The following is a 141082-nucleotide window of genomic DNA, read 5'->3' as shown; positions in this document are numbered from 1 at the left end:
TATGTAGGTAATTTAAGTCACTCGGAGCCACTCGTAGAAGCCTACACTTCCAGCGCTGATCCCTGGAGAGTATGTCTGCGTGCCATTTTGGGTAAACATTCGATGCGTTTTCGATATTTCGTTGTTGTGTATCATCTTGTTGGTGGGTTCTTTTTCCTTCTTTTTCATCTCTCATTATTATACATGATACTTTTTTCCTGTTAGGTGTATTTTGGTTCTTATTGAGTGTTTTTCGAATTTGGTAGCTTATAGTTGTAGCCGTCGCTCGGGAAGTACTACTTTTCTGATGTGTTTTCCTACAGACTTGAATCTCGTCTATTTGTATGGGTGGATGTGGTCGCTTATTTTTTACGTCTCATTGTTAATCCTGTCAAATGATAATGAGGTGAAATCATGTTGTGGATGTTAAATCTAAGAGTAGTTGCCCGGCGTTGTTTATTCAGTAGGGTATGAATAAATCAATTTTTTTGAATATTTGATATTTATTCTATTTACTCTTTAATTGTAGCAGTTCTATATTTAGGTCTGTCAAAATATATTTAATCATTTCAAAAGTTTTATTTGATTTAACTGGATTGGGGAAGACGCAATTGATGAGTGTGATGGTCTGTTAAAATGTATTTTCTAGCTGAAGTTTTTTGTACGCATGAATTTGGCTATTGGCATTTCTTGTGAACGGTTTTCTTTCTTTCTTATTGTTGGCTCTTGTAATCTGCATTATCTGTAATAATTGGTATTCTTGTTATTTATGGCCATAGAATTAGACTCTAGGTTCATCAACTCGTCCTCTTGTTCAGGAAAAATGGTTGAATATGCCTGATTGTTAGATTTCTCTATGTTCATGGGGTCTTTGTGTTAGTCTTTCTAAATTAGGTGTATTAAAGTCAAATATTGTAGTAAAACAATCAAGTTTTACTTAAAAATAGTGTGGCTTACACTTCATTTTTTTGTCAGTGGAGAACATTTGAAATTTTCTTAAAATGCTCTTTGGTCCTTTACAATGCTCTCATACCTCTTTTTATAAGTCCGGTCAGTAATAAGTAAGCTACTAACTGTATGCGGATTTAGTCAATTGTGCAATTTTACATTGAAGGAATGAACTTTACGGTGTTTTGACCTTGCCTTCCAAGTCTAAGCCAGTGAGTAGGCTGGAAGTATTATCTTGATATTGCTATTTCTGAGCAGAAGTGTAAAATACCAAAGGCTAATGCAAATGTGGTGTGCACCCTTATTATCATATGTAATCGCTTTTATAAATATCATTTCTATAGGAATTTTTGTTCTTGCTCTGTCTTTCAACATCTAATGAAGGGCATAACTGAAAATTGTGTACATTCTGTAGCCAATATTTGTAGTCATTTCTGTTGGGAGAATTGTATTTTAATCTTCTAAAATTTGTCAACTTGCAGTCATATGTTTTGTTACTCTTGAAATACAATTTGGCCATAAATTGATGGTCTATTTCTATGCTGTTATATATCATTAATATGCTCAGTTACCGTTTTACCATGGGTGTATTGATATACAATGGAAATATTTGAAGGAATATACTATTTTCATTCTAGTACTAACTGTAGGCTGATTTTGTCAATTGTGTAATTTTAAATTGAGGGAACTGACTTTAGAGTTTTTAATGTTTCCTATCATGTCTATGCTACCGAGTTGGCTAGAAGTATGATCATGATAATTCTTTTTTTAAGAGAAGCATATAATACAAAAGGCTAATGCGATCATATGAAATCTTTCTACATATCCTTCCTACAATAATTATTGGTCTTGCTCTATTGAAGTCTTTCAACATATTGGTTTGTTAATTGTAAGAGTTATTGCATGAAAATTTGCTAGTAACTTTAATTGTTGTTTTTTTATCTGTCGCTTAACCAAGAAAAATCTTCTCTTGCCTTTATGATATCCCTTCAAACTAATTCTTTAGTGATGTCTACATTACTTTTTGCAAGCTATCATTGTTTTGTATATTAATTTTCTACCGTGATTTTTATTGTTTATGGTTGTTTTATTCACTATAGACTCTTCTATTTTTGTTCTAGCATTATGAGTAGCCAGTGGGGTTCATGTTTTTTCTTCTACTATTCTTCATTTATGCTTCTGTGTGTGGTACCTTTTCCGAGCCATGCCAAATGTATTCTATTATTCACTAGAAGTAGTCTTAAGCTTGTTTCTTTACTCAGCGAAATTTATTTCTAAATTATTATTTTTAGTTAAATTGCTTTTTCTTTGTTTAATTGTGTATTTCTTAATGTATTGGATTTGCTGAATTACTGGGTTTATAAGGATTTTTCTTTAGTCTGACTTGAATGCCACAGAATAATGGTTTTCTTTTTATCTTTTTGTGGATGAATGACTCTGGTTTTTCTTTGCTTTTGTAGTGAGTTTCAGTTATATATAATAATTTCACTTACAAAAGTCTTCTGCATTTTACTCGCTCTCTCAGAGTTAGAACTGTACGATTTTTTTAATCCTTTCATTTTTCAATTTGACATCTCTTTTGTTATCTTTGTTCGTTCCAATTCCATCCCTCAGTTCAGATGTTCCCTATACGCCAAATTTGAATGCCTTTATTTTGTAGGATGAATGTCCAACATGTGGTACTAACTTGGAGTGGCTTGGAAGAAATCTGCTATTGCACCTTCCTAAGAGTGACCAAATGTTAGGAATGTTTTCTTTAATTTTAATATTTGGTGTTTTATAGGTTTCAAGGGTTTCAAGGTTCCCTTTAATCCCTATGCCCTTTAATAGACAAAGAGAACATAAAAAAGACTAAAAAAGGCAAACAGAGAGACTAACAAAAAAAGGTTTAAGGGCCTAAACCCTAAACCCTACCTCAAACGCTGAAGAAATTTGCAATGGCATTTCTTCCACTTCCAAAAGATAGACGAAAAAGCTGCATACGTTTCCTTTATCTTTCCTATTTGTGTTTGTATAGATTTGAAGTGTTTCAAGGGCTCCATAACCACCAAACCCTAATCTATGTAGACATAGAGGAGATTAAGAGTTAGAAAGACAATCCAATATACAAACAAGACCAAATAGAAACACTAAGCAAAAAAGTCCCCCGTCAAACTGAAAGGTTGTAGGGTTTTAGGCTTTAAGGAACCCAAGAAACCTTGAAAAACTATAAGGTTTGGGGTTTTAAAGGTTTAATAGGGTTGGAATGGTTTCAAGGTTTAGGCTTTGAACTTTTTGAAGATTTAGGGCTTCAACGGTTTGAAGGTTTAGGGCTTCAGTGGTTTGAAGGTTTAGGGCTTTGATAGTTTGAAGGTTTGGGGCTTCAATGGTTTGCAGGTTTAGGTAGGGGCGTCAATTTTATCCAATTGCTCAATTTTCAGTCTGCCATTTATTAAACAGAACGGAAACAAAACTAAAATCTTTTCATATATGTCTTGTTAGGCAATCCTTCACTGCATTTTTCCACTGAAGCACCGAGCGGAAACTGCATCAGATTTTAGGTGTGTTAGTATCACTATTGGTATATTGAAAATTATTTTAAAGGTACTATCAAATCAATTAAGTCATTTCCTTCCTTCCATTATTCAACCCAGCCAATATGCCATTACAGCATACCTGGCTTGTTGCTCATGAGATGGTGGATCTTTTTCATAAATGCAAGCTTCAAAGAGTGCTCATAAAGATTGGTTTAAGTGTATGATGATGTGAGTTGAAATTTCTTGTATTTTGTTATGTTAAGGATGGGTTGTGGGAGAAGATGGAGGAGATAGATAATGAGCTACAATTCATCGAGAACATTTTCGTTATTCTAAACGAGGAGGTAAAACGGGTATTTTAGAAGAGGGGCATTAGGCAAATGGACCTTTTATTCCCAATATTATTCAACCTAATTAGTGAAGCTCTTTCAGGACTAACAATTGTTTGAATTCAGTTGGGTAAACCAGGTCCATGACAACTAGGAGCTTGATATTCCCATCCTTCTATTCGCTGATGAAGCATTTGTTTTTGTCAGCATCTTTTAATCAAATTCAGAGCAACAAATCCATTGTTTCCATATATGAAATAATGACAAGCGAAAGAGTAAATTGGTATAAGTCTACCATATATGGGATTCAACGAGTTTTTGTCTTTTTGCTTCCTAAAATTTTTAGTCTCACGATTTTGTGGACCTTGGTGTGTTCATTGTGGCTTTGCAAGTGCTTGCACTGTGCTTGTAACAATGCAGATTTTAGTTGATTGAAGTGTAGCTTTCTCATCTGTCTTCTTACCAGGCTTTTTAATGATATTTGGCTGTCACTCAATGTTTCTAAGTAATAGCTTCTGTTGGTCAACATTTGAATGCCTTTGTCAGCTAAGTAAAGCTTTGTCTTAGTTGTAGTCTCTTCATTATATGTATCTGCAATTCCAGTCCTATACTGTATCCAATTGGAATGCAAGGGACTAATCTCCTGAGCTATTTCTTGAATCTAATTGTTGACTGGTCCTTCTCAACAGCAATTCTTTCAAGAAGCCATCATCTCTCCTCTGCCTGCAATAGTTACATCTCAAAGAAGCTTTTGCTTTCCAGATTTCTCCTCTGATATGGCATCAGAAATCCTCTGGCGTGTGAATTCTACCCAAGCATCCTGAGCAATGACCGGGACAGAAGAAGGCTAGCAATTGAGAATGCTGTCTTTGAACTCAGAATATTGTCTCTTGAATTCACAGGAAAAAGTATGACAAAGATAATTTGCATCTGAAGCGAGTTCAGATAAATATTCTCCTGTATTTTGGTTGATATCATGATCTGTGCAAACAAAATAATACTCACTTCATGGTTACACTGATAATGTGGAAACGAATGTTGTCATCCCCCTCTTTTATCCCTGGTTGACAATTGTTTTAATAGCTTCTGAGCTCTCTTTATTTTCTGGTATAGTTAGTGTTTGTTGTTCCCCTTTTTCTATCGATTTCCTACATTTTTTGTAAGAGGCAGTTTTTTTCCTTCTCAAAGTTTAACTGTCTTGCCACTCGCCATGCCTTGATTCTTTACTACAGCAGTTTTGAATTTTTGGCAGAACTGGTAAGTTGCTGAACTTGTTATGTTGCACTCCTGCCAATGGGATTGTGTTTTTAAAGCCTTTCCCCCCTGGCCAAACATCTTCAAATTGAAAGGGGGGGAGAACCCCACATGTCTGGAGTTGTTTCAAGTAGAATGGGGCAGTGATCAGAGGTTTTTTCCTGTTGAATTTCCATGTAGATCAAACCAATGCTGATCTACTATGAATTTGTCTAGCTGGGCCATTACTGGAGAGGATCTACCATTCGACCATGTGAATTCCGCTCCAGATAAAGAGGGTTCGATCAAGGCATGGCATGCAATAAAATCTGACAAATGGTGCATTGATTCTTCTCAAAGCCATATCTGATTACATCGATATCACCACAGATCCTGCGTCTTAGAGTTGCAGTTGGGTACGTAGACTGATACTGTTCTCCAGTGAGCCAACCCCATCTTTGACTGATTAAAGTGGATTGCAAGTGTATGTTGTCCCTCCTGGGAGTTGATCACTCCCAAATGTCGATGATCCCTGAGAATTGCTAATTAACCTGCCGAGGTCTCTGCTTTGGCTGCTATCCGTTTTGGCTCCTTGTGTGCAAATGTCTTTGGCATGTTGGATGGTTAATTTAGACAAATTTGTTTCTTGAAAGAAGGCCACTGTTATTTTGTTTTTTTAACATCTCTCTGACTATTGTCCGTTTGCTGTGTAGACCCAGACCTCGTACATTCCAAGACATAATAATGTTCATTGTTTATTGAGTCGGTTGTTGTTTGTAGCTTTCTGATTCTCTCCCGGCATAATGCGTTGATGTCTGCTTTGCGCATTTTTAAGGAGGCGCGTTGATGTCTTCTAAGAATCGGTCCTACTTTTTCTCAAATGTCTTTAAACTGGTCTTTGTCTATTTTGTATTTCATGCTCCTTCTAGTTGGTAGGATTTATTTCCTTGGGAGTTCTCTGTATTGGTTTTTTCGTTTTCTTTTACTACGAATTTTCGATGCTTTCACTAACTGGATTGATTTCCTTCGGCCGTATGTGTACCTCAATGGTACCCCTCTGATGTTTTCGACCGGCCTGACTTTTTTTATTCTGTGCAGGGGGAGGAAGGTGTGGGATGATCGTTGTATCATTTCTGGTTTCGCTTGGGGACGATTATTCCTGCCTCCTCTCATGGCATTGGTGATAGACTGTCTCAGGCGGATATCGCCTTATGCTGTTTGTGTAATCAAAATTAGGGAGCTCCATGGGATTCTTGATATGAGGCAGGTAATCCACTTCAGCCTCCATCTCCAGGTCATAGTATGGATTCGGGCTTGCTGTTGTATTCCCAGTTGGTATCAAGACTGTCTCTGTAGAATATAGGAATGATTTCGCACGCTATATGCTGGACGGGCAGTCGAGGGAAAGGGGAAAATAATTTCCCCCCTGAACTTAGGCCGGCCGAGAGATGTTCTGGTGCGGCGCCGGCGAGGGAGTAGCCGACAGAGGGGATGGCAGAGGGGCGACAGCGTGGAGAGATGAGGGGCTCAATTACATATATAACTAATTTTTTATTCAATTCCTTCAGATTAATAGATAAATTTGACACCAGGGGGAAACTAAATTAAAGCACAGTTATGTCTTTCACATTCTTAGTTGAATCACTCTGAAAACGAATACTCGTAAAACAGAGATGTTTTCTCATTGTCTACATAATCAATGCGATAAGCAGTGATTCGACCAGCAATATGATTTAGCTACATTTCTCGTTGTTTAATGCTGTTGCCCAAAAAGGCACCACTCAGTCGGCGAAGTTCAGCGGATTCAAGGACTTATGTAATATAATCAGATATGACAAACCTATAGCTTTTATATCCTCTAGTTGATTTCCTCTTGAGCTGAGTCAGTGGAGGAGAGTTTCATATTGTTACTGTACAATATATTGAAATGGTTCCGGACTAATCAATGGTGGCCCCCCTGCTGCAAAACATAAAAGTTTTATGGTGCAGCCCCAACTACTTTCTGCCCTGCTTGGGACTGGGAGTAGGATTGAAAGTGCCAAGCGAAGCGACCAGAAGTGGCGTTCGCGGTTCGCGGCTAGTCCAGTTGAAGGGCACAGCAGGATCTTATCTAAACATTTATTATTCAATCAGTTCGAGTCTCAAACGCCGGTCCTGTTAAATAAAGTTGGGTTATGTCCACAATCAAAAAATATACTGCACAGAACAGAATTTTTTTATAATATATTTAATTAATTAATTATAATTATTATATTGATAAAATATTTTAATATAATATTAAAATATAATAATATATTTATTAATAAAATATTATATTAATTTATAAATATAATTTATTATAAAATAATATAATAATTATGTGTAACTATAATAAATTTGGGGGGAGGAAAGCCGGAGGAGAGAGCGCGAGACAATAAAAAAAAGTTTTACGTGTTATGATTCGTAATTTTGGGTTGAATCGTGACCAACGGTATAATTAAATAAACTACATAGTGCACGTTAACTTGTTTCAACTTCATTTTCACTTCCCTCTCTGTTTTGTTTTTTATTTTTTAATTTCTTACTTTCTACCCTTCTGCACTGCTAATTTGCCAAACTGCTAGTATAATTGGATTCTTCTCCAAAATCGGCCACTAAGGACATCCCGATTTTGACAGCTTCCAATAGTGGCGGTGGCGGTGGCGCTAGTCCTCCTTCTCACCTTTCTCTGTCTTTACCATTCTCTCCCTTCGTTTCGGTTGGGCTTCCACTTTTAGATTCTTTTCCCTTTCCCTGCATTCCCATTTCCGTCCATCTTCGCTGTTATAGTTTATATTTTATTTTTTTTCCTCAGCCTCCTCTGTTACTGGTTTGCGATAAATAGAGAGATTGCCTTCTTCTCCTTCTCATCGTCGGCCTGTCGGTCATTCTGTCCCGTTGCGGATTTGTAACTGACTCGGTCCACAGGTGATAAGCAAAAGAGGTGAGAAAAAAATACTAGGATTAACCTAAGATTGATAGGAAAAAAAATGAGGGAGAAGAGGGACTGAGACCTCTTTTTAGCTTTTTGCCGTAATTGCCAAATTTCTTGGTGGGAGATTGTGATAAGCGGAGAGGGGAAAGCTTAGCATTTGGTGCCGTCTATTTTGTTCAAGCACCTAAGCCGCGGACTAAGACGAGGAAGAAGAATATCCTTTGAAAACATGCGGCAAGAAACGAATGCATGATACAAGAACCCTCTCTAACCGTCCCCCTTCCCTTTATTAACTTAGTCCAGAGACTCGGATAGCTCCTTTTTCTTTTCCTGTGCCGTCACAGCACATAAGCAACCAAGCCTTTCCTTGCCCGCCATTGGCGATCCATCACCTGGGAGCGCCCCTAATTCCGAGCACTGGTGATCTCTCATCGGACCCAAGAAGAAGAAGGATACGATGACGGAGTGGAGCGAAAAGAAATCCGCTGTCTCCGATGTTGGAGCCTGGGCTATGAACGTCGTCAGCTCTGTCGGCATTATCATGGCTAACAAGCAACTCCTGTCTCCTAGCGGTTATGCTTTCAGCTTCGGTCGGTAGCCTTTCTCCTTCTCTCATTTCTCCCTGTTCTATTAGATCTCCGTTTTTTCTTCATTCTTATCGATTTCTGGCCCTTGAAATATGTTTCCCGAGATTTACATCCGCTTTCTTTTTTAATTTTTTGTGAACCATTCCTCATTCTTTTCTTTCTTTTTCTTGATAACCCGTCCCTCTTTCTTTTCAGCCCTGAATTTCTCTGTCTGCCCTATCTATCTCCTCTCGAGGTGGCCATTCGATTACTTTTTCCTTGCTGTGATCCCTTTTTATCTGTTGTTCTTTTGTACAATTGGATTCAGTTTCCATCTTATCATTCCATTTCGTATTAATCAAATTTATCTGAAATATGTGTCCTTCAATTTCTGCCTGTTCTTTATGAAAATTTTATCCAATGAGCCAGATATTTTCAGTCATAAATTAGTAGTGCATTCTCTCAACCGCTCAACGTTAATCTTTCTTGATTCCATGCAATGCCTCCTCAGATCTGATAGCTCATTGGTGAGATACTATACAGAAACTTATTTTTACAATTGAATATTTCTCGAAAAGATTTTATCTTTGATACTCTCTTTGTGTTCCGCTGAATTATGATGTCCTGTCGCGTCATGTATTTGCAATATTTATCTAGGATTTCTGCGTATGCGAATTATTCCCGTAACGATCCTTCCTAGTTATTTTATTTGTGTGCTTTTTGCAACTTACTTTTTAATTCGCACTGTTTGACTTCTCCGACTTGATATTTTCTTTTTAATATTTCCGCCAATGTTTTCTCATAATTATAATATTGCAAATCAGATTGTAACTCGTATGATTTAGTACAGTTATGCAAGCCATGGTTCCTGTGTTCTTTGCATCAAGTGGTTAAAATTGCGTACTTATACTTTAACCTGCAAACTTAGATTAATTAAAAGCCAGGTAATAGTGACGAACATCATATTTCTACTATTATTTCCTTCTTTATCCTTTAATATTTCTTCATTATCATATTTCTATTATTATTTTCTTCTTTATCCTTTCTTTGTTTACTTGGCAGTGCTTATCTTACTGGATTTTATTAAGCAGAAGGGTTTTATTTCTTTTCTATCTGAGATGTATCTATGTGGATCAGAGTACTTACTTGCTCTTCTCTATTTAGTTCAGTTAATTCTTTTCCCATTAATTTAACCAATTAAATTTTCTTAGTTGTAGGTATGTATGATTTAGATATAGTAAGTCATTCTCATCCTGCCATGAAGTTTTTTATACCATTATAAAGTTAGTTTGCTCTGACATTTTCCACTACTGATCATAACGAAAGACAGTTTTAGGATTCGACTACCCTTTGTTTTATATGTAAATATTTATATATAACTAACATTTGATATACTGTTGATTCTTCAGCCACAACCTTAACTGGGTTCCACTTTGCCGTTACTGCATTGGTAGGCTTAGTTTCCAATGCTACCGGTTATTCGGCATCAAAGCATGTACCCTTGTGGGAGCTCCTGTGGTTCTCTATTGTTGCTAATATGTCTATTACTGGGATGAACTTAAGTCTTATGCTCAACTCTGTTGGTTTTTATCAGGTTTGTGATACCTAACACCTTTTAGTGTCTAGTGCGTATACTTGTTGTCTCCTGTGGTTGGAAATAGTTATTAGTGTTGTAATTTTAATGACACAGATTTCAAAGCTGAGCATGATTCCAGTAGTTTGTACAATGGAGTGGATTCTTCATGGCAAAAATTACTCAAGGGAAGTGAAGATGGCTGTGGTTGTTGTGGTTGTAGGTGTGGGAGTATGTACAGTAACAGATGTAAAAGTGAATCTCAAGGGTTTTCTTTGTGCATCTATAGCAGTTTTATCTACATCCTTGCAACAAATTGTGAGTACTTCCGAACATGGCTTCTTCATATAGGAGCTTTCTTTTTGAAGTTGAATTATCAGCGAAATAGAATTGTATACATGTTTTACCTGCAACAATTTAGTTTCATATAAAAACGGTTTTATCAATTTTGTGGTGAATCAGTGAAGGACTTTGACTTGTCTTGTAGTAGGGATATCTAGTTTGTCATTTTTGGGATGAGAACTGCCTAATATTTCTAAACTCTTATGTTTGTTCTGATTTTTAGGGTCTCCTCTAATGAATATTTTTGAGTTCATGATTATAATTTTGTTATCGTACGTTCCCCAATTTCTGTGTCAGGATCTGAGAAGCTTACTTTGATGCTATTTTTGTGAGAGCATGTCATCTTACTGTTTGTCAGTTAGCCAGTTGCTTTTGTCTTTTTCATTTCTACCTTCTTTTGGTGTTTCTTTTGTTCATTCAATTGTCCAATGGGAGTATGTTTGTATGTTTGATTTGTTACGTGTGAGAGCTGTTTCCTATTGAATGGTCACTGCTCATGTCTTGCTGCATGTAGAAGCATATGGTTTCACTACAAGGTGCAGTATAACAGCCAACGGGTCTAGGACAATTTGAAAATTAGAGTACTGCTCAAGGAAGGAATCACATTAAATTTGTCCATCAATTTCTCGTGGCCATTAGCACCAACTCATGCTTCTTCTACACATGCTCCTTTGTCCAAGTTCTCTAAATTCTAATCTATTTATTGAAAATCCACCAGAGCAATGTGGTTTACTTTTTTGTTCATTTCTCGTCATAGACAAAAAGTTAGATAATTTTTAGTTTTTCTTTTTGGAAGATACAAGGATTATATTTATGATTGACTGAAGAGAAGGATAAAACCTGATGGTCTATATGAACAACTAATCGAAGTCTTAAACGTTTATATGTCATCAATTTGCTCTATGTCATCAACTTGCTCTATGTCAACAACTTGCTGTAGTAACAAATCCATTACTTCTACAGCTTGTTATATTAACTTTAGCTTTGATCAAACTTTCTTTGACATAGTCTTGACTTAGCTTCCTTTATAATTTTTGTGCAAGGATCTTGTATTATACAGATCTACTTTACATGGACACTTTCTTATCTGGCTTCTCTTGATATGCAGTCTATTGGATCCTTACAAAAGAAATATTCCATTGGCTCATTTGAATAACTAAGCAAGACAGCACCCATTCAAGCACTCTCACTTCTCTTGTTTGGTCCATTTGTAGATTATTACCTCAATGGGCACTACATAATAAACTACAAACTGTCTTCTGGTGCAATTGTAAGTTGCTTTCTTTTACTTTTTACTGCTCACCATCTTATAGTAGTTCATCGTTTCTGTAATTGTTGGCTAATTAATTAACTGCCAATGATTGCAATGGATGGCATAGGTCTTCATACTCCTATCCTGCTCTTTAGCTGTATTCTGCAATGTCAGCCAGTATCTCTGCATTGGCCGGTTCTCAGCTGTGTCATTCCAGGTTTTAGGCCACATGAAAACAGTGTGTGTGCTGACTCTTGGGTGGCTGCTCTTTGATTCAGAATTGACACTGAAAAATATACTTGGCATGGCTCTTGCTGTCATTGGAATGATCATTTACAGTTGGGCTGTAGAGATTGAGAAACAAGCAAATTCCAAGGTCGCACATAAAGATAGCTTAACTGAAGAGGATATAAGGTTATTGAAAGAAGCTGTGGAAACTGCTACAGTGAAGGATATTGCGCTCGGTCAATCTAATGCCTAAGTAATTTATCCTGGATTGTCTGAACAAAAAAAAACGTCTGGTTGGTCCTTTGGATCAGTGCTTCACGATGTATGAACTCATATTGTAGGTAGTGTTTTCCATCCAAGATTCTTTCTGTGCAGGAGGGTTTGATATGACTGAAGGTGAAGAGGATTGATGTAAGATTCTTATCTTAGCTGGATTCCCTTGGTTAAAATTAGTCTAGTCCGTTCTTATTCTTTTGAATCTTACCGTTGTAAAGTCTCCCAGCGGATGTAGGATGCTTTTTTATTTTGTTCATTGCCTTGGTAATACGGCTGAAGTGTATCAAAGTGGGCAAAAAGGGCCCGAACATATATTTTTTACTGTGTTTTTTTATGACAAAAGGTTTTAATGGGTTAATTACTCTCATCCTCGCGAAATGTTTAGATTATCTCTGCCCCTAATTTTGTTGCTTTTCTCCTTTTTTCTGTAGTGACTGAATTATTATTTTTATTTCATGTATTTTTAGTAAAGATCCATCGAAATCGAAATTGGGCTGGACTTAGACATCCTCCCCTACTTGTTTGGGAGAGTGTGATTGAGGTGGTGGGTAGAGGTGTCCGTTTCCCTGCTTTCTAGGGAGGGTAATGGGCAACGGTGGGGTTCTTGTCACCCAGCCAGTGAATCCTGCGGTCTTCTTCGCCACTGTATCCATCTCTTTTTAAAAGTTACGGATTTTTAGACAGGGCTGATTTTAAAATAAATATTTATAAAATCAAGGGGCTCACTGAAACCAGTAGAATCACCTTCACTGAAAGGTTTTTCTTCCTCATCCCAAGGTGGCATCACCCTTCTTTATAGGTGGAGTCCCCATTTCTTTGCAAAACTTCGCATTTATAAATTTTTTTCTATTATGTTACTGTAACTAATTATCATTTATATTTTCTATTATATTATTTTATATACAACAATGGTAGCCAAGATTCCATGATTAGTGTTTTTTTGTTTTGACCAGTTTGATAAATTTTATCTTGATTGGGTACTCAACAACAACAAATTATTTATTTCTAGATCGTAGATGGGAGATTTTACAAAGTAAATTTTAAAAGAATAAGAAAGATTGCACTATGGTAAGCTTTTTAGATCCTCCTTGTCCCTCATTATCATGTACTACTTTCAATAATATCACGTCTCCCTGCAAAGGAAAAAAAGTCTCCACTGATGAAACAATTACTATTAAGCACTGATAACTACTGAGAACCGCTTCTTTTTGTTTAGCCATTCCAGGATAAAATCACTCAGGTCCTGTTTGGGAGCATAGTCGTCTTTGAATCTCATCTCCTTGTCGATCGAACCAATGGCACAAACTTCCAACGCGGAGATGTGAATATAGCAGTACACCTTTGCTTCCTCCTATCTGAGATTTCATTGCTCGGATTCTATATAGAAATCTATGTTTACATGTGAAAATTTCAGGAGTAGAGTATAATATAAATACTTGGATCCATTCAGAAGTTTCGTCTTTCTGTTGCGGAATCACTATGACGAACAATAGTAACAGAGATTGATGTTGTGGTCTTCCTCAACTAAATCGCCTTATACCTCAATGAGACCTCGTCTTTCTTCCGGATGGGGAGAAGAAAAACTGTGTGTGATTTAGTATCTTGGGGACCATAACCATGTTGTGTCTCCTTAAATAGGGTTCTCATAATTCCCTATAGTATCTACTCAATTGGCCCATTCATTAATGGTCTTAACAAAATTAAATCACTTAATTTCAGCCCATTCCATTAAAAATAGAAAATATAATTGCATAATAAATATGTTACCCAAATTAGAATAGGAAATGTGAATTTCCTAACAATCTCCCACTTGGGTTACATATCATTTCTGAAACAATTATATCACAAATTCTTGAGGCGCGCATTTGTATACTATTAATAATGGAACCATCGTATATATTAATAATGGAACCATCGCAACTTTCATCACATTACAGTCGTGACTAAACCACGATGATTACCATATTAATACATTCAATGACATGGATCAAATATGGATGAGTAGCATAGAAATTACATGCAATGTGATCTCAAACATGCCTATTTCCAACTGGTCCTTCTTTAGTCTTTAGTGAGATCTTTTCAAAGTCCTTAATGCAATGTGAACATTGCACATAGAAAAAATACAAGCAAGTTCATAAATAGAATAATAAGCAATTAATTTTATTACTGAAAAATCGAATAACTCAATGTCTTAAGCAAACATATAGTACAAAATAAGGACTCCCACAAAACCAAGGTATCCTCAGAAATGACACCTATATGAGCAGTGTGCTCATGAAAGACCTTAGGCGTTAAACCTTTGGTTAATGGATCTGCTAGCATAGAGTTAGTCCCTATATGTTCTATAGAAATCTGCTTATCATGAACTCTCTCCTTAACAACTAGAAACTTAATATCGATAAACTTTGACTTCGTTGAGCTCCTGTTGTTGTTGGAATAAAGTACCGTTGAGTTATTGTCACAATAAATCTTTAATGGCCTATCAATGTCATCTACCACTCGCAGCCCAGTGACAAAGTTTCACAACCATATTCCATGGTTGGATGCCTCAAAACAAGCAATGAACTCCGTAGCCATGGTTGAAAAAGCTATGAGAGTTTGCTTAGCAGACTTCCATGAGATAGCTCATTCACCCAACATAAAGATGTAGCCTAATGTGGAGCATCTGCTATCTTGGCATCCGACAAAGTCGGAGTCAGAGAACCCAATGATCTCTAAATTGTCTGATCTCCGATAAGTAAGCATGTAGTAATTTGTTCTTCTCAAATAACGTATCACGCATTTGGCTACTTTCCAATGTTACATACTCGGATTACTCAAATACCTGCCCAAAATTTATACTATAAATGCTATGTCGGGACGAGTACAAACTCGAGCGGATATTAAACTCCCTACTACTGATGCATAGGGAATTTTCTGCATCTCTATTTTTTCAAGATAATTTTTAGGGGCACTGTTTGAGACTAAACTTGTCTTCTTTAGCGACGGGTGTGTCTCCTGGTTTACTATCTTTCATGCCGAATCTGGTCAACACCTTATCGATATAGCTCTTTTGTAACAACCTAAGGATACCTTGCAAACGATCTCTAAGTATCTGTATACCTAATATAAAAGACACATCACCAAAATCTTTCATCTCGGATTTCTTCGTCAGAAATTACTTGGTTTCGTGCAGTAAGCCTATATCGCTACTAGTGAGCAGAATATCATCAACATATAATATCAAGAAGATGTATTTACTCCCACTGAACTTATGATATACACAGTCATCAACAACATTCTCCTCAAAATCGTACGACGTTATGACTTGATGGAACTTGTGATACCATTGACAGAAGCCTGTTTGAGACCATAGATGGATTTCTTCAATTTATAAACCATAGACTTTGGATCACTAGATACAAAGTTTTCTGGTTGTATCGTATAAATCGTCTTGTCAATGTCTCCATTGAGAAACGCAGTTTTAACATCAATCTGATGTAGCTCTAGATCTAAATGAGCCACTAGTGTCATTATTATTCTAAAAGAGTCTTTCGAAGATACCGGAGAGAAAGTCTCTTTATAGTTTATGTCTTCCCTTTGAGTAAGCCTTTAACGACTAGACGAACCTTATTTCTCTCGACATTGTCCTTTGAATCCCTCTTGGTTTTAAATATCCATTTACAACCAATGGGCTTCGCACCTTTAGGCAACTCGATGAGATCCCAAATGTCATTGTCATTCATAGACTTTATCTCATCCTTCATGGCATCAATCCACTTTTGAGAGTTAAAATTGCGCAAGGCTTGACATAAGTTAATCGAGTCATCTTCTGTCAATCCGACGCCATCCTCATGTTCTTGGAGAAATATGATATAATCATCTGGAATCGCATCTCTTCTCTCCCTAGTGGATCTCCTTAATGGCACTTCTTGAGGTTGTTGAGTTTGTACTAAAGGTGGTGCAAGAGGAAGAATCTCATTGTTGTCTCAATCTGGAACAATGTCAGGAATAGGAGCCTAAACATTGTCGTTTAGTGTCTGAACTGTGTCTTGAACAATAATAGGTATGAAGACCTGATCACTATTAATAACAGATTCTACTTAAAAAACAAAATTCCTTATGTTTTCTTCCCCTCCAAACTCAATGTCCTCAAGAAATCTCACATTTCCCGTTTCAAAGAAGGATCGTGATGTGGGATCGTAAAACTTATAACCCCGAGAGCATTCAACGTAACCAACGAAATAATAGTTAACCATCCTTGACTCCAGTTTTCTTTCATGTGGCCTATAAGGCCGCGCCTCAGCTGGACAACCCCAAATGTGCAAGTGCCTAATACTAGGCTTCTTGTTTGTCCAAAGCTCATAGGGGATTTTGGCAACTGCTTTGCTCGGTACCCTGTTAAGGATGTACACTGCGGTCTTGAGAGCTTCTCCCCAAAGTGACTCTAACAAAGAGGAATAACTGATCATACTCCTTACCATATCCTTAAAGTTCGGTTTCATCGCTCTGCAACATCGTACATGTTGGGTTTGCTCGACATGGTGTATTGCGGAACAATTCCACACTCTTTGAGGAAAATCGCAAAAGGTCCTGGACGTTGTTTTCCTGATCCATCATACCGTCCGTAGTATTCACCACCACAGTCGGATTTGACAGCCTTGATTTTCTTTCCAAGTTGAAGTTCAACTTCAGTTTTGAAAGACTTAAAGACGTCCAGGGATTGTAACTTCTCATGTATTAAATATGGGTAACTGAATCTAGAGTAATTGTCTATGAACGTAATGAAGTACTATTGGTCATTTCATGCAGCTGTAGGGAATGGACCACAGATATCTGCATGTATAAGTTCTAAGACATCTTTAGTTCTTTCGACACCTAATTTTCTAAAGTTTGTTTGTTTTCCCTTGATACACTCAACACAAACTTGGAAGTTTGTAGTATCTAAGGGTTCAAGAATTCCATCTAACACAAGCCTTTGAATTCTTTGTTTAGAGATGTGTCCTAAAATTTGAGCCATAATGTGGCGGAATTCTTACTTCGTACCACGTGAACTTATTTGCAATATTTCTCTATAGGAACTAACAATATCAAACATATATAAATTATCAATTAAGGGACTGCAACCAACAAAATTTGAATTATGGTAGAGACTAATTTTATTATTTCCAAAAGAATAAGAAAAACCTGATTTGTCCAAAATGGAAATAGAAATTAAATTCCACCTAAAAGACGGTGCAACAAAAGTCTCAAATAAAACAATGTTTAATTGTAATATGAAAGTTCTTATAGCCTCTAATGCAATTTTATTGTTGTCGCCCACAAAGATGAATTTTTCAGCATCACTTGGCGGTCGGCTCCACAGGCAACTCTGCAAAGATATACTAATGTGAGTGGTAGCACCAAAATCCACCCACCAAGTGTCTTTAGGTACAAAAGCTAAATTAACTTTAGAACAAAATAAAGTTAGAGGTATACCCTTCTTTACACGCCAGGCGGCGTACTTGGGACAATCCTTCTTCATATGCCCCGACTTCTTGTAGAAGTTGCAAGTAAACTCCTTAGCCTGCTTCTTCTGTTTCTTACTCTGAGAAGAACCTACCACTTTCTTCTTCTTCTTGTACTGAGAGGTTGAGGCCAAGTGAGCACTTTCAGTTTTATCCCACTACTGCCTCTCTTCCTCTTGCACACAGTGAGATATAAGTTCATTTAGGGACCATTTGTCCTTCTGAGTGTTATAAATCACTTTGAATTGGCCAAAGTGTGCAGGAAGAGATATCATAACCAAGTGCATGAGCAAGTCCTCAGATAGCTCTAACTTTAGTGACTTGAGTTTTGACGTGAGATGAGACATTTCCATGATGTACTCTCTTATTTCCCTTTGCCCTTATATTTCATTGAAACGAGTTTAGCCAAAAGCCTACACGCCTCCGATTTTTCATTATTGGCAAAATATTGTTCAATTTCTTCTAGGAACTTATTGGCGATCTTGCTCTTAGTCATAGAGCCCCGAAGCACCTCCAGAATGGAGCGTTTCATGATCATCATGCGGTTAGAGCGCTCCCACTTCTCAATTTTAACCTCATTGAGGTTATCTGGAGTATAAATGGGTTGCTCTTGCTGAAGTGCAAGATCCAAATCCATACAACCGAGGACAATTTCCATGGTATCTTTCCAGGCCTTAAAATTCGTCCTGCTTAACATTGGAATGCTGCTTATTTGCATAGTAACATTTGAAACATTAGCAATAGAACTGTATAAAGAACAAAATAAACAAGCATACTCACATTAACTAGTATGTCATATAAAAAAATAGACAAGTACAAAATAAAATCCAAATTGGGGACCCATCTCAAGATACCTAGTACAACATTAATTCTTAGTCTTTGGATAGAGAAATTAATTGTAAGTAGTACTCTCAGTGCAATGATCAAATACTAACAATCAGTTCTGTCAAACAATTGTCTTTCTTTGGACCGACTATTGTTCACATGAAATGTTTTTATAATTTTCACGCATTTATCATCATAGGTACGTTGTTGATTTGGCCAAATTGCGTCTTCCTTTGGGCCGAGCACAATTTGCATAAATAACTCCTGTATTTCCGTGGAGCTACAATGAATGTTCTGTAATGTAATATATATAAACAAAATATTTAGTCAAATGTAACAAACAAGTATGAGCAACCTTATTGTGCATATACGCCAAACGCAAAGCTTGCACGTGGGTTCGAATCCCCACGGGTGCAAAAATCTGATTTTTTAGAACTGAGTCAGCTCAATCGAGTAGGTTTAGCCCGAGTCAACCCCGATCTTCAGCAATCGGTCCGAGTTGACTCACCTGAGTCCATCTAACAAAAGCAGAGGTTTTTTTATTTTTTATTTTTATGGCGACGTTGCAGTTTGTCCAACGGACATAGTAGCACGTCCGTTGCTTTGAACGAGCACAACAGTTGCCCAACGGTCGCATGCCCACTGCAGTGAATCGACATTATAGTTGCTCAACATGCATGGCAGTGCGCCCGTTACAGTGAACGTTGCCCAACGGGCGCTGCTGTCTTGTGCCCCGACGGCTCCCGACGGGAACTGCTGTCTCCCAACGGGCACGACATCGCTCCCGACTGGCGTTGTAGCGCCGGACTCTCTATTTTCGGCGCTGTCGTTCACCCGACGGCTCTGGCCCGTCAATCATTGTTCTAATTCCTTCCGACAACAGAAAATGACGGAAAACATGATACCCAATGGAGAGCATTTCGCCAAATGCCCAGGTTTCCTCGATCGCCACCCCCTTTTCCCGCCGGACGTCATTGCAGCTTCCGATGATGCGGATGTTGCAACGTGTCCCTCTTCTTCGTTTTTTTTTTCTTTCAACTTCTGCTTATGAACAACCCTTGTGTGATCTGCCCCAACGGTTGCCTCATTGGCAAAATGCAGCATGTCCCCGATAACCTCAGTTTTTGGACCCAATCCATGTTCCTCTGAATTATAGTGTTCTAGTTTCAGTTCTCTGACTTGATTTTTTTTTTTTTTTTTTGCTTTATAATATTGCAAAGCCATATGGTTTAGGGTGTAGGAGCTTTTGCAGTTCTTTGTTGTTGCCTATATGTATATAAATAGGATGAACTTTTCTCTTATGCTAAACTCTGGTAGTTTCTATCAAGTTTGTAATACCCAATACTTTTAACCATTCTTTGCTAACTATAAATAGTTATTAGTGTTGTAATTATGATGACACATATCTAAGGTGAACATGATTCCAATAGAGTGGATTCTTCATTGCAAAAAATACTCAAAGAGAAGTGAAGATGGTTGTGATTTTAGGTGTGGGAGTTGTATGGTATGGTTGCTTCATATAGGAGCTTTCTTTAGGGTTTACATTGCAAAAAATACTCAAAGAGAAGTGAAGATGGTTGTGATTTTAGGTGTGGGAGTTGTATGGTATGGTTGCTTCATATAGGAGCTTTCTTTCTGAAGTTGGATTATGCCTGAAATAGAATAGCATACATGATTTACATGCAAAAATCAAGTTCATCTAAAAACAAAGATCAATTTTCAGCAAAGCACTTGTCATCTCTTATGGTAGGGATTTTTGGTGTGTCATTTTTGGGTTTATAATTGTCTAATATTTTTAAACTTCTAAGTTTGTTTTGATCTTTTAGGTTCTACTCCAATTCATTTTTTGATTTTGTGATTGATAATTTATTAACATTTTTTCCCCAATTTATGCATCTGCTGCTACTTTTGTGGAAGCATTTCTACCTTCTTGTTGGTGCTTTTTTTGTTTATTTAATTGTCCAATGGAAGTAAATTTGTATGTTTGATTTGTGAAACATGTAAGAGTTGTTTCCTATTAAATGGTCATTGCTGCATGTCGAAGCACATATTTTCACTACAAGGTGCAGTTTTAAATTTAGTGGAAATATATCATTAATTAATAGTACGTAAAAATATATATTGTGTTAAATATTTAATCAATTATTTTTTTAATTAATTATTTTTTATGTTAAAAAATATCTTATGTTATTAATAAATAAATAAATTTATTATATTTGTTTATGTTATTTTTTACTTTGTATTTATTTATATTTTATAATTAATCAGTGCACAATTAATTGTCATGCGTAATTATTGTATTAATATACAATAAATTACAATCATTAATTAATATAATATATTATTTAATTAATTACTATATTAATATATTTTAATTCTACATTAAATTACTTATTAGTGTAGTAATCATATTTGTTTTGGTTAATTTAATGTTTAATTATACATGTTCTATTTAAATATATTATTACCAGTTAGTTATTTGGGATACTAACACACACTTAATTCGTATTGATTAACCTAACTTCAAATAGAAGTTGAATTTGAATTTGAATTGGAAGCTGACAGGTAATGAGAAGTTGATTTTGACGATTGGTGAGATAGCGAATATTTTATTGTCGGCTTGGGACGTTGGGGAAGTTCATGTGGACTTGGGCCGTACAAAGCGCGAAAGCCCACGCATTTGAGACAGCGAAACTTGGGAGAGAGTGGCGCTACTCGAGCGACGGAGGCGTTAGATCTCCGTCTGACCTACCATCATCTGCAGTTAAAGCTCACCCAACCGCACCGCGAAACCCGCAGACGACCGTCGCGGCGCTCGCAAGTCGCAAGCCCAGAAAAACAGTTTTCCTTTTTTCCGCTTCTGAACATCTGACCTGTGCTGGAAATTGCCCCTCATTTCATGTGCTTGCTGTCTCCCTCTCGGCGGGCTCTCTTTATCTCGACCGTCTCTCTTCTAACCTCCCCCTTCGGTCGGCATATATCGGCTGCTGCGCATCTTTGCCATGGCATTTTGCGGGACGTGTTTGTTGAGACGTGCTGAAGGTCGGGATTTTGAGGCGTTCTGCGGTCCGGAATAACAGGAGAAGGGTCGTGTTGTGAGATAGGGGACGGATTTTTTGTTTTCCTTGCCGGGTTTTGATGCGATGGATCTTGAAAGGTCGGGGCTTGCGGAGGAGAATCGGAAAGAGTTGTGCTGTGGTGATGGGAGTTCGTCCGTTTCGTGCTCCATTTGCTTGGAGTTCGTCGTTTATCGGGGGGAGAGATCTATCGCCAAGTTGCAATGTGGCCACGAATTTCATCTCGGTTGGTGTTTTAGCGAATTTTGCTTGTCGTTTTTCTCGTTTCCTGGTTAATTTTTGTTTGAGTAATGGCATTATTTTCTGGTGACATAGATGAGAGAAGATCCGCTACAGTTTGGTGTTGTGGAACATTACCGTCTTTGAGAATTTGGCGTGAATCTTTATGAGTGTCTTTCTATTTTTCTCCAAAAATACTAGTAGCGGCTGCTGCCCATGAATAATTTATTTTTCCTGATCTGAATGACGTCAGGTTGTGGGCTTTGTTTCGTAACTTGTTTTGTTGGGATTTTTATGTGGGTTGAGCGAATATATGATCGAGTCTATGATTTCTCATACGGGCTTTCTGATTCCACACACTTATTTTCTTAATTGGTTTGTTTCCTGTTATTCTAGTTGACAATCAGGAAAAAAATTTCTTACTTCACGAGTCCATCATTGAACCTCAAAGGAATGAATCTATTACAGAAAAAGAAGGGAATAAATGTTCAGGTTATAATGGTCCCTTATAAGATTTTTTTCACAGTTATATGTGAAACAGATATCTTTAACAGTTGGAAGTGTTCTTCCGTTTCTCTGCAGCTGTAGACTAATTTAATGAAATTTTAAAACAAATGAACATATTTATTGATATACAGTGAGAGGTTCAACAGGTTTTTTTGTGTTCATTTGGTGGGCTGAGTAAGAAATAACTTAAATGTCTAATTACAGCTTCCAGGTTATTTTTTTCAATGTTGATTACAGACACAGAAGATAACCCCCCCCCCCCCCCCCCGAGTGAGACTTGAATCCAAGATCTCAAACGTGAAACCCCCTGTAGCCATTGTGCCAAATGTGCAATCTACTTGACTCCAGGTTTTTACTTATTATATATGATTTTCTAGGTGACAGGAATGCCCAAGGTTAGATTTATTGCCAGCAAACTAGATTAATGAAAATAATCTAAACTGGGATTTAAGCAACTGTGGTGTTCCAAGTTCTGGTTACACTGGCTGTAAAGGCTACTAGTGACTTCAAATAATGCAAAGAAAGGGTAAGCTTCAAAGCATTATATGTATATTTTTAATTAAGATTCTGTTATGAAGTTATTACTATTTTTGAAGGAGATTGGCAGGTCTCTCTCTCTCTGCCTGCTTCTGAGAGTCGATACAAGCATGTGGTATTAGCCAGTCCGAAATGAGTGGATGACATCTGTTTTTACTCATTTTCAAGGCAACATTAACTATAGAAACAGCTGTTGTTCCAAGTGGTTATTCCATATGAAATCATTGAGAGAATTTGTTTTTGGTCGGGAAACAATATAAGTAAATCTGGTCCATAAGTTGGGGATAAATTTCTGATTATTTGGCATCAGCTCCTTATTTATTTTGTTTGATATTTTTCCTCTGCTTAGCTCAACGTTTTGGCAAGCTATTTTTAGTTATTATTCAAAACGAGAATTATGTATAAAAAACAATTATTAAAAAGGCAACCTGCATGTGTTTTATCTTTGAGATCTACCAGTGTTCTTTTTTTTGGCATTCTATTACAAAGGGTTTATACCTGGACCCCCAGGGTGTAGTGAGGCTCAAACCCGATACCTCCTGCTAGAGAAAACCCCATGGTAGTGCTGAGCTGCAGGTCAAGTCTCTTTGAGACCCATTAGTTTCTAGGTCTAAATTAAAGGTATTTGATTTGAAGTTTTAAAATCTTTCCTTTTAACTTGTTAAAGGGTGAATGGATCTATCTTTTCTTTGTGGGCAATATGTTAACAAATGCTCTGCATGTAAATGCATATGTTCTCCAAAACATGATCTATTTGCAATAAATTTAGATAGAGCTTGTGGAAGCTGTCTGTCCACCTTATTTTTGCCACCCTTTCCCCAGGGAATCTATCCCTTTCTCTCTTTTTTTGTAATGGGCCCAGAGTCTTTTATTACCGATAGTAATCCATGCAAATCTAACCTATGTTGACATATAAAACAACTAGCTGAAACAAGTTTTTTTTGGCTTAATAAAACATTTATTAGAATACCACATTAAGATTCCTTATATTAACTAAACAGCACTTGTGAGTGTCACATTTATATAGTATATTTACGTAAGAAATAAAAAATGGAAATTACATTATTTTATTTCATCAATTAACAACTAATAATATTGGAAACAACAATTAATTTGGCCCATATGGATGTTGCAAGTAAAGTACCTAAGTAACTGTTATTGCTAACAGAAATTTTCAAAAAATATAGAATTCTACCATATATTGTTTTCTTCTCTATTTCTCTTTTTATTTCACATCAATGCGCATCGAAGGAAGAGCCCACCCTGCTGTTACTGTTTGGGACCATCCCTATATGTGATTTGTGCTTTAGAGGTTTTATGCCTATTGGTTGATTGTCTTTGTTTCTTTTATCTATGGCTGCACGGTTCTGGTGTATGGAAATGATAAATTTCCTGGTTCTACAGCTAAAATGAAAGTGTATGGAAATGATTAATTTCCTGGTTCTACAGCTAAAATGAAAAGTTTGTTGAACCAATTTTTTTATGGGTTGTTAATGTGTATCAAATTCTATAATCCTGGACTTCAATCGAGTCCTCTTTGCACATAATAGTATGCCGTTCCATCTTGTTGCCATTTCTTTTCCATAGCTAAATATTTGACTACTTTTTTAAATTGACATAGTATAATGATGGAAAGTTTCCAAAACTGCTAGGTGTGCTATTGAATTACCTCCTTATGTCTTTGCTCATTTCTTTCATGTTTGAAGTCATAATAAGTGAAGTTTAAGTCACTAAGGAGGTCAATGGTAAACAAAAAGAAAAAAAAATGATTGCCAATGTGAGTTCACTTTTATTACTATTAATGTTACTTGCGTGCCTATTTAAAAAAATGTTACTTGATTACCTTACCAAAGAGGTGTAGCAGACTGTAACAAGTGTCAGTCACAAAAAATTGTTTCAAATGCTTAACGTGAGGTTGCGCACAAATTTCTACGAAAACACGTTAAGTGAAATAATTGTCATTCAATAAAAACATGTTACTAAAAAAAGGTTGGAGTTTAGAATTAAAATCCTATAAGTATTGTGTTAATAGCCCTAAGTAACATCAATTTTGGAAACACCTCAAGTGATTCCATCTGCACAACAGTGACAGAGTCATTTTAATCATGTCTTCTTTCTTGTGAGGACTGTTTAGGACTTGGGAACCCCTAAGCTGAGTCATGTTCTATGAACATGACAATTGACTTCATGTTTCCACTCTTTAAGAAAACCAGTGGACAAGTTTGTGTATGTGTAGTTACTTATTGTTGAACCCATGGTGGTTCAAGTTTATGTATAGTTTACATGTAATCACATATATAAAAATGAGACGCAATATCAGAGAAGTGATTTTGTACCTCTAAGGGCAAATATGGTGGTTCTAGTCTGTCTAGCTTTAAAAAAAAATGAAAATCAATGTCAGAAAAGAAAAATGAAGCCAATATCTCCTTCTCAACAAATTTGTTTATTACAGTCTTTTTAACCCAATGTCTGAACTGTTATATTTATCATTCAATGATGTGATGTGCAATTACTGTAGTGATCACATCAGTTTGTTCAAATTTGTATAGAATGGAAGAATAGAGAATGTGAGCTGTCTAGGATCTATTTATTTATTTTTTCAGTCTTAAATATTCATGGTTAGTCATCATCTGAAGCCCCCTAGGATTTATCCTTGCCATGCATTTTAAATTGTCATTATTTCAGTTTGATCTGTCAGAATTTTTTTTAAGATTTAATTATTTGCTTCAATATGGTAAGCAGACAAAAGAGTTCTTGCTGTTTTCCTAAAAAAAAGCTCTTGATGTTGATTGTAGTAATTTAAGATGACGACTTGAATATATGAAGTCTCAATGAAGATTTATGACTTTGATGTAAAAGAATGCTTTCTGATTCATGTGATGTTGCTAGATTCCTCATATCTCATTCTCCTCCTTGTTACTTGGATTCATATTGTGTGTCCTTGTCTTCCTGCCATGCTTCTTGTTATGTGTATCTTTGCATTTAGAATTTCAGGATTTTGATTCAATCTTCTTAATTGGATTTACTGGAATGTTGTTGAGTTTTTTAGCTCCTGATTCATTTACTCTTTGTGAAATTTAAGGCTTCCTTAGTAAAATCTTCAAACAAAGTGGAAACAAAACTTAAACCTGGAACCAGGGGTTGGTTTGTCATATCGTCTCCACATTCTCATGGTAAACTTTCCATCCAAACCCTGTTGCGTGTCCTCTTGAAACAACAGCCTTTGCTGCCCACACCAGCTTCAGTGGGCTAACTCCACTCTTACACTCCATTCTAATTTCTTTCCTGTGTTGTTTAATTTTCTTCTTTCAATCCACGCAAGCATTGATAATTACTAAATGTGCTTGAGAATACAGGAGGATTCTATTTCATAAAAAAAACAAGAAAGGAGAGTTTTATGGTTTTTGCAATTACTTTACAGTATAGTGCATATCTTCATGCAAGTGACTTTATGGAGGCCCTTCCTCTCATGCCAAGTAATCGGTTTTCTTTCCAAACCCTCACATATTTAGCACCATTTTCCCTATTTTACCTGTTCCATTATCTTCCCTAAAATGTTTTTTTTCCTGGATTTTGAGGCTAAGAGATGTTCGTCTTTCAGATTTTTTCAGAAGTTCAATATTTCATCTCTAGGATGATATTGTGAGCTCTTTGTTTCCTTAGCTAGTCTTCCAAATTTATAGCGATAACCCAAGTGTGGCAACATGAACTGACCGAATTTTCACACAAGACAGCTGTTACACCATCCTTGCCTTGTGACGGGGAATGCTGGATAGTTAAAAAATATCATCTACAAGAGATGTGAATCTTTGGAAGGATGTGGCAGAACAGGACATAGAAGTTTGCCTTTTAAAGAGCAAGTGTGTTGCCAAAAAATGAGAAAATATTGGATTAGTTCAAGATGGCTTAACCATGTTTTGCACAGACCTGATTATGCACTGACAGGAATTGTTTAATACTTGTTTTCTCAACAGGTTGACAAGAGGTAAAAGAAGGGTTTGGATGGCAATGATGGGGGTTGAGAGGAAAGATTTCAGGAGGGATTACCTAACATTAAAGTTAGTTAATCGTATCGGAGTGGAGGAAAAGGACTCATGTGGTTGGCCATAATATACTTGTGAGAAGGCATTTAGGATAGTAGTGAGAATGTTGATTGCATGTGCAACAGGCTTATTAGTTAGAGATAAGATGCAGTCTTTTTGTAGTTACTTAAGTGGCTCTACCAGTGGTAAATTTTATTGGACCAAACTGTTATCTCCCCGGATTTATGTACCTAGACACCTGTGAGAGGATTTAAACTCTTATTGAGTGCATTGGTTGAAGCATTTGTTAGGGACAAATTTGGAAAACCTAGAAACCGTGGAAGTGAACACAGAAGAAAATAAAAGGCATTTGTCAATCTTCAGTGCTCCATACTGCTTAAGTCATCAATCTACCCCCCTTAAAAGGAAAAAAACATCAGTCATGTTTGAGTTTTAATTTGCTTCGACTATATTTCAATTTGCTTCGACTATATTCAAGGAAAGATTATTCTGAATCATGGGGTTTAACCTAAGTAACAAATGTTTCAAGTTATTCACTGATACTCATCCTTCTAGTGAAGGCTACCTTGAGAATTAGTCCTTTGTGGATGGCATGAGATTATGATGCATGAGAAATCCTTTTTTCTTTTTCCCTCTACTTGTGGATATGCACCATTTCAGAAGTTTTCTCTCAAGTCTTCTCCTTAATGAAATTTTTATCATATTAAGAAAAAATATTGCCTTTTGGCATTGACCAAGAATATCATTTTTCTTTTGGGTCAGTGTTCTCTTGTTGTTGTCTTGTCGTGTCTAAGAAACCTTTGGCAGTCTAAACTTCTTGTAATTCCTCATTTGTTTTTGTGCAAAGTTGACTTCAAATGAAAGCTAAAGGGAGAATGTTATAGCAAAATCGTTTTATCTGTTAAAGGCTTGTTTCTTGTTCTTCCCAAGTTGTTTTCACAGTTCGGGTTCTTGCTTCTGTATAGGGTTCTTCATCCTAATCGTCTGTCTTTTCTTTTTTCTTCTTTGTTTTCTTTTCAGATTGTATCGGTTCAGCATTTAATGCAAAGGGAGCAATGCAATGCCCAAATTGTCGAAAAATTGAGAAAGGCCAGTGGCTTTATGCAAATGGATATCGCTCTTTTGCTGACTTTAATGTGGAAGACTGGGTGAATGAAGACCTCTATGATCTGGGTTACTCTGATCTGGTAAATTGCTTCACCAAAGAGGTCTCTCGGTGTATGAAATATGATTTCAATGTCTAGGAAATCTTCACGTTTCATTGTTGCATCATTCTCTGTTCTTTTCTGAGTCTAGTCATTAATAAATGTGCTTTAAATTTGTTTTTCCTTGTTGTTTATAGATTTTGATGCTTCTTGTTTGTTTCTGCAACATAAGTATCCTTTTTTTTTAATGTTGATTACACATGCACACGCACCCCTTATACCCTGGTGAGATTTGATTCCAAGACTTCACACTAGAGATCCCCTTGTATTCATTGAGCCAAAGGCCCAAGTCACTAAGTATTCCATTTTGTCCTCATAGGAAAAGAGCATGATGTTAGTTTGTATAATCTACAGAATACATGATCCTGCTTAGCGTCAAACACTGTTTGGTAATTTGATTGTTAAATAGTATGTACAATTCTAGTGTTATCTCATATGTTCTTGTATGTATAATTCTAGTGTTATCTCATTCATTCTTGAATTTTGTTAGTCCTCTTAAGCATGTACTTTTTTTTCTCACACTCTCAGAGGCATTAGTGTCATTGTGTGTTAGAAGACTTGCTACTTAATTCTTGATAATAAGAGGAAAGCTAGATATGCTTAGAGATGGATTTTATGCATTTTTAATTAATATAAATGTATTAATGAATTTTTCCAATTGGAACAGATAAAACTACTTTGGATGCTCCTATTTCTGGAAATATGCACTCTGGACTATTATAAGAAGTTCAAAAGTAACAGTCTTTATTTGATTTGAAATTGTCAATAGGGAGGAAGGTTTTCCGTGTCTATTAATTGTCTTTCACCAATATTTTTCTGAATAGTGGAGATGAACCTTGCAGCAGATTTTGGGCTATGAAACTAAGAAAAGATTTATGTAATGTTGAGACAAATGGGTTAACGTTGATATGTTATAGAGAAGAATGAAATTAACGTCCCAAGCCTAAATCCCTAGATCCTCTTCTTGCTTAGCAAGAGACGATAGGAGAGAGGCAGGTGTGACTGACAACATCAAGGGAGCAAGGAGGCGAGAAGAGTGCAGCGAAGTGATTTAGCGACCAGAGTTCAAGTGGAGCAGGAAGAAAAATGGCGTGAAGTATGAAGGAAAAATTCACAAATGAAAGGACAGCCATGGAAACAATGTGGAAAGACAACTTCTCATACCTATACCAAAAAACAACCCTCACCATTGAAGAAAAAGACTATCCGTTTGAACAAGGTAATCCTAGTTACGATGCAAACTGGAGACAAGATCTCCTCTGTTGTGGGACACTAGTGGTGGTGCTACTGCCGTGAGGGAGAAGAGAGAAATTAGAAGGTGAAGAGGAAGAAAGAAGAAGAAGAGTGGGGAAGTAGAGGGCCGGGAGCAAGGAGGGGAAGAAAATAGATAGTCAGGAGAAAAATCTAAACTTCATTCAATGACTGATTTCTAGACATCTTGGGTTTAAATAGAGACCAAAAACCCTAGGGATATTACAAAATGACCAAAATGCCACTAAAGACCAAAATTCCCTTGAACAAAGAAAAAAATTACTTCTAAGGACAATAGAAACTATAAATAAATAAAATAACAACTAATCTGTCCTAAATGCTCCACTCCCCAACCATAGCGTGGTGGGTCTTGTCGTAGTCCAGTGTCTTTGAGTATAGACTCGTGTAATCGGCGGTACTTGAGGGGTGTTCTCACTATCCTTCACCAGAGAGCACAATTCATGTGGCTAGTTGAAGGAGATGGCAATACGAAGTTCTTTCATGCCATTGCCTCAGCCAGGTGGTCGACTATTTGGGTTACCTCATTATGTTATCTCCTTAGCAATTCACCACCTAAGAGGCTGGAACAACTCATCCCCCCATAGCACAACTATCCTTGCTTCTTCATGCAGAGCACCCTCCTCAACAACATCTTTACAATAGACAACCTTTGAAGGTGAGGAAATGTGATCTTAGACACCGAATGTTTCTTGTGTGACGAGATGGAGTGTTAATCATCTGCTTCTTCATTGTTTTTATGAGTGGCAGGTCTAGACAAAATTTCTCAAACAAGGTAGAGCTTTATATATATCCTGAGCAACCTTGATGCTATTAGCCAAATGGGCAATGACACACAGATGCCTGGTTATAGGTAAAGCCGTTCTCTCAGTCTGCACATTTCACATCCCATAGGAATTATGGATAGAAAGGAACAACAGAAAGGTCGCCAAAAAACTCTCCATGACAGAGGAGGTTACTTTGCACATTTTTGGGTTCACACCAAAAAGGAATTTACAAACTTAAAATGCATCTCCATATGAGAGTTTTGGCATGTTATTCCCCAAATGTATGCCCCTTCGAGGCCAGCTACCATAGAAGAATGGGTTCCCTCCCAAATGGATTTTTTAAAGTTAAACTTTGATGGATGCACCCTTGGTAACCTTGGAAGAGCAAGAATTGGAGGTGCAATCAGGAACAACAAAGGCAAAATTTTAGTCTCCTACTCAGGACCTTTGGGTATTTCAGATTCTACCTCAGCAGAGACTCAAGCCCTTCTCCTAAGGCTGAGTATATTCCGAGACCACTTGAATGGCAAGCTTCTAATTGAAGGTGACTCATTAGTTGGTGTTACTCAAGATCTGACCCCCACTGCCACCGTTGGAAGATCTATCACGAGATTGTACGCATTTTTTTTCTTTTTTATTATACTTGGAATCATATTCCTAGATCAACTAATTCCTTCACTGGTTCTTTAGCTAAGCAAGGGATCTTCATCCAATCGCTCGTTGTAATGGGAGATCTCCTTGCTTAATCCTTGTATCTTGTTATTCTTTGCCATCAATAAAATTGGCTTAACTTCAAAAGAAAAAAGAAAAAAGAAGAGAAAGGGTTAACATTTAGATTTATGTATTAAATGTATGACAAGAAATATACTTGAGTGAAGAATCATGCTAGTTGAGTGCTAAGCTTCAAGAAATTATCAGTGAAAAATTGATGTTGTTTTAATGTATGTAAGGTTCATCGAAATGAGGAAAATGGGTTATATGGCTGGATGATATCCCAACTGAACTGTGAAAATGCTCAGGAGAAGTTGGTTTATCTGGTGCACTATGTTTTTGCAAAGGAGTTGGAGATGGGGAAAAATGCTGATGACTGGAAGAAAAATGTGTTGTTGGCCATATCCAAGAACAAATTAGCCATCCTCTATGGAGGGATTAGCATTTATAAAAAGAGGATTATTACTGTCCAGAGAGGTTTCGGTGTTATCTGGATTTTACCATGTCATCTGATAGGTTAGATTCGTTTCATGGGTAAAAATTACACTGCTTTGGAATTTTAGTTTTGTTTATTTGTTATGGGAAAAGAGTTATGGGGTCATATAGATGGGAGTGATCCTGTACCTCAAGAGGTCAAGGCTTTGTCCAAGTGGAAAGTCAAGGATGTTTGGGTCATGACTTGGACCCTTGGCTCCGTTGAGCCTCACTTTGGTATCAATCTGAGGCCTTATAAAAATGTCACTAACATGTGGAATTACCTCAACAAGGTTTACCATCAAGACAACACGGCTCGACGTTTTTAATTGGAGTATGAGATGGCTAATTTCACACAGGAAAGCCTCTCCTTTGAGAAATATTTTTTTGGTTTTCAAAATCTTTGGGCTGACTATTCAGACATTGTTTATGCTAATGTTCCCGTTGCCACTCTCTTTGTTGTTCAAGCAGTGCATGAAATAAGCAAGAGAGGTCAATTCTTGATAAACCTCCATTCTGATTATGAAATTGCACGTTCTAATATGATGAATCGTCATCTTGTACCATCTCTAGATGCCCTTTTCTTTGAACTTCTTCATGAGGAGCTATGTATATTAACTCAGGCTGGCATGGAACATCTGGCTAATGTTAGTGCCTCTGTTATTGTGGCTTATGCCGCACAGGGGAGGAATAAGGGTAAAGACATGCGTGCTGTCCAGTGCTTTAGTTGTAAAACTTTTGGTCATATTGCTTGGGATTGCCTTAAGAAGTTCTGTAACTAATGTAAGAAATAGGGTCATATCATCTCTGCTTGTCTCATTCAACCTGAAAGAAAGTAAGGTACTGATTATCATGCCTTCGTTGGTGCCTCTAGTTCTGTTGCATTGCTTGTTGCCTCACCGGTTGTTCCTATTCCTGATCTTACAACCTTAGCAAACCCAAACATACTCACTCCTAAAATGGTACAACAAATGATCATCTCTGCCTTTTTCTTCTTGTGGGCTCTCAGGTAATCATACAATTTCTTCTCGGCCGTGGTATTTTGACTCTGGAGCATCTAACCATATAACCAATACTGTTGTTTCTCTTTCCAATGTCAGAAATTATGATGAAAATCTGAAAATTAACACCGCTGATGGCAGTTCTCTACTTATCAGTGTTGTTGGTGATCTTTCCTCTTCCTTAACTGATGTTTTTGTGTCTTTTGACCTCTCCACAAATCTTATTTTTGTTGATCAATTGGTTGATAATAATTGTAATGTCCATTTCTCTCGTTCTAGTTGTGTCATGCAAGATCAAGTGTCAGGGAAGATGATCGCGAAGGGGCCTAAAGTGGGATGACTCTTTCCTCTTCATGTTTTTCCTTCCACCTTTATTCCTAGTTTTCCTTTACCTTCCTTTGCATGCAATGTTGTTGGTTTTAGAACTAAGATGTGGCATAGACATTTAGGCCACCCAAACTTTGATGTACTTCGTAAGTTGTTTGATTTTGGTTTATTGGGACATAGAGCATGTTCTTCTCTTGATCTGTCTTTTGAATGTCCATCATGCAAACTTGGTAAAAATAAAGTTCTACCTTTTCCTCATCATGTATCTCATGCCTTACAATGTTTTGATATTATTCATAGTGATGTTTGGGGGATTGCACCTGTTGTTTCTCATGCGCATAACAAGTACTTTGTTATTTTTGTTGATGACTTTAGTCGTTTTACTCGGGTTTACTTCCTACGGGCTAAAATTGAAGTTTTTTTTTGGTATTTAAGCGCTTTCTTGCGCTTCATGAGACTCAATTCTCTGCAAGTATCAAGGTCTTGCGCTCTAATTCTGGCTGCAAATATATGTATAATGATTTTTAGGATTTTCTTCAAAGCAAAGGGATCATCTCTTAGCGTTCTTGTCCTTCAACACCGCAACAAAACGGTGTTGCTGATAGGAAAAATCGTCACCTTCTTGATGTAGCAAGAACTCTTTTACTTGAATCATTTGTTCCTCCTCGTTTTTTGTGTGAAGCGCTTTCTACTTCGGTTTATTTGATCAATCGTTTACCCTCTCCTATGTTACATCATGGTTTTCCTTTTTTTTAAGTTGTTTGGCCATTCTCCTTCATATTCTAATCTTTGGACATTTGGTTGTGTTTGTGTTGTGCATCTCCCTTCTCATGAACGACATAAACTTACCCTAAACCCTAAACCCTAAATCCTAGGACCAATCTGTTAAGTATGCTTTTTTTGGTTATGCTATACGTCAAAAGGGTTATGTTTGTTATGATCCACATGCTCGTCGTATATGTGGTTTTAGGAATGTGGTTTTCTTTGAAAATTAATATTTCTTTTCATCTAATGTTGAGTTGCCATCTGCATCTTTATCTCTTTTGCTGAGCTTTTCTGATTCCCCGACAATTGTGGAAAGGTCCTAACCTGGTTTTGTGTATGGAAGACGTGGTTGACATGAGTCTGGTTCCACTTCCTCTGTGCCCTCTCACGATCTTGACTTGGTGCCTACTCCTACTCCTGCTCCTGCTTCCACCACTCTTCGCCGGTCTACTTGCCCTTCTCGGCCCCCTAATTGGTATGGTTCTCCTCCACTGTCTCTCGTGTGGCTACTTTATCCTCTATTTCCATTCCCTCTATCTACAAACAAGCCATGGAACGTGAATGTTGGCAAAATGCAATGCAAACAAAACTTCGAGCAGTTGAGGAGAATCACACTTGGGATATTGTTCCTTGCCCCTTGGGAGTAAATGGGTTTCCTCTGTAAAGTTTCGCTCTGATGGTTCTTTGGATCGGTACAAAGCTCGCCTAGTAGTTCTGGGCAACAAACAGGAATATGAGATTGATTATGAGGATACATTTGCTCTTGTTGCCAAAATGACCACGGTTTCCCAGTCGTGGCAACTGCATCAGATGGATGTGAAGAATGCCTTTCTTCGCGGTGATCTTCAAGAAGAGATCTACATGAAGCTTCCCTCTGGTATGACTACTTCTTCTCTTCATGATGTCTGTAAGCTACAACGTTCTCTGTATGGACTCAAGCAAGCTCTCTGGGCTTGGTTTGAGAAGTTTCGCAGTACGCTTCTTTCCTTCAAGTTTACACAAAGTCAGTATGATTCTTCTCTCTTCTTACACAAGTCTGCATCGGGTATAGTCCTTCTCTTGGATTATGTGGATGATATTATCATTACTGGCACTACCTGTGGTTTGATTACCAAGGTTCAACAGTTGTTGCATGCCACTTTCTGTATGAAAGATCTTGGCTAGCTCACCTACTTCTTAGGATTGGAAGTACATTATCAGGTCAATGGTATTTTCTTAAACAAACATAAGTATATTCAAGATATTATTACCTTGGCTGGTTTGGAGGACACTTTTTCTGTTTTTTTTATAAAGATGTATTGTATTAACAAGCGAAAATTTATAAAGGAAGAGGGAGCAGATCCCTAACAACAAGAGATTGAAGGGAAGTTCCTTGCTTGGCAAGCACATCTGCTACCGAATTAGCAGATCTCGGAATGTGAGGCCAAATAATGAGGAAATTTCTAAAATCTCCTGAAAGATTTCCCAATGCCTCCATGGCGGAACGGGTGCACACTGGCACCAACCAATGACTACCTTGGAGTCCCCTTCAATGTGGATTGGACCACTGCATTTATCTCTGAACACCCGGAGCACATTGAGAAGACCAAATAGCTCTGCTGACATTGAATCGGAGATGCCTAATGGACCAGCATAAGAAATACACTGATTGCCAGATGGATCCAAAATCACACCTTCAAAGCCTGCGATCCCCAGATTGCCAAGAGAAGAGCCATCAAAATTCAATTTTAGGTACCCCACCTTCGGGGCAGTGCACTCCTTCATTACTTGAACCTTGGTCCCAAAGTGCATCCTTGCCAGGCTGCTCCAGCTATCACGAATGGAGGTGCCCTTGAAAGAGCAGAAAGGCTTCTTCGTCAGAAACCAGGTGGAAATTTGACCAATCACTTTTTCCACTACTCTTGCCTCAGTTTCAAATTTATCATCTAACCGCCTTCTATTACGTTCGTTTCAAAGCCCCCACGGCACAAAATTGGCGCAAACTGAGATCAAGATTTTACCGAGCCCAGGAAGGGGATAGCCAATGATCGACTTGCTAAAATAGATCAAATCCGCAAATATACATAATTGCAACCCCAACTTACATAAGACAGAGGTCCACACTTTCCAAGAGAACTGACACAATAGCAGAGTATGGCTGGTGGATTCGGCTTCAATGTTGCAAAAGGACATAGTGGGTCTATAGAAGGGTGACCCCTTCTTCGAAGCACATCCGAATTTAGATTGGGAGGAATTTAAAGAACTGTGTACAATTCGGTTTGAGCCACCAGCTCAAAACAACCCGTTGGGGGATTTAGTGTTGCTACGCCAAACAAGTAGTGTCGAGTACTATCAGAAATTATTCCAAGAAAAATTAGCAAGGGCCAGCAAGATTGTCTGGGTGGACCAACAGGTCAGGTTGTTTACAGCAGGCTTGACAGAGTCCCTACGTTTAGAGGTGGAGCTACTTGCCCCTACTAATTTAGCACGGGCAATGAATTTGGCAAGAACATTAGAGGCCAAATAGAAAATTCAATTCCGAAGGCCTAATTGGCAAGGAGGAAGATCAAGTGTTGGAGCCACATCCACAGGTCAATCATGGCGCACTCCTGTTCCTACAGGCGCCCCTACAGCCCCTAAGCCCAGTCCATCTCAACCAGCATTCATCAGAAAATTGAACAGGGCCGAGATGGAAGAACGAAGGTCAAAAGGGTTATGTTATAATTGTGATTAGCAGTACACGTTTGGGCAGCAATGCAAAAAATTATTTTGGTTGGAAGTGGATGATGAGGAGGAACCAGCCACAGAGGTGGAAGATCCTGGAATTTCTCTCCACGCCATAACGGGACTCCCGTCCACCAAAACAATGCAAGTCTGTGCCATGGTCAACTCCCAACCACTGTTAAGTCTAGTAGACTCAGGTAGTACTCATAATTTTTTGAGTTTCACTGCTGCCTAGCATTTACATCTTCAGGTTCGGCCTCGGCCAATAGCTTCTGTTTCTGTGGCTAATGGAGACAAGGTTCCAAGTTATGGGGTTAGCATGGCAGTTTTGTTTCGATTGAAGGTCACCAATTTTCAGCAGAATTTCTCATCATACCACTAGCTGGATTTGATATGGTGTTGGGCATTAAATGGCTCCAGACGTTGGGCCCTATACTATGGGACTTCGCTGCATTGACCTTGAGTTTTGAGTGGGCTGGTGACAAGGTCACTTTACAAGGCCGTAAGGCTGACATTCCAGCTCATTTACATGTACTTCAGCAACAACTCCATCCACCTACCACCTTAGAAAATTTGCTAGATGAGTTTACTGATCTTTTTCTTTTTCAGGAACCAACGGCTCTACCGCCATTGAGGCACTGTGATCATCGGATTTGTTTGAAGGCTGGCTCTGAAGTGGTAGTTGTGCGCTCTTATCGTTATCGCTACCCACATTTTCAAAAGGATGAAATAGAACGGCAATGCAAACTTATGCTCGAACAAGGCCTCATCCGACAGAGTAAGTCCCTTTTCTCTTCCCCGGTCTTATTGGTCAAGAAACATGATAACACTTGGAGGTTCTGTGTGGACTACCGCGAATTAAATGCCAATACTATCAAGGACAAGTTTCCTATACCAGTAGTGGATGGATTATTAGATGAATTACATGGGGCTCAATTTTTCACGAAGTTGGACTTACGTTCGGGGTATCATCAAGTCCGCATGTATCCCCCAGATATAGAGAAGACAACATTTCGTACTCATCATGGACACTTTGAATTCATCGTGATGCCCTTTGGTCTCTCCAATACTGCTTCAACGTTCCAGGCATTAATGAATAAGGTATTTAGTGCCTATCTCCGAAAATTTGTTTTAGTGTTCTTTGATGATAGAGCCCATAGCCTTTACTAAAAAGGACCAAGTGTACATTCGGGAGTCAACAAGTAACTTATTTGGGGCACATCATTATAGCATTCGGGGTTACAGTGGACCCGAAAAAAATTGCAGCTATCACACAGTGGCCTCAACCGAGCAATATTTCAGCTTTACGGGGTTTTTTGGGCTTGGCAGGATATTATAGAAAGTTCATTCCCAATTATGCGCCCCTAGCATCACCCTTATCCAACTTGCTACGCCGCAATGCCTTCCATTGGAATGAAAACACGAGCTCAACATTCCAAACACTCAAAACAGCACTAGCCACTGCGCCTGTATTACAGTTACCAGATTTTGAGGAGCTCTTCGTGGTAGAATGTGATGCCTCAGGAGGGGGTATTGGGGCGGTGCTGCAACAGTGTCACCATCCTATTGCCTATTTCAGCCGGCAACTCGCACGTCACCATCACAAATTACCCGCTTATGAACGTTGGCTTAGTTAAGGCAGTTCGCCACTGGAGACCGTATCTATGGGGCAGATATTTTCTCATACGCACTGACCATTACAGTTTGAAATACTTGTTGGATCAGTACATCTCCACTTCGCCACAACAGCATTGCATAAGTAAATTACTGGGATTTGATTTTACGGTGGAACATAAGGCGGGTAGATTACATACAGCAGCTGATGCTCTCTCCCGCTGATCAGAAGCTTCAGCGCAGTTGTGTGCAATTAGTCATCCCGCTCCTCTACTCTTGGACTCCATCAAGGCAGAAATCAGACGTACATTAGAATTGCAAGAATTATTTCAGGCCATTGCAGCCGGCAAAATGCCTCCAAATTGGTCCCTTCATGACAATCTCATTCTATATAAGAAGGGCATTTATTTTTCTCTCTTCTCCTCTGGTTGCCACAATGTTGTCATCTTATCATAACAGCTATCATGAAGGCATTCAGAAGACATACTTTCGGATCCGAGGGGATTTTTATTGGCCCGGTATGAAATCCTCTTTTACCTCATATGTTGCTGCTTGTCAAGTGTGTGAGAGGAACAAGACAGAGCATTTAAGCCCAACAGGGGTGCTGCAACCGCTCGAGCTTCCAACTCAGATTTGGTCGGACATCTCCATGGATTTTATTGAGGGTCTTCCTAAGTCTTCAGGGAAAACTACTCTTTTGGTGGTAGTGGACAGATTCTCCAAATATGTACACTTCATTCCACTGGAGCATCCTTTCACAGCGGCGTTAGTAGCACAAGTATTTTACATACATATTGTTCACCTCCATGGTATTTCGGAATCCATTGTAAGTGATCGGGATGTCGTCTTTACTAGTCAATTCTGGAGAGATCTTTTCATGCTGTGGAACCAAACTCAATTACTCTTCGGCATATCACCCTCTATCGGATGGCCAGACAGAAGTTGTGAACCGCACCATTGAGATGTATTTAAGGTGTTTGGTAGGCGACCACCCTAAACGATGGGTGGAATGCATTCCTTGGGCAGAGTATTCCTACAATACCTCCTTCCACACTGCCTTACAGGAGACACCATTCCGGATAGTATATGGCCGAGATCCCCCACGTTTACTTTCTTATGTTCTTGGTTCCACCAGGGTGGATGCCGTTGACAAAGCTCTCCTAGATCGAGATCAATGTTTGGCCAGTACTCTCCAAAGGCTGAGGCAAGCTCAAGCACAGATGAAGGAGTATTATGATCAGGGCCACCGGGACATTTAGTACAATACGGTTTATATTGTTTGGCTACGGCTACAACATTACCGATAAACTTCTTTGGCCGGCAGTCGGCACAAGCTCTCACCCAAATATTTTGGGCCACTCCACATTACTCAGCGGCTGGGTGAGGTCACATATAAACTCCAGCTTCCACCAGACACAAAACTCCATGATGTTTTTCATGTCTCTCTCCTCAAGCCGTTCAAAGGCAGCGAACCACCTCCCACTTCTTCTTTACCACCCATGGAGGACGGCCAGCTCTCTCTCATGCCAACCCAGATTTTGAAGGCTCGTCAGAATCAGAATCGGAGGGAAGTGTAGTTCAGTGGTCGCACACTGATGCCACCAATGCCACTTGGGAGAACCTCGATCATCCCGTAATAGCGTGGAGAGAAATTGTTGGTTCTTCCAATTCCGGTTCTTCCTCCTTAGGTGCTGGTTCCTCCTCATCATCTACTTCCAACCAAAATAATTTTTGGCATTGATGCCCAAATGTATACTATTCATCACAATTATAACATAAACCTTTGAACCTTTGTTGTTCCATCTCTGCTCTGTTCAATTTTTTGATGAATGCTGGTTGAGACCGACTGGTCTTAGGGGCTGTAGGGGCGTTTGCAGGAACATTATTGCGCCATGGTTGAGCTATGGAGGTGGTTCCAGCACTGGATCTCCCTCCATGCCAATTAGGCTTTTGGTATTGAATCTTCTGTTTGGCTTCTAATGTTCTGGCCAAATTCATTGCTCGTGCTAAATATTTGGGGGCAAGGAGTTCCACCTCTAAACGTAGGGACTCTGTCAAGTCTGCTGTAAATAACCCCACCTGTTAGGGACTCTGTCAAGTCTGCTGTAAATAACCCCACCTGTTGATCCACCCTGATAATCTTGCTGGCCCTGACCAATTTTTATTGGAATAATTTTTTATAGTGCTCGACACTACCTGTTTGGCGGAGCAGCACTAAATCCCCCAATGGGTTGCTTTGAGTTGGTGGCCCAAATCGAACCGTACATAGCTCTTTAAATTCCTCCCAATCTAAATTTGGATTCTGCATTTCTAATTGATGGCCCCAAAGCTGCGCTTCATCGAGCATGTGGAAGGCGGCCAACCCCACCTTGTCTATTTCAGCCGTCCTTTGGTGAGAAAAAAAAATTTCACACCTATAAAGCCAAACCAAAGGGTCCTCAGACCCATTAAAAATTGGAAAGTCCAATTTTGTATATCTCGGAATGGTCCCTCCACCTGGACCAAAACTCATGCCATTTGGTGGATGCTCTGTTCGTCCAACAAAATGGTCCCCTTGCGTGGTCGCAGGGCTTCTCCCTCCTTCCGGAGGGGTTGGGTTTCTTACCCCCATCCATTCATCTATCTTAGTAGATAAAACTTGAACTTGTGCATTTACCTGGTGAGAAACTTGAGAAACTCCGCTGTCCACCAACGTTGCCAGACGACCCTCACTTTCTTCCTGCCCTGCGTGTATCATTTCTCTAAGGCTGGCTAGCAATTCCACGTTGTTGGATGACTCTCCCATACTGACCTGCTCTGATACCAAGATGTTGCGGTCTCTACCCATGGACCGGGTAATTCGACGAAGGAAGAGGTCTTCTTGCAACTCGGGGGCAGAACCAGGACGTCTTGATCTTCCTGGTCAACCTATGATGGCGATTTGTGGTTGAAAAACGGAATGGAATGAAGATAGAGAGGGATGAACTGAGAATCAAGTAGAGAAGGGAACTAGGCTCATCAAAGGGAGATCTAAACCTTGGGTTCCTCAAGGGGAATGCCAACCCTAGGTTCCTTGGAGGAGAACGTTGATCCTTTGAGGTAAATTCTTACTTAATTCATTCTTACCCCCGTGAGGCCCCTTTAAGCCTAATCACGCCAAGGTAATCCCAAGTGACGAGTTATTACAATACTGCCCTTCCGGCCAACATCATACCATAAACTTAAATAAATGAAAACATAATTCCTAATGAGTTACGGACTCAGCCGCGTCGCCTCTGGATGACTCAGTCCGCTATCGAGTCCACAACATCACTCCACATGAAGAATTTAATCTTTGGAGGGGCACAAAGACGCCAAACAAGTAGATATCATGCTCACTTTGCGTTGAATCCCAACCATTAATGTGTCTGTATGCAGATGAAACTGAGAATTTACCGCTTTTGTCAGGCTACCAAATGAGTTTGTCTGCATTAGAAGGCCTCATTCTAACGTGATTCAAAGAATCCAATAAACAGCTTGCTTCCATAGCCTCCGTATCAGAAAGACCCCTTCGGGGGTGAAGGCTCAGACCAACCCCCTCAAAAGCATCGGCTACTGATATCTGAGGACACTTTTTCTGTTGATACTCTTATGGAGGTAAATTTCAAATACAGGAAAGATGAAAGGGACATTCTAGATGACCCTACTCTCTATTAGCGCCTGGTTGGGAGTCTCATCTACTTGACCACTATTCGCCCCAATATATCCTATGCAGTTCATCAGGTCAGTTAGTTTATGTCCTCTCCTTGGCATCTCCATATTGCTGCAGTTCGATGCATCATCCGCTATCTTCGTGGTTCTCCTACTCGTGGTTTATTCTTTCCTACAGGCTCATCCCTTCAACTTGTTACTTATAGTGATGTTGATTGGGCTAGGTATCCAGATATACGTCGATCTACTACGGGTTGGCGTATGTTTTTAGGTGACGCCATAATTTCTTGGAGATGTAAGAAATAAGATCACGTGTCTAAATCCTCTACTAAGGTCGAGTATCGTGCCATGTCTACTGCTTGTTCTGAGATTGTATGGCTACGTGGTCTTCTTGTGGAGCTTGAGTTTCCTCAGACTACTTCTACACTTCTTTATGCTGATAACACTAGTGCTATTCAGATTGCCACCAATCCCGTTTTCCATGAACGCACCAAGCACATTGAGGTTGATTGTCATTCTATCTGAGATACCTTGGAGAGTATCTCTTTCTTACATTTCTTTGGATCTCCAAGTGGCCGATGTCCTCACCAAAGCAATGATTCGACAACGGCATCAATTTTTGGTTGGCAAATTGTTGCTGGTTGACTTACCAGCATCCATTTGAGGGGGAATGCTATCGTATATATAAAATAGCTTAAGTGGGGAGGGGCATTATTGTAATTTTCTGAGGGTTATCACTTACGGGACTATATGAGAGAAAGGGGAAGAAATCGGGATCTCTAACCTCTCTATCTCTCGGTGTAATATTTTCTGGAAATACATTGACAATAATTGGGATGGTTCCTTCCAATTGACTAGCTGAAGCTGGGAAGTCTCTTCCCAACTAAAAAGCGTAGGATCTTTTTAAGCCAAAAGCAGTGTGGGGGCTATTCACCCACAGCTGCTCTTTTTTAGACAACTAGCCTAAAAGATGTGGAACACAAAGTGCATCCATAGAATGCTGGGCTTTTTTATCCATGAAGTTTGGCAATCTAAGACTGAACATATATTTTGTCATTTTACTGGATAAGTTAAAGAGAATGTGGCCATTATTTTTTTTTTTTTTTATATTTCTATTTGTTTTTAATCTTGAAGCTTTCTTTATTTTAAGTGAGTTCATTTTTTTCTATTGTTAATTTTTTTTGGTAAATGTAATGGCAGCCATTTGGGTTTCAGTGGTGTCCTTTCCGGGGATTTATGCAGTTGTCATCATTTTTTGAGTAAGTGAAACAACTCTTTTCTGTATCAAATCTATTGGGAATCACCTAATTTCTTAGTTTCATAATTTTGGACTTGAATCTTTATTTTATTAATCATCATATTTATACTTCAGTAATCAACTGATGTTGGGTTGGGTCAATGATGTAATGAAGATTGTTTTGAATCCTTACTGTTTCTTTTAACCATTCAAGTGCGCTGGCCTTGGTGCTGGTGTTGGTTTTTCTTGCTTACAATTCTTTATGGAGATCACTGAAATTTATAAATTTGCCTAATTCCAGGGAAGGAGAGCCCCTGCCAAATCTTTGTAAGCACCTGCTCCTGTTTCCAGTCTATACTCAGATCTGCTTTTCTTTTGTGGACTTTTATGGTGATTTACCTTTTGCTTTTTGCCTGTATCTTTCAATCAAGATCATGATATGCTTGGAAATGCTACATTTGAAGGGTCGCCAAATGCTTCTACTAGTAGTACCCATGTGTGCCCCTACCTTACTCTTCATGGGTTTCCTCATCCCATACACCCTACACCTACGAATGCTGCCACAGATGGACTCCCGGATGCTGCTGCATCTTTTCATCGGCATCCCATTGCACTAGGAGGCCCTTCTGCAGACGTGGTGAATTCTCATGGCTTTTCCTCAGCAGAGGTTCGGCCCCACGGTTGGCAGCATGTTCCTCATCCTTTTACTGCCTCTGCCTCTGTTGGAGGTCTCAGCAATACTGAGCAGCCCCTTTCCCAAATGCCTTCAAGGCTATCCAGAAATGAATCTGGAGGCCAGCAGAGATTAGGATCTTTTGTTCACCCTCTTCATTTTATTCATGGGTAAGCATTTTGTAACAATAACACTTGGCTGTCATACCTTTAAATGGGATGCAATGACCTAAATCTTGTGATTTCATCAGGTCCGCTGGAAGAGCTGGAAGCAGTTTGGTTGCGTCACTTGTGCCACCTGTTGTAGGGGATGGGAGGGAGCACACACGTGGACCTGGTGGGCATCATGTGTTTCAGCAGTCAGCGTCAGCTTCCTCTCTGAGAAGTCCTCCATTTGCTCCAGTTAGAAGACCAAGGTCACGGGGATTGGCTCTGATCTCGGCAACAGGAGGCAATGCATCTGGGGAGGCTAGTGAGTTTTATGGGTTCTCTGTTACTGGATCAGTGAGTTTGACCCATCAAGATGGAGAAAGCACTGGAAGACGTTCTGATCGGGTTTATGGGTGGGTTAGAGATGGGTTTGCACCGGTACCCTGGGTTCCTGTTGAAGGGGAATCTCAATGGTGGAATCCGTTCCATTCCAACCAGAATCCCCATCAAGCAGGCAGCGCAGAGACCATGAACAGGAGCTATTTCCCCCAGCGAGTTCTTCCTGAGAGAGTTGCTCAAGGCCGGCCAGACACCGCATATCAACGGGTTCCACTCCCACGGATGTCCCCTTTCATGTGAAATGTTGGGGTTCTGCAAGGTGGGACTCAATTTGTGGATAAAATGCCAAAAATCATCCTGCTCCTCTTGTACATTCCTAAGGTGCTGAAGAACTGCTGGCTTGAACATTTGTACTATCCGTTTGCAGTTAACTTTGTATGAGATTTGGCATTCTGGACTGGTGTTGGGATGCTGACATTTATTTAAAGCCCCTGGTGAGAGCTCGGATAATGCTCCTGGGTGGCTTATTAAATTCGTTTTCTTGTTCTTTTTCTGAAAATACTATATCAGTTTTCTTCTGTTTACTGCCTGTCACCCCCCCCCCCCCCCCCCCCAAAAATAGATTGTATAGACCCTGATGGTTGATAATTTCAAGGGGGGAAGTTGATAATCCGGGAGGAGATTCTGTGTCCAGTTGATAATCATTGTTGGGGCTCACATAGAGCAGAATGGCGGGCGATGAGTTGCCTTATGATTTTCGGCTGGTAGGGAAGTGCTGTAACAGTCATTTTGAGCTGGTCAAGGTGATGTGTGATAGTATAGAGTAGGAATTTGTTAGTTCGGGATTTTCCGGTTGGTATGTTTTTGTTTATCATTAGTTTAAGCAAATCTCTTAGGCCTTAGCCATTGGAATCTCCTAAGGAATGAATTAAGGCTGTCAAATGTGATATAAAGTAATCATGTTATCCTTTTTATTTGAGTTCTCAATATAAAAATAATAAACTGCAAACATTGTGAACATGTTGGATTAATCCACTATGATTGGCTACCAGTAGCATGTCATTTGTTTAGTCATAATTTATGTTTCTTATTCCAGTATCCATTTATCTTCTTTCTTTTTTCGTTTTTTGTTTTCTTTTTATTCTTCCCTATTGTTCTCCTTTTCGTGCGGCCTTGCAAAGAACCGTCGATGGAAAGATCTCGTTAACTGTAATGGATGACTGGTAGAGGTGGAGGACTTCAGCAACCGCTGGGCGAGGGTGGTCGTAAAAAGGATAAAAGGGAGAGCCAAATAGAAGAGGAAGAAAAAAAGAAACAGAGATTCAAAGTGGCTGTCATTTTCAGACGGCAAACCAAAAAAGAGGTTGCCAGAGTGTGGAGTTTGATTGATGCGGCATTTTTGTCAGTCGATAAGGAGGCGGGTGTGTGATTTGTGCCTGAACAAACAGTGAAGAGTGTTGGCTTCTCTCACTGTCTCTGCGTCGTGCACGGATTAGGAAACACTTCTAAACAGAACTTCTCTTTTCTGGATGCATTCGGGGAATAATCTTCTAATGCGATCTTTTCAAATACACTCTTCGAGTCTTGGTTATAATCTGCATTACGTAAAAGCACCCTCTAACGTAACCATTTCTAGTAAAAATGGAATGCGGAACTTATTTAATTTGAGATCAAGGACCCAAGTGTCTACATCTTAAAAACGAAATATTATGACAGCCATCATGTTATATGATGGCGTGAATGGTAATCTTGAGGCCGAAACTGTGATTCTGTTGCTGCTCCTCTGCTTTTGAGAGAAGTATTTTATCGTCGCTTTGTTTTCCTTCTCGTTTCAGGCAACCAATATTTTACCTTGCTCGGTAATACAGGAGGGATGTGTCCAGAAATGAGGAAAATTTATGCGGTTAACAATATTGTCTCCGAGCTTGCTCGAAGTTTACAAGATATACTAGAGTCGGAAAATGATAACGAGATTTTCAGGTTTTTATCCAAAATTTTAAATTTAATTAGATAAATAATTTTTTTAATTTTTTGTTAAAAAATACCCAACTGCGTACAAATAACACGTATGTTTTGACCGATTATGTGTCACCAAGTCAAGCACCGAGTGAGTCGATTTACATGTCATCTTACATACATGTAATTGCCCATGTCATTAAACTAATATAAATTAATAATAATTTTTTAAATAAATAAATTAAATCGATAATAAATGGTGTTAAATAGGTAAGAGTAAGATTTTTTAATTAATTATATACTTTTTAAATAATTTATTATTTTAATATATAAAGTAATAAAAAATGTATAGATAAATTTAATTTTTAAACTCGAAAATAATTTTTAAAATATATATTTTTTAATTTATAAATATTTTAAATCGATGATACAAAAAGTACTATGGATGAGATGTGGTTTATGATGATGATAAGATGTGGCATGATGACGTATACCTGATCAGTCAAAGTCTACGTATGTATACATGTATAGTTGATGAGATAAAATTGGGTATTTTTTTAAATACATTCAAAAGTTATCTAATTAAATTTTAAAAATTGGGTAAAATCCTTAAAATCTCTAACGACAAATGAAACTCGGTATTCCCGACATTTCGACTAAAAATTGGTATGTGGTCTAAGTCGAATTGAGGGAGAAGAAGAGGCAGAAATTAGAATAAGAGGAACTTTCATGGCTTAACGAATTTAGATAGACTCGATCCGGCTTCGCAGTCATGGCTGCCACGAAAGTTTATATCATGTGAGTATGGTTCTTTTGCTCTTTTGGTGGGAGAGAATTTCCTATCTTGTAATCTCTCACGACTTTTTCTTTTCAATCTTTTCATCGCCATGCGTGTTATCCAGATATTACTCAATGTTTGGTCATGTGGGAACGATGGCACGCGAAATACAACGAGGAGCTAGCTCCGTCCATGGTGTTGAGGCCTCTCTCTGGCAGGCAAGGAGTAATCCAGTACCCGGTTTTTTATGTTAATATACTTTTATTGATGGGTTGTATAAGAGAAATAAAAGGAGAAACTGTCATAGGGAAATTTGTGTTCGGCAATGGTTATAGGTACCTGAGACGCTATCGGGGCGGGTTCTTGAGAAGGTGATGGCTCCGGCCAAAGCGGGGGATATTCCCTTCATCAGTCCTGAACAGCTTGAGGAGGCAGATGGTTTTATTTTTGGGTTCCCTTCTCGGTTCGGTGTAATGGCTGCTCAATTCAAGGCCTTCTTTGATGCCACTGGCCATCTATGGGAGTCCCAGAAGCTTGCAGGAAAGCCTGCCGGAATATTCTGGAGCACTGGCTTTCATGGAGGAGGCCAAGAGCTTACTGCGTGAGTATTCTTTGTTTCTCTTATTTCAAGTTAAAAAATGCAAGGATTGAAAATTTTGTTTGGTGCCAAAAATTCAGGTCTTTTCGAGAAACTTGAAAATTTTCTGTTAGTCAGAGCTTTGATTTTTTCGGGTCTTGCGATTAACCTCTTAATGATGAGATTAATTGAATCTTTAGTCTCTTCCACAGGAAGGCAGCAAATTTGTTCTGTAATTCATTTTGTGGGTGTTGATATTTATATAACTTTTCCGTCCAAAAATTCGAGTTTCTTGTCTTAAGATTCACATTACAAGTGTATAGACCCTTGGTCTGTGATTTTTATAGAATTCTTTCAGTAAGTTGTTCGCATCCTTGCAATATCGCCACCCTTAAAGAGTGCTCTAACCAGGAACTCATAGAACTATATCCTTGTAGTGTGACCAGGGCCCTTTGTGTCATCACATTGTGACACCTTTATTTGATTACTCCACTTGGAGTTGAGATAATTCATGGGAATGCCTACTAGAGGACTTGTAGAGAACTTTACTTCATATTGAGCTAAATTTCACTCTGTTGCGTTTGTCAATATTTCATCATCAAGCACAGGGTTTTGAGATGGCTTCTTTTTCTTGCATCCAACATCTATGGTCAGTGAAGTCACCTTCCATTATTGGGGAATGAGATCTTCATTAATCTCCATGGCTTCATGATATCATCAGAAGGGTACATATCTGATGGAGAACCCTTGCTACTTCAGTTGCTTTTGGAATTTGGGAAGCCATTAGGATTAGCGGTTTTTGTTTTGCTGCTTTTGTCTCTATATCTGTGGAGTTATTGACATGCATGAGCAGTTTAAGGTCTGAGAAGAATCTCTAGAAATGAAAAATCCTGATATATACATAATTCAATATCAAACCAGCTGTATATAGCCTACTTTGGCATTCTTATATTCCAAACCTTGTCAGTTAAAAGAAACAAGGCAAAAAGCATGGGAAAATAAAAACCCGGAAAACCCTTGGTTTTGTCGCAAGGATGCTAATGGAAGCATTGCCTTACATAACTACCTTCTGTAGGAAACATTCTTTGAAGTTTAGTGGACATGTGGAAGGCAGACCACCATGAAAGGGGAATTGAGGATATACGGCCCATTTCTTATATGAGAACAATGGAAATGCTGCAGCCACCACTCAGTTGATGGTATTCAAGGAGCTTGTGACAAAAGGCAACATGATTGTAGGATTTACCTGCCAGAAATTATTTGGATGAAATTGCGGGAAAAAAAATTAAATGGCCAACCTAGCAACTGGGCTAACATATGTTATACAGCTGAATGATTTGTACAACTTGTGAAGCCAAACCCAAGATAGTTGAGACACGCTTTGAAGATAATAATGAAGATGATAAAACCATGGCTTTGGGAGCACATAGCAGCATAGTTACAAGAAGGTTGTAATAATGATGAATTTGAAATCACAGTGAGGATCCTTCTGTAAGGACTATGGACACCACCTATCTCCACATTGGTATGATATTGTCCACTTTGGGTCTAAGCCCTCATGGATTTACTCTTGGGCTTTACCCCCAAAAGGCCTCATACCAATGGAGATAGTGTCCACACTTATATATCCAAGATCATCCCCACTTCTAACCAATGTGGGACTTTGGTCGTATACCCAACAATCCTCCCCTCGAACAAAGGACCACCGAGCCTCCCCTCAAACAATCATCCATCCGTCCACTCTCTACCAACCCGGATTTTCCACTCCAATGCGTTGGAAACACACACCTTACATGGAGTACCATCTGTCTCGAGAGCTTGCTCTATCCAGATCAACTCCTCTTCACCGTGTTGGTACCAGGACACGTCAATGAAGAATCCGGAGCACACTACCTGTCCAATAGAGCACGTCCACGGATCCCTTCGTGATCTAATTCGAGGCCCACCACCTTCGTTCGACATTCAAAGGATTCATCCTCCATGGCTAACTCCGAGGCATAGCTCTGATACCACTTGTAAGGACTATGGACACTACCTATCTCAACATTGGTATGATATTGTCCACTTTGGGCCTAAGCCCTCATGGATTTGCTCTTGGGCTTTACCCCAAAAGGCCTCATACCAATGGAGATAGTGTCGACACTTATATATCCAAGATCTTCCCCACTTCTAGTCAATGTGGGACTTTAGTTGTATACCCAACAATCCTCCCCTCAAACAATCATCCATCCGTCCACTCTCTACCAACCCGGATTTTCCACTCCAATGTGTTGGAAGCACACGCCTTACATGGAGTACCACCTGTCTCGAGAGCATGCTTTATCCAGATCAACTCCTCTTCACCGTGTTGGGACCAGGATACGTCCATGAAGATGAAGAATTCAGAACACACCACCTGTCCAATAGAGCACATCCACGGATCCCTTTGTGATCTAATTCGAGGCCCACCACCTTCGTTCGGTACTATGGACACCACCTATCTTCACATTGGTATGATATTGTCCACTTTGAGCCTAAGCCCTCATGGATTTGCTCTTGGGCTTTTACCCCAAAAGGTCTTAAAAAAAGGCCTCATACCAATAGAGATAGTGTCCACACTTATATATCCAAGATCATCCCCACTTCTAACCAATGTGGTACTTTGGTTGTATACCCAACACCTTCCTGTTCAGTAAATCACTTAAAAGTTTTACACTTGCGCTTATGTCTTCATGCAGGTTAACAGCCATCACCCAGCTGGCTCATCATGGTATGCTTTTTGTTCCACTTGGGTACACCTTTGGCAACGGGATGTTTGAGATCAATGAAGTGAAGGGTGGTTCTTCCTATGGTGCCGGTACTTTTGCTGGAGATGGGTCCCGTCAACCAACTGCATTGGAGCTCCAACAAGCATTCTTTCAGGGCAAATACTTAGCAGAAATAGCTAAGAAGCTCAAAGAGTCGGAGAGTCATCCAGGCTCCCCCTGCAGTGTAATGAGGCATCTTTAATTCATGATATTACTTGCAGGGGTAGCTTTTCTTTTTTCCAATAACATATTGTATATAAACATACCCAACAGGTAAAGAATTCAAGGAAAAACAGTGAAGAAAACACTATGTCGTGAATTCCTTGTACAAGATTGAAACTGTGCAGTTGCTTTAGTGGATCCAAGTTCCTGTATTTACTACTTAATTGTACAACTTTCTGTTGCAGGAAGAATAAAAAAAACTACTCTGGAACGTGTATCACTTCTTGTATGTTTAGTTTGCAGGCATTGATTTGTTTTTCTAAATGTGGTTGCATATACTACACTACTTTGTTTGGCCGGGGAGAAAATGAAAAAAAGAAAAGAAAATTAGAAGGTAAATTCTCTAATTGTAGGTAAGTAAATGTTAATCAATGACTCCCCATGTTCTTTTCTGTCTCCTTTTCCATCTGATCAACCATGGCATTTTTTTCATAAGAAATTTCAGAAATTCAGGGCTCTTTCAAAATTTTCTAAACAAGAGCACACTGAGATGATCTTGTTGTATTGTGGTTCAGTCTCAAGTGAGTGGAACTCTCTTTGCTTTGGAATGGGTAGAATGTACGGTGAAGAATAAGGACAGCACTTCTCACCACGCTGCGGAGCATTTTGTTGTGTGTGAATACCAGAAATGAAAATATAGAAAAGAAGGTAGGTTGAATGCAGATTAAAAGAACTCATGAAGCTATTTATTCTGAGATTTTTTGAGTTAGTTCTGCTGCCAATGGACAAAAGCTGTATTATGTTTGGACAAAGCTTTGAAAATGACAACAAGGAGGCAACAATAAGAGTTATCTTCAATTGATATCGGCATAAGCTTGATCAAAGAGCTGCTCTGTGTCGAGTCGGCCGAACATATAACCGTTCATCGCAAGGAATTTCTGTTGAGTTCTGAGAGAAAATCCTTAATTATCATCAATAAAAAATTACAATTTTTTTTAGTAATCGAATGTACAATAAAATTTATTTTTACCTAAATTTATTTAATAAACAGTATAAAGATAAACATGTAATCCTTAATTATAGAAAAAACATGAGAGGTGTAAAATCGATAATCGAGTAAAAAATACTAGCTCTGGTGGAGATGGGCAAAGGATTTTAGATCTTCAGTATCCTTCCTTCGATTTGTTTTATTGTATTTCAAATTTTTTACTACTTATTATGATATTATACTGATGTGTAATTGATATTATTGATTCAATTGCCAATTTTAGTAGCTCGGCTTCTTTTGGCCAATGTTTAAACCAGATCCCAACACTTGTCTAGGTCGATTCCCATACCGGTTCGAGGGAAGAATAAAAAGAAAATCCTTTTTCTCACTCTCTTCTGAAACTGATCGTAATGAGATCCACATTTATTTCTTTGGATCATGTCGATTTTTGGGTTTCAAAATTTCAAAATTCGATTCTCCTTTTAAAAATATTTAGAAAGGAGAGATGAGAAACACACGTTTTCCGAGGTACTTCCGTAATTCTTCCTAAATGAGTGGGTAACGATGTAGACGCAGCAGAAGAACCGGAGCCGTGATATCATTCTCCTGTCGCCTCTGAAGTCCGAACGCCTGAAACGAAAACCTCAGGAATTCGGCAGATTTTATCCCTTTTTTTTTCCGGAGGATGGCGGCGTCTTTTGCTGCAGCTCAACCTCTGTCATCCATCAATACTCGAATCTCTCAGAGCAGCAAAGCATCAGTTGTCCCTCCAATTGTCCGATACAGCTCCCAGTTTCTGTCCCGCCCCATGGGAGTGATTATCCACCGCCGGCCTGGATTTAAGGCACCGAGTCTCTCTTTAAAGTGCTTCGCAGGTTTGGATCTTCTTGTCTGTGCTCGAATCCAATGCTTTCCCTATCATCTGTTGCTTACACAGCTTTTTTTGTGTTCTGGGGATTTTCTCATAAGGTTTTCTTAATTAATCTATTCCCCTCGCGAGGGTGTTTACTATTTAGAGATAATGTTTGTATATGATCTTTCTTGAATGGGTTCTGATGAACGTAGACTGTATCTACTCTTGAAAACTCTGTTGCACTTTCTGAAAATAATGAGGACTCGATGTGGTGTATCTCGGCGACTTCTTATTGATTTATGCGTCTCTGATTTGTATTGGTGCTTTCAGATGGCTGGAAGATTTTCACCTCATTTTCTCTAAATCTACATGAGCTTTCCTTCTCGTCTTTTAATGTCTCCATGTGTTTTGAAAAGGTTTTCACTTTTATGCAGCTCTGACTCCCGAACTGAAGACTACATTGGATAAAGTTGTTAAGTCACATAAAGTGGTTCTCTTTATGAAGGGTACGAAGGACTTCCCCCAATGTGGATTTTCTAACACGGTAGTGCAGATACTTAAGTCTCTTAATGTGCCCTTTGAGACGTTGGACATATTAGAAAACGAAATGCTTCGGCTTGGTTTAAAAGAATTCTCCAACTGGCCAACGTTTCCTCAACTATACATTGATGGGGAATTCTTTGGTGGCTGTGACATAACAGTTGGTAAGTTCATATTTTTCCAGGCTTCCTGCTGATTAGCGTCCTTATAATTTGTTAATTGCTGATTGGAATTTTACGTAGTTTGAAATGTTTTTTTAATTGTGTGGATGTGTGAGAGTGGGTGGGAGAAACTTGTGACGAGTACTGTGCTTTTTGGACTGCCATTGGATAAACACAACAAAAATGACAAATGTAAATCATTATCTCTCAAAGGCCAAGTATGCATTATTTCCTGCTAGTTTCTGCACTAGATAAATAAAACTAGTTTGAAACTATTGGAGGAAACTTACTATGATAACACTTTGAGATTATGGAATCCCTTTATCCATTAGTTTGATTATGCCTCTGAGAAAACCCAAAATTCAAACTATAAAGCGAGTACTATATGATAGATAGATCTGACATGCCAATACTAGTAACAATCCTGAACTGCTTGTGACAATATTAGAACAATGCTAATATTAGTCTTTTCACACAAACCGGGATTGCCAATAGCTTCCTGTTTGCCCAATCACCCAACTTGACAGGTGCTTTAAGAACCTTCTACCCAATTTTTTGATGGGTAAGCTCAACTAAAAAGCTTGCGTGAATGTAAGTGGTCTGTTTAAGTATGATACTTATAGGCGCTGTGACCAAATGATACTGGCTGGTCAAAGTGTTCAAATTAAAACTAGGGCTCTGTTTGGTTCCTATCCATATAAAACTTGTTGCCTATAGTATTGAAAACTCCCCTGTTTGGCTGGCTGGACCAGTTCAGCCAACCAATCACCTGAAACTAGTCCAGTTCTGCCAGACAAACTTCATCTAATTATGAAAAATTAGATGTGTCAGCATGATAAACATAGGATTTGAACCAATAGGAACTCAAAGTAAAAGAAGGTTTTTAACTACCCTACATCTTAGATCTGCGTAATGACAAAGAAAAATATATTCTTGGGACTATAGGCAAGAGAAATATAAAACACATTTTTCTATTTCTATATTGTTAGTGTTCCATCCAAAAGCTGAACTTACTTGAACCTGAACTGGAGATCACCAGTTCACTGTCATGTCCTGTTTTTAGAACATTGATAGGTAAACCATCTGCTTCTCCTAGTATAACTTTTATCCTTACTTTCTCTCAAATTCATGTCATCCTCATGACCCACCAGGAGGAAGCCCTTCCACTAACCTCTAAGCTGTGGTGCCATCCACCAAGCAAGATTTCTGTACATGTTGATTGTTCCTCTTCCTGGAATATTATTTACTGCTGGTAGGCCATCCTAGTTTGGTTGCTTCATGTGGGACCTCTCTTGTTTCTTTTGTTCCTTGCTCTTTCATATTCCATTCAGACTCTGTCCCCTCGTCTCTTGCTTTTGACCTGATTTGAAATTGCTATTAATTATCCTTTACTTTAGTTAATTTAACTATGTACCTTGGTGGGTAAAGGCCTCATCTAACCATATCCAACATGTTGAGAAGCGGTAGAGGCGTGTTTCAGGTTGCTGTCTAATAAAGGATGTATACATTAACAAAAAGAATTACAAAGAAACTAAGAGCAAATCCCTGACAACAAGAGATTAAAAAGCTGCTCCTGACTTGGCAAGCACATTTGTCACCGAGTTAGCAGATCTTGGAATGTGAGGCCAAATGCAAGAAAATTGAGAAGCAATTTCAAGAATTTCCCGAAGAGAATCCCAAGGCTGCCATGGGGGGGAGGACACATTTTCACACCAATCAATAACCACCTTCGAATCCCCCTCAATGTGAAATGGACCACTATAATTGTCTCGGAAAACGTGGAGTCCATTGAGAAGACTTTGGAGCTCAGCCATCATTGAGTCAGAAATGCCTAATGGACCAGCATATGACAGACATTGATTGCCTGAGGAATCTGAAATAACATCCCCAAAACCAGCCATTCCGGGATTACCAAGAGAAGAACCATCAAAATTTAACTTTAGGAAACCAAGCTTTGGGGGGGTCCATTCTTGCATGACCGGGGTCTTAGTTCCACACCGCATGTTTGCAATGATGCTCCAATTATCACGAATAGATGAACCAGCAAAGGAGGAGAAAAACTTCTTCGTAAGGAGCCATGCAGAGTTCTGACCTGACACACAATAAGCAACCCGTACCTCAGAATTACTTCTAGCATCAAAACGCTTCCGGTTACGCTCATTCCAAAGCCCCCATGGAATGAAACCAGTGCAAGCGGATATCATAAGCTTTCCAAGCTCAGGAAGGGGAGTACCAATGAGCATCTTGCTGAAAGAAATCAGATCCACTGACATACAGAATTGCAAACCCGTCTTACTGAGGATGGAAGTCCATACCTTCCATGAGAAAGAGCATTGAAGCAGGATGTGATTGACTGATTCGACCTAGAGTTGTAGAGTTTGAAGTTGAACTGTGGCAGAAGCGTATGATGAACATGAATATGCTGAATACTTCAGTTTTATTTTTGTTATGTTCTTGCCTGATTTTCTGTGACAACTGTACCAGCTTCTTTTTTCTTTACTACCTCTAAAAAAAAAAAAATGGAAAAGTCTTCTCTGTTGATTTATGTTCTCTTGCCAAATTTGCTGTTTGAAAGGTTTAGCTCACAGTAAGAGACCTTGCTGGTGGAGTATCATTGAGTGATTCTGTTTTGGCATGCTTGAATGCTTTTGTCAAGTTTATTTATTTGTGCATCTCCTTGATTTCATCTAATATGTTGCATATGCAACAGAAGCATACAAGAATGGCGAATTGCAGGAATTGCTGGAGAAAGCCTTGTTGTCTTGATGAGCAATTTCGTGACATAACCTTGCAATTTTTTTTAATTTGTAAGAATTTCTTTGCTATTCGCACCTGTGTACAATAGATATATATCATGGAAATGATACTTCTTGTGTGCCTTTTCCTGTATACATATAATCTTCACAAATTGGATCTTGATAATAGCAGGTAGTCTTACTAATATTGTTGAAATTTGTATTCACTTCTGGGGTTCCTGTGTTTTTGTTTTCTTGCATTTTTGCCTCATTGCTGATATAATTGAGTGGCCATCACGTAATATCATCAAACAAGAGTGCATGCTCTTGAAAGGGAGGGCTTGGAGAGCTTGGGAGTCGCTTAGAAGCAGAGGGGTTCAAAATGCAACGAAGGGAGGTTTTGTGATAAAGTGACCATCCAGAATTTGAACATTTTGTTGCAGCAGTCTCAGGTTGTTTTAGGCGTGTATATCTTAGTGAGGAAGCTCACGCAATAGGTGAGGGAAAATGTCATTTCTCTTCCCATGTTTATAGTGCTCTAGTAGGTTAATCCATTTCTGACATTTAAAAAAAAAAAGTTATTTTGGTCCATCCCAAGCCTCTCATCTTCTTCATGTCCTTTAACAATGTGTATGTAAATCTACTCGACATCATTGGAGACTAGACTGTTCCATGCATGTTTTAGAGGCAATTTGACACTGCAAGGGGGTCTTCTGCCGTCCCCTGATACTCAGGCTTGTGCTCTCAAAGCTGCTTCACCTAGTTTGGATTTGCAAGGCAGGAACTGATGAAGATTGTCCGGGACCTAATGAACCCATCTAGCGTCCTTATATTATTTGCATTTTGTTTTAGAATGTGAACTTCTAACCTTGTCGTGTGTCAATAGATTTGGTTGCATTTGTGCCGAAACTGTCAGTGGTAAGCACTCTGCAACACAAATTTGAGAAAGATTAAAAATGTCAGAAGCGCAAGCAAGTGGGAAAATGGTCTGTTCGCATGTTATTAATGACTATGCTTGTATTTAGCATTTTAGCTAAGATCAATAATTAAAATCGCTGAAGTTTAAGCATAAAAAGTTTGGAGGAAATAAAGCTTGGACAACCATCAATGATTCAGCATTAATAAAAATGCGGTTGAAGTCACTGGTTTACCCAAACCTAAATTTACTCTTCTACATCTTGAGTGAGTAACAGTACATGGAGACAAGAACTCTCAATCTGTGATAACACCTAATTTGGACTAGTTATATGAAAGAGAGAATTAGGCATTCCACTGGTGCAACTAATGTGATAACATCTCACGCTCTTTTTGAATCCCTTGAAAGTTGAATTTAACATTAAAAAAAAAGGTAGATATATCTATTAATTTGAAGAGGAAAAGTTTAAAATCATCGTTTCACATCAACAGAAATAACGTAGACATGAAACGGACAAAATAACAGAGAAGGAAGGCAAGGCATGACGCCATTGGCCGAGAAGAAACGGGAGATTTTCAGAATCATTGAGCATTTTGTCGCCATCGTCAGAGATTCTGTTTCATCAAACGGAAAAATTAAAACAAAATACTGGGATATGAACAGACTCGGCAAAAAGGTCAGGAAATTACATACCAAGATGAATAGCAACTATTTTCATAACATTTATTTATGCAAAACTATTTCCTCTAATAAAAAGTGTGTTTTTCTTAATGAATAATGATGGTACTAAGATGGGTTTGAGGGGGAATCCCTCCCCCATAGCTTGAGGGAGGCAAGGTTGCCATTTGAACCCCAAAGAGAGGGTGAAGGATAAAACCCCTTTAATGGTTTTTTTTTTAATCCTCCCCCTTTAAGATTTTGGAATATAATATGGTTTTTTAATCATTCTAGAATATATAAGAATATAAACTTAAAGATAACTCTTTATTTCTTTTAATGGAAGAATTTAAGTTTATTAATTAATTTATTCAATTTAGGTTATACTTATAAATAACTAAATAAGGCAAGACATGGATGGAAATAGGGATGGCAAAAAACCGAGCCGGTTCGCAAATAGCTAGAGCTCGACTTGGTTCGATTCAAATAACCCCAATCTCAAATCAAATTCAAGATCGGGTTTCCAACTCATTTAAATAAACGATCCAAACCCGAACAAGGCTCGGTTCAATTCACAAGCTCGCGAACCAGCTCGTTTACTTAAACCCATGTCAGGAGTCGGGAGTCAGATCGAATGAAGATGCCAAGTGCATCAGTAGAGGTTACGCGCCAAAGGCGCACTACGTGCACCAGCATCAAATTTTTGACAAACACAAACCAACGTTTCCAAGAGCCGTGTGCCAAATTTGCACATCAGTCTATTGTGCGCTGGCGACACAAGTCGACGGACCCAGTTTCCCGGCACGGCCGATTCTCAACTGAGAGAGGTGCTACATTGATTGAGCATTGGTCGTGATGTCGACGATCGCAAATTTCCTAGTGCGTTGTCCATTGTGTGTTCTTGGCTCTGTGGCATGTTGGAACATAGCCAAGTGGCCGGCGTCGAGGTGGTGATGAAGGCCGGCGCAAGGCGTTGCTCTTTGCGCGTGGTTGGAGGTTGAAGTCAACCTCCAAAAGAAACCTGTCAATTGGTTTTGAGCAACAAGTTGATGATTATCGTCAATCAAATGTGTGCTCGTTCATCCATCCATTCAGATTAATTGTTTCATATGTCACATCCGCCATACTTGTATGAGACGGGGGAAGAAGCCATGGTGTAGCCAAACACCAAGGCCAAAGACTGTGCAAGTCCAGTGCACGGCAATAGCAGCGGTGGCCAAGGCCAAGTGCAAAGGCACGGCCCAGAGGGGCGCACGCATATGGCCGGCCCGGAACCAGCTGCAACGGAAAAAGACACACTTGAGCTTGGCAAACGGATGGCCAAGCAACAAGGTGCACAACAACCCCAACAGCCAGCTCAGACACAAGGCAGCACGCCAGCAAACACTTCTGGCGGGGCGAAATGGGGTTGGGCGCAACCAGAAATCCTGGCGGGGCGAAATGGGGTTGCTGGCGCACAACCAGGACTCCAGGCAGGGCGAAATGGGGTTTCCTCAGGACGCCAGGCGCAGGAGCGCGCGCGGCAAGGCACTGGCGCCAGGCGCCAGGCGCCCACGGGCGAAATGGGGTTTCCGCCAGGCACCAGGCGCCAGGCGCCCCGCGCGAAATGGGGTTTCCGGAGGCGCCAGGCGCCAGGCGCCCGCGGGCGAAATGGGGTTTCCGCCAGGCGCCAGGCGCCCCGCGCGAAATGGGGTTTCCGGAGGCGCCAGGCGCCAGGCGCCCGCGGGCGAAATGGGGTTTCCGCCAGGCGCCAGGTGCCCCGCGCGAAATGGGGTTTCCTGGCGACCAGGTCGCCAGGCGCCCTGGTCTGGCGGGCGCCAGCCTGACCAGGGCGCCCCTTGACGCCAGAAACCGAATTTTTGGGATCTGACGGGTTTTTGAGCGTTTTTAGAGATTTCAAAAGGCCTAGGGAGAGACTATAAATAGAGAGGCCTCTCCCGTGGAAAAGAGGTCGAAAAATCCTTAGCCTTCTTTACTCTTTTGGTGTATAGAGAGAGTTTTTAGCCTTGGCCTTCAAGAGTGTTTGGCCACCCTTTGTAATCTTGTATTCTCAATACAAAGTAGGCTTTTCTCTTCTATACTTTGGTGCTTTCATTGTCCCATTTGGCTTGCAACTTCTTGTGTGAAGTATTGGTTGGAGGATCCGAGGCTCAAGGAGGCTGACTAGTTCTTCGGAAGAGCTAGGCCGCACGGGGTAGATATTCCGCTTGGCTAGACGGACCTAGCCCAAATCTTAACCACGTGACAACTGGTATCAGAGCAGCATTCCATCCATGACTTCCACAAGTGGAGAAGTTGTAGCAAGAGGTATGGAAACACTCTCTGAAAATGATTTACGTTTGGGTGATTTCAAGTCCAGGCTTGTTAGCTTGAAAAATCAGCTTTCAAGACTGGAGGAGTTCGTACGTGACATTGTGCATGGCCTACACCCTGTCCCTAACTTTTCCCAAAAGTTTTTGGACAACATAGATAGTGCCATGGCAGTGATGCGAACTGAAATCCAGAGAGTGGACGGAGATGTTAAGACCATAGTAAAAGGAGTGGGAGCAAGACTCACCCTATGGGAGAGAGCTCTTGCGAATGGAGAAGGTTCGCAAGGAGGTGCCAAGACCGGTTCTGCTGGGAGTGACAGCAGAAAGGCGCCCGATCCAGTGCTGGTTTCCAGCAACTGCTGGGAAAGGCAGCAAGGAGGTGCCAATTCCTGTGCTGCTGGGAGAGACAGCAGCAAGGCGCCCGATCCAGTGCTGATTTCCAGCAACTGCTGGGAAAGGCAGCAAGGAGGTGCCAATTCCTGTGCTGCTGGGAGAGACAGCAGCAAGGCGCCCGATCCTGTGCTGATTTCCAGAAACTGCTGGGAAAGGCAGCAAGGAGGCGCCAGTTCCGGTTCTGCTGGTAGAGACAGCAGGGAGGCGTCAATCCAGTGCTGTTTTCCAGAAATTGCTGGGAAAGACAGCAAGGAGGTGCCAGTTCCGGTGCTGTTGGGTGAGACAGCAGCAAGGCGCCCGATCCAGTGCTGTTTTCCAGAAACTGCTGGGAAAGACAGCAAGGAGGTGCCAATTCCGGTGCTGCTGGGTGAGACAGCAGCAAGGCGCCCGATCCAGTGCTGTTTTCCAGAAACTGCTGGGAAAGACAGCAAGGAGGTGCCAGTTCCTGTGCTGCTGGGTGAGACAGCAGCAAGGTGCCCGATCCAGAGCTGTTTTCCAGCAACTGCTGGGAAAGACAGCAAGGAGGTGCCAGTTCCTGTGCTGCTGGGTGAGACTGCAGCAAGGTGCCCGATCCAGTGCTGTTTTCCAGAGTTTGCTGGGATAAGCAGCAGCAAGGCACCAGATCTGGTGCTGATTTCCAGAAACTGCTGGGAAGGGCAGCAAGGAGGTGCCAGTTCCTGTACTGCTGGGAGAGACAGCAGAAAGTGGCCATATCCAGTGCTGCGTACCAGAAACTTCTGGCGGAAGCAGCAAGCCAACCATGAGTGGGTGGCATATGGTGATGGCGTGCAGACGAGGACGTCTGCATTATGGCGGTGGGAGTATGAGACGAAAACATTCTGGCTCAACGACGGATACTTCCATGCTAGCAAGCTCAGCCCAAAGCAAGCTCGGTGGCAAGTGTTCTTTGCCAAGTTTGACTTTGAGATGAGGTACAAGTTGGGGAAAGCCTATGGTGTTGGAGATACCTTAAGCAGAAAAATGAATTCTGCTATGCCTTTTGATGGAAAAAAGGGCACAAGGGTATTGGCGCATATACAGCGCACATCACCAGATTGCATTGCTGGAACACGCTCAGAAACGGAAATTTTTGGGCGTGCAGCAGAGGCAGAAGTGCATGTGGCGCTATGCGAACAGCAGTCAGTAACCTCAACGGGTGATGCGGCAAGCGGCAGACCCTTCACGCGCATCACGCGCGATGCGGTAGCGGCTGCGCGAGACGGATATACGCGCAGCACATGCGTCGGAACTTGTTTCACACGCACCACGTGCGGTGCGGTAGCAGCAGAACCTGATGTGGCGCACGACACACACATAGACGCTGGAGACATGCGCTTTGTGCAAAGCGTGCCTACGCACATGCAGGACCATTTTGTCGCAGAAACGGAAAATGCGACTTGGCGATTACGAGTCTTAGCATCAATTACACATGTTAGTACTTCGTTGCTAGACCGGATTCGTAATAGACTTCACCAAGACGCCCAGACCTTCAGCATTGTGCAAGCTGCAACCATGGGTGAGAGGAGAAGAATATGGCTTGACGACGGATTGTTCAAGACCAATGGTAGTCGACTTTATGTGCCTAAGTACGATTACCAACGGCATGACCGCTTGAGGGAATGCCATGATTCCTTGTGGGGAGGACAACCAGGCCAAAGACGGATGTTGGCCTTGCTCTCTGGCCAGTATTATTGGCTGGACATGGAGAGCGATGTGGAGGAGTTTGTGTACACATGTTTTATCTATCAACAAGATAGGATAAAACAAAGAAAGCCTGGAGGCTTGTTACAGCCTTTGCCCATTCCAAAACGGCCGTGGGAGTCTACTTCAATGGACTTCCTTTCTGGTTTGAGCAAGAAAGAAGGGCTTGAGTCTATCATGGTAGTGGTGGACCAAGTTACGAAGCACGGAACATTCGTAACAGTGCCAAGTGATTGTACAACAAAAGAGGTTGCTCGAGCTTTCATGGCACAAGTGGTGAAGCACTGGGGTGTGCCCACAATGATCATCGGTGATCGTAACCCTAGATTCACAAGAAAATTCTGGACCGAGTTAACTAAACTATTGGAAAATACTGAAAATTTTTCCACTAGTTTACATCCTCATACTGACGGCCAAACGGAGCTTATAAAGACCGAGAGGAGCGCAAAAGGGGCAAGCCCTGGAGGACGCAATACTTGGCAAAGCGGCGGGGTCAACCGAAAAGTTAGGCAACTTGGCAAGACACTGCCGAGTTCTAGCAATCCGAGAAGGAGGTGGCCCACTATCGCCAGGGGATGCAGACGAGGGCGTCTGCCTTATGGCGGTGGGAGTATGAGACGGGGGAAGAAGCCATGGTGTAGCCAAACACCAAGGCCAAAGACTGTGCAAGTCCAGTGCACGGCAATAGCAGCGGCGGCCAAGGCCAAGTGCAAAGGCACGGCCCAGAGGGGCGCACGCATATGGCCGGCCCGGAACCAGCTGCAACGGAAAAAGACACACTTGAGCTTGGCAAACGGATGGCCAAGCAACAAGGTGCACAACAACCCCAACAGCCAGCTCAGACACAAGGCAGCACGCCAGCAGACACTTCTGGCGGGGCGAAATGGGGTTGGGCGCAACCAGAAATCCTGGCGGGGCGAAATGGGGTTGCTGGCGCACAACCAGGACTCCAGGCAGGGCGAAATGGGGTTTCCTCAGGACGCCAGGCGCAGGAGCGCGCGCGGCAAGGCACTGGCGCCAGGCGCCAGGCGCCCACGGGCGAAATGGGGTTTCCGCCAGGCACCAGGCGCCAGGCGCCCCGCGCGAAATGGGGTTTCCGGAGGCGCCAGGCGCCAGGCGCCCGCGGGCGAAATGGGGTTTCCGCCAGGCGCCAGGCGCCCCGCGCGAAATGGGGTTTCCGGAGGCGCCAGGCGCCAGGCGCCCGCGGGCGAAATGGGGTTTCCGCCAGGCGCCAGGTGCCCCGCGCGAAATGGGGTTTCCTGGCGACCAGGTCGCCAGGCGCCCTGGTCTGGCGGGCGCCAGCCTGACCAGGGCGCCCCTTGACGCCAGAAACCGAATTTTTGGGATCTGACGGGTTTTTGAGCGTTTTTAGAGATTTCAAAAGGCCTAGGGAGAGACTATAAATAGAGAGGCCTCTCCCGTGGAAAAGAGGTCGAAAAATCCTTAGCCTTCTTTACTCTTTTGGTGTATAGAGAGAGTTTTTAGCCTTGGCCTTCAAGAGTGTTTGGCCACCCTTTGTAATCTTGTATTCTCAATACAAAGTAGGCTTTTCTCTTCTATACTTTGGTGCTTTCATTGTCCCATTTGGCTTGCAACTTCTTGTGTGAAGTATTGGTTGGAGGATCCGAGGCTCAAGGAGGCTGACTAGTTCTTCGGAAGAGCTAGGCCGCACGGGGTAGATATTCCGCTTGGCTAGACGGACCTAGCCCAAATCTTAACCACGTGACAATTGGATAAAAGATTGTTAGGGAAAAACCGATGATAACAAGACAAATAACAAGGTACGACACAAATTTTATGTGGTTCGGCAAATTGCCTATGTCCACGGGAGCTGCAGAGGATTTCATTTCAAATTAGAGGAATCACAATACAATAGAGAGGCTTATTTGTTATAGCAACAACCTCGTCACAGTCTCTCACAGCAACGACATTGTCTTTCATAGTAATGACTCCCTACTGCCTCTACCAATAGCACCTGGAACGCCTCCCTGCTGCCTCTACCAGCAGCACCTGAGATGGCTCTCTGCTACCTCTGCCAGCAGCACCTGAGACGGCTCCCTACTGCATCTCCCAACAACACCTGGAACGCCTCCCTGCTACCTCTCTCAGCAACACCAAAGACAGCTCCCCACTGCCTCTACCAGCAGTACCTGAGACGGCTCCTTGTTGCCTCTGCCAGCAGCACCTGAGACAGCTCCCTACTGCCTCTCTCAGCAGCACCTAAGATGGCTACTTGCTGCCTCTGCCAGCAGCACCGGAACGCCTCCCTACTCCGGCAAAAGCGCCGAGACCCAAGCCAGTCTCTTCCAGCGACAACGTTGAAACCCTAGCCAGTCTCTTCCGGCGACAGCGCCGAAACCCGAGGGTTCTCTGTTTTCTCTCCAACAACGCCCTCTCTTTCGGCAACAGTGCCGAGTTCCGACGAGACCGAAGCTTCTCTGCTTTTCTCCCAGTGCCGAGAGTCCCGAGCTTACCCTTTTGTGACTCAGTCCCAACGAGAGTTCCGTAAGCCTCTCTTTTCCAGTAAGTCCCAGACTCTGCTCCGGCAACAGTGTTGCACAGACAACACCCTCTCTTCCGGGTCCCGAGGGTTTCGGTTTCGACAACAGAGTCGAAGTCCCAAACTTCTCTATCGCACACCCCGCTCTCTGTAAGTCTCGATGAGGAAGCTTACTAAAAGACAGAAATACCCTTCATGTCCCTTGAATGGTGGGCCAGGCTCCACAGTACTCAACAAAGATAAGGGGCAAAAATGACAGACATTAAGGTAAGCAAAGTGGATATAAGATGGAAACCCATGAAATATACAATAGCCTTTTGCACCCTCAAGTCCTTCGGTAATTATTGGTTTTCAATGACCTTCAAGAAAAGTGAAATTTCTATGTTTGAACAGAATGTCCAAACGGCTTGCTGTTGTGTTTCTGAACCAGTGAACCTTGGAAAAGAGCAGCATTGATGATGATGAACTCAAAGAACCATGAGTATGAAAGAACATAGCTAGATTATATGGCCTGATTTGTCGATAGAAGAAAACCTTTCTTACTGAAGATGCAAAAAAAAAAATCACTTCAAGTTATCCTCCTATTCTGATATAGCATTATAATCTGATATACTTACAAGAAAATTTAACAGATATATCTGCTAGATAGACTCTCTCAGATTTATCCCAGTCTGGAGAAGATCCTTATACATAAATTACCCTGTAATGATTGAGACCAATAAAATCAAAGGACCCCCTTATCTGTTTTGATTCTACCTCATCAAATGATGGTAATCTTGATCCTACAATCTCTTTCATAGTTGCAGGATAATCTCCATACATGATTGGATCCAGGAACCCGGTTTGAAACAGTTTGTATAACTGGTAACTGTATTGTTACAAAAGTAAAAGGACAAGAAAAATTGGAAAGCTGTTATCGTAAAAGAATAATCTGAAAGTCGTGATAATTTTCTCACCAACCAAGGTGAAATTCAAACAATCTTTGAGTTGCTTTAACATCCTGTAGTCAAACCATAGGCCCAATAGTGTAATTCCTATGCTGCCTCTCTGAGTGTCCTGTAGCAAGTTATTACTGTATGTTCATTCATGCAACTGTTTCTAGAATGTAATTGCAAATAGTTATGAGAACTTCTGGAACCTGGTATTTCTATCTGTACAGATGGACAGCTGCTGCATGTGCTAATAAGATATAATGAGCTGAAACATATGCTTCTTTGGATGAGTTTCCTTCTGAGCAATTCATACCAAAGGGATAAGAGCATCTGGCAGGTGGGAACACTCCAAGGTCATAAGCAATTACTGCTTGTATATTGGGCTCATTGAAAGTCACCCACGTCTTGACCCTGTCTCCAAATTCTTTCAACACACATCCGCATATGCAGTAAAATCCTCACTGCAACAGAAACACAAACAAGAATGACCATTTAACAGTCAGAAAGGCTTTATGGAGAATCAATTCACCGTCAACCATGTTATAAAATTTTAAATTTAGAACCACAGAATATATGAACTGCTTGTCAATGACAACCTCCTCGCTAATGTTGGTAAAAAATCCCCCCCTGCAAAACCTTCCAGGTCTTTCCATTACTTAACTAAAGGGATGAAAAAAGTGGAGAGGAGGTCCAGAAACGAAACAAGAAGAATTCTGGTGCAGTAGCTGACGATTTAAAGCAAGAAAGCCTTACATCAGTTTTGGGCTCAAATATCCTTCATACTCATCCTCTAGTGCTTGGGGAAGATCAAAATGGTTGAGAGTAACATGAGGCTCTAGTCCTGTAAAATGGTATAAACAAAAACCAGCTATCAGATTTAAAACTCTCGTATCAACATTATTGCAACAAACACCTGGGCAATAAAGCCAGGTAGTAAATACATTTTTCCTACGAGAGTTGGATTAAAAAAACGAATCAGCCGCGCTGTCTCCAGTACTCTTGTCAAAAACTATTCCTGTGAGAAAGCAATCACGAAGAACAAATGCTTAATTCATACTCATCTCAATTGGGTTTCCGTTGATTTGAATAACATAATCAGCTAAAGATACAGAGATATTGAATAACCAGCATGAGTGAAGGTATCCCAGATGCTAGGTTTTCTTCCATCTTCAGCAGCTGCTCCCTCGACCTGCAACCGTTATCCATCAACACCCAAAAGACTAATTTCTGCTGTCATATTTACCCAAAATTTATGAAATTACCTGGTAAGCAGAGGTACCGGCACCAAAGACAAAGCCTGGTGGGAAGTGGTCTCTGGTGAACACTGCAGCTCCTTGACCACTTAGATAGGCTGTGAGAACTACGAGAGATAGAAACAGCCTCTGAAGGATTAGATTAAGTCTCAACATCTTTCCACACCGTCGTCTTCGTCTCCCTCAGTCAATGCATCACAGTCCTGTGCTTATAAATGCTATTTGGCGGGAGCGTCGAAGTGGTTAACTCAAAAGGATTCAGGAGCATCTTCCACCTCACCTAGTTCTGGAGCATTTTGTTTTTAAGCGGAAGAGACTCTCTCCCTTACAATTCAATTGATTTTTTGATGTGGGGTTGTAATGTACAGAAACAAGTACGTCATAAAATGGAAAAATCAATAGACAGGAGAGGAAAGCGACTTTCAAAACACTGAGCAATAATGCAATATGTCGCTCTTTCTAACTATACATTACAGTCTCCCTGTACGTGGCGGTCTCATATACTGAGTTCCTATAAATTACGTACGAAGGAGCCGATCTTCGGAATATATGAAGCTTCTGGGTAGTTATTAGCGAGGAAGGAAGCACTTTGCTGAATAAAGCATGGACGAGGAGCAGTTCAATTGGCTCGATTATCAATGGAGTCTGTCGTCCTGTCGCCGTGGAGGCAAGGGGAAAGAGATAGCAGTGTTTCACTTTCAATTGAGTATCTTTCCTCGAAAAGTCTCAAGCGTTTTTAACCACAGATGTTGCTGTCGTTGGTAGTGGGAAATCTGTAGCTTTCTATGGAGAAGAAAGAGCCGGTGATAGATGAGTTAACCTGGGTTAATTTCATTGCTACGAAATAAAATAGAAATTTAAAGAAATCTTCGACGTTGTTGGCTATTGGCATAGCAGAAAGGATCTGGTTTTCAAGAGTTTAGGCAGATAAATGCCCGATTCTTTCATGCAAATCTCAGGAGTTTTCTCTCTCAATCATCATTCTCATATGAAAATAGATCTAAGAATTACATACAGAGTTAGTTTTTTTTAAAAAAAAAAAAATCTTGATGAGATAATCAACTTCCAAATAAACCATATAAGTTTGGAGATAGATCTCAAAAAAAAAATAAAAAAAAAATCCTTAAAAGAACAATGACTGATCAGGATTTTAAAGTCTAAAAAGGACAAGGATGAAATAAAAATTAAGATAGTTGTACTTGTAATTTGAAAATCTCAACTTCCACGGGATCTTAAATAAGGAATAGAAGCTACTGACAGCTTTGGAATATCTAAAGATTCCTGTAAACGCCATTCTTCCCTCCAAACTGCTCCAATCAAATCCTTTGCTTCTACAATGTCTAAATTTTCTCTTCATTTCGGATTTTTGTTAATAAAATACTGTTCATACTAGGAATGAATTAAATTAGCTTTTGAGTTGGATTGACGCAGATCAAACACAGATAATTGAATATCGAAAGGGGTAAATTTCAAAGCTTCTAGTTCATATTTATATTTTTCTTATTCTACTTCATCTTAAAAAAAACGCTTAAGGTGTATTTTTGCCAGGAAAAAACTTTTCAGCATTTGTGTCATTTACCGATTCTTATTGATTATTCTGTTATCACTAACTGAATTACTAACTTAACAGTAACGACGATAACCAATTTCCATCACTCCCATCTAATGTATCGTTAATACCACCGCTACGCCGCCATGCAATTACTATAAACATGCTTCAGGAGGTTAAAAGCATATTGAATGAATCAATAGGCGATTACTACATGTCAAAGAAAGCTTCATGATTATTATACCTGTACATCCTGTTGTTTGAATACTGCGCAATCGTTAGAAAGTAATCCCCAAGAGAATCCCTATCTGCCCACGGGTCGTGTCGATTGTAAATGCAGGGCGGGCTTTCACCACCTCTACTTCAAAAGCCGCTCCTGTCTCTCTGATTCAGCATGCCTCCAACATTCGGATCGGAGATCGAGTAATATAGCCTCCGCATCATCAAAAGAACTCTACACAAATGGCTATTTTTCACCAAACGCCCTGCAAATTGCACGTCTGTAGTGTTTCCACACATCCAGAAGCTTTGCATCATGTCTTTATGCACAATCCTATCTCACCTCTTCGCCATTTTTCTTTTTACGACCTTTTGGTAGGCTACAACATATTCCCCAGGCAACTCCTTTAGCAACGATTTCCCAACCTAATCCACAGAAAATCACAACTCCACCGACCATCAACCACTTCACCACTTTCTTCATCTCTCCAGTTTTCTCATTTGGGCAAGTCTCTGCTTGCTGCTGCACAAGCCTCTCCGTGCTATCAGACTCTGATGTGGGTAGAGATAGCCTTTCAGAGGAAGGAATTTTAGTAGTAACACCTTCCATAACAGCAACTCTTGAAGGATCTCCATTTGCCCGTACCATTTTGTATTCCTGCATTCCAGCATCCACTTTCTTGACAAGGCCCCACATTACGTTTAGAATTCCAATCTTAGCAAGATTCTTCGGAATCCCCATATCTTCATAATGGAAGAAAAGCACTTCGGATGCCATTACACTCCCACAATCTCTTGATTCCACTGCCAATGAAAAAACTTGCCATTTCAGGCTCCCCCTTCAAAAATGAGAGAGAGACAGAGAGAGAGAAGGGGTGTGTGGGTGTGGGTGTGGGGAGGTTGGTGGGTTTCTCACCTGCCTTGATACACCAGCTAGAATAATAGACATCCACTCGACTGGGACTTCTGCGCCTTGGCAAAGACGGATACTGAATCCCCTGTACATTTCATGCATTCACGTAAACCAAAAGCATAACTATATAATACATTTTGCCTAAAGAACGAGTACTAAGTTTCATACAGCCAGCTTTTAAAGGTGATATGAAATAAACACCAGCCTAAATTTCCACCCACAACCGGGACTCTCTCTCTTTCTAGCACTACAATCCATGGGATATCAAAAACGTTCTCTATTCTCTCAACATTGCTAACGTCACCTTTCTATTGCTCCCAGCATATGTATAAATAAAACAACCTACAAAGGGGTTCAGATTAAAAAATAAACACATGAACATCTACAAATGTATGATGGTTGGAACAACATTTCATTTTATTAAGATAAGAATTGAGGCAACATTTATTAAATTCGGTTAACTGAGGTATGGTCCAAGCAAGTAGAATTGGATCATATGTTTCATTTCACTAGTGAAATTGGACAAGATTTATGTAATCAACACACACATGACACCCTTTTCCCCTCGGTGAGACTTGAAAACAAGACCTCCACCCCCATTCCAAATGTGACCATTGAGCAAAAAAGCCAATTCTCCAAAAAAAAAACAAACATAACACCCCTTTCCCCTTGGTGAGACTTGAAAACAAGACCTCCACCCCCATTCCAAATGAGACCATTGACCAAAAAGGCCAATCCTCCAAAAATTGGGCATCTTCTTAACAATATTTCTAAATAAGAGTCATAAGATCCAACCAGAGTTCCTTTTCAACCACTTTTCTTCATTCAACCAATTCGTTCTTGTTCCCAAAATCAGCTTTATAAGAAAGAGCATTCACGATTTTGCGGCCATAAAAACGGCATTACTTTCTCAAATACACTATGATATGGGAATGTGACTATTGGGGTGTATGTGACACTACCATCTCACCCTTGAATACAATGCTTTAGTTTTGAGATATAACAACAAGTGATGTTTAAAAACCAAAAATACCTCAGGGTGGACACAAGTTGAGTTAGGGATGGGTATCCAGAAACCCGAACCCTACCACAAACCCTAACCTTGAAGCCTGAACCTGAAAAAAACCTGAAACAAGCCTGAAATGTCAAACCCGATCACTGTCCCCACAATCCCGTCCCCATAAAACCCGACCCATCCACAACCTGTCCCTGTCCCTTTTGATATCTGTCTCATCCCTAACCCGAAATCTGGCGGGTTTTTTTCCCACCCCGTCCCTGAGCCTCAGGTGAAACCCGACCCTGTGCCCACCCCTAGAAATCCACAACTTAATTCTGAATTCATCGCATGGTCCTGTAATTTCTTTGTCCTAATCATCAGCTAGCTTTTGCAACTTTGGACCTGCTGATCCCCGGGGGTTTGCTGGTCAGAAGGGTCTGAAACAAACAACCAAACTCTACTCATAAACAAATTTTGTACAGAACAAATTTTTTCTCATATAGGCTATTTCTCTGAAGTATCTTAAAGTATTCTAAGGCTGACATTATGAATTAAGCATGAGCTTGTTCCAGTCTGACTCTCCCCTTTCAATCATTCTAAACAAACTGCAAACAGATGATATGTTCATGTTCCGGGTTCTTGATATGGTACTAACTTCTTGCTTGCATAACCATGCTCAACATGTATTTCCATGACATAAAATGACTGTTCCTATACTATTCCAAACAGTTTTAAAAAGGAAAATCAATAGTCAGACAAAATTTACCTTTGTGACACAGTAATATGAAGAATTGTACTCCCAAATGCGACGAATTATGATATATTCTCGATCTCTACAGAAAAATGGAAACTGCCAAGAGAAATCCAACATATGTCAGAATTTGAGCAATGAATCACAATCGCTATAAAAACCTCAGAAAAGAAACTGGTTTTGTGCACCTTTCATATCCAGTGAACAGTCATAGTTCCCGTTTGCGGACACTCTTTTAGAACTTCACAGAAAATGAGCGTGTCATCCCATGTCGTCCGGAATTCATCGTCCCAAAAGAAGTCTCTCACCAGCTGAGGTGATGCTTTTTCAAAAACAGTTCTTGTATGAAGCTGTGTCGGGCCAAACTATTTAACAAAAAATAGATAGAAGGTGTCTTAGTTATTCCATCAAAGTTAGCATTAAATTTAGAGAACTGATGAAAAATGTTCAAATTGCAAAGCAATGATACCTAAAACAATAAAAACAGTAGTTTATAGGACGTCTGAATCTAGTTCATTTAGTAATCAGCGATGAGTGGAATGTTAGAAAAAGCTGGAAAAAACAGACTATAAAAATTGGCAATGATAACCCGCTCCACCCCTCTCCCAATTCTGTCCAGCTCTGCGAATCTACATTGGTCCAACATAGTACACTTTTCTAACTTTATCATTTGAGATTATTAGTTACCATACTTTTTACCATAACAAGTTTTGCCATATCATTATTGGGTTACGGTAGATATCTTGGAATCCATTCCAAATTATTGTTACAGCTACCTCCCAGTGTCCATCCTCTTTATTCTGTAATAGAAGTAGTACATGATGAATTTGACTTGTCTTTGAAAAAAAACAGAACAATAATACCTGCATGAGTTCTAGCTGTCATGAAAAAAAAAAACAAAAAAAAAAAAAAAATAGTAACAGCTATATGTAGTATTAAGTTCCCCAAACTAGATTCAAGAACCCCTTAATGACATTAAATACTGTTGTTAATTAAAAAATGTCTTTTTTCTTTGAATAGTGTTAATTATTTCGTGTCATCAAAACTTCTCAGTCTAAACAAAAAGCCGCTACCACTAAAAACATGCCTTTCTTTTTAGGAGTAATTTACGCAAAATTTCATCTTTTCAAAAAGGCAGTGATGATTTCAGAAACTCTGAGGCTTTTAAACACGACACTTGGGACATGGAATTTTTCTGGGAACGTGTTTAACTCATCATTTGTACAAAACGTTGAAGAGGACCTTTCTGCAGAAGTTCAAGTCAACACAGAGAGCCATTGTGTATCAGTTTGTCAGAATGAATAGGGTTCTTCATGGCAAACCATCAAATATGCCATTAGAGACCAGATCTGATGTTCCAAATGATGCATACACAGGCCTCATATCAGATTAGAAAAATTCAATACATAGGGCCGATATGGAAAAGGTAAAATTTGTTCAGATATTATACTAAGCTTTAAAAAATATGTTTACAACATTAATCAAAGTATTTCTTAGAAAAACCATAAAACTGTTATTTATTTGATTTTTATGCATGAAATTCCTACACCTACCCACCACGCCCCAACCTCTCTTCTTCGCTCTTCTGCCTTAAACGTCCCTGCATGAGCTTTACTGCATAACCCTATCCCCTCCTTACTGGATGAGATGAAGCAGGATGTGTAATGCATAAAAGCAGAAGCAGCAGGGTGGGCATCCCATTAGATGCAATACCATCACTATTAAGGAACAGACCATATCTACTAGGATGCACCAGAAAGGAGCTATTTCAACAAAAAAAACCAGCTAAAGTAATACACGATTGAGAAACAAATGATAAGTAAAAATTCAGTTAGATCTATTATAAATACGCTTCACACCTCCGGATCACGGTGCCAAGCTTGATATGTCAATGTGTTGGTGGATTTATCCATAATCAACTGCCATTGGGGACCACTGTCTCTCCCCTCAACATGAGCAATTAAGGACCACAGATCTGTATCAGTCAGCTCTGGTTGTTCATCTTCCTTATCAGAGGCAGATAAACTGAGCAACCAACAATTGAAAAGGCGTTGTCAAAGAAGGATACGTAAGATCCAATCTCAGAAAAATGACATACCACACTTGAATTAAAAAGGAGTAATAAAATGGGAAATGAACATCCGAAGGATATTTCCATTATCAAGTCAGCTAGCATGAAACAAGATACCAAACGGCGTGACCAAAACCTCAAAATCATCAATATGACAAACAACAAAAACCGCAACACCAAATCTCCTCATTTTTTCGAAAGAAAACACAAAATCAAGTCATCTATCTCATTTATCTGGTGAAAATCCAATAAAAGGAAATTTTGAACGGAAGGGTAACAATATGTTGAGTATGACAACAATGATCCGTTTAGGAACAACGGAAATTGAACGTAAATTTTTGCATGCGCTGCAGTAAATTGGTTAAGCTACCATAGATCGTGCTGATAGAAATATAGAACCACAGCCAAAAAAGGAAAAATGTTAACATTTAACAACTTGCATGTCAAATATATTCACAGAATCAAATAGCAAACAGAAGAAAGCACGAAAAAACACAACCGCGTAAAAAGAAATGAAAAAAGGACAGTTTCGACAAAGAAATAGGTTTCCAAGCCAGGGAAGAGTCCCATATCAAAACTCTTGTACATGAATGGGAAAAGAAACTAAAAAGGTTGTCAAGGGAAAAAATGCAAAATCAACTATAAGCCCGTGAATGAACTACCTCTCTCTATCAGCCACGCCAAGAGCAGATGATGCAGCTGTTATTGCATTCTCGCTCCGCACCGACTTAGACGGAGCCTTGAATCGTCTAAAAATCCTGTTCAAGACAGAAAAAACGGAAAGAGCCGTCAAGGCTAACCAGAGGCGTCTAGCTCTGAGCCTGGGAGGCACCGTCCAAACCAGGCGGAACCTGCCCCTGGACGCCAGAAAAACAAGTGCAGCCACCCATTGCGGCCGCCACCACCATCCAATCAAGAGGCCGACGACGGCCGCAATCCAGTAAGGTATGACAGCGACAAGAACGCCGAGGGCAGCCTCCGGGGCGGGCATATCACCGGCCAAACACAGGAGGGAATCAATAACTGGCTTCCCCGCATCAGAAAACCCTAGAGGACGTACACTACAAGAAACCAATGGAAGTGAGACGGGAGAAGATGACGCCTCGTGGCTGTCAATTGGGACTACTTAGAAATTTGGCGTTGTGGAATTTTGGCCTTTTTCCCGGATTGTTTCAACAGTACCCGACCAACGACACAAACCAACGCTTTCCTCTTCTCGATCCACGGAACTGTCGATTTGTGTGATGGGTTGTTGCGGTGTGCCGTATGGGAAGTAAATATCCCCTGGTATTTGGCCGTTTGCTTTGGGCGCGAGGAAGCGAGAACAGTTTTCAGATGAAACAGGCCGAATCTTTGGTCAAGGAGATAAGTCTTATAAATAAAATTACAAAAACACCAGAAGAAACGAAATGTGGATTCGAGATAATAGAATATCACTTGCACTAAAAGAAGCAAAAATACAAAGCGAATGAATTAAAGCAACAAAATCATAAATATTTTTTTCTTAAGCCTTTGAATTAAAATACCATTGTACAATTTTATATTAAGATCATAAATGCATAACGTAAATGGAAGATAAGTTAATATTTTAAAACAAAATAATTATAATATAAAATAGCTTAAAAATGAAACAAAAATGTAAAAGTATATAACACAACAAATAGAATAAAAAGAGAAACTAAATAGCGACTAAATTAAAATATTTCTAAATAATAATCAAAAGTAAAATTAGAACTTTTAAACTTTAAAAAAAGAACAAATTGCAAGTAAATATGTTAAAATTAACTTAAATAAATAAAATATAAAAGAATAAAAAATAATGGAAAAAATAAAATAAAATATTGAAATATATGGTAAATTTTTGTTTTAAAAATATTAACTCTCTTTTGTTGTGCAATTTTCAAGTTTTTATTTTATTTTATATTTTGATGTTCCAACTTCAACCAAGATGGGACAGGAGGATGTGGCCCTGCATGGAAAATTAGTCTTCTTAACTTGACAATAGATTTTATACAGCAATTAAGTGTTGGTCCGGTCATGAGCAGCCAAAATCTGAGATGACTCGTCTAAGATGAGTTAACTCAATTAAGATCTTGAGGAATTCAAATTGCTAATCGTGACATGGGCCAGAGCATTTTGTGGGCTGAGACGTTCCAATAAATTTAATGTCGTGGTACTTGCTTTCTAATTTAATTGATATTAGACTCTCCCAAGGAGCCTTCAAAAAATTTATCTTTTAATATGCCAAATTATTTTGCAAGTGGATTTATATGCTTGATCCAATTGCTATGATCCCCCTCACTCAGTATTGTCTTGGTCAGCAAAGGAGGCTAAGAAAGAGAATGGATAGAGAGAAGAAGAAGAAGATGGACCAACCAAGTAATTCAAAAATCCCATACCAAGTTCGAAGACGACGCGACAAGAACAGCGCATTGAGTCAACAAAGGACGGAAAATTGAATGATACTCTGCGACAAGAACAGCACATTGAGTCAACAAAGGAGGGAAAACTGAATGATATGATACTCCCACGGCCGCCGGGCTCCATTGCTGGTCGTCTTGCATAAATGTCTGCAAAACGAAATTGTTGTCGCTAACGCTAAGCTATTCGTGCTTCTACTGGGAACTGGGAACTGGGAACCAGGCAGCCTAAAAGCGATTCCCTCTCTCTCTTACCATCAGCCGCAGTCCGCTACTGCGGCTTGCCAACCGGAATTCGACTACGATTCAGATACAGATTCCAGATCGGCAATGGGGTACCCAGTCGCGAGGGGAGGGACAGAGGTGGAATCCCAGCTTCTAGCTCCAACATCTGCCAAAGCCCCTGCTGACCACTTCCATGTCGCCTACATCGTCTACTTCACCCTCGGCACCGGCTTCCTCCTCCCATGGAACGCCTTCATCACCGCCGTCGACTACTTCGACTACCTCTATCCCGGCGTCAGCGTCAACCGCGTGTTCGCTCCCGTGTACATGCTTGTCACGCTCTCCTGCCTCCTCATCATCGTCGGTTGGGCTCACAAATCTAGCGCCCGTGTTCGGATCAATTTGGGTCTCGCTCTTTTCGTTGTGGCTCTATTAGTCGTACCCATCATGGATGTAATTTACACCCGGGGAATCAGGGGTTTGTATTCTGGGTATTATGTGACGGTCGCCGCCGTTGCGCTGGCAGGAATCGCCGACGCTTTGGTTCAAGGAGGAGTCATGGGGACGGCAGGTGAGCTGCCGGAACGCTACATGCAAGCCACCGTCGCCGGAACCGCCGCTTCAGGTAGTGATGTTATGTTCTCTTTCAGATACTGGTACTTTCTGCTGTTCGAATCTGGGAACTTGAAATTACAGAGTAATTTCAATTTTTTATTTCCATTTTTATCCATTTTTTGCAAAGTTTGTGCCATATTGAATTGGGGATACTGAGTTTTTTTCTGCTTCTGTTTCCATTTTGTTTCTCTTTCGTTCTCAGGTGTCGTTTCAAACTTCTGGTTGTTTCTCTGCATCTGTTTTCACGTTGTTTCTCTTTCGTCTTTATGGGTCGACACCTTTAGCCTCCTGGACGTTTTATATGGTGTTGTATTTTTACTGTAACTTTGCCTGGCATAGTGGCTGTCAACTTCTTCTAAACTGATGCCTCTCAAGTCGTCTACCTTGAACAATTGTGCGGTGTATTACTTGGATAAGTTTGTTTTGCCGTCATTCTACTGAGTATGTCGCTCTTGCTCCCTATTCCCTCCACCTAGCAGCTGGAGACGTTGGGTTCATGATTCACTCAGCTGATTTGGGGGCGTCTTTCATAATACTTTTGTTGTTTCAGGATGGTGCAATAGCCAGTAGCAGCTGTAGCCTGTAGCAGCCTAGCAGATAGGCTGTTTAAACAAGCTCATGGCTTGCAGGTCTCCACAATTATGCATGGATAGGTACCACTTACACAAGTTCAAAGTCCATATGCTGGACAAATCAGAAAAAAGGGCTTGGCCAATTCATGGCTTATTTTTGTCCTCTTCCCAGCCTACTACTGAGAAGCCACACTAGTGATTATGGGAGGAAGAGTTCAGAATCACCTATCACCTCAAGCTTATTTTTGCCGGGAGCAACAGTCAGCACTGTAATTGGTCTTGTCAGGTTTCTAGCTTATTTTCGTTCAAATGCTTGCATATCTGTCTTCTGATTGCAAATTCTACACTGTTTTTTTTTTTTATGAAAAGGTGTTCTTATAGTGCCTCATGGCTCAAACTGGAGTCTTATACTTGTTGCATATGAAGTGGTTCTCAGTGAGGCCCGAGTCTGGATTAAGTCCTACATTGAAGTACCTAAAGCTTCGTCCTCGCTGTGCTCTAGAAGTTATAGTATATTACATCTTTGGTGCAGCATTTCTCATAATATAACATGCTGAGAAGTATGGGAGTTGTTCTAAATCTGATTCTATGGCTGCAGGTGTAATTGTTTCACTATTGAGAATAGTTACCAAGGCCATATTCCCTCAAGATGCTCATGGTCTAAGAAGTAGTGCAAATCTATACTTCGGTGTCAGTATTGTGGTTATGGTCATATGCGTTGTTTGCTACAATGTTGCAGATAGACTTCCAGTCATCCAATACTACAATGATCTAAAGATGCAGGCAATGAACGAAGAGGAAAAGGAGAAAGGTTCCCTTGGTGGTTCACAATGGAGATCAACATTATGGGAGATAGTGGGTAGAATCAAGTGGTTTGGTTTCGGGATTTTCCTTGTATATTTGATCAGCCTCTCCATATACCCAGGACATGTTACTGCAGATGTTCATTCTCAGATCCTCAAGGACTGGTATCCTGTTCTTCTGATTACTGGCTACAATGTGTTTGACCTGATCGGTAAGAGTCTGCTTGCTATTTACCTTATCGAGAATGCCAACATAGCGGTAGCTGCCTGTATCGCCCGGCTTCTATTCTACCCACTGTTCCTGGCTTGCTTGCATGGTCCAAAAATTTTCCGGAGTGAGATACCAGTGACGTTCTTGACGTGTCTTCTGGGCCTCACTAATGGCTACTTCAGTGGTGTTTTGATGATTGTTGCGCCAAAAACAGTCCCACTACAGTATTCTGAGACCGTAGGAATTGTGCTTGTCCTGTTTTTGCTTGTTGGGTTGGCTACCGGTTCCATTGTGGCTAATTTTTGGGTTTTTTAATAGGGAATGGATGTGAAAATTCAAGTGCTGTGTTTGCTTTCTTGTGGTCCCAATTTTGTTGCTGCTGCTGTTTCCATTGGTAAAAATGTATACAAAGTATAATGTTCATCTTTGTTCATTGTTCTTGTGGTCTCCCAAGTCAAATACCATGCTAATGGTGACAGACGATGCAGCCAAGCATTAAATTAAATAAAGAAAATGCAAGCTAATGAGCAGTTATTTAACTATTGATATTCATAGTGATTGACCTGTCATGGCAAACAGCAATGTATTTCTATCATAAGCGCACCTGCCCTGCCATTGCAAGGGAGGGGAAGCTCCCCCTTCACTTGTCCTGCCGAGAAGCCCAAATTTCGATTAACCAGGTCTGAGGAAAAAAAAAAAAAAAAATCGACACAAAGGGTAGATTATGGGAAACCTATCCCATTTGAAGTGGAGATGGGTATCAAATCCTAGTTTGCAGGCCTGAAAACATAGATTGGTTCAAGGACAGTGTCAATCCTAAAAACACGATCCAACCTGGTATAATTTGATTAGTTTATAAAAAAAATACTTTTATGTTATATGACATTATATTAAATATTTTAATATTTTGAGCAGAGCGAACCAAAGGCAGAGATTTGATTAAAAGAAAATAGAAATTTCTTTTCGTTTTATTTTTTTAACCGCATAAATAGTTCCTTAATATGTGAAAATTCAATGTAACTTAAATTGCAGAGCCCTTTAAAGCAGAAAAGTCACCCATATCAACAGTTCTATATCGAATTTTAACTCCTATATCTTATTTAATCCTGGGCGGAGGAGGAGTGAAGGCCGTCGTCCTCTTCCACCTCTCATGAACTGAAAGTCGTTTGTTTGCACAAGCACGTGTGGCACTTCGTCTCGTGGCCACGGTCAAACCAGATAGAACTAGAACAAAGCAGATGGATTCGTAGATGTACTGAAACCCATGGACCAAAAACAACAAAAAGGAAATAAAAATGTGCTGACCATGTCCATCTCCTCTGTCTCTCTATGTATTCTCTTGTCTCCCTAACCCGGAATATACAAACAAAAACAAAAATAAAAAAATTGAACGGGATCTCCAATCAGCAGTTAAGAGAGACTCAGGTTGGCCTCTGGGCTGTAAGAATTTCTTCATTGAGCGCTGTCTCATCTCCCATTTCTTTGTTCCCTTAACGTAAATTGGAATCTCATTGGAACAGAAAATTAAAAAATATTGAGTCACAGCAGAGTGAAGCAAGGGTGGGTCTGTGGTGGGCAACTCTTTTATTTGCCGGGTTTTTATCTCCTACCAGAGCTGAATGAAAGCTAAACTGTCGCAATCTGTGAAGCAAAGGACAAGAGCACATGGACAGGTTTCAGAACTTCATCTATGCAAAGAAAAGATTGCTTTCCTCTCCCTTGACTCTTTTTCTTTTTATCTCTGTATGGATTTCCTCTGAAATGAGAGTTATGAGGGAAGCTGGAAGGAGGAAGAGAGGGAGAGGACGTCTCTGTACTGTCTTGTCCCCATCATCCTTTTTATCTTTCTGCAAACCGAGACCCTGAAACTGATAATAATTGCCTTCTCTGGCATCTGAGATTTGTCAAGTATCTGTCCATATCGATTGGTTCCAAGACAGTGATGGAGAGAGGTAAGAACTGCAATTGAAGGCAAACGAAGGAGAAGAACTGCAATTCCAATTCTTTTTAACTGATGAAGAACAGAAAAACAAGGCTTCAGAAGTGCGCGACCCTTTGAACTCAACATGGTACTAATTAGATACATACAGATAGGAATAGTGTCAAATAAACAAAATTAAGAAAAAAATGACAAGCCAGATTGAGGGATGCCGATGATGATGATGAACAGTTAACAGACAAAACGTTTTCAAAAGTTTCAATCCAAACCCAAGGACCCAGAGGAGAAAAAGGAAAAAGTCGTTAGCTTCTGACGGCTAACAGAGTAGGAGAAGCGTCGATGTTGGCAGCGGCGGCGGGGGCTGCTCTGCCGTCGGCGTCTTTGTCGGCGATGTACGAGGAAGGCTTGGAGGGACGGAAAGCTCTCATGGGGCTCGCGAAGGCCCAGCTCCAGCTCTTGCTCCGATTATGTGGGCCGGAAATCCGGCCATTGTAATCTTCCGAGAGCCAGTAGGACGAGGAAGAAGAGATCATGCCGAAACCACCGAATATTCCACCGCATTTGACGCGCTCCCTGATACGCTCCTCGGCGGCCACACGGTGAAGGACTATTTTGGGTTTGGCCTCGCGCTGTGATTCGACTCGTCGGAGAGTGCAGTCGCCGAAGCCGGTGGAGATCCGCTCCAGGAAGTCACCGGAAAAGCTCCGGCTGCCGCACCCCACGGATCTGGACCTGGCCACCTTCCGGCCAAATGACGATGACGCGTGGCTGCTGTTTGGACTCTCGACCCCCTCCTCTGCTCCCCCTGCTAAATCCCGCCGAACAGTCTCGGACCCCTTGACAGAGGAGGCATAGCCGCCGTCACCGCTGCCGCCCGTGGGTTTCTCTTTAAGGTTCGTTTCTCTCTCTTTGGCCACCCTTCGCCGTGAGAGGTAAAGAAAAGACCAGAAGCTCTTCTTCCGTGGACTATCATCTCCGCCATCGGCAAAATGACGAGGGACGGCAACCGATCTGCTCCGCTTCAAAACAAGACTCCCCGCGTCGTAAATGTGGGGCACCGGTACAGATGTAGCGGACATGACTTTCTTCTGCTTGTACACCGAAAAGGGTACCATCCTCGCTCGATGGCTATTCACCGAAGCAGACAACCCCCCGACGCCCGGCCCTTCCGACCTAAACGAAGGAGAGGAAGACGAAGACGAATGAACAGCAACAGCTGCGACAATGGGGTAAAAGGGATTGGACTTGGAAGAAGAAACAAGCTTGCCAAGCTTCTCCTGGAGGCAAAAGGCACAAATCCCTCCCGGATTGTTCCTGTAAGGGTGGTCACTGCACTGCATGCCGTCCCCCATATCGTCGCCCTTATCTCCCATTAGCTCTTCTTCCTTCGCACCTTCTGCTTCCTCCTTACAACCTAATCTTCTTCTGACCGTCGAATCGCAGGGAGACTGTGAACGAAAACCTTCTATTCCTGGGGAAAGAGGAAAGGTTGGACAGAATCAATGGCCATTACAACAGTAGCAGATGGATAGGGGAGGCTACTGAGGCGCTAGAGCTTGGGCCTGGTGAGGGAAAAGAAATCAAGAGCGCAGTTAACAAATAAACAAGGTATTATTTGGGGGGATGGAAGGTGGGGAGGAGTGCAGAGGCACGTGGAGGGGGGGAGTAATTTAAAAGGGTTGAGAGGAGAGAGCGAAGAGAGGAAGCTAACACTAGCTGACAAAATCCCTCTTGTTTTCTTTCCCTGCCTGTGCCCACCTTTTCTTGGCCTACTTACAGCCTTTTCATGGCATCAACACAGAATCTGAATCTATGGCCACGCGTCCATCGCCCGACGCAAGCCCAATGCGACTCCTAACTGGTTCCTTGCCCTTGCCCTTGCCCTTGCCCTTGCCCTCGCCAAACCCATGATGACTGTACTGTGAAACAGGCTTACATTACACAATACAAAGACTTCACCATTGCCGCGGACTAGTTTCAGTGTTTCAGGCCTGTACTCGGTAAGCATGTACAGAAGGAAGTGTTCCATGTATTTTTCTTCATTTGGAAAAGCTCGAGATCGGAAAGCCATCCCATGCACTTTACAACAAGTGTCTCTGCTGCTTCCTTTCTGTGCTACAGTTTGCAGTAGATAAAACTTTAAAAGAGACATTCTTTCAAACGGTTTATACTTTAGAGTGCCCGCGACTAAAAAATTTGGGAGTGGAGGAAAAGGATGTGACAAGTACTCTTTTATGTGTTCCGTCTGTCTTCATAGAAGGAAGGAGAAGAGAAGACGGAAGAGAATAATCGATTGCTGCGTTAGTTTCTCTTAGTCCATGAGACGTGTGTCCGTCAACAACCGGACCAAGGTCATTCCAACACGGCTTGTTCCTCCTAGCCATCTCCAATTACCTCTGGTGCAACAAAGGACCACGTAAAGCATTACGAACCAGTCCTCGTTCATGACTTTTGTTCTCTCTCCATGTTTGTAGTTCCTGAGAGGCGTTTGATATGATACTAGACGTGACAGAAATGAGAAAACACACCCTTTGTTTTGAACACTCTTTTGACAAACTGAGCCGAGTGGCTACGGTGAGAGTGAAAGAGAGAGAGAGAGAGAGATATGATTTATCGTAAAACCAGATAAAAGAGTCCCGGCGATCGCAAAGTCCAAATCCCATGATGGGAGAATTTGTCTGAAACTGTTCGAACCGGTGGCTCCCAACCACAACTCCCATCTCCCCACGTGCATGCCTCGCCTCCTTGACTACGTAATATGTACACGATCTCTCAAATGGATATTGACAACAACGCGTCCGACTTTAAAGACACGTTAACGGGGACTGATGGCTCCTTGGCTTTCATAGGTGGTGTTTGTCGAAATTCCTCAAAAAGGGGCCTCTGCTGTTAGAAATTTGATATTAAATGAAGCAGAGCTGGTGTTGAGAAATTGTGGCCGTAAGCCGTGAGAGCAGATACACCACCCCATATGTGGGGAAGAAGTTGTCGCAATTCGGAAGGTCTAAATCCTTGAATTTTCTAATCTGGATTGCTGTTATCAAACTGTACTGGTTTGTATTTGCATTTTGACTAAGCACCCCGTCGCCCATCTGATGGCTAGAAACATTGATGAGAATCTGGGGATTGAGTTAGAGATTGTGCTGGGAAGGTCAAAGAAGGAGACAGACAGGAGAGAGTTATCGGAGCGATCGGGATTTCGAAAACTGAAAAGACAACCAAACCGGGTGTGAGAGAGAATGTGGGGACCGATGCTGCGATGCGTTGCTTACTCAGGGACTCTAGTGGGAACGGAATCATGGTGAACGCCTGCAACTGGCGTTGCTGGGATTAGTTTCGACCGCAGACATGACAGATTACAGCACAATCCATCAACCTCCAAATTGGTGTACGCGAATTAACGGTGAGTTGTTACTGTTACGCTGCTTCTATTTCTCTTTTTGATTAACGTTTACAGTAACGTGTAATATGATTACGATCTCTAGTATACAGATCATGGTACAGTAAAAGGTTTGAACAAGTAAGAATTGTTAGGGCCCCATTGATTGATAAAGACAAAAGGCCTTGTACATCACCAGTCATCAGATGAAACAAAGAAGAAGAAAAAAAGCTTGCTTCAACAATTTAAGTAACAAGCAGAGTGTCCTTTCTTCTATTCATAACGTGACTGTACTAGATTTTAATGTGAGAAACAGTCAATTGAACCATGTTCCTTTTTTTATTGCTCATAACTCATTTCATGAGCTCTGACCAGTCCCATGTTAACAGGGTCCCATTCTCCTCAACAAAGGCTAGATACTTTTGGGTTTCTGCTGCAACAGATAGCTACTAAATTGGGATTATTTGAGTACAGAATTGTCTGCCTTTAAGAGCTGGGAATTTATGGCCATACTCGCCTCTCATTACTCTGTTCATGCATATGCGATAAGCGTCTATCAAAGGCATAGACAGGAATGAGATGGATGATCTTTGAGGAGTACTGAGATCTCCCGACAACACTCGATCTCTCGATTTTGGATTCTGGAGTCTGTCAATCTCGGATTTTGGGGCTATCTTTCGGTGTTAAATCATGCGACCAAATGCGAAAAATCAAAACATTAAAGAAGCAAAGAGGTAAGTTAATTTTGATTCAATGTTTTGCATTCTCACCTACCCTGACCACATACATTTAACAATAGCTTTCATCGTTCCTGCTACTTTTTTAAAAATATGTCTAGGACTAAGTATTATTCGACAACAACTTTTGCCAAACAAAATGGCTTTGCCTAACTTTGCTGTCATAAGAACACGTATGATTATCCACCTCTGATCATCTGCAAAGAAGCATGGCAAGAATTGACAACGTTAGGCGGAACATAATCATACTGAGAATCGAGGGCGAAGCATCTTTGAAGGAGGAAATAGATTTTTTCCTTTTTACTTTTTTCGATTTCTGAGTCACTGCCGACGGCCGGACTCCCTCACTTTTTTTTATTTCTTTCTGTTTGTCTTTCAAGAAAATCTAAAAATCTTTCTCCTTGCGTTCACTGAATCACTGCATGCACTCCTGCGTCAGTTGAATTGAACTGTGTATAAGCAAAGCCAAACAATGAACGACGTTCTCGTTATTTATGACTTGTCCTCCCAACTTTTCCGTATCTCGACCGCAGCTGGCAGCACAAGAAAAACATACGATGAAGAATGTTCACTTTCTCGCTTCTCTCAAATTTTGTCTATCACAGATTATGGTAAATTTTTTAAATTTTCTTAAATATAAATTATTTTACTTGAAATACAATCAAATTCAAAATACGACCACCAACTTAAATTTTTATTTTTAAATTAAATAATAATAATTATTATTATTATTATTATTATTATTATTGTATTAAAACAACCCGCGTTCATCTGCGTCAAATGAGTTAAATAGCTGGACCGTCCCCTCCTAATATAAGAGAGAAGGTGAACCCCTCCTTGCCCTCCTTGCCCTCCCCCTCAAGTTGTGTGCTCCTGCCATCCCTTTTATTTCATTATAGTTTTGTCATTAACAATAAAAGTCAAATATATCTATTAAATTTTAGTTATCCAAACACAACTTTGAAATACATAGATTGTACTTAAATTTAAATGTTTAATTAATTATCATATCACAAATCAAAATACTTTTTTCTACATGATTATACTTATACTTAAAAGGCTTTTATTCAAAATAATAAATTTAATTAAAATACTTTTTAAATACTTAGAATTTTCTAAGAACCCATTAGTGCCCTAGGATTAAAATGTGTATCCCAAGTAAGTGCTTTTCCATGCTATGAGTTTCCAGGAACTTTGTAAGTGAAAATCTTGTTAGCATCATATTAAGAAATTACCTAAAAGTTAAAAAAGATTTCCTTGTGCTTAATAATGTTATTTCTACGCAAATGACAAAAAAAAAAAAAAGATTCATGTTTCATGTATTGTTAAATCCACTTGGACCTAAAAGTAGATATTAAGTAAAACTTCTCCTTAACATGATTTTTAGACATCAATGCGGAAATGAATTGTATGAGTACCATCAAGTAAATGTCTATTTTTTCTCTTGACAATTCTATTTTGTTTACAGGTGTAAACACTTGACGTCTAACAAATATTCTAAATAAAGAACCATAACTAGCCAAGTGTAAGTTCAGAAATTCCAAACCATTATCAGTATGAAAAACTTTATTAGTAATACTAAATTGAGTTTTGATTTCTTGATAAAATGTAACAAACACAACAAATACTTCAAATTTGTCTTTAGAAAAATAGACACATATATTTTACTGTAATCATCAACACACATAACAAAGTAATAAAAACTAGCTAAAAATATTAGGAATTCGACATGAACCCATAAATCAAAAGTAAAACGACTTCATTTATCAACCCTACTAGAATTAGAGAACCAATGATGCTGCCCCAACTTATATGACTCACACTCCAATCTTAGACATGATAGAAGCAAATGAAACATTTAACGAAAACTTTTTTGCATATCAATAACCTAGTTGAAGTAAGTCATATGTTGAAATAGAACTAACTAAGCAACCTCGTGGGAACTCAAAACTTGTGGGTAATGGTTATGGTCACCTCTCTCACAAGTCCTACCAATGTAACTGAGAAGATATCTTACTAATAGAAATCAAATTTATAAAGAAACTTAGGAATATAATACACAAAATACAATGAAATAGATGACAGCTCATACCCATAAGCAAGAATAATAAAACCAATAGAAAAAAAATATTCAAGAGAAGAAATACAAACTTGTCGCCTATAGTTATTGCAAGTGCTCTATAATCAAGACCCAACTACCAATAGGTGTGACTTGAAAAGCAGTGGTGCAATGAAGTATTTGCAGTGGTAGAAGAACTAGGTCGACGCAAACAACTCCACTTAGTTCAAGCAATTCACCTATCTACTTCTCAAGTAATTTCAACAATTCACCAGTGAAAATAGTATCAGTATCAAAATGCAAGGAGCTCTACCCACACTATTAGTGGGCCAAAACTAATAGACACATGACCTACTTTGCCATGTACAATGGTGTTATGGTCCCGGATCTGACACATGGATTCGTAGGAAGGAAGACGAGGAAGACGAAGATCAAGCCAAAGGGAAGCTTGAAAACCCTAGGTTCGTTAAGGAGAACGCACACCCTGAGCTCGTTGAGGAGAACTCAAAACCCTGTTTAACCTAAAATCAATCATTTTCTTTCTCATTACTCTTACCCCTTAAATAGGGTTCACCCTTATAAGGTTTAAGATAAAATATTATAAAAATACCCCTATAAATAAAATATTCCAAGAATACCCTTATGCCTTAAAACTGAAATAAAATAAAATAAATTAAATAAAAATTATTAAATAATAATGTTATTGCGTCCATAACACTACACCTCCCTGGAAGAAAGAGATTGTCCTCAAGCTCAAAAGTAGGGTATGTATGTTGACGTCTCCACCTGTTCCCAAGTAGTATCCGCGATAGCTATGTCCGTCCTCCGGATGCCCAAAACTGGCGCATTCCCCCTAGTAACCAATTTTTTTTTTGTCAAAATGTAGGGATACGTGCCAAACATCGTTACATCTCCCTAAGCAGCATCTCTTCCCTCCCTCAAACATGGACTGGTGTGAAACAAACCCTCACGGCGGCCCCCATTGGTAAGGTTACACTGCCTACATGGCAACAAACAACATCAAGACCAGCCCCCTGGGATTGAGAAGACTCAACAGCACGGACCCCCTCCATTTGTAGCACCTTGAAAAACTTTGAGGCCTGAAACCATCACGGACAACAGGATCAGCATGGTGACGAAGTATGGTTGGTTGTACCATTTCATAGTGAAGTGCCAAGAGGATGATCGCTTCCCCCGTAGAACTATCTAGGTCACATGTTTCCAGTAATTCAGAGGAGTAGTCAGGTAACTGAACAACACCAGGAAGCCCACTGCATGCTTTTTCCTCATCACCATCATTAGTAGAAAACCCAGCTTTCCATGAGTCCAACCAGTTGTTCCTTCTCAAAAATCCAAACAGCACAAGCTGCTACTCACTGTCCTGGAGTACATCAAACACCTCACCATACGTACATTCCATGGTATTTGCGATCGATACCGCTGCTGTTTGAATCCATTTCAGATGAAATTGGTCATTAAGTTCCAAATTCAGAGGGAAGTGAGGAAACGAGACCACTATGCTGACTGCAATAGGAACTATGAGCACTGTTTTCTGCAGTACCACTGTTGGCAGTACTGGTTGCAGCAGTGCCATAGCAGCAACACTTATACTTTGGGCAGACACCGCCCAGAATTTAATATTTTTCCTGTCAACAGCCAGAAAAATCATTCCCCACAGCATAATGGTCAAATTCTAGTCAAGAGAACCTTCATCAGTGAGAGACTCCCTATTACCAACAACTTCTCTAAAGCAATGGGATGAAAACAATCTTTAGCAAAGATAACCCCTCTGCCGCCTATGATTTCATCTGAGATGAGAGCAATGGCAAGGAAGTCATTAAACACACCACGAGCAACATCAATGTTCCCCCCATACACAAGCATTCGGTCAAAGTCAATATTTTTCTGGTGCTGCTCAGTTGCATTCCCCCCATACACTAGCATTCGGTCACAATTAGCATTTTCCTGGTGCTGCTCAGTTGCATTATATTTTTCAAATTGTAGTTGATGCTGGGGTGCTCTTATCTTCACTGCAATATCAGCATCAATTTTATATATCAGCACCATCTTGTGGTCAAAAGTTCCACTAATGGGATATGTAGTCATAACAAAAATTATTGGTGTTGTTGTCCTTGTCCGACTAGAATTAGCTACCTCCTGCAAAGGAGTATCTGTTGTTCCCACAACAACAGATAATTTTGCTCCAGAAGTTACTGCTGCTACTACTCCTAGAATTGTCAGCACTGTTGGCAGTAGTGGCACTATTGGCAGCACTGTTTTCTGCCATGTCAAAATAGCGCAGTACAATTCAACTATGCATTGGATTGAGCAGGAATAAAAGGTAGAACTTTCATTCTTCCAATAAACACTGCTATGCTGCTGGCCTAAAGATGGACCTATTAGTTTTCGTTTGGCCAACTTGTTTGCATAGATTTGAACAGAAGGTAAGCACTGCAGCATGTCCTTGATTCTCATGAGCTATAGATGCAACCTGTGATACATTTTCATTTTCTATGCTAGGTACTACTCCCCTTCATCACTTCTAACCGGTTTTTTTTTTTTTGTGGAGTCCATTGATGCATTGCCACCACAACAGCAGAAATTTGAAACTGTTGAACCCATTGCTGAATTGCCACCACAACAACAATTTGAAAAATTGGAAGTAGCTCTCCTGTCTACCCCCAAGAATGCAACAGTAGCAAAAATTTGAAACTGTTGAACCCATTGTTGCATTGTCCAAGTATCAACCAGACTGATAATTCAACCAATACTACCCAAAAGACCGGCCTTGTAAGTAGCGGAAAGCCAAGTACTTAACCCAGGACCATAACATCCGGGACCATAACAAACTAGATACAAGTTTTGTCTCAACTTCTACCTCTACTACCATGTCTACCATAAGGATTGCCTCTACCGCCATCTCTGCCATGTACAATGGTAGAAGAGAAAAATAAGGATAAGTCAAAGTTAACTTCAGATTGAGACAAAGATGTTGAATCAGCAACCTTGGTCACTGCAGTCTTAATTACAATAGCATGGGCATAAGCACTAATGAGTGTAGGATTATTGACACTAAATAACATTTGTGTGTGAACACTCTCATACATAAGTCCGAGTCCATGTAAAAATCATGCCACATCCAATTCAGCTTGTTGCTTCTTCAATTGTTTATCATCGATAGTTTGTGGGTGATGGACATAAAGCTCATGTAACAAACTATTGAGCTAACTTAAATATTTAGTCACACTCTGTTACCCCCAATGTATAGTTAACAATTTTGAATCAACTTCATAAACTTTGGACAAATTATTCTATGTTCGGATACCTAAGTTGAGGGGGGAAATTATTTTCCCCCCTCGATGCCCTGTCCCGCACAGCGTGCGATTTTTTTATAAAAAAAAACTTGCAAATCCTATTCTTAGCCTGTTTTTCCTCTGGACGATGCAATTTTGTCTGCCCCCAACCGCCTCTAGTACTACTTTTCCTCTGGATGATGCAATAATACGTAAAAATATAGTGTGTTAAAGTTAACATTTGATCAAATTTTTTTATTTAATTAATTAATTATTTATTTATTATAATTAATCATGTGCTCAGTTAATTGGTTCACGTAACTATTATATTAATATACAACAAATTGTAATTATTAAATAATATCATATCTAATTTAATTAATTAGTATATTAATTTATTTTAATTATACATTAAATTACTTATTCGTGTTGTAATCATGTTTGTTTTACTTAATTTTGGGTTTAAGTATTATGTTTTAATTTAGTATACTATTATAAGTTACTCATTTTCTTGTTTTTGATATTTTTCTCATTTTGGGGCACTAACACTGGAAACTGTTTTTCAGTGTACATGACCACGTCCACGATAACACCAAGTTTGAAATTGAATTTCATGTAGATGAATGAAATGAATTTGAAGCAGGAGATGAAGATGAATTTCAAATTTTAAGTTTGTTGATCCAATCACAAAATCATACTCTATATGATCAATCAACTCAAAAATCATAATCTAATTGAGCAATCAATACCCAATGATCATTCAGTGCTACTTTGATTGAACGATTAATTTGTAAAAATTTGTAATTCGATTTCTCTCCCAACTTTGAAATTCTATTTGAGAATTCTTTGTCAACACCCTATATGAGAAATAAGTTGCCAAAAAAAAAAAAAAACTCCTTCGATATCTTCAGTTGCCATAAATAAAAAAAAAAACTTCTTCGATACTATCCTTCTCATAGACTCTATACAAAACAAACTATCCACCAAATAGGTTATGGCACAAAAGGCCAAAAAACCTTCCCTTTTATTTATTTTTACCATCCGTGGTTTAGGAATAAAGATGAATATATAAGGACCTTCCTGGGATTAAACGGTTACGATGCCATGTAAAAATTAAAGAATAAAAAAAGGAAGAAATAAGAAAGTAGGGAAAATCAAAGAGAGTCAAAACTACAACCACTCTTTAGAGATTAAACAAAACAAAAAAAAAAACTCTAACACTTTTCTATTAACCATAGACTACCTATTTATACAAAAACAAATTGTAATTCCCTCAATAATTAATATTAATTAGTCCACACGAACAAAAATCAATGATAAATAGATTTTGTTTTCAAGGTCTTTAAGCAAGCAACCTAGTGTTTTTTTTTTATTGTATGATAGTTCATTAAAGATCCTTATTGCTTTACAACTAAATCAAACTTTAGATTCTTTGCATATAACTAAATTAAAATTAATGGTGGGTATGAATTACTTAAACACTATTTTAATGGTAATTATTAATATTATTTTTGTATTACTTCTTATAAAATTTCTATTTGAGCCAATATGGCCATCGACTCAAAATGGTGGTCAAATCCAATTTAACCTGTTTAATCTACAAATAATTGTCATTATTTAACTTAAAATAGTATAATTATAATAATATCATATAATAAAATACTATATATTATTAAGGTGCCTCATATTTCTATTTTTTAAACTCTATTATATAAAACTTTTTTCTATTATGAGAATAAATACTAGATACGACACTAGGAGCGGATGTCATGTAAATTAGTTTTATTTGATTGTTCGCAATTTAAATTTAGATATAATGTCACATTATTCTTCGAATTTGAGACAATAACATAATATTAAAGATATACTCACCCGTAAGTTACTACTTATAGTTTCTTGGAAAATAATCTGCACTGAATTTTGAATAGGCAGGATCTCAACTTTTAGAAAACCTTCCAAGGAGACCAATGAACGGCAACTCAATCAAAGAAATAAATAATACAAGAAACAAACGAAGCCGGTTATATCACGTTGCGCGTCCGCTCTTCTTTCTCACATGATCTCAAATAAACTACCGAGATATATTTGGAACCTCCCTCCCTCCGTCGTTAATTCCTGCGGAGCTCATTGTGGGAAAATCCATCCAGAATCTGTTTTGCGCAGATTGGCCGAATTTCATGCCGTAAAAGGAGAGGAAGAACGGCAAGTTTAGAGTTACAGTTTTGCCAATGTTTTTTCCGAAAATTTGAAGCATCCCAGTTGGAAAGGTACCGGCGTACCGTCACCTGGCAGATTTAGCTTTTTCTCTGTTTATTAGTTTCTTCTCCATTTTTTTTTAATGCCATGCTAGTAAATGAAAGAAAAAGGCCGACACCCCTTTCCCAAGACGGACCCCGATGATCATTCGTGGAGTGACCAAGTGCATCCCCTTCCATCCTGCTAACTTCAATCCATCCATGGCCATTTTGGCAAAGACAGACAGGTTTTCCGTCTCTGCACCTCTGCAATAATCAACAATAATGCCCACAAACCCAATGACAATAACAATGATAACCTCAATTATAACAAAGGGGGTTCGCATCACGATAAAGCTCTGCATGTGCCTCCCTCCTCCTCGTCTTTGGATCCCAGTTTCTTACGTTGTTAGCTTTGTATTAAAATTTTAAGCAGTAATAAGCAGAGGAATCTTATGGCCGAGTTCTGCAATCCTAAAGACGAAAACCTTCCCTCATCTATCTCTCTCTCTCTCTCTCTCTCTCCTCGTTCACATGATAAAGATAGAAAAAAGAACAACACCTGTCTCTCTCTTCAGGCCTTGTCCGACACTTCCGACAGGTTTAATAAAAAAACAACAAAACCCCCTTCACCTAAACCAAGTCAACTTGATTGAGAGAGAGAGAGAGAGCAAGGGTGGGGAGTTGATGAATGATGAGGGAAAGCTAACCTCAAAGAAAGAGAGGGGGATACAGATGCAGAGCTGTTCCTCGTTGATTGCCTGAGCGAGAGAGAAAGGAGCTTTGGAGTAGACAGAAAGTTGCTGCCGCCGTGCTTTTTTTTTTTTTTTTTTTTTTTCTTTTCTTTCTTTAGCGTATTACTCTTTTCGGATGAAAGTGAAGAACACAGGAGAAACAAAAAGGGCATTACAGGGTGTGATTGGAAAGATGATGATGATGGGGATAGAGGTGGTGAGGGTGTATTGATATTGCGGAGCGGGGGAGGGAGAATCTGCCGTCAAGCTATGGGACGGAAGAGCAGCAGTAGGAATAATGATGGCGGAGGGGGTGGCGCGGGGGCGGCCACCGTGATGGGGCTTCGGATGATACAATGCGGGAGGCAGACGGTGCATGTGATACAGCCGGACGGTCAGGTGCGGCAGTTCGTCGTGCCAGTTAAAGTCTCCGACCTTCTTCTGCTTTACCCACACAATTTTGTTTCTCATGCGACGGCCGGCGGAGCGAACCCTCTGCTCGACGGCGGTACCGTCACGGCTGGAGCAGTGAAACGGAGTTCGGGCATTCTCCCTCACGACGCGTATTTGGAGACAGGTAGCATCTACGTTCTCCTCCCGCTCCCGAGACTCTTCCCCAGCTCCCAGCCGCCGACGCCGCACTTCTGCTCCTGCTTCTTCTCTTTGGTGGGCAGACCAGACGAGGGACTGGGCATCGGGGGTGCAATTAAAGCCGAGCTGAAGCGACATTTTCCCTCGGTAGTGGGCAGTGGAGGAGGAGGCGCCTCTTCCTCTTCCAAGATTTCGCCGGAAGACAACAGCGGCCTGTCGAGTTCTTACGCCACTTCTTCTTCTTCCTCCTCCTCGACCCTCCTCCCGCGCAGACTATGGGAGCCGGCACTCGAAATCATCTCAGAAGACAAAGTGCTAGTGATCAACCCCATTCCCTCTCCCACCACAACAACCACTACCACCGCCAGGCACGACGAAGAAACCGCAGCAGAGAAGAAGGAGAATCAGAACAAAGGGAAGAAACTCGTTTCCGCCGCACTGAACAACCTCAAGCTCAGATGAGAAAAGTAAAAAAGAAAAAGGAAGCAACCCATGAACCCCATCAAACGGAAAAACGAAACCCAGGTCCTTATTTCTTTCAAAAGGAAGAGAAAGTGGAGGGAAGCCATGGCTGGAAGCATGAGAGAGGAGGAAGCGAGGAGGAGGAGAGGTGGGCCCAAAGATGGCAGCTCCATCATAATGGGGCCCGTAGGAGTCTATTGTAGAGGGCCATATGTGTGTTAGACATCTTCTCTTTGTATTGTTTTAATGTAAATGTTACCATACATAATACAAATGAGTGTAACGGAGAGGGACCATACCCGTAGCTTTATTTAACTCGGTCATTTCTCGCTGCTCCTGCAAGCCATTGAATTGCTGCTGCTCCTCCTCCAACAATGGAAAAGTCAAGTCTCCTTGTTAAAATTTACAACAGAAGCACAAGTTGGGTCTGCTTTCTTCTTTCCGCTGCAATTGGAAGACGAGTGGTAATAAATTTTAGTGGAGGTGACAGGGGGTTGTTCACATGGGCTTCCGCACCCCTAGGCCTTCCTCTTCCTCTTCCTCTTCCTCTTCCTCTTCTTTCGAGATTGTAAAAACACAATAGCACAACCACATGTCTACTCTGGAAATAATGTCTTTTCTAAATTTTTAAGGGTTTTATATTCTCTAACAAATGAATGAGTTTTTCTTTAAAAAAAAAAAAAGAAGAAAAAACATGAGAAACAGAGAGAGAGAGAATCAGACAAGATCCGCCAAAACAGGTTTTGTAAATCAAACCAGTTTGAGTTGAACTTAAATGACATGTCTTAATTACAAAAAAGCATTGATTTAAGCCACTATATTTACCAAAAAATAAAAATAAAAAATACTTATTATTATCTGGTCAAAACTCTTAATGAGGCGATTGATGGATTCATTTCCCCCCACTTCACAATTCTCTGCGGTTGTCTTTAATCAGCAAGATTACTCTCTTTTAACGTTGAAATCAGTATCTTTCAGTCACATAGAGACCAAACTGCCAAAAATTTCATCGGATTCCGGAACCTGGTAATATAGGTCGTGAAAAAACCCAATTTGAAGAGATAAAATCGAATTCATGGAAATGAAACAGAGAAATTTACATTCCAGAAAATTTACCATCAATGTTACATATCAAGTAAAAACGTTTTGTTTATGCAGTTTTTCCACTTTCCTTGGACCAATTTATTTACAAAAGCCATTCAACGCAATAAAAATGTTTATTATATATGCATATTTCACTCAAAATGGAAATCTTCCTACTTCTATTGCTCAGCTCGGTTTCAAAAACACAGGTTTGGTAGGTTCAAGCGGAAAAAAAAATAGTTTATGCATAAGTTCAACAAAACCACGTACTCTTGCTGTCTAAGTAAAAAGAGAATTCACTTTTACTAGGGAAAATTGCTCCTTAATCCACTGTGTAAGTCGAGAGTGTTGTTTAAGTGAAAAAACGAGTGAAAGGAATTCACTTTGAGACCAATGAATTCATTTTCATTCGTCGTTTTACTCAACACTTGATGTTGAGAAATTTATTTTCCTCTTTCTTCTTCCAGCTTGTCTTATCGTTCTTCATCCTTGCTTTCGATCCAATTTCTACTAAATTTTCCATTGAGTATACTAACACAAAAAAAATAATTTAATTTTACTTTCACTTACTACTACACTTCAAAGTATACTGGCTAAATAAAGATGGCTTCCAAGTAACCTAGAAAAACTCAGCAAGCCCCGAGAGAGACATTTGAAAGAAGCAAACTGGCTTGGAGTTATCCCCACTATCATAGATTCTTAATTTAACCCTAGTTTCTTCCTAGAAAAACAAAGAATTTTCTTCAAGTTTATATGGAATTAAACCGGGCATAGAAATCTGGCACGAGTAAAACAAATACTCACAATGAATTCTTGCTTGCGTTAATGGCAACAGACAACAGTGAATCTGTGGAAGAAGGTATTGATGAAGATGAAGCCCAACCAGGTGTTTATGTAGACGTGCTCATTGTGTTATTCTCATGTATTGCAAAATAAAAAATAAAATTTTTTTGAATTAACATTATAAATTAAAGTAATTCGATCATTATGTTAGAAATATTTATAAAAAAAATTAACCAAAATATCTGAAAATATCAGTATTTCTTCAAGTGAAATATTATTTTAATTTTTAATTTTTTAATTTTTTTATATTTGCAATATTTTTAATTCTAAGTTTCCACTCCTTCCATATAAAATTCACCTAATCATAGAAGCAAGATTTTAAATATAATTATTAACTATTAATATTCAGATATTTTGCTAAATGGAATTACTAATTAGGAATACATTTTCGCGATCCGTGCATTGACTGCATTCGCTGTCAAAAGTCTCGCAGTGATCTTGTTGTTCTCCTATTTTGATGTCTAAACTGACGCGAATACCAAAACTTTCATCTACCCCATTGTGTAGGTGATCCCGACTGCAATTACTCCGTCACCGACCGACTGCTGCCGCTTCTGTCTTCTTCCTGACCCTTGTCGAGAAATGGGACTCGTAGCCTCTGTTTCTGATCTCCCTCCTCCCCATCGGCTCTTCTGCTTCATTTTATTGTTTCTTCATCCATTGGGACTTAGTTGTGCGCTGGCTTCGTGATAAGATGCCTCTTTCTGTATGCGGCTTTCTTAGCTCCGAAACAAACGCGTAAAACTCTATCGGCGGGAAATGGGTTTTGTTTCTTATCTGCTCTTCTTTGTCTTGTTGTTCCTCTCCACCAACCTAGTCGAGCCTAATTCGGGTGAGTCCCTGATCTCTGTTTCAGCTTGATGGCAGCCTTGTATTCTTCAAGCTTCTCTTTTTTCTCAAAAGCACTAATTTTATCTATTTCTGTCTTTTGTCATGGTCTCAAGTTTAATGTTCTTTGTTGATTCTGATCGCCTTGGTCGTATGCCTTCTGATTTGCGCTTACTCATTTTACGATTTCAATGTAATATATGAGACGAAATTTGGAACTGGTTGGACAAGGCCAGCCGGCGGAGCAGATGAAATTTGTCCGCCGGATAAGACTTTGTTCCAGCGTTTCATCTGGTGGAAGTGTGGTTCTACAAAAATTTGGTTTGGTCCTTCTGGAGGCGCAAAAATTACAATGGACTGAGCTTAGTTTTCATTATCATTAATCTATTAGCTAAAAAAATGTTCCCATCTTAAATGGTTTATGTTTGTGTCCATCATCTTCTTTGTAAGCTTTGCTACCATGACTTGTAAAGTTTTTTTTTTTCAATTAAAAGAAAAAACATCTTCAGATTATCTCTTAAAAGTAGTGCCATCTGATTGCTCCCACATTTTCTCGAGTTGGGAAATTTCGCGTTGAAGATCAAACAAAAGCATCTAAGAAGATGAGGATAAGCTTCTTTTGCTCGTAGGTGTTCAGGTTTATGAGAAGTCTAACGGTTATTTTTTGCACTACTGGGTGGACGGCTCTCTTCTATTTGTTTAAGACAAAATGTGTGAAAAGTACTGTTAGGGTCTTTGGGAATAGAAGCATTGAAAATGAAGATTAATCCTTCTGAAGACAAAAGTAGTTTCTTTGTTATCTCACAATCTTAAGTGTTTTGTCTTTTGAAATTTTTGCAACTTATTTGAACAGCTTTGTGCCCAGCTGGTTGGAATGTTGGCCCAACTAAGAATAGGTGCTTTAGGTTTCTGGAGGGCTCCCATTCATGGGATGCATCGGAGGCTTTCTGTCAGGGATACAGTGGTCATCTGGCAGCCCTAACATCAATTCAGGAGCTACGTTTTGCTCAGAAGCTTTGTGCTAATGCTGTGAATGGTTGCTGGGTTGGAGGACAAGGTTTCAACTCTACTGATGGTTTTAGCTGGAAATGGTCTGATAATGCCTCTAGTTGGAACCAATCTATCTTTCCAGGAGCTCCATTTCGCTTCAATTGCACCAGTGCTTTATGCCAGGATACTAATACAAGCAATTCATGTACCTTGGTGACAAATGGTCGTGTTGCCCTGGTGGGTGAACGATGCAATACGTCACATGTATTTATATGCATGCTTGGTATAGGTAGCGATTCCGCTCACTCAATTCTTTTTGCTACTCTATTCTTTCGAGCCAAAAATTGTTATGAACATACTTGTCTTTTGAGAAGAAGGTAAACGATTTATTTATATGGAGCAAATTTTTTTTTTTTGTAAAAGCTCAAAGAGTCATTCTGCATCTCCTTCAATCTAACCATAGAGTTGTGAACTTGTTTAGGAATTGATGATTCTTGTTACTCTTCATATTTGCCTTCTTAAGCCAAAACTGAAAACTTATTTGTGCTTCTTGTTTTTCATTTGTACCAGAGAGCAAATGTTTCCATAAGCACTGCCACAAGGAGTATTTTGTCATCCTTGCAGTTGTTAGCTGTTTGATCCTTTCAACTACTCTTGCTGTTGTAGTTTGGCTACTTCTGTACAGAAAAAGCAAAAAACGAAGAAAGTCAAGGAAACTGTCTAATCCTGCAACAGCTGCCCTGGTTCCTCCATCATGGAAAATCTTCACCAGTGAAGAGCTCAGATCGATTACCAAAAATTTTAGTGAAGGAAATCGACTTGTTGGAGATGCCAAAACAGGAGGTACTTACAGTGGAGTTTTACCTGATGGCTCACGGGTAGCTATAAAGAGATTGAAGAGGTCTAGTTTTCAAAGGAAAAAGGAATTTTATTCTGAGATTGGAAGAGTTGCCAGACTTCATCATCCAAATCTAGTAGCTGTAAAGGGATGTTGCTACAATCATGGAGACCGCTATATTGTTTATGAATTTGTTGCCAATGGACCTCTGGACAGGTGGCTGCACAACTTACCAAGGGGAGGTAGGAGCTTGGACTGGGCAATGAGAATGAGAATTGCCACAACTCTTGCTCAAGGAATTGCGTAAGTCCATCTTTAAATTTTCTTTTTTAAAAGAACTACTATTTTAAGATTCTCATCTTGCTAAAAAAAAAAACACAAAGAGAACTACTATTTTAAGAGTCATAACCCAATTAGTGGGAGGGTTGTCTTGTGTCTTGATCAGTACATATTTCTTGCAACAGGGTAATGAAGGTTTTTAGAGCCAACTTATCTCTGTTAAATCAACTGATGGTATATTTGTAGTTAGTACTTGGAATGGTGGTAAATGCCTCTGGTGAATAACGCTAACTTGGTACCACTAAACAATAGGCCATCTTTGTTGTGCATGAAGAGTAACTTAATTGAGAAGGGAAATAAAGCAGAAGCCCTGCCTGAGCCAACATGAAAATCTGTCTTCTTTTGTCTTTGGAATGGCATATTGGGTCAATTCCTTCTCTGCTAGACCTAATGCGTAAGAAAGGTATATGAAGAAGTAGGTGTGAGAACATTGAGAAGTATTTTCTTTGGCTTTAGGCTTTTCAATCTCTAAGAAGTGGTATCTTCATGTAGTTTTCCTCTTGCATTTCTGGAGATTTAATGCAAAACTAATTACTTTCTGATGGAATCCATCCTTTCCAAACATGGCTGATTGTATGTCGTTTGTCCTGATTTGAGAACCTTCATGTTGGTCGACCTGCATTACAGAACTATGTAATCTGCCTCAGACATCTAAATTATTTTTGCAAGTAGCAACCAAAAAACTTTCCAGTACTAATCAACATTATTTGACCTGCATTAAGCCATGCTGTAAGATTAAACATAGGGATGTCACATTTCTCTAAGATCATGATTTATACATCTTAGTTGTTTATGTCTTACCATAACTATTACACAAGAAGAATACAGACAAGTACTCGTAGACTCAATTTGCTCCAGTTATTTCTCTAATTCTAAATATTCACCATGGTATTCCCTGGAGAATACTAGCTCTTGTAAACCTCTGCTTATTTATTAACTGTTAGACTGATGTTCGTTGCTCTAATTCCAGTTATTTCATGTTCTAACTATGAGCCTTTTATATTAAAAACAGTTTTCTGCATGATAAGGTGAAGCCACATGTAGTGCATCGGGATATCCGTGCCAATAATGTACTCCTGGATGAAGAGTTTGGAGCACATCTCATGGGTGTGGGCCTGTCAAAATTTGTCCCGTGGGAAGTAATGCATGAACGAACTGTGATGGCTGGTAGCCATGGATATTTGGCTCCTGAATTTGTCTACCGGAATGAGCTGACGACAAAGAGTGATGTCTACAGCTTTGGTGTGCTGCTACTGGAAATCATTAGTGGGCGCAGGCCTGCACGAACTGTTGATTCAGTTGGTTGGCAGAGTATATTTGAGTGGGCCACACCTCTAGTTCAGTCACACAGGTATCCAGAACTTCTGGACCCTCTCATCGTGGACGTTCCTGAAGTTGGGGTGATACAAAAGGTGGTGGACCTTGTATATGCTTGCACACAGCATGTCCCTTCTGTACGACCGAGAATGTCGCATGTGGTCCATCAGCTTCAACAGTTGGGATTAAGAAGTGGGACAAGTTCATGTTCTGCTTCATGGATGTCACCAATGCAGGTAGAGTCTGGTTCTTGAGGTTACTCAGTAGTTGAGCAGTTGAGCCATCTCAAACTTTTTTGTTCCAGTGTATTAATTTTTCTCCAGTTAACAGACGGAAATCTGTAATTTCGTCCTTCTAACCACAGAATCTTCTACTTAAGACATTCATGTTGTTCAGAGATGTATCCTTCTTTAAAGACCAACCAATGTTTATCACATGGTGGGCAAATGCTATTTATTTTGCTAATAGTTCCGATGTCTTTAACAAATATTGCCAAGAAAACAGCTTGGGGGGGATTGCGAGAACAAGGAGCTTCCCTCCATTTTGGTCTTTTTCAGTGATCCACTTTTAGCAATTATTGCTTCTTTGTTGTTACTTAATTCTTGTTAATAGTTTAATTTCCAGCGTAGAGCATCGGCTGCCATTGTTAACGCTAAAGATTGTTGACCAAACTTGTTTTGATAATATATATTGGGCTCCTTTGGGTATTATCATCCATTGATTAAGCTATGTCCAGATCTTTATGACTATTTCGCGGTAAAAGTTCATGGTGACTGCATTTTTGTGGACATTGTCTGTTCGAAAATTAATATTCACAGCGCCAACTGGATGCTGCCGTCATTTCCAGAGTTCATTTCAGGGAAGGCACTTGAAACGAGCGTCAATTTTGAAATCTTATATTCACTTTCTTCAAGAAAGCACTATTATCAGCTCCTGCTGCCTTCTGATCTAAAGCAATTGTGGGGGTTGGGATTGCTGATGTCTCATATAAACTCCATTGAATTTGGTTTGTTCTTTGTCGATTAAAATCAAAAAGTCACTGCAAAGACATCAAGAGCTTTCATAGCTCAGTTGGTTAGAGCACCCGTTTAGTAAGCGGGAGGTCTTGAGTTCAAATCTCAATGAAAGCAAAGCATTTGTGTAATTTTTTTTATCTCTTGTTTTGAATTTTTCATTTTAAGCGTTAAAATATTATAAAACTTCTTTACCTCTTCGACAATGTGTGTGCATCATTTACCGAGTATGAGGCAAGTCTTGTAGTGGAGGTCGCTTTGTTTAGTTAAGAGAGTGGAAGGAAATACAACATTTAAAAATGCAAATGTTATTATTTCAAAAATGACCAAATTTCTAAGATCGAATGTGTTAAATTTACGAATAAACTTGTTATTATTAGCTTGTAATCAAAAGAATACTTTCAGAATAAATATAAAGAACGACTCACAAAAAAGGCCCAGCAAACATCGAAGTCGAGATGGGATCAGAGAAGCCTCTCCCCCGACAATGTTGATTCACTATTTACATTCCACTAAGTTGTTTATATTGAAAATCAACCATGGGTGTTGACATATTCAAACCAGCCCAACTGGTTACAGTGAGAACCGATTAACCAAAGCTAGTCCACAGGTCAAGATTATCCGTTTGTGCAACCAAAAATCAGGGGAGAGGGGAGAATGCCCACCTTTCTCCCTTGCTCAGCAGTTCGCACTAGCGGGGGGGGGGGGTAGGGGACTCGTTAGGAAAAGGAAACCATCCAATATCCTGCACAAGTTACAAGACCCGTCCTACTGTCAGGTCAAGAGTTTAAAGAAGTGCTCAGTCCTCCAGAAACAACTCAAAATGTTGCGTTTTCATCAAATAATGGGCATTCGGCACTCACTGAGCCCCTTCCTTTCTTGTCACATATTTATATCCAATGTTCTTTCATATGAGACTCCTTGTCGCAAACTTCTGGCTAACATAATCTAATCATTCGTCAAAACAGTATTATCTGTAAGGTATGAATACAAATAATTAGATTGTGTACGCCACGAAAACAGGAAGTAACGAGGGTTGCTTAATAACATCCATGAATGGTACTTACTATGTGCAAAAGTTGATTTCAATCTTACGGCTGCTGAGAAAAGTATCAGTCTACCAGATGCCGAAAATTTTCAGCTGCATACAAAAAAAATCTTCTTATCCAAAATGGAATGAAGTCAGAAACTCCATGAAGATGATACTAATTCGAGAGCCATGAAGGTTTAATAATAAGATGGACGGTGTTGATAAGCAGGTGGAGTTGCAGCAGCAAGATCACCGGAGTATGATGCCTCATTGTCAAAACGGGCATCAGGGAACTGATAGAATTTTGAACTTTCCCTGTTAGATGATGCTGCTCTCAAGTTTTGCAAGCCCTCGGACAGATAAAAGTATTCTGATAAATCTTGCTTGGTCACGTCATCTTTTAAGGCAGCTGCATTTCTCTGATGCCATTCATAAGATCCATCTCTGCTGTCTACTCTTGCATTTGCACTTCTGAGGTGCCATTCATAAGGTCCTTCTCTGCTGTCCACCAATGCATTTCTCTGATGCCAATCATGAGGCCTATCTGTGCTGGCATTTGGTACTAATATGAAGCCACCTTCTCTGGTAGGGGCACTGCTGCGATTTTCAGCAGCTAGTGAGATCATGTCACTAGTCCCCATAGCAACCTCCCCAGTAACATTGGTTCGTCTATTTGATGATAGAGATTGAACCCCAGCAGCACCTGCTGCCATGTATCCAGCGAGATGGGCGGCCTTAGGACTTCTTGAGGCACCAGAGTACTCTTCAATCATACCTATGTATCGTTCATCAACAACTCTCGTCAATGGTAACCCATTTCCAACACGAAAGGTGGGGTCCTGATGCAGAGGCATCAAACTCCCAGGACTAGCCCTTTGAGGCAATAGTCTCAGGTTACTGGAGCGCAGATGCTTCTCTGGCCCTTCCCCTTGCTCAATAGCTTTTCTCTTCGTCTCGTTCAGCTTATTTGTAAAGAGTGAAATATCTTTTTCTAACTTCTCAATTTTCTCATCGATCTTCCAGTTGAGAAAATAGGCCAGATCCAGCTGATATTTCTCCAAGCACTGGGCTACCAATTTTAGGTCATGAAGCTGCTTTTCGTCTGCTGCTTTCTGTGCATGAAAACACCATGAACTTATTTCAACATTCTTCTGCATGGTTCCACATCTCACTGACATATCTCACCTGAAATATCATGAATCTCGGCAAGGAATCTTGGATTCAGGATCCTAGGACAAGATACGGTGTCTGATTTGGACAGACACCTTATCTCATACTGCAACTTGATATTCAGGTAGTAAAACCAATTTTACTGCCCAAAAAACAGGGTCTTTCTGGTAAAGCTAGACCCCATTTTTTCAGCAGGAGGTGAGAGGAGCTTCCATGCTCCCCTCTGGTTGAAGAATCAGGGAAAGAAAGGGAACCCTTCCTCTCTATCTTCATCTCTCTTTGTCAGAAATGAACAAAACATGGAGCCCTAAACCAAATAAAGAAGAATGCCATACATACCAGTGCACCACGAGAACTTTGTCCTTCTCTTCTCATTTGTTTCCCTTTTTGATTGATATCATTTAAAAAAGATAATAGTAATGCTTTTGGAGGGAACTTCTCCTCCAAGCCAAATGCACAGGAAAGATCAACAGCAGCCACATATCTCCCATTCTTCACCATCCCCTGAAGCATATCTGTCAAAAGAATGCAGAAACATGTTACGGCTATCCACCTGAGATTCAAAAAGTCTTTTCAGTAATCTCCAATGAGGTAAAAAAGCATGTGTTACGGACAATTAAACATAGAAACATTTTTGAAGTGCAAATCTTGCAATTACACTTCTTAATGAATGTCTACTTTTTTTTAAATGGGCACTCATGTCTACTTAATGAATGTCTACTGGTGAGTGTTTTGATTGGCACTCATGTCAAATCATGGGCTAAAAATTTGCTGTGAGTACTTAATAGATCAGAAATTTTTCTGATGTAAAAAAAACCCATAGCAGGCTTGCCTTTAGATGCTGATAACCTAAAACATGAGAATCTGAGTGTGAACGGGTAATTTTATTAATTTTCCTCATTGCTTACATTGTGTCATCACTGACATAACACGGAGCTCACTTGAAGTTGGGTACCAGGGTGGTTGAAGAGTGCCTTCCAGAAGGTACTGATGAAGACATGGACTCTTATCAGATTTGACAGACCGGGGAAATCCATGCAACCTGATGATCTCTTTGATAAATAGTTGAGTAACTCGCTTGGCAGTGTAAGGGTGGCAGAGGAGAATGAAGTGGTTGTATTTAATCAATTCGTCCACTACTACCAAAATGGTGTCTAGTCTATGAGCCTTGGGTAGTCTTCCCAGAAAGTCGAGGAAAATGTCTTCCCAAAATCGGAGGGGGATTGGGAGCGATTGCTTCAATCCGATGGGAGTAAGGGCACTATATTTGCTTCGTTGACAAACCTTGCACGATTCAACAAACCGCTGCATGTCCCTTCTTTGTCTGGTTCAATGGACTAGCGATTCGTTTGTAGGTGCAAAGGTAACCTGAATGTCCTCCAGAAGGAGTGGAGTGGAATTCTTGGAGAAGCCTTGGGATGTATTCTGAAGCAGCACTAAACGGTTCTTGAACATGACACACCCTCTAGTAATGTTGTAGTCCGGGTGGCTGGAGGTGTCAACCAACAAGTCATGTTGGATCTTGTGGAGATACTCGTTCTGAATTTCCTGCTGCAATTCTGCCAATCCCTGAAACAGACAAAGAAGATGGAGGAGATACCATAGGATTTTCCTTGTGGGAGAGCGCATCGGGCACTCTGTTTTCTTGCCCCGGTTTATACTTGATTTCAAGAACCCCATGAGTTTGGTGACCCATTTCTGTTGTTCTTCGGCCATTAGTCGTTGATCCATCAGGACCCGTAGGCTATGCTGATTAGTCTCAATAATGAAATGCCTCCCCATCAGATAGCGCCGCCATCTTTGGACTGCTAGGACAATTGCCATGAGCTCTCTCTCATACATTGATTTCAACCGGACTCTTTCAGACAAGGCTTGACTCAAGTAGACAATGGGCCAGCCATCGATCATGCATGAGGACAGCACCGAGTCCTTTCCCAGAAGTATCAATCTTGACGACAAATGTCTTTTTGAAATCTGGCATGGCTAGGACCGGTACGGAAGTCATGACCTTCTTGAGTTTATCAAAGGTTGTGTGAGCTGTCTCGTCCCATTGAAAAGCATCTTTCATAAGTAATTTGGTGAGGGGTTCAGCAATCTTACTATAACCTTCCACAAAACGACAGTAATATCCGATGAGTCCAAGGAACCCACAGAATCCCTTTAGGTCACAGGGGGCCTCCCATTGAAGCATACCTGCTATCTTGGATGGATCAACTGAAACCCACGAGTCTAAGATCAAGTGACGCAAGTATTCCAGCTAACATTGGCAAAAGGAGCACTTTCTATGGTTCACGACCAAGTATTTTCTCTAAGGATCTGGAGAGTAACCCTCAAGTGTGTTAAGTTGTGGCCTAATGAACACCCTACGTTGAGTAGGTACGCGGATTTCACACTTGTAGTCTGGTTGCCCTAGTTTTCTCTTTATATTAGGGGGGGTCGCTATTAGGGTTTTATCATCCAAGGAATATCAGTTACGATCGAGAGAGGTTAGAGAAAAATAACACCTATAAGTATGTGCGATCTCTCTTGTAAACTATTTCATCTTCATAGTGGATTACTGCAGCGGCGAAAGACAGGAAGTAGTCTCCCCTTGAGGTGAACCTGTATAAATCTTGTTTGTGCTCGTGCTTGCTTTTTCCTTCTTCTGCGTTTATTATTATTGTTCTCGTTAATTTGGAATTAGGGCGTCTAATTCCTAACAAAGTGGAGTAGGTGGTCCCGAAGGTCGGAGCTATATACAAGTACATCATCAAGAAACACCAAAACGAACTTGCAAAGATGTGGCTAAAAAATTTAGTTCATCAGAGCTTGGAAGGTGGAAGGGTTGTTGGTGAGGCCGAAAGGCATCACCAAGAACTCGTAATGTCTCTCATGAGTGTGGAAGGTCATCTTGAAGGTGTCCTCCTCCTTGACTCCAATTTGGTGGTACTCAGATGTGAGATCCAACTTAATGAATATTTTAGCTCCCCCCTAGCTCGTCCAACAGTTCGTCATGGTTGGGATTGGAAATTTGCCTAGAATAGTGATTTTGTTGAGAGCATGGTAATCCATACAAAAATGTCATCCACCGTCCTTCTTACATACCTGTAGTACTGGGCTAGAGAATGGATTGCAGTTGGGTCTGATAATACCAGTTGATAACATCTTCTGTATTATTCTCTCAACCTCCACTTTTTGGTAGAAATGGTAGCGGTAGGGACGAATCTGGGGGGTGGCTGCCCAACCCTCAAAGGTATGGAGTGATTTGTCAGTCTGGTTGGTGGGAGCCCTTCAGGAAGCTGGAAAACACTTTGGAACTCAGATAGTAGCTAATCAAGTTCTAGCACAGTGTCAACTGCATCGGCCTTGATGACCGCAAGAATGCCATAGTATTCAAGGAGGCATCCCTACCCCTCTTGGGTCAAGAGTTTGGTCATCACCATCAAGAACGCTTCCATGGTAGAGTGGATCAGGTCTCCTTATAATGAGATCTTTTGCCCATGGAGGTGGAAAGACACATGTCGTCCAAAAGTTGCGAAGAGGTAAAAGTGTTGCTTGATGTAGAGACCTTGAATGTCGATTTCTAGGTCTGGACAGAGCTCGTCACCCTGACACTATACCCCCAATTGTGACAGCAAAAGGGGTGTTGCGTGTTATCAAAAGGGCCAAGGAGGCTTTGATGAAGTTGTGTGATGCCCCACTATCGATCAAAACCACGATGGCTCAAACGGCGATGAAGACGTGTAGTTGGAGTGTGTTGTAAATGGTGAGGCCGTTGCGCAAGGCATTTACAGACATGGTGATGAGATGCTGGGTGAGGATTTCCTCGTCGACAATGTCATTTTGACTGTGTCCAATGATTTGCCATTGGTGGTTTCCGAGACGAGCATCTAGTGAAGGAGGCACCGATGTCTAGGTGAGAATTTTTTTGTCGCAACGGAAGCACAAGTCTCTAGTCTACTGGAATTGGAAACCGCGGATTGGGGCTGGTGCTAGTGCTGCTTGAGTGAAGGGGCGGGAGCAGGGGGTGTTGGAGCGAAGGGGTCGGGGTTGGGGGTGACCTAGGACGATGACCCGAGAGATTCCGCGATTTACCCTGGGCCCAAGTCATCTTAAGTCTGGAGTCCGACTCAAGACCGAGTTCCGTTTATCAATGCGGTGAGCCACTTCCATGAGCGAGAGCAGGGACTCGGGCTGGTTGACTCGTAACTCAAATGCAAACATCGCCTACAGCCCACTGGTAAAAGTGCCCATTAAGAGTTTGTTGGAAGCGTCGGTTAAGGGAGCAAAGAGAAGCTCGAAGTGCTCCTGATACTCTACAACGGTGCCTTCTTACCGGAGCGCGAGCAAAGCTTCATACAGATTGCCAGTTTGGGAAGGTTGGAAGCGTTGGAGGACAGCCACCCAAAAACCCGGACCAGGAATGCATCGATGCCCTACGTTCCATCATCTAGAACCAGCTGAAATCCTCTCTCCCTTCTTAATTTCGTTCACCATGAAGTAGCATTAAGCCCTATACAACCATCTGTATGAATTGTCACCGGTGAAGACAAGTAAGTCCAGACGCCTACCTCTTTGTTCTGCCATTTCGACGCCTCCTCGACATTGTTGTTGGTGCGGGATGCTGAAGCCTCACCTATCGACCCCTTTCCCTTGTCTCCCCTCGCACTCCAACAGCAGCTCTCTAACGGCTGCCATATCTAATCGTAGCTCCTCCATCCTATTCTTCAGACTCGAAACCTCCTTCTCCATCAATTGTACTCTTCCATTCATCTTCGTCTTCACAATGCCCCAACTCCAACCACGCACTGATGCCACTCTGATGGAGATGAGGGTACAAGAACTTACCAGGTTGAATCACCTTCCAATGTCTGAACTTCGAGGGTCAGCACCTCCCAAATTCCTCTCTGCCTGCCTCTCAGTCCATCTCCCCTTTCATTCTTTTCCTTCTACTCGTTGTAACAAAATGTCCTTCAAAGGACAGAGTTCATGCTACTTGGTGGAGGCTCCGTGATGGACCCCACCTCTCCCCTATTCTGCCCCCCTGTTTTACCCTTTTTGCTCTTCCTACCGTATACCTTGGTGATCAGGGGTCTATCATACACCCTCAATATTAACTTTCATTCACCATGAAGTACAAGGTTGAAGTAAATTAAGTACAGAAAGAATCATCATCTGGGCAGAGCTCACTAATGCCAGCAGTCTCATGTAAACCATATGCGCATGCAAGCTGCTTGTTTCCAACAAAATATTCAAAAACAATGCACAGAAAAAGGTCCTGAATCTATAATACGGTTGAGTAACAGCTGGAGGCCAAAGCAAAGAGTTGGAAAAGTCTTATAAAGTCAAAACATGTTATTCAAGTTTTTCAAATGGCATGGTAACCAGGAAAAAATTAATATTCTATATATATGTATGTTGAAATAAGAGTCCAGGAATTAGCTACCTTCAAGCTTCAGTTGCAGGAACGGTGAAGACCTAAGAGCATCGGAGTTCTTGTTGATCTTACTCGACTGCATCAGCTTGCAGAGATCATCCTTCCCAAAACCAGGTGGAACCCCAAATGAGGCGATAAAGAGCAGTAACCCTTGAGCGTCCACGTCCTTGCAATGTTCAATGCCTCCTTCCTTCACGAGTCTCATCTTCCAAGCGATTGCCGCCTCCTCGGCTTCTTTTTTTATGGGAGAATCGGCTACTTTAGCGCAACCACCTGCCAACAGAAAGCACTCCAAGACTATGATGCAGGCCTCCCGAACAGACACAATTGCCGCCTGTTTGTCGAAAGCCCTGCTCCCTTGGATGTAAAATCGGCCAATGCAGGAGATAACGAGCTTGCCTAAGTCGGGTGACCGCTTCAACGCCGCTTGGAGTTCGTCCCGGAGATTGCCGGGGTCGGAAAGCCGCAGAGCGACATACTTCCTCAAGGCCTTGCCGTTCACAGTCTCGCAGATTCTCTCCAGCTCGGTGCGAGGCTCGCCGTCATCGGAGCAAAAAGCGTGATCGACATCAACTTCCGGGGACGAAGCGGACGAGCCTTCGAGCTGTTCAATATATTTCTGAATGGAGTCCAGGTGAGATTGCAAATCGTTCCATCGACTGGTGAAAACGGAGAGGACGCCGGAAAGGCCACGCAGCTTGTCCACAGACTTGAGAATAATATGAGAGGACCCTCCATTCTCCATCGTGTCTCCTGTCAACGGTTCCTCCTTCACGGCCAAGAAGGAGACGGAAGACGAGGCTTTATCTGCCGCCACCGCCGACATGAATGAAAACCCTAAACTGAGCACCGTCGACGACCCTCAGACAGAAAAAACGGAGAAGGATATAGGGAAAGAAAAAAATCCCAACAAAACAAACAAAATTGGAAATAGTCAGATAAGTGTCCAAGAAATTACTTACGAGATAAGACAACAAATTTATGAATTGAGGCCTTGAAAAGGCACCCAAATTAATCTTTTTCCTATCGTACCCCACTTCCGTTCGCGAAGAGTGAAAAGAAATTATATAGAGATGGAAAGTTTCTAGTCTCGACTCTGAACACGAAGCGTCAGGGGTTGAGAAATCTCGCGAGGCTAGAGTTGAAGGGTATTTTCAGTTCCGCACAGAGAGTCGCAATCTTCAGCGAAGTGCTGGCGCTTGGCGGAGTACCTCATGCCGAGAGCCAGAGAGAAGCAGCGACGGACGAACACACTTCGAAAGAGAATCAAAGCCGCCTGTTCGCGTAAACAGACCATATTTTGTGGGACAGCAGAGGAGCCAGTCCAAGGGATGGCATTCGAAATTTGGAGTGTTTGTGACCCACCCCGGACAGGTCTAGAACAGATATGGCATATACCAAGCAGGGAGTTAAAGGTTTATAAATTGAATTATCTTATTTATATCCTATATTTACATAATAAATGGTAAATTGGGAAATTTAAACATTGAATAAATAGAAAAAATAATAATAAACACTCTTTTAAAATCTATGAAGTGTAAAAAAAAAATCACATAATCGTATACATAAAAGCCTATGAAGAAGTTAATCTATAAAAAAAAATATTATAAATTCCTTAAAAATTCACCAAAATTACATAATATTCTCAAAACATACATCGACTCAGACAAAAACCTTATTCAATTATCCTTGCATATAACCAGGTTAATCAAACAAGTCTTAGTCTATATGATAAACAGTAAAGAGAATTAAATAAAATTTATCCAAATACTTCCTAAGGTGAAAAAAAAACTGTTTGCCTTCGATTCTATAGCTTAAGACTAAATTTTAATAGCAGTTCAATCACTCTTCTTTTGTTTAAGTGAAAAAATAAGACATTAATTGAACAACTCAAACCGAAGGTGAAGTCATTTAAAAAAATCTATGTTGTAGATACATTTTTGTTGGAGTAAGTGTAATTTGTATGTAATAAAAGTTAATGTTTCCAAGCACCATAAGATGATGAGATACCCTATGCTAAGGGGTAATCCAAGTATAAACTGTTGTAGTACACGACAAAAATAAGCCTTAAGCTGATGCCTTGGGTCGAGTCGTCCTAAATTTTCAGAGCTTCAATCAAGAGGAATGTAAGTTGAAGCCCACAAATAAGTGGGGACAGTGAAAAACTAGAGGACACACGGTGGCTTGGACTCGGCACTGAAGCAACCAGCACTCCAACACCAACAGTCCACTATACACTCTGTGTGCAAGACTGCCAAAGAAACGGTGCATCTGTCATGTGGGAACCCAAGTTGCCTGCATATGTAAATCCAAGTAAAAGAAGTTTTGAGCTTTAAAAGCAGTGAAAGTCAGAAAAGTTTTTAGAAGGTCCAAATACTACCTCTTCCAGTTTCCTATGGAAGATAAATTCCACCTCTTTTCGAAGGGCTTCCATATCTCTTGCAAAGTCTCCCCCAAACTCCTCTGCCATTAGCTGCTCCAGTTGCTTCCTTATCTTCTCTAGTGCTCCATCCAGATCACAGATGTCCTTAAAAACTAATCCTTCAGTGGTGGTAAGTTGGAGGAGACTCTTAGTTGCCATTAATGCCTTAAAAGGAAAACATAAAGATTACATAAGATAAAAATGAAGCAATTGCACAATTAATTGACTAAGTATAATAAATTCATTCTTGGGCGCCATCTGCAGAATACCAAGTTGCTAGATTTCCAAAATAGAAACCAAATACTACAAAAAGTTTCACGCAAGAGGCACACTGAGCCAATACCTTCTCCTGGAGGTCAAGGTCTGCAGATGATATTTGATCAACTACAGATTTCAAAAACTGATGATTGCTAAAAGAGTGAAATTCTCGTAAGTTCGTCTGTTGTAATTGATACTCTGCCAAGTCAGCTACTAGAAAAACAGATTTTCTACGGAGCCTGATGTCAATGCTTGAGTTGCTCATAATGTCCTACAGAAACAACAATAACCTGTGAGATATTAGTACCAAAATTTTAGGAACTTTTAAGTTGGATAATTTGTCACTGTTGATTAGTCTCTTACTTACTTGCAGCATCAGAACTCCAGACTCTGCATAAAATAGATCCTGTCCATCCACATTGTTCCTGATGACAGCCGAAACAGCATATAGTGCCTTAATGGCCTCTTCAGTGAAACTTGATTTGACCATCTTCATAAGTTTCATCAGTGTCCCTAGTTCAAGAATCTGAACAACATGCATTTCATCAGAAAATCTATTAAGATGGAGCCAGTGAAATGCAACATGAATATATGAGTGACATAAAACTGGACATAAAGGGGGATCCTTTTCCATTCCATTTTGACAGTTGGATCAATTTTTGCAACTGCAGCTCAGACCAGCAAAGCTAGTTCATATTCATTCCAGAAATCTAACTCAAAGTCCACGAGTAACATGCACAAATATGCTCTTACCAGAGACAGGAACTGTACCTGATTCTGAACAACCGGATTATTCTGACTGGCCTTTCCAAGGATCCATGCAGAAGCTGTCCTTATCTCTGGCTCAGAACTATTGAGCTCTCTGATAACTGCATCTAGGCCTCCAAGCTTATTCAAGTCTAGCAATGAAAAAATAAATAGGTTGTTGAAATATCTGTAAAAAGGGTATTTTAGTCATTTATCATGATTGTATGTCCCTCATAAGATAATAGTTAGCTTATCTTTATGCTAAAGTTATATGGTTGAATTTTTGTTTTATTCTAAGATGTAATTAGAGAGATATAAAGGTTTATATGTGCATATATGCCATTTTTTTTGTACCTCTTTTCTTAAGTGAGTATAAAAGTGATTTTAGGGTCGTTTTCCAGACCCTAATGCCTGCTGCTTTGTTCAACACGGCCTTACCGACCTCTTCCTTCTCTATCTTTTCTTCTCTTTTCTCCTCTATTTCTTCTTATATTTCTAGTATCAGAGCATATGATTTGATTGTTGTGAGTTTTTAACTAGCTTATTCCTTTCAGATGAATGTTTTTTCATTTCAAAAAAAAAAAAAAATCATTTAAAAAAACTAGCTTATTCCTTTCCTCAAATCTGCATGCTCTTCAGCAAGGGGAATTTTCCACGATTGTTGTTGATTGAAGCTAAAGACTTTTTTCCCTTAATTTTGTGTCATGACCCTAGGGTTGATGGCTTGTGTATCAAGTTTTTATGCGCTAGAGGATTGTCAAGGTCATTCTCCCCCAACACTATGCCTACACAAGTCTTCTAGACTTGCAGACTAATCTTTATACTAGTCCTAATTGATTTCCTCTTCAACTTGCTTTCTCAATTAGTGGATGATAGCAAAGTGATAATATCAATTATGTTTTTTGTGCCCAAATATTTTATGACCCACCTTATTTGAGCAGGCATATACATTATTTTAAGTTTTTTTTTTTTTTTTTGTGTTGGTTGTTGTGTTATTTGTGAGCATTCCGGTGGTTACTGATAGTAGATTGTGGCTGATTCAAGCAAAGTGATTACACCAGCCAAAGAGTCTGGAAATTTCAATGGTAAGGATACACTATTGTAATCTCCACGAAAAAGTTGGATGGACAAAATTATCTGGGCTGATCCAAATCTTTTCAAATTCATCGCTAAGTAGAAGACAAAATACAAGAGGGATGATCCCCCCGACCTGATGACTAATGATTGGAAGGCATAGGACAATCAAGTCATGAAATGGCTACTAAACAACATGGAGGCAAAATTCAAGAAGTAGGAGATGAATTGTGACACATGAAAAGAAATTTGGAAGTCATAGAAGCTTTATATAATCAAGAGAGCAACTTGTCTCGAATCTATGAATTGTATACAAGGTTCTTTGGGTCAATGAGGAGGAGAGATCAATCAATTATTGATCATTTCAATGAGTTGCAGAGTATTTACAAGAGGCTGAGATTTATCATCCTTTCACCGCTAAGGAAACTAAGCTTTGCATGCAGTAAGGGCAACTCAATGTGGACAAATTTCTTGACGGTTTGGGTTCTTAATATGATGCAGTTCCTGAAGTAAGTGATTTATATCTACCTATTTCACTTCGTAAAGGTGTTTGAGTTAGCATCCATTTCCAAGTTTGTTTGCTTTAATTTGTTGTCTAGTTCCTTAAAAAAATTTGCATTATTGTTGTATTCTTGCTTTGTTCCTTCTTGCATACAGAAAGTAATATCTTCTTCTTATTGGAATACTATTTCGGAACTTTCATATGTAACATCATAGTGCAAGCCACTTCTAGTAAATGACGATTCTTATGCTCTACTACTCCATTTTGTTCTAAAGTAAACACATGAAAACAAGCCGTGGATATGGAGAAGGAGCTTTACTTGATAGAGGCACATGGATGTATGTGAGCCACCACCACGTGTTGCTATAGTTGGTTGGTGTTGGGTTTACATAGTGAAGTACAAGGCTAATGATTCTACTGATGATATAAAGTTGGGTTTTCATGTGTTTACTCCAAAACAAAATGTAGTAGTAAAGCATAAGAATCGTTATTTACTAGAAGTACAAAGATTTTGAGTTTATTAGCTGGCAAAGAGGTTTCCTAAGTTGACTAGTCATTTTGGGATGGGCCTTGGACCCAACTTAACATAGTATCAGAGCGGGTACTCATATGTGGGCCTACACCTAAACTATCTATTTGTAGAGCTACAAAAGTGGGCCTACACCTAAAACTACCCAATTGTAGAGCCACAAAAGAGGGTCTACACCTAAATTATCCACTTGTAGAGCCACAAAAGAGGGCCTACTCCTAAAATTATCCACTTGTAGAGCCACAAAAGAGGGCCTACACCTAAATTATCCACTTGTAGGGCCACAAAAGAGGGCCTACACGTGAGGGGGAGTGTTAAGAAATAGTCCCATATGGATTAGTGAGTACAAAGATATTGAGTTTATTAGCTGGAAAAGAGGTTTCCTAAGTTGACTAGTCATTCTGGGATAGGCCTTGGACCCAACTTAACAGATGTTACATATGAAAGTTCCTAAATAGTATTGGGTGACGTAGTGCTTACTGCATGTTACCTGATCAACAGGATGCCTTCATCGATTCTTGAAGGTAAAATTCTTATTCAAATTTTGTTGCCTTCGGCTCCATTGTTTTCAGTCTATCCTCATGTCTTTGAATGCGTTTGTTTTACTCATATTTTGTGATCATCCAAAGATAAGTTGCCTCCTCATGCAGTTAAGTGTGTCTTCCTTGGGTATTCTCGTACACAAAAGAGATACAAATGTTTTTGTCTATCTACTAGAAAAACATTTGTATCCGCAAATATCACATTTTTTTAGGATACACCCTTTTTTAAGTCTATTACTCTTATTGATGTACCACCTTCTTCCCCAATTCCTTAGTCAGTTATTCCCCTGTTGGTTGATGATTGTCTTGGATCTATGCCAAATACCATTATTGAGAAATCATTGTAGGTATATCAGTGTCAACAGGTGCATCCTTCTCAACCTATGGTCTCCTCTCTCATGCCAGGCCATGACTCATCTTCGTCTCAAGATTCTAAGGTAAGTGATCTACACCTACCCTTTGATTTAAGAAAAGGTGTTCAGAAAGGTACTCGCCATCCATTGTCTTATTTTGTGTCATATGACCATTTGTTTGACAACTTCAGGAGATTTGCATTGTCTATTTCTGCTTGCATCATTCCTTCTTTAGTGCAAGATGTTGTCCTCTCCACAGTGGAAGCAAGCCATAGATGCTGAGATGGCTACATTATTAGAGCGAGGAACTGGCAGTTATGTGTGTTACCTTCAGGTGCTATAGTGGTTGGTTGTAAATGGGTATATACAATCAAATATAAAGTTGATGGCTCGGTTGAGAGATATAAAGCTCATCTGGTGGCCTTATTTGATAACTCGATTAAGAGATATAAAGCTCATCTGGTGGCCAAAGGGTACACACAAACTTATGGCATAGATATGTGTGAAACCTTCTCCCCAGTTGCTCGACTGTCCTCGGTACGTATTTTGGTATCTATTGTTGTTACTCAGGGGTGGTCCTTATGCCAATTAGACATAAATAATTTTTTCCTATATGGTGACCTTGAAGAAAAAGTCTACATGGAGCAACCTCCAATGTATGTTGTCCAGTGGAGACGCATGAGGTATGTAGACTCAAGAAAACAATTTATGTCTTGAAAACAAAGCCCTCGTGTTTGGTTTGAAAGTTTTAGCTAAGTAGTGGTCAATGGGCTTCTCTAGAAGCTACTGCGAGCATTCGCTCTTTGTAATGAAAAAGGCCTTCTGGGATCATAGTTCAGTTTATATATGTGGATGATATTATATTATCTGGTAGTGATACCTCTGGAATTGAAGAAGTTAAAAGGCTACTTGCTACTCACTTCCAAACTAAAGACTTGAGCGCGTTGAAATATTTCTTGGGGGTTGAAGTTCCAAGAAGCAAAGAAGGACCGGTGTTATCTCAAAGAAAATATATAACCAATATGGTACATGAGTATATATTATTGGGAGATAAACCAGTAGATACTCTAATAGAAGTTGGACATAACATAAACGATGACCAGAGTGCAAAATTGAATGATAAAAGACTGTATAGGAGACTGTTTGGGAAGCTTATATATGTCACAGTTATGCGTCTTGATATATCCTTTGCAGTGAGTGTAGTAATTCAATTTATGGAACATCAACAGAAGGTCCACCTAGAAGTAGCGCAGAGAATTTTGAGATATTTCAAGGGAGCACCAAGGAAAGGTCTCTTCTTTAGAAATAATGGTCACTTGAAAATTGAGGTTTTTTTCTGATGCAGACTATGTCGGTCAAAGCTAGACAGGAAATCAACTACAAGCTATTGTATTTGCTTAGGTGGAAATTTAATCCGTTGGAAAAATAAAATCAGAATGCGGTAGCTAAATCCAGCACAGAAGCAGAATACAGAGTTGTGGCACATATTGTTAGCAAACTCATGTAAATGAGATCGGTATCTAGGGAGTTGGGCTTTCAACAGAAGGAAACCATGACTTTGTTTTGTGTAACCAGGTTGTTATATTCATTGCCAATAATCCAATTTTTTCATGAAAGGACAAAACACATAGAGGTGGATTGTATTTTGTCAGAGGTATTAGAAGTGATCACCCCATATGTTAGATGAGCTTGGAGATGATTTTTTACCAAGGTATTAGAGAAGCGTGAATTCATGACTTTCTGTGACAAGTTGGGCCTCATGGATGTTCCAACTTAAGGGATAGAGAGAAAATCAGCTCAAGGGCATTTTGGTCATTTTATATGATCAGATATTTTATATTACTGCATTATCTTACTCAGCATGTTTGATTTAGTCTATGTACAAATTTTTGTATTCATAGGAAGAGTAGAATGGGAGTTATCAGGGAACAAATGGTTTCTATGTAAAGAGGGCATTTTTTGTAATTTGTTCAACTAAACCTAATAAGTAGCATTGGGAGCCGTGCACAACCCCAAATGCAGCTCATTCAGAGCTTCTTCCATCTTTCTCTTCTCCTTCTCTCTCTCCTCTTTCTCTCTCTCCATCTCCAAGTTTCATTCCTTTTACAAGGAGGACCTCCCTCCATCATCACACAGAAGGCAGGAGGCCAAGCACTTTCATGCAATGAGGAGCCCTTGCAGCGGGAGGTAACCTCCTACCACTTGGGTGATAAAGAGAAAAGGGGTGGCTAGGTGGTGTTAGGAAAACCCCATTGCTTATGACGGCAGGGGGAGGCTCCCCATTTTGACACATTGTGGGGGATCACTTATCTTCATCAGCAGCAAAGGGGAAGGGTAAGGGTAATGTTATCATTTTATTTGTCAAAACTGTTCAAGCAAAAGTGCACATTGTTAATTTTCATCATACTATATAAGTCCATAGACATTAATTTGAACAGCAGGGGTATTCAGGCATTTTTTGCCATGTTGTAGGTTATACAGGTAACTAACCCATGAATAACTAAACAAAAGTTTCTTACTAAACATAGTGAAGGCCACAAAACTCAACAGTGAAGGTGTTTCAAAACAGATTGCAAGAACCATAAAACAATTGTTACAAACAAAAGATAACTCACTACATCAAATGCCTTCTTTTGAATAAGAAACTCAAGGTACGAGATCGACAGCAAAATGGTAAACAATAAAACTATTTAGGGATGAACTCTACATACTGTATAAACAGTTGTGCTATAATGGCAGTAGACGTTTCAGCAGTTAAAATCCTCAAAGTCAGCAAGGTCATACTAAATATGCAAGTGATTAAACATACTGTACCATCTTCAGGGAGTTTGTTTACCATTTGCACTGTCGATTGGCTCAACAAGAATCAGAAGCTCATTTAGAGCACGAAGGCGTTCTTCCAAAGAAATAGAAGCATTATTCAAGTCAGCTATTGCAATTTGCATCAATTCTGCATCTGATGGCATCTTCATCTTCTCCATCAACTCCTGCACGACAAGAGCAATATCAAACAATCTGCTACATCAGCTCATGTTCTTATGCTTCTATCCAATTTTGCTAGTTAGAATCATTTGGAATTGCATCACATAGCTTCTGAAATTAATATTCAAGAGGATTGAACATATAAAAGAGATGGTGACAGGGAGGGAAACAATGAGATCTTTACTAGAATTAGTCATGCATAGACAATATTTTCTCCAGAGTTGTACTTCCAACATTTAGCACTTAAAGAAGCTTTCACGAAGACTGTGCTACTTTTCACTAATTAGCAAGCAACTGGAGAGGCATTTGCACAGACTGGTTTGAAGTCTACAAGATACATACTGCAGCAACCAAAAACAAGTTTGATGCAAGAGATAGGGGAAGTCAGTTTCAATAAAGGTTTTGGAGTGTTAGTGTTAAAACAAGTAAGTCAAGCCTCCTGCACAGCATCCATCAGAAATGCCAAAATTGAACTTGATGGCAGTTCCCCAAAAACGAGGATCTGTAGGGTTGTTGAGGTGTACAGGAGACCATCGATGCCAAAATTTAGCATAATCTCAAGGCCGACTTAGTCGTGTTGAAGGCTTGAAGCAACTCACATCTCCACTTAAGCCATATTCTTTCCTAATCCCACTCCTGTGATAATTGAGAAATTTGGGTCCTTCATCCATCCCAAAATAACAAGCCAAGTTAGGAAAAAAATTTCTCAACTAATAAACCTAAGATCTTTCTACTCACTGATCTATAAAGGATTATTCTTTAACACTCCCACTCGTGTGTGGGCCATCTTTCTGACTCCTACACATGGACAATTTTGGGCAAAGGCTCGCATATGAACCTAGCTTTGATACATATGAAATTTGAGTCGAGGTCCATCCCAAAATGACTAAGCAAGTTAGGAAGCTTCTTTAATATGGGACTATTCTTTAACAATAATAAAAGTGAATTCTATAGCACCATTTCTGGGGCTTGGAAGAAAGAACAGAAACAGTGCAGGTTGAATTTCTTTTCCTGCAAGATACTCAATATGCTCATACAACTTCGCTACTAAGAGAATAGATAACCAAACACTTTTTGTTCCATTACACTTGTCTATACATGTAATCTGATTTTGTTCATTCCCAACATTTGCTGCTCATTTATAATCTTCTCTTGTCAAAAACCACGTACAGATCTATATAAAGGAGAGTGGAGATGGGAAGGGAAAGGGGAGGAAGGCTTCACGAAGAAAAGAAAAAGACATTGCAATAGGCAATTGTGTTTTACAAGTCAAATTCAACATGTACAAGTCTGTCACACTTTATTTGATCCCCAAATATAAGCTTCTATGTACTTGAATTTAAAAGTCCAAAGGTAATAAGAATAAGATAGAACAGATGTCCATCAATGGCAGGACGACAATTGTCTGGACATAATTTGAATTTCAAGCTTTAAACCAGTAATATATATGCATCAATGACATAATTAATCTATCCCTCCATCCTCTAGAAACCCATCTACTGATCCATCATGACCGATCAGTCTCAAAGAATATTTTTACCGATATAGAATTTTATGGTATATAAAGCATGTCACGCTGGATTAAAAAATTTCACAAAGGGCACAAAACCAATTTCAAATCAAATAGGGGAAAAGAAATCTAAATCGACACTAGCAACCTGCCTCTTTCACATGCAATGCTCCAGGCACATACAACTCAAACAGTACCCTCAAGTTGGAAGTACAGCAGGAAGTTAACATTATTGAAAATTGTCAGAATGGTGTGAACTTCACCTTTATTTCTTGTTGACGCTTAGCTAATTCACTTGCAGACATACGTTGAATATCTTGTGCAGTTCCCTTCAACTTCTCTGGATCCGAATGCCCTGTCATGCAGTTATCATTAATAAGAAAATATCGTTACAAGCATCAGAAGTACATTAGGTAGTCAGAGACCCAAAAAGAACAGGCACAGGAAAGGAAGGAGTGCGTATAAGAACATGGCGCAGAAAAGGATGCAGAACTAGATTCCAAGAGCAATTATGTTGAAAATATTAAGTTTATGGAGCTTAATTAACACCTTAGGCTGAGTCGATACGCAGGTCAACCTTCATTGTAAGGTCGCCATGGGGGTTGGAAGGGGGGCAGGGAGTCCCCCCTCTCGGAGGTGTGGGGACGGAGCCCCCGCCAGATCCACAATATATTAACTATTGTTTCATTAAGGGTAGTTTGGAGATTTCACTCTTGTATTGCAATTGCCCTAATTTTCTCTTTATAATTGGGGGGCACCGCTGTTAGGTTTTATCATTCATTATCTGAGGAGCATCATAAAGTTGTAGCCCAAGAGGTTAGAAAAAAACACCTGTAAGTGTGTGTAATTTCTCTTGTAAACTATTTCATCTTCGTAGTGGATTATTGCAGCGGCAGAAGACAGGACGTAGTCTCACCTTGAGGCGAACTTGTATAAATCTTGTTGCTATTGTTCGTTGCTTGCTTTTCCTTCTTCCGCGATTATTATTATTTCTCTTGTTAGTTTGGAATTGGAGTGTCTAATTCTTAACAAAAAACAGTTGGGATGTCAGTCAAAATAATAAATAAACTATGGTATAATTTCGTAGAAAGGACCCTATCCAAACAGGGACATTCTACAGTCTAGAGAAGGCAGAACTACTGTGTTTTCTCTCAAATATACTCTCACTCAGTGAATCAAAAAGGTATAGTCATGGACCACTCTGGATTCCAAAATCCAAATTTTGCTTCACATTTAGAATCCACAGGAACACTGCTAGCACATACAAAACTCCCAAAAAGTGGTTGGAAAAATTTAGCCAGAAAAAGGCAGTCAGACAGAGCACATAAGTCTGAAGTCATATCCATAACTTCTTCTCCAATCTTGTACACAAATTCTTCTCCTAAATACTATTCCGCGGGCAGAGATGTTATGGCAATTGGGAAGTAAGATTTTTAGACCAACAACCAATTTTGAAGAGAACTACAAGGAAACCATTAACAGAAGGAAAGAAAACAGAAAGTATGAAAAATTTCTCACCAATGGCCCACTGTAACATGCTGTCGAGTGTAGAAAAACCTTCCTGAAATTCGTCGTTTTCGTCCTTCACAGTGCCTTCTTCGGCATCAGACTTCACAAGTAAATCGTTCTCGTCAACAGCCGTGGACCAATACATGGCGCCCGAAAGAGATTTATTCTCTCGTTCCGCCGCAGCAGCAGACATCACCAGCAGCAGGAAAGAGAAAAAAAACAGCAAGCAAGCTCTTCCCATAGCAAGGATGCGGTTGAGATAATAAGAGCCTAAACGGAGATGCTAAATCAAACTTAGAACAATCAATGGAACCCGATGTCGATCGACAAGGCAAGGGTGTTTCTAACCAAAGTAGCTGAAACGTTCTCGGAGTTCGTCGAAGCTCGGGAATGCAGGTGAGCGTCCCTCTCCCGCTGAGACTAGGCTGGTGAATTCGAAAGTGTGAGACGCTCATATATAGATGTAACACTCGTGTCGTCGGCGTGCAAACGTGGGATGTGTCTATTGGGGAGATTACCTCATTCGTCACCCGCGCCACGTCTCTCGATTCTTTTTTGCTGGACGGCCTCGATTAGTTTTGTGATGAAATTATTTTCTTCCCCTCTTCCTCCCTTTAATTTGCATTTTTTAGTTTTTCGCTTTCACTCTTATTATTACCTTTTTTAGGAAACCTTAAAAAGGCATTTATAGTAGAAACATGTTTCCAAACAGTATTATTGTCTCATGTTTCTTGAAAAAAAATTTCTAGTTGAAAATTTTTACCAAGAAAATCATATCATTTTTCAAGTAAAATTTTTCAACAAAGTTGGACCAGAAAACTATATAAAATTTTTTAGAATAAGTATTTGACAATTAATATTGTAATAATTTCAGCACAATGAAAATTTACACAGTAATTTTGTATTTTATATTTTATTTTACTTAAAATTTATTTCCCTTAAAAAATCGCTAACAAGTTCATTTAATTTTTCTTCTAAATTTCTAAAAAAAATCGATTTTATCGAAAGTATGTATCCTAGGAAAAATCTTTCTAACCTTTTTTTTAAATATAAATTTTCAACCAAGGGAAATAAACAAGGCTTTTAAATTCTCAAAGAAAAATATAAAGACAAACTATATTTCACTAATTAGTTTGGCCTTCAATTTTCCACTTCCCCATTTTACTTGATGGCTCATAATCAATTTGAACTATGGGCAGAATGATATGTATTCTCTATAGCTAGAACACCGTTAGACACCCCATTTTTAGCATCCTAAATAGCTTACAAATTTAGTTTAGAACTTTTGGATCAACTGAATAAAAACCATTACTAAAGAAGAATGTTTTAGTGTTGGTTTATCCATGCATAATGATTTTCTATTTTTTTTTACTTATTTAAAATAGGTGGAATGATTTATCGGTGAAAAACTACCTTTCAACATGTGGTTTCCATGTGACAAGGAGACTCGAATTGTGGTAGTTCATCAGTTGTCAACGAGATTTGAGCTCGTTATGTTTGAAGAGGTAAACTAGTTTTTTTTTTTAAACCAATTGTTAAGGTATCGAAGTTTATATTTATTTAACGTGGTTTTATTTGTTTTCTGTTATCTTATTGACATTATTTGAATAATAAAACGAACTTCATTTCTAAATGTCTATCATTTTTATAGTAATTATTTGGGTAGAAGAGATATCACCATACAATGTTGTACTTGTATAACACACACAATATTGTGATTAGGTACATGAACTTTATTGATCTCATTCCTAGGAATTGGCCGAACTTTTGCATAAGAAATACAATTCTTTTAGAGTACGAATAATTATTCATTTTATTTATTTGATGCATCTAGCCACTTTGGAGAATTTGTATTTTCTACATAATCAAAAAGTTGTATTTAAATAGAAACTCATCCCAGAGGTAAAATCGTCATTTTGACAGAAATCAATAAATGTAGACAAATTAGTCCACACTCAACAAGTTTATACATTTTCATTCAATGTGAAAAAAAGGCACTTGTAAAAAACCTAGCTCTGTCCACTCAGTGCCGAGTCGAAACGCCCGAGTCCTTGACTTTGATCTGCGGTGGTGCACCTGACTTGTTGTAACTCCATCATCAAAACTGACCTGCGGGCTGCATGCGGCGCCGAGGGGCACGGCGAGTCAGTTTGACGTAGTAGCTGCGAACTATCCTCCAATTCTACATCAACTAAGCCGTGTAGCGTTTTGGGCGCCATTTCTTCTGGTGGTTCCTTCCCTCATTCTTTTCTTTTCTCCCTCCCATCACTGCCGCCGTTCGGCACTAGATGGACCCGACTGGCGCCGTAAACCCTCTCGCCCGTCCATCAGTCTTCTGACAACAGAGAGTCCTACTCCTCTTCATCACCTGTACGAGAAAAATATCAGAGGAATATGGTGAGATTGACCGCCGACTTGATTTGGAAATGCCCCCACTTCTTCAATGCCGTTGGCGACCGCGAGCTAGATTTGAGAGGTAAAAGCTAACACACTCTTTGATCTCATTTTTGCCCTAGTCCACTTTTTTTGTCAATTTTTTTGTTTCTCTTATTTCTTCTCGTTTCATCTCTCTCCGTGTATCCCTGTTTCTCAAAGACGCAGGCAAAATCACCACTTCTCACTCTTTCTTCGTTGTTATTTGTTATTGGTTCTTTCATCTCTTCTTTGTGCATACCATTAAAAATTCGCTTCTTTATGCATATAAAATTTTGAGTTACTGTAAACGTAACCATGGTTCTAAACCTTGAAAGCCAAAACCCCTCTTATGGGCGAGTATTTCACCTTCTATATCCGTTTCCAACTGCCAGAAATTTACTGTTTTTATGTTAGTTACTAGTTAGCGTGAGGACTTAACATTTACTCGACCTTGCATTTCAGGCAATAAGATTCCAGTAATAGAAAACTTGGGTGCGACAGAGGTAAGTTCTTATCTCAAATTTGTTGGCTGGATGAGCCTCTCTTTTTTATTTAATTTGCTAGTTAGTTTTAAGGCTTTTGGGCAAAAGACCCGTAAGCCTGTTCTCCATAAGGTCTTTTTGCATATGAATTTACATTTTGTGTATGTGGTGTCGAATGATGAGGAGAGATTAGGCCAGCTTTGACATCTCCACAAGAATATGACTTAATCTGCATGCCCAATCCTGACCTCTTAGGGCATGTTCAATACTCCTCTTTGTCTCTTCAATGGTCTCAACGTCAATTGTAAATTCATCACAATTCCCACCCAGGTAAAGAGTGCAAGACCTCTGTATTTGTGATGTTAACGGTACCTTTTTTTGGAAAAGATGTTAACGGTACCTATTGCATGGAATGGGAGGGAAGACACTAAAAGTTCAATTCCAACTTGCACGGAAGGAGGCTGGTTGCAACATATCATCAATTGGCTTTTGGAGTTTCCTTTCGTGTTACCTTAGGAGTCTTCTCAGTCTAAGTTGTTTTAACATTTATTTATTCCTTAAGCAAAAAAGCAAGCATGACCCCTCATTGTTTTTTCCCTTTGAAAGTGAGCTGCCTAGGCATGTTATGCAAGTGACCACATATTTCTGAGTGCTTTAGCCTGTCATTTGAACTATGAAAACATTATGGGGCAACAGTTAAATTGTTCTCAGTTTACCTCAAGATTGTTACTAATCTTATATTATTGTTAATTTGCCAGGACCAATTCGACACAATTGATTTGTCAGACAATGAAATTGTCAAACTGGAGAATTTTCCATATCTAAGTCGTCTTGGTACTTTGCTTATAAATAACAATAGAATTACTCGTATCAATCCTAATATTGGAGGTAAGATTGCTTAAAAAAATGATCTTTAGTATGTTTTCACTAGAGTGGGAAGTTGTCTAATATCAGTTGTTCCTACATTCCAGAATATTTACCAAAGCTGCACACTTTGGTACTCACGAACAATCGGCTTGTGAATTTGGTGGAGATTGATCCCCTTGCTTCTCTCCTGAAACTGCAGACACTTAGCCTGTTGGATAATAATATCACAAAGAAACCCAACTATCGTTTATATGTCATTCATAAGTTGAAGGGGCTGCGACTTCTGGACTTCCGAAAAGTGAAACAAAAGGTGAGATGATTTTGACATAATGAGTAGCTGCCTCTGTTATAATGTCATGTCATAGTGGAATTTTGTGCATATAAAGATCAAAGCTTGACCTCCCATTCCCATTTTGTTTGGTATAGTTGTTTAAATAGTCAATCTTAGTTTCTGTCATCTCTTTTCTGCAAAATGGATGATTGGAGGCTTCTTGTTTTTATATGGAGTGTGTGTGTCCTTCAGTTGGTTACTAGCACTGCTACTTTATTAGCTCTAGGCATAAGCTTCTGTTAATCTGTGATTCTAGGAGAAGAGTTGTGTGAGCTAGATATTATCGCCTTGTTTAGTGTGCAAAGAAAGTTGGAAGGTAATGTAAACTCTCTAGAGAAAGTGCCTAAAATGTGTTAGTGCACATGAAAAAGTGGGTAGAATTCCATTACCTAGAGGAAGCGAATCACTTTGTTTATGAAGAAAGTGAAACCGTATGAAATGTTTCACTGAGATGTGGGACGATGTCATCCGCCATCTCAATCATAGGTTTAATATAAATGTTAAATGTCCCCACATTTTTTTTCTTTCACTTTTCTATTACACAAAAAATCACATTCTCTAAGGAAAGTGAATCACCATGAAATGAACTTGAAACAAAAGGTGACTGAACTCAGCTTAAATGAAAAAAAAAGACACCAAAAATTCAAATTAAATGAAAAAAAGCCTTTTTAGTACAAGAAACAATTTTTTTTAAATTCAAACTCAGCTTAAATAGGCGAAAGGAGCAAAAAGGAGCTTACTTATGAATACTCCTCACTCCAAAGAAGCAGTGGGTTAAATTAACTTACCAGTTTGATGCATTTGGCATATAATCCATAATTTCAAGCTATTGAAACAAAATTAAAGCAAACTTGCTAGGGAGGAGGTTCCAGATCTGACTCTGATAGCATGAAACCATTGATTTGAGCAATATAATGTTTTACTGTAGAACAGGGTACAAAAAATCTGTAATGCTCAATTACTTTCCTACTAATATAGAAACATGGTTATATTTTAAATTTGTAATATTACAAACAAGTCATATATTCCTGTTGTTAAAGTTGGGTTCAGGTTCATCCTAAAATGATTAGCCACTTAGGATGATTGTTCAACCTTATAAACCAATAATTTTTTGAAACATTTATCTATATGGGACTTTTTCCACTAACACTGGGGACTGAGATGTTGACAACACTAAAGGGATACAAACTCAACGGGGTACAAATTAGGACCCGATCTCGAAAGACATCCTATTCTAATTGTTAAATTGGGTCGAAGGCCCTATTCCAAAATGACTAGTCAACTAAGGAAACCTCTTTACCAACTAATAAACTCAAAATTTTTGAACTCACTAATCTATGTGGGACTATTCCTTAACACTCCCCCTCACGTGTAGACCCTCTTTTGTGGCTCTACAAGTGGATAATTTAGGAGTAGGCAATTTAGGTGTAGGCTCTCTTTTGTGGCTCTACAAGTGGATAGTTTAGGTGTAGGCCCTCTTTTGTGGCTCTACAAGTAGATAGTTTAGGTGTGAGTACCCGTTTTGATACCATGTTAAATTGGGTCCAAGGCCCTCTCCCAAAATGACTAGTCAACTTAGGAAACCTTTTTACCTACTAATAAACTCAAGATCTTTGTACTCACTAATCTATGTGGGACTATTCCTTAACACTAATCTCGTTTTAAAGTTGGTTCAAGGTCAATCCTAAAATGATAAGTCACTTAGGAGGCCTATTGCTCAATCTCATAAATTGATGATTTTTCTTAACATTTTCTATGTCGAACTATTCCCACAAACACCTATAATTGCACTTAGGTCCCTAAATCCAACAATAATTACATGACAATCTTTAAACTAAAAATCTTAACAAAACGTTCACTTTATCTTTGTTATTAAAATTATTATTTATTTAAATTAAATTTAAAATCTAAATTAAGTAAAAAAATTAATGTAATTAATAAGATTGATTTTTTATAAATTATATTATTATAATATAAATACGATTTTCAAAAATATTTTTTATTTTTTATGATATGTTTCTTTACATTTTTTGAATATTTTGATGACACTTGCAAACACTGCATTACCCCTAGTGAGACTTCACACTTAAAAACATCCCATGTGACTTCTGAGCCAAAGACCCAAGTGACAATTTGTTTCTTTATATGATTAAAACAATCATCTAACAGTCATCTCCCTTTCAATGGGATAATGTTTTTTTTTGAAGTGACAGGTGGTCTGTGCAAGATTTTTAAAGTCAGGCAACAATCTACTTGCACTAACCCTTGACTTCTACATGTCTGATCAAAATCCGGATTTTGTGTAGGGCTGTAAACGGACCACATTCGATCTGGAAATAATACTATCTAGATCTGATCCGTTTGCAAGTATCTGATATCCAAAATTGGAAAAATAAAAAAATTATCTGAATTCTTGATATCTGAGTCCGACTCCATCAGATAATTTACGGATTCGGATTGTATCCAAAATCTGAAGAAAAAGAAGAAGAAAAAATGATATTTCTAATCCAAATTGAACATCCAGTGAAGATTTCAAATACTGATCATTACCAATAAATACAATATGGTGAAGATCCATCCCAGAAATTCATGCAAAAACTCAAATCTGCATCCATACTTCCATATCATTGAGATGACAAAGCGGAGGACTACACACAGTTATTCCACAAAATCAAGAACATAAATGAAGTGCCAAACCATGCTACCCAGTACAGGAAGAACTCATCTTACACACGGATTTTTGAAACTAGAAAGGATGCAGCCTTCGGTTTTTTGAGAATAAATCCTGCAAAAAGAGAAGGCAAAATGTTCTATAAAAGTTTGCCTACAAGAAAAATGATGATCCTCCCATACAAGGAAGACGATACAAGATGATGGAAGGGAGACGGAGTTCTCCTCTTTAACTGGTTCAACAGGGATGAAGAAGGTTGGAGTGATGCTTGTTTGGAGAGCTGGAGATCTGGAGAAAGAATGGTTTGATTGATGCTTGATAGAGAAGAGAGAGAAGAGTGATATGTTCGCTGAGCAGAGAATGTGGAGGAGTGAAATGTTTCTTTAAAACCCTAAAAACAAGAAACTGGCAGGTTATGATACTTAGGCTGATAACATTCCTGATTCAGATATTTACTTGATTGAGATCTCTTGGTTCCTGTTCCATTCTGGAACCTAGTTGAATATCATAGCATATATTTGATTAAATTCTGCTGGATTCATTTTTCAGATAATATCTGAATTTTCGGATTCAGTTCTGGGTTGAATCTAGATAAAATTTGGATCTGTACATTTAAAAATAAATAAATAAATCTGGATCCATTTACTGCTCTCTGGATTTTTCACTATTCCCCCTTTTGGTATTTTAGGAGGTAAAAAAATGTTATTGTTTGCTGGTTTAATTCTTTCTTTTCTCTATGTATGTGCATAATTTGGTCTTATTGTTCTTTTTATCTCTAATGCCAACAGGAGAGGGCAGAGGCAGAGAGACTATTTGCATCAAAAGAAGCTGAAGAGGAAGTCAAAAAAGAATCTGCAAAAACATTTACACCTGTAGAGGTTCCTAATGTGCCTGAAGTTCCAAAGGAAGTGCAGAAACCCAAAGCTGCAGGCCCAACTCCAGAACAGATTATTGCTATTAAGGTACTTTGTAATCTGAATGAATAGGTGCTTGGGTTTCAGAAGGTTTTGAATTGGAATAGTTCCTGATGCCAATGGATTATTTGTTTGGTATGTGGGAATCCAAATATAATCTGATTCAACTGAAAAAAAGGTTTTCACTTACTGAGAAATTTTCTGATAAATTTAATTTCTTTACTATTTTCCAAAGAACAAAAGTTGGAATGCACTGAGATCTTTAGTCATCAAATTTGCTTGTGTAGAATGAATATTTCCATTTTTATTTATTTTCTCCTTCTGTATTTCTAGAACTTCTGTCTTGTTATTGGCATCATGCCTCAGTATTTGCTTTAGTGAATATGTGTAGTGCTTGGTACCTGTAGTTTTCGCTGTCTAAAGACCCATAGTCTTACTGATATCTGTGTTACGCTGGAATGTGCAGGCTGCAATTGTAAATTCTCAAACGCTTGAGGAAGTTGCAAGGCTTGAACAGGTGCTTCCTTTATTAATAAAACAATGACATTGTAAACTGCTTGTTTTTACATTATGGTGCTCTTTGAGTTGTTAATGTCAAACATACCACTTTCCTGGGGAACTTTGTAGAAAATTGTAAATTTTCTTTCCAGGCAGTTATTCATGACCATGATACTGATTTTAATCTGTGATGGAGCAGGCACTAAAATCAGGACAGCTACCTGCAGATCTGCAGATTCCTGATGATGACATGGCTTCTGCAGATACGAATTCCAAAGATGAGAAAATGGATACTGATGCTCCAGCTGATGCTCCAGAAGAAGCTAAAGATGGAGTAGTGGATACTGGTGATCAGGAAAGGATTAATGCTGCTGACCCTATTGAACAGGTGTTTCCCCTTAGCTTTCAGCACATTGCAGTAATTCTGCTTCCCAAATTATCATTCTTGCTGTTAGTTATTTTTTCATCACTGGATGCTTAACCATGACACGCTTTCAGAACATTGCAGTGATTCTACTTTCCAAATTTTCATTCTTGCTGTTAATTATTTTTTCATCAGTGGCTGATTTATCTTTGAAATTTTGCTAAATATCTCTTTTCCTTGATTGTGCTCAAATATATGATAAATGTAATTACATAAGCTGATAGATTCTGTTTGAGTATTATATTAATAGATGAATAAATGTGAGAAATTAATGTAGTTCTTGAGCTTTATTACTCAATAAATGAATTTTGGCTTCTTGTCACTTTTTTAATTTTAAAATTCTATGATAATGAGCTATAGAACTAAAACTTCAAAGCAATTGTCTATGAATTTAGAGAAAAATTGTATTGTCTCCTTACAGTCAATATTCTATGCAGCGGCACAAAGATGAGATAACACACACATTATGTAATGAGCAGGGTAAAGATGGAATAACAAAAGTAGTACATTCAAGTGAGAATTATCCAAACTTGAGAGGATGGAGAGAAAGCAATTGAGACTGACCATTGTACGTATTGGATGATCGTCATACTCATTAGGCCGGCTAATCAGTTTCAACTTGCATTTGTTCCAGGCATCTTGGAAAACTTGCCCTGATGGCCATGGCTGGAGACTCTGAACCTGATTATCCACCCTCTTTAGAGATTCCTCTTAAGTTGAGGACTACTGTAAACTATGTAGTAGTTCCTGTGTTAAGCATTTCTTATTCTGTCGGAAGCTTAAACAATTTCCATTGAGATCCAGAAAATCAAAGCATGCTGTGGAGAGCAAAATCTGGAGTTTCTAGGTGATTTTAGTCAGTTTTTTGGTTGGTATATAAAGTAGTATTGTGTAGTAAGTGCACGTGAAAAGGGAAGCTAGAATTTGTGAATGGCTACAAGACCAACCATGCTTTCTGGTACAGATTGTTTGACAGTGAAGAAGCAATAAAATAGAAGATGGGCATATGGGAGACCCATTATGAGTAGCATACGTAGACTAGAAATAAGAGAGTCGGCTGAGATGTTCAGACTTAAAGAGGCATAAATGGGCACTTGTGAGTAGAGCACTTATGGAGCTATGCTTAACTTTCCCATTAGCAGAGTGTGGATGGGCACTTGCTGCCCCATTGTCATATTTGTTTCGAAGCCATAAAGGAACTCAAAGGTGGTGTCCTCTACTCACCTGTAGGCACAGAAGCTCTCAGGTTGCAGGGATATGGGGCAGTCTCCCGCTCAATCTCTAGTTCTACACCAAGCTTCCAGATAATTGGTCTTTCAATTTGTTCTTATTTTGAGATCATTTCACTCCTAAAGTTTGGAAGCTTTTAAATAGTTTGTTGCCTAATCTATGGAGGACCAATACTAGTCTAGTGAACCGAGATGCTGCTAAAACTATATGGCATGCTAGTGCAGTATGGCTGTTTTACTTACTTTCAGGACCTAGCAAAAGCTTCTGTAAAGGTCTTCTGTTTATTTTAATCTACATTCTTACTTACCTATTATTCTAATTTTTAGCTTTCTAGAAACGCTTTTTACTTGGAAAGTGAGAAGTTAAGTGCAGATTCAAGTTCGGCAAAGCAGTGTAGTTGTGCACCCTAGATGAAGAGAGTCTAGTACCTGAAAACATCATTGGTTTATGCTGTCATCCTACTAGAATGAGTCCATGGATTCCCATGAGAATCAAAGATATCTTTTCTTTAGATCTTTACTGGCATCCTTTTGGTTCTATTTCAGTTTCTTCTCTATATTTTGATACTCAAGCAGTGCTTAGTACACTTCTATCACATAGGGCTTGTTTTTCTCTCTATTTTTGAAATCTATATGGGTGAGAAAATCATCTGGTATGCATCAGAAAATCACTTCTCTCTATTTGTTCCAAGCTCGGTCACTAAGAATGAAGATAGTTATGTATATTGTTATAGGTATCATGTATATGCCTGCTTTTCATGGGCTATAAATTAATACTTTTCATACTTTTGTAATATTACATAATATAATACCTAATTAACCCTGTGAACAGTTTCTGCTTATTGACTCTAATTGGAGTGAAAAATGGCCTTAATATTCCTTTTTCTTTGTAGGGTGGCTCAAATGTCCTTGTAAAAGTGATATTATCACTTATTGGCCAATATATTACTTGTTCAATTTTGATCCACTCTGGTGATGTGATACCGGCCTGAAAACCACATGTAGAATTGTGACAACCACTTTAATATACACTGATTGATTGATACATAAGCTCAGAATTCATAACCTAACTTTTTCAAGGTTAATGTCCATACTATTGTTGGATTGACTGATGGAATCTGGTTGGAGTATTCCAAGGGTAAGTTGGTAATTAACTATTAAGAATATAAACTTCAAGGAGTGTGTTGAAGAGTTGGAATTTAGTAGTAGTTTCTTGTTGCTTGCCTTGTCTAAGCTCTCGTGGAAAGAAGTTGGTTACTGTTTTTATGTATTTAGAAGCACGGAAAGGGTTTTGTTTTTGCAAGACACATCTGGCTTTCGTTCTATATTGTTATACTGGTGATGAGGAAGAGAGCTCATGCTGACCCTTTTTTTTTTTTAATTAAAAAGGACCTCTTAAAAGCTATCGTTTATCACCTGTTATTCTTGATGTTCTTATTTATTTTGGTTTTTTATGGAAGCTGTCATGCCGTTTACTCTACATGAGCTCATTTTGGAACCACTTTTCTTGATCATTCAGGACTAGCAAGAAAAGGGTGTCGAGTATTGCTCTCGTGTATACTTGATCTGAGGACCATCCAGCAGGATTTCAGCATTCGTTGTGATTAGAAGAGAACAGTTGGGTTCATGAAGTTTTTGTAATGATTTTAGCTATTTTGTATTACTAGTGAATTTCACTTCGCCTAGTTAGTATATAAATTAAATATTAGTGAGAGATGATTATTAGTGCCCAAAGTCAGATGATGGGTTTAATGATACCTTGACCAGATGGAGACGAGAGTAATATGATGATGGTATTGCACATTCCATCTCATTTTTTCTCTCAAGGTAACAAATAGTATGGGGTAGCAGCGGAGTCTTTTCCTCACAGTGACGCATGGAAATAGTAAGCCTCTTAAGGCCTTACTGAACAACAGCATGTAAAGATGTTTTACGTTGGTCTACAATGTAGAGGCTTTTTATGATTATATCTGAATGCAAAGATGTTTACGCTGTGGGCACGTTTTGATGTAAGGACAACTCAAGTGAAAAACTGCAAGATAATATGATCCTTAGAAATTAAACTTAGAATCCAAGCTGGCCTCTGAAAGTAGAAGAGCAGGGGGGGGGGGGGGGGGGGGGGGCGGGTGGATGGATGCAAGGACATTCCCAGCAAGAACATGATCATTGATCACATCCTAGCAAGGACTCGATTTTGGACCTACTTATCTCACATTTTATTTTACCCGTCAGAGTTGGCAAAAATAGTAATATCATGCTGTATTCCGTGTTCGCAAGCCTCTATTTTTATTAGAAGCATTAGTTAAAACCTCAGAAATGCCGGAGTATGGTTCCTGACTGATTTATACGGCCTCAGCATTCCATCCAAGAGTATCAAGTCTTTTTCTGTTTCACTGATGGCGTCGATTTTATTTACAGTTGTTCAAGGGGAACAAAACAAAGAAATGGAGACAGATCTTTTTGAGTGAAGTAAACATTTCATTGATGATAAAGGACATACAAGAATACAAAATCAGGATGTTAATATCAAGCACACTTCTCTGGCGAAGTGGCTGAATCACACTAAACAAATTGAACCCAGTGATCTGCATTCATTCTCATTGCATCCTGGTTATATTCAAATCATGCAACAGCTTATAAAACTCGGAAACTCATGTGATTTTCAATCTCGTGCTGACAGACCTGTGATATTCCAGAAAGCAAAAAAAAAAAAAAAGCAATTTTTTTGCTATTAGACCTCTTCTGTACATTCTTCCTGATTTCTGATTTTTTAGTTCAGCGGTCCTCACATCATTGTTGAACCTGCCCCAAAGTGGAGTAGAAGCCTTTTCTTTTTCCAGTTTTAGAGACACCAAGACCCGTGTTCTGCATTGAAAGAAAATCTCTGTTATAGTTATTTCACTCTTCTAGGCAACAAAACTTCCTGCAACTCAAAACGTCTGATTTTGTGGCAAAAAGTTTTCATTTCACTGCACCAGGTGGCACAGATGCAATCCCAAGTTGCAGTTGTAAATATCATTCCAACTAACATGAAAACTGTCCGACATCTCCTGTCCCAACTTTTGTTGCAGGTCCATGTTTTAGAGATACCCAGATCAGTGGTCTGCAATGAAACCAAATGTCAGTTATGGTTACTTTCTAGGCAACAAAAGTTCTTGCAGTTTCAAGACTTCTGATTTTGTGACCAAAAGTTTTCATTTCACTTCACCTGGTAGCATAGATGCAATCCCCAAGTTGCAGTCATAAAAATAGCTCCAACTAACCTGAAAACAGTCAACATATCTGTCCCAACTTGTCTTGCAGGTCCACGTAAAATTTGTTGATTATATTCTAATGACGGCATAAACTTTCATGTTCCTGTCAAAGTAACAGCATTCTTACCTGAAAAATCTCAGTAAATCATAAACTTGAAAATTTTGGGTTTACCTGGACAAAAAATGCTATTATTTTTTTGATATGCTTCCATTGAATCCAAAACAGAACACTACAAAATGAACGAAAGTGCAGTGTCATGTTTTAATTTACTCTTACATCCTTTCATCATGTGGCAAGAAATGAGGAGATGGCTAGTCATAGAGCCAAAAATTAGACTAATGTAGGTGACCCAACATTATTGAAACAGAACATTGATGAAGATGATAAGACATTATGTCTATACTGATCGGCTGGTTCTGTATGTCCCATCAAACATCTCCATCATTTTCTTCAAACTTTTTGATGCCTTCCATCTGTGCATCTGATTCTCTGCTTGGTGTATTAAAACCTTGAACAGCCTTCTCCTTCCTGCTGGTGACATATTTATTAACTAATAGATAGTATGCTTGATCCATCTGGCAGACTAGATGAATGACAAAGATAACCCAACTTATAAGATTCTTCACAATGGAAATTAATTTTTATCCATGCATAGCCCACCACATGTTTTGCTTTCAGTCATTATTTAGGACAGACACTTTATCTTATATGTGTAAGAATCCAAGTTGTCAATACAGACAAAAAGTTTCCAGTTGCAGAAATGCAACTTTTCTTGCATTTGCACTATGAAGCCTGAAATCTTTCATATTGACTGCATAACAAAGGAAGGTGATTAACAATGATGCTTTCATGCACACCAATAGGCAGGGGTTCCAAAAAAAATAAAAAATAAAACCGAACAAACATGAAATGCCACACAGTTTTACTTGCAAAATAAGATATGATGACTATCAAGCTTCAGCTGTAGACAATTGAAATTTTTTATTGAAAACCTATTCCACTGAAAAACTCACTACCACATTGAACAAACGTATTTCATTAAAGGAATGCCACATGCACAACAATTTGAGCTGGAATGCCATTTACAAACTCTCCAAAGTATCCGTACCACATAGATGCCACCATCAGCAGCCCCAAATAGAAAACACTCTGTTCATCACAATTGCTCACTCGTCTAAGATTCAGAGATTCGGATAGCTTGCTCTCAACAATTCTAGTAATGCTTTTGCAGCCAATTTTTTAGCGGCCTTCTTATTTTCTCCACTACATGTTTTACTGTAAACAGATCCATCTGCTATAACTTCTGCTGTAACGGCAGCAAAGCCATTTTCACATGTCCTGAGAAAATTTAGTTCATATGTATTTCTCCGGCAGAGTTCTTCAAGCTCTCTCACTGGATGGTACTTGATGGTACTAGGTGTAACCAGCTGCCCCAATAGTCGTCTTATGCACTTCCAAACAATTTCTTTGTTAAAACCAGAATCAACAAGAATTGCACCAGCAAGGGATTCAATTATGTCTCCCAGTGCCTGTATCAAAGAGCGCAAAACTTTTGCTTTCAGATTCTAACAAATCCAGGTTAAGAAATAAACTGACTACCTGTTTGATGAGTGTTAGTTTACTTCTTTACCCTGGTTCTTTATTTAATTCACTAGAACATCCATATTTAAAGATAAATAAAAGAAATAAATTCTGAACCAAAAGAATGTAAATTATGATGAACTCTTCAAGAATCACCTTCGGTAAAGATGTATCTGATTCCCATCCATAAAAACAATCTGACGTCAACTGCTCCACACTATTTACAAATGATGTTATTTGTTTGTGGAGTTCACTTGATGCATAAAGGATGTGCTTGTTCAATTTGGCTTTGGCTGCAGCAACTGCATAATACTCATTGTTTACAGAAGCAGATCTAAGATCTGTTAGAAGTCCAGGGGATAATCCAGGGTACGTGTTGTATAGGTGTTTTGTGATGAGGTAATCCAGAACTGAATCACCAAGAAACTCTAATCTCTGCAAGGAAATGAAGTAGAACTGTGTGAAGGATCATGCACTAAACATCCTCTGAATAAAGCCTACTAAAAAAGGGGTGCACAAGCATAAACAAACAAGTCAAGGTTGGGGCACGAGTGTGTCTGTGACACTTAAATATTCACACTGAACATATTTGGATTATATAATGACTGGAAAAATACCTGGTAGCATCCCTGGAGTTCTGAAACCTGATACGATCCATGAGTAAATGCTTCAACCAACAACGAAGTATTACGGAATGAATACTTGATCAAAGACTCAATCTGCTGTATATTTATGTACATCTCAGGTTTTGCAAGCAAAGGCAGATCATCTGGAACTTCATTTACAAAACTGATCTTCATACCAAGCCAATCCATGAACATTAAAGCAGCTAGTTCACCACCAGTACTTAGGTATGCACCTAGCAGCGCTTCAACAACATCTGCAACAACTTTAATCTTCATCTGCCTTGTTCCTCTGCTATATAGTTTTGTGGTGTTGGACAATACTACTTCCTTATCATTCTCCAGAAAATCCAAAGTGTTACCAGGAATAACCCATTCTTTAGGATCAAAATATTCGTGTTGAATGAAACCCTGCAAATGAGATAAAGTTAAAGAGAAGCGATCAAATTTGACATTTCACTAAAAAAATATTCAGAAGAATAAGGAGGCAAGCAAATAATATCTGATAAAAACATAACTATCTAATAAAATCATATAATAGATAAAAATGCAAAACTTACAGGGAGCCTTTGGTCACACCCAAGCTTGAAGAGAGCATAGTTAGAGACAATTCTGTCCTTTTTAGCACTAAGCAACCCTTCATGATGATGTTTATGGTCTCTGAAAAGTTGCTGACAGGCTGCATATTTTAGAAAGGAATCTCCTAGTGCCTCTAAGGATTCCAAGGAAAACGCTTCTTGACATTTCTTTGTGGTAAGTGCTTCCAAAACCTATCCAACATGCATGCGTGCACATAAACATGCAGAAACAGAAACAATTCATTCACAGAATTTATAAAGTTGATTTCATTGAAAGAAGTCCCACATAGATAGTAGATTGATCCACAACCTAGTGTGAACTTGGCTTGAGCCTCTCCACTTGTAAACTTGATCTTTTGAGTTGGATGGCTTTCTTCAACTTTTAATTCTGATTTCTCTTGGAAACGAAGAAGTGTAAACTTGGTGACAAGAACTATTTATATGTGTGTGTGAGTGTGTGTGTGTGTGTGTGTGTGGGGGGGGGGGGGGGGGGGGGGGGTGAGGGGCAGGAGGGGCAGGAGGGAAGAGCCTAAACCATTTTTTTTCATTAACATAGTTGTCATGAAATAGAACAAATAATTGATGGCAGGATTTGGAAATGAAACCATAAATTACCTTGATGGCAGGAACTAAAGCATTTTGCGTGTAGTGATTCATTTGCAATCTCTTAAGTGCCACAGCAAGAAGCATACCCTTGATGCGATGCATTATAGATGGCACAAAGGAGAACGAGTACAATGTAATGGCAGAAATGGGAGACAAAATGATCATACAAAGCTCAGGTGGTAATTCGTAAGTAGAACTGCGTGATTCTGCATATCAGAAAATAAAATTATGAATCATGATAAAACACAAGTACAATATCTAAAACCACAAAGCAAAATAAAATGCATTTTTGAAACTACCATGGCAATTATGAAAAAGACTATCACAAAAAATACTTTTCAAAAAAGAGAGGAGCTTTAGCATTTGCCAAAGTTAGGTCCAGGTCAATCACAAAATAACTAGCCAAATTAGGAGGAATTCCCAACAAATAAGCATAAGATTTTCCTTAAAACTTAAATATATAGGATTATTTCTACTAACACTCTTTGTCATGACCAAGCTCACACAAACAGGATATACAAACTAAACAGGGTACAAACTAGGCGAGTAACGCAGCCGTCCAGCTTTGATAGCAAATTAAAGTTGGGTCCAGATCTATCCCAAAATGGATAGCTGAGGTTAAAAATCCTTTTCTACTAATAATAACAGGAGTTTCCTTGACACTTACCTAAGTGGGATTATTCCAACTAACAACATTCTTAAGTAAAAAAGGTGTCAAAGACAAAAAGAATGTACCTTTATTCTTTCGAACAGAGTTCTTGTGAAGAAAATTTTTCACAGGAAAAATGTGCCTCCCACCTAGGAGTGGCTCAGTCTCGTGACATAACAAGCGACCATGGCTGCAATAATTAGACTACACATGATTGTATGCATTTGCAAGAAGAAACATACAAACTTTAAAATAGATTACCATTCATAATTTGAAACAGAATTTCCATTGATGCTCACCTAGATTGAAAGTATTCCTTGTATGTAAGATTCTGTTTCCCTTTCATCAATGAGTTACCATCCATATCGTCTAAGAAGTCATCAATGGAGTATATGAACCCATTATGTGGAGTCAAAACCACAGAGTTTTTCAGCATACATCTGCATACAACATTGTTGTATGTGTGGACTAGTTGAGCAACCCCCCCAGGGCAAGAACAGGGTGAACCTCCATATGTCCTCCTAATTAAGCAATTGGAGCTATCAATTCCAGAAACAAATGACACAGACTTGAGACATTCCCAATCAATATTAGGTACCCCTTCACTGCAACCAGTTGAAGGAAGCAACAAGTAGTTAATTTTTGCAAGGGTACCCTCTCTATCCTCATGCTGTAAAGCAGCATTCAGTTTACTCAAATTATGATCAACAAGCAGTCTGAGGATGGTTATCTGAAATCTTCTGGCCAACATAACCTGAAATATGAACATAGAAATAATTCAAATAGAAGTTTGGTGTTGTCTATTTGTGTCATCATTGCTAACAAATATCAACTCCGCACCTCATCACTACTAAGATGTAAGGTCCCGATATGTTTCATGCTCACAGTGACAGAACCTCTGTCAGTCTCCAACTGAAATTCTGTTTGCATCACTTCATCGTCCAACTGACACTTGACAACAAAGAAAATATCTCCAACACGAATATCATAATCGAAATTCTGCTTTAGGCAAAACAAATAGCAATGATATATCTGCTGTTCAGAAAAAGATGACCAGCAGTCAACCAGTTCAGCTGGAAAGTAGTCTTGTTCATCAGAAAACCTGCCCCCTGGTAGAACATAATTGAAGTTCAAATGAGATGACAGCAAATGAAGCAATTCTAAGGAGATTTTTTTAAGGAGAAATTATATACAGAAACATGAAAAAGACCCATGAATGATAAATAGAAGGAACATTTCTACATTCAAAATCACGAAAACATCATTATCACCATCATTAAACTCTTATACCAACAATGTAGGACTTGGAAATGAATATTCCTCCTTCCTTCTACTCCAACTTACTAATCATCAGGAGTGCATATTAGGTTCAAGCAACAATGGTTACAACACAGACAGCAAGTACAGATTTTAGAATTTTTGTTCCAGAAATGGACAAACTACATAGAGAGTAATATATCCATAAGAAGAAGGGTAGTGAGTAGCTTCAAAACTCTTCAGTAGTGAAAGTTCACAATTTAGTAAAACTCAAGTTGTTAGATGCGCTTTTGTCTAAGAAATGATAATTCACATGAGGATTGTTTATGCTTCATATCTACCAGTACTCCATGCAAATCGTGTGCTTAGTATAAGGGGCAAAGATATTTATAATCATGGCTTTAGTAGATACATCTCTCTCTCTCTCTCTCTCTCTCTCTCTCTCTCGTTGACTCCTAAATTCCACAGGGAAGGAAAGGGATAGTTGCTCGATATCAAAGGATTTGCAAGAAGAAAGTGTTTTACCGATATTCTGGGTATCAGCCACTTCATCCACTTCAAGTTCAGGTAACAAATAATTTGTTAAGGCACCAATCCTATGAAGCTGCCTGCATGCTTCAAGACAAGCCCTTTTTTTCAGGATTTTGGATGGCCCTTGTACCTTCACAGCTGGTATTGGACAACTTTTTGGAAGATATAATGTGCACATTTCTAACTCTTTGTCAATAACAAATCTTGGTGATGGCTTAAAATACCTGAAAAAAGAGAAATGTGAGGCCAAAATTGAAACATAGAAGCAACAGAAGACCAGAATGAAGATGTTTCAAAACATACCGATCAGAAGGAAGCTTGGAACAATAGAAGTATATTAAGGACGTGCTAGAACTAAGCGTTACTTTTGCACCAGTGGTTTCAACACAGTAAAAGTCCTCCTCATTCATGCCACCTTCAGGAAGAGGACAGGGCACTGAAGCTTGTCTGAGGGACTCCTCTCGCATCATGTCTCCACTAGAAAGATACTTCTGTATCTTTGAAAAAGCAGTAGAATCCCCGCTAGAAAAAACAAATAACTCTCAATTATTTAAAACATGAAAACTTCACATTTAAATGAAAGCATGCCAATAAAAAAGTACGTCCTACGACAAAAAGTACAACAAAATACATGCAACATTCCTTAAGAAAAAAAATACATGCAACACAATAATATATGAATCCAAATGCACAATTAAACCCAATCCTATCTCTGACAGAACTGGAAAAAACTGAAAAGGAGTTATTGTAAAAAAAAAAGGAAAGAACCAAAAAATTTACCTTTTTACAAGTAATAAATAATCTGAATGCTGCATCCTAGCACGGCCACGTGACTGTATAAAACTGCAAACATTAGTAGAAAGATCGAATCTGATAACCAGGTTGCAATTTTTTACATCCAACCCCTCCTCAAGAATCTGGGTTGCAACAATAAGGTTCACCTGCAAACATATAGTTCAATCAAGACCAAGTTATCTGAAAATGACAAAATAATGAACAGAAGTCCTATTCTGCAATTGATATATGCTCCACATGTCAAGCTGGTTGTCTATGTCAGAGAATCTGTTACTGGGTGAATTTTCCACATCAGCTACTGGTTTGGAATATCTTAGATTTTTTTCTTCAAAATCATTGAAAAAAGTGATGCTGGCCCAAATTAGCAGGGAAAAAGTCTCCTAACTACGAATGATCATTTGGTAGGAACTGATCAAACATCTATATAGTATCTCAATAAATCCAAACCCAATAATTTTTTATTTGCATAGCCTATTTGTATGCTAAGAGTGGCTCATGCATATGTTCTTCATGCTTTTGACAGGTTGTTTGGACATTAGGGGAAGGGTCGGTGGATAAAAGGTCTCACTATTCTGTAACCTTTTCACAGACTGAAGTCTAGGTTTGGATGATCTTAGAGTTAACGATTGTTAAAAGGCCAACTAACTTCGACTAGTCATTTTGGTAGGAAGATAATCAACTTAAACAAATATGAGATTCAGACTTCATTCAAGTAAGAGAACTTACGGCTCCTTCACGAAATGCATCAACAATTTTCATTTGCTCCCTCCGACTCTGGCACTGCAGCCTCGACTGGTTGCCTGCCATATACGTAGTTGCCCAGCAACGTAGCTGTGGCACACTGCTCAAAAGAGCCTGGATAACAATGGCCGTAATGACCCTCTCCACAAATACGATACACCTCAAGTCTGCATGATTCCTGTTAATGCCACAAGACTAGAGATATATGAAACCTATTTTCTAAAAAATATGAACATTCATAAAGAATTAATGGTCATAAATTCTTGATTACCATTGATTGAAGGTAAAAAATGGCATAGAAAAGGGATTTGTGAAGAAAGAGATAAAAAAGTGAGCCTATGCATGTAAAACGAAAAAGATACATGTATCAAACTTCAGAGTTTGAAGGACCCATTGAGGCTATTGGAACCTTTATGAGCTCTATGAGGAAATAGGCTCACCTTTTTGTTAAGCCCGTGTATGTTCTCTATGAGATAAGTGTAAATGTCCTCCACATCTTGGAATAGGTTTTTGTTTAGCCATCATTAAGTTGGGGGGGGTGGAGGGTAAAACGTCTCCAATTTATAGCTAT

At 39.5% G+C, this 141082-nt stretch overlaps 13 protein-coding genes, 1 non-coding gene and 1 pseudogene across 17 annotated transcripts in view; 8 read left to right on the top strand and 7 right to left on the bottom strand.

Moving 5' to 3' along the window:
• Positions 1-7912: 7912 nt before the first annotated feature.
• LOC137962694 (UDP-rhamnose/UDP-galactose transporter 2-like) lies at positions 7913-12553 on the top strand. Of its 2 annotated transcripts, none has more exons than XM_068809708.1 (5): positions 7913-8548; positions 9934-10118; positions 10215-10415; positions 11654-11709; positions 11819-12553. In XM_068809708.1, exons 1-4 carry the CDS (start codon positions 8416-8418, stop codon positions 11678-11680), a joined length of 546 nt encoding a protein of 181 aa, XP_068665809.1. In that variant the 5' UTR covers positions 7913-8415; the 3' UTR covers positions 11681-11709; positions 11819-12553. The 2 variants fall into 2 exon arrangements, with proteins under 2 accessions (XP_068665809.1, XP_068665808.1); XM_068809707.1 differs by having other exon boundaries at positions 11548-11709.
• Positions 12554-18048: 5495 nt separating this feature from the next.
• On the bottom strand, positions 18049-19288 carry LOC137963508 (uncharacterized). The gene is made up of 2 exons (XM_068810619.1): positions 19206-19288; positions 18049-18430 (listed from the first exon to the last, which is right to left on the bottom strand). The coding sequence occupies exons 1-2, from the start codon at positions 19286-19288 to the stop codon at positions 18049-18051; spliced, it is 465 nt and encodes a 154-aa protein (XP_068666720.1).
• Positions 19289-21253: 1965 nt separating this feature from the next.
• On the top strand, positions 21254-44379 carry LOC137962467 (E3 ubiquitin-protein ligase IPI1-like). 2 transcript variants are annotated; one of them, XM_068809347.1, is made up of 6 exons: positions 21254-21812; positions 27913-28079; positions 42598-42656; positions 42936-42961; positions 43099-43477; positions 43558-44379. In XM_068809347.1, exons 1-6 carry the CDS (start codon positions 21653-21655, stop codon positions 44093-44095), a joined length of 1329 nt encoding a protein of 442 aa, XP_068665448.1. In that variant the 5' UTR covers positions 21254-21652; the 3' UTR covers positions 44096-44379. The 2 variants fall into 2 exon arrangements, with proteins under 2 accessions (XP_068665448.1, XP_068665447.1); XM_068809346.1 differs by having other exon boundaries at positions 43066-43477.
• Positions 44380-46411: 2032 nt separating this feature from the next.
• LOC137962904 (NAD(P)H dehydrogenase (quinone) FQR1-like) lies at positions 46412-50312 on the top strand. Its single transcript, XM_068810030.1, has 4 exons — positions 46412-46549; positions 46654-46747; positions 46865-47130; positions 49824-50312. Exons 1-4 carry the CDS (start codon positions 46524-46526, stop codon positions 50092-50094), a joined length of 657 nt encoding a protein of 218 aa, XP_068666131.1. The 5' UTR covers positions 46412-46523; the 3' UTR covers positions 50095-50312.
• Positions 50313-51482: 1170 nt separating this feature from the next.
• LOC137963808 (uncharacterized) lies at positions 51483-55485 on the top strand. Its single transcript, XM_068811011.1, has 3 exons — positions 51483-51917; positions 52330-52599; positions 55307-55485. Exons 1-3 carry the CDS (start codon positions 51728-51730, stop codon positions 55360-55362), a joined length of 516 nt encoding a protein of 171 aa, XP_068667112.1. The 5' UTR covers positions 51483-51727; the 3' UTR covers positions 55363-55485.
• A 9140-nt stretch (positions 55486-64625) lies between these two features.
• On the bottom strand, positions 64626-69910 carry LOC137963507 (beta-glucosidase 31-like; annotated as a pseudogene).
• On the bottom strand, positions 67674-73486 carry LOC137963506 (uncharacterized). Its single transcript, XM_068810618.1, has 6 exons — positions 73158-73486; positions 72284-72449; positions 70613-70789; positions 70440-70523; positions 68680-68761; positions 67674-68567 (listed from the first exon to the last, which is right to left on the bottom strand). Exons 1-3 carry the CDS (start codon positions 73484-73486, stop codon positions 70616-70618), a joined length of 669 nt encoding a protein of 222 aa, XP_068666719.1. The 3' UTR covers positions 67674-68567; positions 68680-68761; positions 70440-70523; positions 70613-70615.
• A 1589-nt stretch (positions 73487-75075) lies between these two features.
• Positions 75076-77768, top strand: LOC137963840 (equilibrative nucleotide transporter 1-like). The gene is made up of 2 exons (XM_068811055.1): positions 75076-75765; positions 76926-77768. Exons 1-2 carry the CDS (start codon positions 75246-75248, stop codon positions 77654-77656), a joined length of 1251 nt encoding a protein of 416 aa, XP_068667156.1. The 5' UTR covers positions 75076-75245; the 3' UTR covers positions 77657-77768.
• A 908-nt stretch (positions 77769-78676) lies between these two features.
• Positions 78677-80894, bottom strand: LOC137963627 (uncharacterized). Its single transcript, XM_068810772.1, has one exon. The coding sequence runs from the start codon at positions 80651-80653 to the stop codon at positions 79583-79585; it is 1071 nt and encodes a 356-aa protein (XP_068666873.1). The 5' UTR covers positions 80654-80894; the 3' UTR covers positions 78677-79582.
• A 14279-nt stretch (positions 80895-95173) lies between these two features.
• Positions 95174-99563, top strand: LOC137962704 (C-type lectin receptor-like tyrosine-protein kinase At1g52310). Its single transcript, XM_068809723.1, has 4 exons — positions 95174-95527; positions 96377-96802; positions 97084-97654; positions 98703-99563. The coding sequence occupies exons 1-4, from the start codon at positions 95455-95457 to the stop codon at positions 99259-99261; spliced, it is 1629 nt and encodes a 542-aa protein (XP_068665824.1). The 5' UTR covers positions 95174-95454; the 3' UTR covers positions 99262-99563.
• Positions 99564-100063: 500 nt separating this feature from the next.
• TRNAT-AGU (transfer RNA threonine (anticodon AGU)) lies at positions 100064-100137 on the top strand. The gene has a single exon. It is a non-coding gene; the product is annotated as a tRNA-Thr (tRNA).
• Positions 100138-100391: 254 nt separating this feature from the next.
• Positions 100392-108957, bottom strand: LOC137962630 (protein FRIGIDA-like). 2 transcript variants are annotated; one of them, XR_011115151.1, is made up of 5 exons: positions 108599-108957; positions 107646-108478; positions 102560-102735; positions 101088-102162; positions 100392-100994 (listed from the first exon to the last, which is right to left on the bottom strand). XR_011115151.1 is itself a non-coding variant. In XM_068809619.1 (4 exons), the coding sequence occupies exons 2-4, from the start codon at positions 108460-108462 to the stop codon at positions 101248-101250; spliced, it is 1908 nt and encodes a 635-aa protein (XP_068665720.1). In that variant the 5' UTR covers positions 108463-108478; positions 108599-108957; the 3' UTR covers positions 101011-101247. The 2 variants fall into 2 exon arrangements, 1 of the variants encoding a protein (XP_068665720.1); XM_068809619.1 differs by lacking the exon at positions 100392-100994 and having other exon boundaries at positions 101011-102162.
• Positions 108958-109532: 575 nt separating this feature from the next.
• Positions 109533-120470, bottom strand: LOC137963607 (hsp70 nucleotide exchange factor FES1). The gene is made up of 8 exons (XM_068810745.1): positions 120074-120470; positions 118819-118910; positions 116900-117050; positions 111088-111215; positions 110684-110842; positions 110402-110587; positions 110017-110223; positions 109533-109931 (listed from the first exon to the last, which is right to left on the bottom strand). Exons 1-8 carry the CDS (start codon positions 120303-120305, stop codon positions 109911-109913), a joined length of 1176 nt encoding a protein of 391 aa, XP_068666846.1. The 5' UTR covers positions 120306-120470; the 3' UTR covers positions 109533-109910.
• Positions 120471-122208: 1738 nt separating this feature from the next.
• Positions 122209-131887, top strand: LOC137962716 (U2 small nuclear ribonucleoprotein A'-like). Its single transcript, XM_068809742.1, has 8 exons — positions 122209-122540; positions 122942-122982; positions 123720-123849; positions 123933-124138; positions 127619-127792; positions 128211-128261; positions 128442-128630; positions 131415-131887. The coding sequence occupies exons 1-8, from the start codon at positions 122459-122461 to the stop codon at positions 131418-131420; spliced, it is 879 nt and encodes a 292-aa protein (XP_068665843.1). The 5' UTR covers positions 122209-122458; the 3' UTR covers positions 131421-131887.
• A 2283-nt stretch (positions 131888-134170) lies between these two features.
• LOC137962215 (endoribonuclease Dicer homolog 2) overlaps positions 134171-141082 on the bottom strand; it is a 13149-nt gene continuing 6237 nt past the window's right edge. Inside the window, exons 11-22 of the mRNA XM_068808955.1 lie at positions 140497-140689; positions 139756-139916; positions 139279-139497; positions 138970-139199; positions 138028-138296; positions 137487-137941; positions 137274-137377; positions 136548-136744; positions 135915-136124; positions 135349-135765; positions 134888-135166; positions 134171-134679 (exon numbers count right to left, since the gene is read on the bottom strand). Coding sequence (XP_068665056.1) covers positions 134332-134679; positions 134888-135166; positions 135349-135765; positions 135915-136124; positions 136548-136744; positions 137274-137377; positions 137487-137941; positions 138028-138296; positions 138970-139199; positions 139279-139497; positions 139756-139916; positions 140497-140689 — 3082 coding nt within the window. The 3' untranslated portion in view covers positions 134171-134331. The remainder of the gene's footprint in view (positions 134680-134887; positions 135167-135348; positions 135766-135914; positions 136125-136547; positions 136745-137273; positions 137378-137486; positions 137942-138027; positions 138297-138969; positions 139200-139278; positions 139498-139755; positions 139917-140496; positions 140690-141082) is intronic.

This window comes from Aristolochia californica, unplaced genomic scaffold (assembly GCF_029961685.1).
Source record: "Aristolochia californica isolate CCGP_79_NKW_82.1479 unplaced genomic scaffold, dmAriCali1.0.hap1 SCAF_4, whole genome shotgun sequence".
Taxonomy (NCBI): domain Eukaryota; kingdom Viridiplantae; phylum Streptophyta; class Magnoliopsida; order Piperales; family Aristolochiaceae; genus Aristolochia; species Aristolochia californica.
This window is presented reverse-complemented; position numbering and strand designations above follow the sequence as displayed.

Bases quoted from the DNA above. Each gene is read 5' to 3' on its own strand.
- LOC137962694 (XM_068809707.1), top strand. From the start codon at position 8,416: ATGACGGAGTGGAGCGAAAAGAAATCCGCTGTCTCCGATGTTGGAGCC. The intron at 8,549-9,933 runs GTCGGTAGCCTT...TTGATTCTTCAG, and splicing joins CGGTTATGCTTTCAGCTTCG to CCACAACCTTAACTGGGTTC. The intron at 10,416-11,547 runs GTGAGTACTTCC...CTTGATATGCAG, and splicing joins CTACATCCTTGCAACAAATT to TCTATTGGATCCTTACAAAA.
- LOC137962467 (XM_068809346.1), top strand. From the start codon at position 21,653: ATGGATCTTGAAAGGTCGGGGCTTGCGGAGGAGAATCGGAAAGAGTTG. The intron at 42,657-42,935 runs GTAAGTGAAACA...GCCTAATTCCAG, and splicing joins CAGTTGTCATCATTTTTTGA to GGAAGGAGAGCCCCTGCCAA. The intron at 42,962-43,065 runs GTAAGCACCTGC...CTTTCAATCAAG, and splicing joins AGAGCCCCTGCCAAATCTTT to ATCATGATATGCTTGGAAAT.
- LOC137963627 (XM_068810772.1), bottom strand. From the start codon at position 80,653: ATGGGAGATAAGGGCGACGATATGGGGGACGGCATGCAGTGCAGTGAC.
- LOC137962716 (XM_068809742.1), top strand. From the start codon at position 122,459: ATGGTGAGATTGACCGCCGACTTGATTTGGAAATGCCCCCACTTCTTC. The intron at 122,541-122,941 runs GTAAAAGCTAAC...CTTGCATTTCAG, and splicing joins CCGCGAGCTAGATTTGAGAG to GCAATAAGATTCCAGTAATA. The intron at 124,139-127,618 runs GTGAGATGATTT...TAATGCCAACAG, and splicing joins TCCGAAAAGTGAAACAAAAG to GAGAGGGCAGAGGCAGAGAG.
- LOC137963840 (XM_068811055.1), top strand. From the start codon at position 75,246: ATGGGGTACCCAGTCGCGAGGGGAGGGACAGAGGTGGAATCCCAGCTT. The intron at 75,766-76,925 runs GTAGTGATGTTA...CTATGGCTGCAG, and splicing joins CGCCGGAACCGCCGCTTCAG to GTGTAATTGTTTCACTATTG.
- LOC137962904 (XM_068810030.1), top strand. From the start codon at position 46,524: ATGGCTGCCACGAAAGTTTATATCAT. The intron at 46,550-46,653 runs GTGAGTATGGTT...CGTGTTATCCAG, and splicing joins GCCACGAAAGTTTATATCAT to ATATTACTCAATGTTTGGTC. The intron at 46,748-46,864 runs GCAAGGAGTAAT...CAATGGTTATAG, and splicing joins TTGAGGCCTCTCTCTGGCAG to GTACCTGAGACGCTATCGGG.
- LOC137963607 (XM_068810745.1), bottom strand. From the start codon at position 120,305: ATGGGAAGAGCTTGCTTGCTGTTTTTTTTCTCTTTCCTGCTGCTGGTG. The intron at 110,843-111,087 runs GTACAGTTCCTG...CATGTTGTTCAG, and splicing joins ATCCGGTTGTTCAGAATCAG to ATTCTTGAACTAGGGACACT. The intron at 110,224-110,401 runs GTATTGGCTCAG...TTTCCTTTTAAG, and splicing joins ACCTTGACCTCCAGGAGAAG to GCATTAATGGCAACTAAGAG.
- LOC137962704 (XM_068809723.1), top strand. From the start codon at position 95,455: ATGGGTTTTGTTTCTTATCTGCTCTTCTTTGTCTTGTTGTTCCTCTCC. The intron at 95,528-96,376 runs GTGAGTCCCTGA...TTATTTGAACAG, and splicing joins CCTAGTCGAGCCTAATTCGG to CTTTGTGCCCAGCTGGTTGG. The intron at 97,655-98,702 runs GTAAGTCCATCT...TATTAAAAACAG, and splicing joins ACTCTTGCTCAAGGAATTGC to TTTTCTGCATGATAAGGTGA.
- LOC137963508 (XM_068810619.1), bottom strand. From the start codon at position 19,288: ATGTCGTGCCCGTTGGGAGACAGCAGTTCCCGTCGGGAGCCGTCGGGG. The intron at 18,431-19,205 runs GTAACGGGCGCA...TTCTTTATACAG, and splicing joins CCCGTTGGGCAACGTTCACT to TTCTATTGCTAATGTTTCAA.
- LOC137963808 (XM_068811011.1), top strand. From the start codon at position 51,728: ATGGCGGCGTCTTTTGCTGCAGCTCAACCTCTGTCATCCATCAATACT. The intron at 51,918-52,329 runs GTTTGGATCTTC...ACTTTTATGCAG, and splicing joins CTCTTTAAAGTGCTTCGCAG to CTCTGACTCCCGAACTGAAG. The intron at 52,600-55,306 runs GTAAGTTCATAT...CATATGCAACAG, and splicing joins TGGCTGTGACATAACAGTTG to AAGCATACAAGAATGGCGAA.
- LOC137963506 (XM_068810618.1), bottom strand. From the start codon at position 73,486: ATGCCCGCCCCGGAGGCTGCCCTCGGCGTTCTTGTCGCTGTCATACCT. The intron at 72,450-73,157 runs GTAGTTCATTCA...TTGGTTGCTCAG, and splicing joins GGCGTGGCTGATAGAGAGAG to TTTATCTGCCTCTGATAAGG. The intron at 70,790-72,283 runs GTGTGAAGCGTA...TTTGTTAAATAG, and splicing joins CTTGGCACCGTGATCCGGAG to TTTGGCCCGACACAGCTTCA.
- LOC137962630 (XM_068809619.1), bottom strand. From the start codon at position 108,462: ATGTCGGCGGTGGCGGCAGATAAAGCCTCGTCTTCCGTCTCCTTCTTG. The intron at 102,736-107,645 runs GTAGCTAATTCC...TTCTTTTGACAG, and splicing joins CCTGCAACTGAAGCTTGAAG to ATATGCTTCAGGGGATGGTG. The intron at 102,163-102,559 runs GTATGTATGGCA...TTTCATGCACAG, and splicing joins AAAGTTCTCGTGGTGCACTG to AAAGCAGCAGACGAAAAGCA.